This window comes from Pseudophryne corroboree (assembly GCF_028390025.1).
Source record: "Pseudophryne corroboree isolate aPseCor3 chromosome 3 unlocalized genomic scaffold, aPseCor3.hap2 SUPER_3_unloc_12, whole genome shotgun sequence".
In the NCBI taxonomy this organism is placed as follows: domain Eukaryota; kingdom Metazoa; phylum Chordata; class Amphibia; order Anura; family Myobatrachidae; genus Pseudophryne; species Pseudophryne corroboree.
Genome location: NW_026967500.1, coordinates 473,261 through 617,439, shown reverse-complemented (window position 1 = coordinate 617,439; position 144,179 = coordinate 473,261). Strand labels below are relative to the sequence as shown.

Below are 144,179 nucleotides of genomic sequence, written 5' to 3'. Positions count from 1 at the left end.
GTATTAATAAGTCACTTGGGGTTGGTGGCATGAGAAGAGATGAGATTGGAAATATGTTTGTTTGGCAGTGTCCAGGGCCTGATGATAGGAGTGGTAGGTGGTCTTATATGTGAGGAAGTCACTTGGATTCTGAGATTTACGCCACTGACGTTCTACTTTACGTGACAGTTTTTGTAGGTTTCTAGTTGATTTAGAGTGCCATGGTTGGCATCTAAGCCTACGTGGGGTGTGATGGGTAGCTGGAGCCACTTCATCAAGGACACTCTCTAGGGTCTTGTGCAGGTGGGATACAGCAGTGTCAGATGTGGTAAATGTAGAGATTGGTGAGAGAAGTTGTTGCAGTGAAGTGGAAAGTTGTTGAAAATGTATATTGTTAGTATTTCTGCGGGTTAGAGGAGGCTTGCTAGGTTTTAGTGTCATAGAATTTAGAGTAATAGAAGAGATTGTGAAGGTGATCAGGTTGTGATCAGAGAGAGGGAAAGGAGTGTTAATGAATTCAGAAACTGAGCAGAGCCTGGTGAACACAACATCAAGGTAGTGGCCCTCCTGGTGAGTAGAGGAGTCGGACCATTGGGTGAGGCCAAGAGAGGAGGTTAGAGAGAGGAGTTTGGAGGCATGAACAGATTGTGGACTGTTAAGAGCTATACCGATATCGACCCATAATGATGGTGGAGATGTCAGAGGATAAGATGTGTGGGAGCCAGGCAGAAAAATCTTCTAGAAATTGTTGTTCGGGTTGCCCAGGAGGGCGATAGATAGCTGCAACATGCAGAGAGAAGGGGGTGAAAATCCTGATAGAGTGAACTTCAAATGATGTGAATACAAGTGATGGAACCTGAGATAGAACAGAACAGTGTATGTGAAAAATTGGGACAATAAAATTCCAACCGCACCACCTTTACTATTACCAGGCCTGGGGGTGTGTGTGAAGGGGAAACCACCGTGTGACAGTGCTGCAGGGGAGGCCGTGTCTGATTGTGTGAGCCAGGTTTCTGTTATAGTCAGCAGATTAAAGTTGTGAGATATGAAGAGGCCATGGATGGATGTTAATTTGTTACAAACAGAGCGTGCATTCCATAAGCCACATTTTAGTGACTTGGAGGGGGATGTGAAACACGTGATATTTATGAGGTTAGATGGATTTCTATGTTGTTTTGAGATAGCTGAGTGTGAGAGGGACAGGTGGTTGGGACCTGGATTTGGTGATATGGCACCAGCTAATAAAAACAGAAGAGTGAGGTAAATATTGGTGGTTGTTTGCGAGTGTTTATTCTGGTGGCCAATTGTGGTTGTCAAAGTACTTGCAGAGAAGTAAGTATAAAGCTCATGAGTGGATAGAAGAGGGGAGTGGAGAATAAAAGCTGTATTGTGCACAGAGGGGTGAGTTTTAGGGTGAGTGTAGAATGTGTTACATTTGGTGAGAATTCCATGAATTGAAATAAGAAACAATAGTTTGATGAACATGCTGTGGTGATTTGTGAGATAATTTTGGGTTAAGTTGTGTAGGAATAAGTTGTTTAAGTAAATTACCTTTCCTTGATGGTGCTCAATGTTTGTTCAACTGTTTTTTTAACTATTCAGATAACACACTTCTTAATTCCACACTTATTAAATTCCACGCAAGCTACCCCCAGCAAGTTGACCCCTTGACATTATACAGTAACATCGGGGGACGTGCGTGGGTGATGACTGGAGAGGTGACTGCTGGGAATGGGACATTATACAGTAACACCAGGGGATGTGTCTGGGTGATGACTGGAGAGGTGACTGCTGGGAATGGGACATTATACAGTAACACCGGGGACGTGTCTGGGTGATGACTGGAGAGGTGACTGCTGGGAATGGGACATTTATACAGTAACACCAGGGGATGTGTCTGGGTGATAACTGGAGAGGTGACTGCTGGGAATGGGACATTATACAGTAACACCGGGGACGTGTCTGGGAGATGACTGTAGAGGTGACTGCTGGGAATGGGGCATTATACAGTAACACCGGGGGATGTGTCTGGGTGATGACTGGAGAGGTGACTGCCGGGAATGGGACATTATACAGTAACACTAGGGGATGTGTCTGGGTGATGACTGGAGATGTGACTGCTGGGAATGGGACTATACAGTACCTTTGAGAAAGCTGCAGGCACTGCAGCGAAACGCGTCAGGTGTACATGCTTCAGGATCACCATCTTCAATTGAGAGCTGCACGTATGATATCCGGATCTTTAGTGGACTTGGACGAATCACGTACAGAGAGAAAAAGGTGAATAACTTGCCAACTGGCAACACAGCCCTGCCACGCAGCACTGAGGACTCCGCACACTGGTGAGGATACAAGTTTGTTTTATTGGTTCCACCCGCTAAAAGGGACGCTATCCAGAGAACCCCCTCCTCCAGCGGTTAATCATGTGGCACTGATGCTATCAGAACTGTGTTAAAAAAGTCCAGTTGTCACCTAACTCCAAAATACCGTCATATAGTCCACATCAATTAAGAAAACGGATAGCCTAACTAAGGCAGCCCCACAGCGATCCTGTTTATTGCATTTTTCAATTTTTAATCTTATACCATTTTTAATGATACATTGTATGTGAAATTTTAATAAATTAACTCATTTTTTCACCTTCAGTTCATGCAGCTCCACGTGTGTTTATCTCCACCATGATTTATGAATGATTTATATTCAATCCCATATTTAAACTCAGAGCGCTGCTACTTTGTTTGTGTTTTATTGTGTATAGTGTTTTCAGGACTGACTAGACCTGTTGTTTAGCAGCTGCTATAATTAGAACACCAGCCTACCTTGCGCCCGATTTTTTAACCTTGGTTAAAAAACATTTTTGATTATACAGTAACACCGGGGGATGTGTCTGGGTGATGACTGTAGAGGTGACTTCTGGAAATGGGGCATTATACAGTAGCACCAGGGGATGTGTCTGGATGATGACTGTAGAGGTGACTTCTGGAAATGGGGCATTATACAGTAGCACCAGGGGATGTGTCTGGGTGATGACTGGAGAGGTGACTGCTGGGAATGGGACATTATACAGTAACACCAGGGGACGTGTCTGGGTGATGACTGGAGAGGTGTCTGCTGGGAATGGGGCATTATACAGTAACACCGGGGGACGTGTCTGGGTGATGACTGGAGAGGTGACTGCTGGGAATGGGGCATTATACAGTAACACCATGGGACGTGTCTGGGTGATGACTGGAGAGGTGACTGCTGGGAATGGGACATTATACAGTAACACCAGGGGATGTGTCTGGGTGATGACTGGAGAGGGGACTGCTGGGAATGGGACATTATACAGTAACACCAGGGGATGTGTCTGGGTGATGACTGTATCACTGTGTGTGTCAGGTTCCTATAAGGTGTCAGGATGTCACTGTCTATGTCTCCATGCAGGAGGGGGATTATATAGAGGAACACAGGGGTCTGTACAAGGACGTGATGATGGAGACTCACCGGCCCCTCACATCACTGGGTAAGAGGAGACTGTCATGTATTGTATAGGGTAGAGCAGGTATGGGGGCCCCCTATATACACACATCATCTGATAATCACATTTATACACTGTACTCAGTCACTGTGTGTCTCCTACAGATGGGCACAGTAAAAGAGATACCCCAGAGAGATGTTCCTGTCCTCTGTATTCCCAGGATTGTACAGAGGAGAATCACAGGACCCCACAGGAGGATCAGGTAGGTGGGATTTAGGGTCTCACCAATATTCCAAAGTGACTGTCACTATATGATCTGTAGAGGAGCTGTGTGTTTTATACACTGATATTATACTGTTTCACCTCAGTTTAATCTAACACTATGCAAATGCCGTTGTATTATTTTTTGGTTATTTAGGAAGAACGTCTGTCTGATATTAAAATAGACGATACAGAGGGAGAAGAAGAGACGTATGTGACTGATATAAAGGCAGAAGATATAGAGGGAGAAGAAGAGACGTATGTGACTGATATAAAGGCAGAAGATATAGAGGGAGAAGAAGAGACGTATGTGACTGATATAAAGGCAGAAGATATAGAGGGAGAAGAAGAGACATATGTGACTGATATAAAGGCAAAAGATATTGAGGGAGAAGAAGAGACGTATGTGACTGATATAAAGGCAGAAGATACAGAGGAAGAAGAAGAGACGTATGTGACTGATATAAAGGCAGAAGATATAGAGGGAGAAGAAGAGATGTATGTGTCTGATATAAAGGCAGAAGATATAGAGGGAGAAGAAGAGACGTATGTGACTGATATAAAGGCAGAAGATATAGAGGGAGAAGAAGAGACGTATGTGACTGATATAAAGGCAGAAGATATAGAGGGAGAAGAAGAGACGTATGTGACTGATTTAAAGGCAGAAGATCTAGAGGGAGAAGACGAGACGTATGTGAGGGGTGATCAGCAGTGTAAGGAGGAGGAGATCCCTACAGATATCAGCACAGGTGAGTAATAAACACAGTATTACAGAAGTCACATATTCTCCTTGCTCAGTCACTACAGCAATCTCTTATCCTACACCCTCCTCCGCCATCAGCCCTGTTCTCAGTTGGGTGTTTCTAACACAAGGCTATCCATGACAAATATCACATGTAGAGAGTTATTACACACAACACTATAATGTTATTAAAAGTAACAAGCAGAAGTTTATTATTAGTGATTATATATAAATGTGTATATATGTATGTATATAATATAATTAGTATTGTTTTTTGTGGAGTGCCTAATTTATAAGCATTTTGTTAGATGATGCAGGTATGAAATATTTCCTGCTATATAATAGACCTGAGCTCACCAAATACAATTCGTATAAGATTCAGAAATAAAATGAAATTTGAATCTAGAACTTCAAGTAAAACAGATTAAAAGCTTATCACAAGTACATATCTGTATAATCATAAGACAAGCGTTTTGCACTTGTTGTCACCCTTGCATGGGCGGGCTTGTTCTTATCCACTCCAATTCACTCTAAATCCAAATTGCATGTCACCGACGCGTTTCATCAATAGTGACTTCAGGGGTGTTTTCTGTTAAAGGCTTTATCCTCAAATATCAATTGTGTAGACCTGAAATAATTGTGTAACCTTCAGACGGTAATTGTGGACTTGTTCATGATGAACACATTCCTAATTACTTGTGAATAATAGTTCCTTCTCTGTGCAGTTCTGAGGTTATGACTTTAGGGAATGTAATGGTCAGATCCAATATTTCTCAATCTAAGGTCTCCCAGTAGCCTTACTACATACATAATTGTGTCCCCACTATACTGCAGGTCCTACTCTATGGCTCAAAATAATTACCATAAAAACAGCTATCACATTAGTGTTAAACTTTAGGTATGCTCTCAGCGGCGGAACAGTGGCCGAAAGGCTTGGATTGGTTTTCAGAGCACCAGTCTGACGTGTCACCACATCTCACGTGGCCCTCCAATTCACCAGATCTGGGACTGTGGGACTGTTTGGCTGGGTCCGGCATTGTACTGTTGGTGCAGTTCCTGATGCGTTTGGTACGATTGGTGGTTGCTAGGCGCCCTAAATGCCTGTGGTCCCGATTTGTCATGCTCTACTTTCACCCACAGTTCTGCCGCTGAGATTCTTGGTGTCCATGCTTCTTCCACTGTAGGTGGATACTACTCACTGTCTACAAGGGATCACCAACAAACAAATGCCGGTCTCAGCCAAAACCAGTCGCTCCCTTATGCCAGTCGCATCACGTGCACGACCCATGGTTCCATCTGAAAAAGAAACAATATCTCAACAAATTTATATTGTATCAATACCTCAGACATTCACAATGATCATCTAGTAGTTTTAGTGTCATCATCTACACGCATGTGCACGTCCCGTGTTGTTAATATACCTGGTGGAACCGTCCATGTCGCCATCCGTCGCATGCTCCAGTGCATCAAAGTGACGTCATCTAACACACGCTATGTCCGGGGACATGGAGAGAACCTCGTCCACGTGACCTATAGTAACCAATGAGGACAAAAGTATCAAGTAACCTGCTAACAAAACAGTGTAACAACACCGATCAAATTCTATCCTCTTAGATATATATATATATATATATATATATATATAAACAACCAGTCAGGCGGCACTCCAATACTAAGCAGGAAGAAATATGTAAACTGCCGGTGCCTTCCAAATAGAGAGGAATTAAGCGTCTCTCCCAAATATGCAACATCTATGGAGGCGGCACTCACGGCGAGTAAAGAAGGAAAGGAGTCAGGAGTACTGTCAACGTTTCAATGTAGATAATTACATTTTCGTCAGGACAACTTAAACAAACAAACATACCTAAATAGCCTCCTCTGATTGTGCATGATGCCGTCCGCCCGCCGCGTCCGCCCGTCACTTCCCGCCCGGTATAATGACGTCATCCACAGGCGCTGGCGTCCGGCGTCATGGCAACCAAGACGAAGCACACCTTAAACAAAGCAACACAAATACCAAAGTGAACAAGTGCTACCACACCACAAACTATAAAGAAATATACATATAACAATATAACAATCCTGTAACGAGAGTAAAAGCTGTTTAACACATCAAGACATAAAAATCCTATGCTGTTTGAATATTTCATATTTGAACAAACCTCGTACTGAATGTATGGAACAAAGATAGTATCCAGCAAGGACAAAAAAGTAACAGCTAAAATGGACAGTGTACCATGGTTAATGGCTAGCATATAGGAATCACTTAAATATATTATAAATATCCTAACAAATATCAAGTAAATATCAAAAAAGTGTTATATATATTTTGGAATGATGCGGAGAACATAAAAACTCCACACCAATCCAATAAATGGTTAACAGATATAAATCAAACATATTTTTTCCATATTTCCCATACATACGGTGAGAACAGAAGATAATAGACCAATGAACCATCAGAAAAGATGGTGTAAAGAACACACAAGTTCCATACCAACCTAGGGTCTATCAGCAAAGCATTACTTAAAGATACCCAGTCTAGGCGCCCCATCAGATAAAACAATTGAGGCCATGATGTTCATTAAGTCCTTTCGGGGACAATGTGTCAAGTAGATGGATCCACTTTGCTTCCCTTTTTAACAAAAGGAGACCTCTATCACCCCCCCGTCTTAATGGGGGAATGTGGTCAATAATACGGTATCGAAGTTGCGCCAGCGAATGACGAGCTGACACAAAATGCCTAGAAATTGGTTGGTCACTTTTTCCTGAACTAAGCGCAGCTCTAATTACAGATCTATGCCCCGCCATACGCTCTTTAAAGGCACACTCTGTTTTGCCCACATAGTGTAGACCACAGGGGCAACTGAGCAAATATACCACAAATTTAGTTGTACAGGTCACCCGATGAAGGATTTTGAATTTCTTGCCAGTATAAGGGTGACAGAAAGTGTCCCCAGCAATCATATGACTACATGTCGTGCAGCCTAAGCATTTGAAACAGCCCAACCGTGTCGGATTCAGGAAGCCCAGTGATCTAGCTTCATGTGGTGGCGGATATTGTATGTCAGTTTTCATCACATAATCTCTGACATTCTTGCCTCTCCTATAGGCTGGCATGATTTTAGTATGGGCTAGGCTTTTCAAATGCTTGTCAGACTGCACCACTGGCCAAAGAGACTTAGTAAGCCTATTTATCTGATTGCTAAAACAATGGAATCTATTAGTCCAGATTAAACGATCTTGAGTTTTTTTCGCTGCTGCAGTAAGTGCAACAGACCTAGGAGTTTTCATTACTTTAAGCTTGGTGGCTATTAGATCATCAAGGGGGTAACCTCTCTGTTGAAACCTGGTAACCATGGAGTCTAATGCTTGTTCTACCGCACTCTCATCGCTTACAATTCTACGCACCCGTAGCATTTGAGAGTACGGGAGGCCCTTTTTGAGAGGTACTGGGTGATGACTGGAGGCTAACAACAAGTTGTTTCTGTCTGTGGGCTTAACAAAAAGTTTGGTATCAATTTTGCCATCAACAATCTGAATACATACATCCAAAAAGTTAATGCTCCTAAGATCAAAGCTAAATGTAAACTTCACTGGTGAATCTGATTCATTGTGTCTGACAAGTAAAGACTCCAAAACCTGCTGTGATCCATTCCACAGTAACAACAGATCATCGATATAACGTACATATAAAGTGATCTGGGTGTTGATTTCTGGACAATTCAGGAGCAAAGAATCCTCCACCGCAAACATGTAACTGTTAGCGAATGAAGGCGCCACATTGCTCCCCATGGCGCACCCTTGCAATTGCAGGTAGTACGCATTATTAAACAAAAAATAATTACGCTGTAGGGTAAGTTCCAGCAAACCAAGGAATAAATCTACATCAGGACCTTTGTATAATGGATTCCCTTCAATCAAGGACCTTACTGCCCAAATCCCTTCCTGATGGGGGATACATGTGTATAGGCTATTGACATCTATCGTTGCCAAAATACATGTAGGCGAAATATGTTGGATGTCTCCCAACCGTTTAAGCAACATGGTTGTGTCTTTAAGATAAGATGCCTTAGCCTGCACACATGGTTGGAGATAGAAGTCCAAGTACATGGAAATTCTCTGATATAGCGACCCCCTAGCCGATATAATGGGCCTAGCGGGAGGGCAGGTAGCATTCTTGTGGATCTTAGGTAGCGAATAAAGGAGTGGGGTTACCGGAAAACTAGTGGTCAAAGCATCACACGTAGTTTGTGAAATCAATTCGCTAGACACAGCTTCACTGAGAATTTTATCTAATTCCTGTTTAAATTGAGACGTAGGATCAGACGAGAGTTTGCGGTAGACACGGTTGTCACTCAGTTGCCTGTCTAATTCAGAGACATAGTCTGAAACATTCTGGATAACTATAGCCCCACCCTTATCGGCGGGGCGAATGACCACATCATCATATTTGCTGAGTGACTGCAGTGCCCCCCACTCCTCACGGCTTAAATTCGAATGATTCACTTTAGATGTAGTGACCGCTTGCTGAACAGAACTATTCAGAGTGCGACAAAAAACTTTAATCGATTGGTTATGAGACACAGGGTCAAACTTAGACTTTTTATGCAGTGAAGATGGAAGTTCACCACTTGAGTCCAACAGAGTCGGTTTATCATTAAAATATTCCTTGAGGCGTAATTGCCTCTCCAACTTAAATTGTTCGATCTTCCACTCAAAAGGCTCAAATCGGTTGGTTGGTACGAAATTGAGTCCCTTAGAAAGAACTTGGATTTCCATGGGAGAAAGAGTTCTGTCAGACAAATTGAAGATTACTTGTTCCATTTGTATCGGGGACGTCCCGGACCTCGACCTCTTGTTCTGGCCCCCCCCCTCCTCGTACGTTGCCTCCGGGGTCTACAATTTGGGCCCTTGTGCGAACCCCTAAAGGGGGACGACCAGAGATGGTGTCTTGTGATTCCACCTCACTCGCTGAGGCATTACCATCTGTAGAGGTGTCTGTATCAAGAGGAATCTGATTGTTCCGATGGGGATAACGTCTCCTGGTAAATCGGCCAGAATTAGCCGTGCCTGTAATCCACTGGTATACTTGTTTACGTGAATAGTCCATATTCACTTTCTCCAATTTATTACGTTTGTACTGAATTAACTCTTTTTTGTACTTATCAACCTGTGTAGACAAGTTGCCCAACCAATCATTGGTTTGATCCTCACTTAAAGTGGTTTTATGGGAGACCTCAAAAGCCTCTATTTGTGCTCTAATGTTGGAAAGCTCACGGGTGACTTCCTCTATCACCAATAGAATTAAGTCAAATGATCACTTATTCAGTATAGAAATCCACTTTTTGCAGAATGGTACATTGAAGCGGCCTATGGTCGGAACATTCTTAATCCGAAAGCCCCGAGGGATCTTCCCTTCACGGTGATAATCAGATAGTGTTACCCCGTGGTAGTAAAAATCCTGCTCTCGCTTCTTAAGTTTTAACAGTTCTCTGAATAAGTGCACATTATCCACCTCACCGCTGGAAGTGCTTAATTGATCTTTAAATCGGATGTTAGCTGCATCCACGTCTGAATAACTGAATGTCTCTCCCTGTGTGAGATCAATCACAGCTACTAGTGAGTCCAAATCTGTGTCCACTTGGGAAGTCATACTGTGAAATACACTGCCCCATAGATACCGCTGTCCAGGATGGATCTCAATACAGGTGCATAACAACCACCACAGTGCAGGTGTACTTAAAAAACGTCCAATCAGAGAAATGCAAATAATACTGAGGAAAAATGTTGTCGGGTGCCAGCCATTAAGTCCACCCAAGCATGCACGCTAGCAAGTGGACTATATGTAACAACCAGTCAGGCGGCACTCCAATACTAAGCAGGAAGAAATATGTAAACTGCCGGTGCCTTCCAAATAGAGAGGGATTAAGCGTCTCTCCCAAATATGCAACATCTATGGAGGCGGCACTCACGGCGAGTAAAGAAGGAAAGGAGTCAGGAGTACTGTCAACGTTTCAATGTAGATAATTACATTTTCGTCAGGACAACTTAAACAAACAAACATACATACCTAAATAGCCTCCTCTGATTGTGCAGCGGTATCTGTGGGGCAGTGTATTTCACAGTATGACTTCCCAAGTGGACACAGATTTGGACTCACTAGTAGCTGTGATTGATCTCACACAGGGAGAGACATTCAGTTATTCAGACGTGGATGCAGCTAACATCCGATTTAAAGATCAATTAAGCACTTCCAGCGGTGAGGTGGATAATGTGCACTTATTCAGAGAACTGTTAAAACTTAAGAAGCGAGAGCAGGATTTTTACTACCACGGGGTAACACTATCTGATTATCACCGTGAAGGGAAGATCCCTCGAGGCTTTCGGATTAAGAATGTTCCGACCATAGGCCGCTTCAATGTACCATTCTGCAAAAAGTGGATTTCTATACTGAATAAGTGCTCATTTGACTTAATTCTATTGGTGATAGAGGAAGTCACCCGTGAGCTTTCCAACATTAGAGCACAAATAGAGGCTTTTGAGGTCTCCCATAAAACCACTTTAAGTGAGGATCAAACCAATGATTGGTTGGGCAACTTGTCTACACAGGTTGATAAGTACAAAAAAGAGTTAATTCAGTACAAACGTAATAAATTGGAGAAAGTGAATATGGACTATTCACGTAAACAAGTATACCAGTGGATTACAGGCACGGCTAATTCTGGCCGATTTACCAGGAGACGTTATCCCCATCGGAACAATCAGATTCCTCTTGATACAGACACCTCTACAGATGGTAATGCCTCAGCGAGTGAGGTGGAATCACAAGACACCATCTCTGGTCGTCCCCCTTTAGGGGTTCGCACAAGGGCCCAAATTGTAGACCCCGGAGGCAACGTACGAGGAGGGGGGGCCAGAACAAGAGGTCGAGGTCCGGGACGTCCCCGATACAAATGGAACAAGTAATCTTCAATTTGTCTGACAGAACTCTTTCTCCCATGGAAACCCAAGTTCTTTCTAAGGGACTCAATTTCGTACCAACCAACCGATTTGAGCCTTTTGAGTGGAAGATCGAACAATTTAAGTTGGAGAGGCAATTACGCCTCAAGGAATATTTTAATGATAAACCGACTCTGTTGGACTCAAGTGGTGAACTTCCATCTTCACTGCATAAAAAGTCTAAGTTTGACCCTGTGTCTCATAACCAATCGATTAAAGTTTTTTGTCGCACTCTGAATAGTTCTGTTCAGCAAGCGGTCACTACATCTAAAGTGAAGCCGTGAGGAGTGGGGGGCACTGCAGTCACTCAGCAAATATGATGATGTGGTCATTCGCCCCGCCGATAAGGGTGGGGCTATAGTTATCCTGAATGTTTCAGACTATGTCTCTGAATTAGACAGGCAACTGAGTGACAACAGTGTCTACCGCAAACTCTCGTCTGATCCTACGTCTCAATTTAAACAGGAATTAGATAAAATTCTCAGTGAAGCTGTGTCTAGCGAATTGATTTCACAAACTACGTGTGATGCTTTGACCACTAGTTTTCCGGTAACCCCACTCCTTTATTCGCTACCTAAGATCCACAAGAATGCTACCTGCCCTCCCGCTAGGCCCATTATATCGGCTAGGGGGTCGCTATATCAGAGAATTTCCATGTACTTGGACTTCTATCTCCAACCATGTGTGCAGGCTAAGGCATCTTATCTTAAAGACACAACCATGTTGCTTAAACGGTTGGGAGACATCCAACATATTTCGCCTACATGTATTTTGGCAACGATAGATGTCAATAGCCTATACACATGTATCCCCCATCAGGAAGGGATTTGGGCAGTAAGGTCCTTGATTGAAGGGAATCCATTATACAAAGGTCCTGATGTAGATTTCTTCCTTGGTTTGCTGGAACTTACCCTACAGCGTAATTATTTTTTGTTTAATAATGCGTACTACCTGCAATTGCAGGGGTGCGCCATGGGGAGCAATGTGGCGCCTTCATTCGCTAACAGTTACATGTTTGCGGTGGAGGATTCTTTGCTCCTGAATTGTCCAGAAATCAACACCCAGATCACTTTATATGTACGTTATATCGATGATCTGCTGTTACTGTGGAATGGATCACAGCAGGCTTTGGAGTCTTTACTTGTCAGACACAATGAATCAGATTCACCAGTGAAGTTTACATTTAGCTTTGATCTTAGGAGCATTAACTTTTTGGATGTATGTATTCAGATTGTTGATGGCAAAATTGATACCAAACTTTTTGTTAAGCCCACAGACAGAAACAACTTGTTGTTAGCCTCCAGTCATCACCCAGTACCTCTCAAAAAGGGCCTCCCGTACTCTCAAATGCTACGGGTGCGTAGAATTGTAAGCGATGAGAGTGCGGTAGAACAAGCATTAGACTCCATGGTTACCAGGTTTCAACAGAGAGGTTACCCCCTTGATGATCTAATAGCCACCAAGCTTAAAGTAATGAAAACTCCTAGGTCTGTTGCACTTACTGCAGCAGCGAAAAAAACTCAAGATCGTTTAATCTGGACTAATAGATTCCATTGTTTTAGCAATCAGATAAATAGGCTTACTAAGTCTCTTTGGCCAGTGGTGCAGTCTGACAAGCATTTGAAAAGCCTAGCCCATACTAAAATCATGCCAGCCTATAGGAGAGGCAAGAATGTCAGAGATTATGTGATGAAAACTGACATACAATATCCGCCACCACATGAAGCTAGATCACTGGGCTTCCTGAATCCGACTCGGTTGGGCTGTTTCAAATGCTTAGGCTGCACGACATGTAGTCATATGATTGCTGGGGACACTTTCTGTCACCCTTATACTGGCAAGAAATTCAAAATCCTTCATCGGGTGACCTGTACAACTAAATTTGTGGTATATTTGCTCAGTTGCCCCTGTGGTCTACACTATGTGGGCAAAACAGAGTGTGCCTTTAAAGAGCGTATGGCGGGGCATAGATCTGTAATTAGAGCTGCGCTTAGTTCAGGAAAAAGTGACCAACCAATTTCTAGGCATTTTGTGTCAGCTCGTCATTCGCTGGCGCAACTTCGATACCGTATTATTGACCACATTCCCCCATTAAGACGGGGGGGTGATAGAGGTCTCCTTTTGTTAAAAAGGGAAGCAAAGTGGATCCATCTACTTGACACATTGTCCCCGAAAGGACTTAATGAACATCATGGCCTCAATTGTTTTATCTGATGGGGCGCCTAGACTGGGTATCTTTAAGTAATGCTTTGCTGATAGACCCTAGGTTGGTATGGAACTTGTGTGTTCTTTACACCATCTTTTCTGATGGTTCATTGGTCTATTATCTTCTGTTCTCACCGTATGTATGGGAAATATGGAAAAAATATGTTTGATTTATATCTGTTAACCATTTATTGGATTGGTGTGGAGTTTTTATGTTCTCCGCATCATTCCAAAATATATATAACACTTTTTTGATATTTACTTGATATTTGTTAGGATATTTATAATATATTTAAGTGATTCCTATATGCTAGCCATTAACCATGGTACACTGTCCATTTTAGCTGTTACTTTTTTGTCCTTGCTGGATACTATCTTTGTTCCATACATTCAGTACGAGGTTTGTTCAAATATGAAATATTCAAACAGCATAGGATTTTTATGTCTTGATGTGTTAAACAGCTTTTACTCTCGTTACAGGATTGTTATATTGTTATATGTATATTTCTTTATAGTTTGTGGTGTGGTAGCACTTGTTCACTTTGGTATTTGTGTTGCTTTGTTTAAGGTGTGCTTCGTCTTGGTTGCCATGACGCCGGACGCCAGCGCCTGTGGATGACGTCATTATACCGGGCGGGAAGTGACGGGCGGACGCGGCGGGCGGACGGCATCATGCACAATCAGAGGAGGCTATTTAGGTATGTTTGTTTGTTTAAGTTGTCCTGACGAAAATTTAATTATCTACATTGAAACGTTGACAGTACTCCTGACTCCTTTCCTTCTTTACTCGCCGTGAGTGCCGCCTCCATAGATGTTGCATATTTGGGAGAGACGCTTAATCCCTCTCTATTTGGAAGGCACCGGCAGTTTACATATTTCTTCCTGCTTAGTATTGGAGTGCCGCCTGACTGGTTGTTATATATATATATATATATATATTTTGAATAAAAGGTAACCTTTTATGCGCTGTACCATAAGTCTCCAACCACTAAGAAATACCTTCTGTCAGATAAGGTATATGGGATAAATATAAAAGGAAAAAGGATTCTAGTGGGAGCCAATTTGCCTTTAAGATAATTTTAAAAATTATTTATTCATGTACATACTGGCATTTACAACTTAAGTTGTAAATGCCAGTATGTACATGAATAAATAATTTTTAAAATTATCTTAAAGGCAAATTGGCTCCCACTAGAATCCTTTTTCCTTTTATATATATATATATATATATATCTAAGAGGATAGAATTTGATCGGTGTTGTTACACTGTTTTGTTAGCAGGTTACTTGATACTTTTGTCCTCATTGGTTACTATAGGTCACGTGGACGAGGTTCTCTCCATGTCCCCGGACATAGCGTGTGTTAGATGACGTCACTTTGATGCACTGGAGCATGCGACGGATGGCGACATGGACGGTTCCACCAGGTATATTAACAACACGGGACGTGCACATGCGTGTAGATGATGACACTAAAACTACTAGATGATCATTGTGAATGTCTGAGGTATTGATACAATATAAATTTGTTGAGATATTGTTTCTTTTTCAGATGGAACCATGGGTCGTGCACGTGATGCGACTGGCATAAGGGAGCGACTGGTTTTGGCTGAGACCGGCATTTGTTTGTTGGTGATCCCTTGTAGACAGTGAGTAGTATCCATCTACAGTGGAAGAAGCATGGACACCAAGAATCTCAGCGGCAGAACTGTGGGTGAAAGTAGATCATGACAAATCGGGACCACAGGCATTTAGGGCGCCTAGCAACCACCAATCGTACCAAACGCATCAGGAACTGCACCAACAGTACAATGCCGGACCCAGCCAAACAGTCCCACAGTCCCAGATCTGGTGAATTGGAGGGCCACGTGAGATGTGGTGACACGTCAGACTGGTGCTCTGAAAACCAATCCAAGCCTTTCGGCCACTGTTCCGCCGCTGAGAGCATACCTAAAGTTTAACACTAATGTGATAGCTGTTTTTATGGTAATTATTTTGAGCCATAGAGTAGGACCTGCAGTATAGTGGGGACACAATTATGTATGTAGTAAGGCTACTGGGAGACCTTAGATTGAGAAATATTGGATCTGACCATTACATTCCCTAAAGTCATAACCTCAGAACTGCACAGAGCAGGAACTATTATTCACAAGTAATTAGGAATGTGTTCATCATGAACAAGTCCACAATTACCGTCTGAAGGTTACACAATTATTTCAGGTCTACACAATTGATATTTGAGGATAAAGCCTTTAACAGAAAACACCCCTGAAGAAGTCACTATTGATGAAACGCGTCGGTGACATGCAATTTGGATTTAGAGTGAATTGGAGTGGATAAGAACAAGCCCGCCCATGCAAGGGTGACAACAAGTGCAAAACGCTTGTCTTATGATTATACAGATATGTACTTGTGATAAGCTTTTAATCTGTTTTACTTGAAGTTCTAGATTCAAATTTCATTTTATTTCTGAATCTTATACGAATTGTATTTGGTGAGCTCAGGTCTATTATATAGCAGGAAATATTTCATACCTGCATCATCTAACAAAATGCTTATAAATTAGGCACTCCACAAAAAACAATACTAATTATATTATATACATACATATATACACATTTATATATAATCACTAATAATAAACTTCTGCTTGTTACTTTTAATAACTGTTAGGGTCTCCTGCCCTGTGCTGCCACGTCGTCATGGCAACCGGGAGACGAGTGCTAGCGGAGTAACCTGAGCGCAGCTGATACTCCGGTTCGGGTCTTTTGCTGTGCAGTGGTTACAAGCAGGGGATCCGGTGCTGGTTTTTGTGCTCACAGTCTGTGAGGTCTGAGTGGGGCGTGGACAGCACCTGCTTTATAAGGCCTCTTCTCAGATTAAGCAGATGCTGCTGAATCTTTGTTGGTTAGTCAGTTCCTGAAAATTAGCCAGTACTGTGTAGCTTTGTATTTGTTATTGCTTACTGCAAATAGGCCTGGGGATTTGGTACTACACTCTGCCAATCCAGACCTAGCAGTAAGACTGGAGTCAGTCGTTTAGCCTGCTGAGGTGACTTTTGCTATTCTGTGAACCCAGCAGGTTTGTGGCTGTACTTTCAGACCTGCATGCTTAATCCTCTCTCACTGTGCAGGGCGTCCATGTGTCAGTTTAGTCAGTAAGCTGAACCTGGGCCCTGCAAGGGAGAATTAGGATTGTGGAGACTCTCCTTGTGTCTACTATTCCATCTCTGACCAAGGAGTTTGCTGCCACACCCGTTGGTAACCCTTTAGGGTTTTGCTGTTGCCCTTAGCAACAGCATTTCGGGTTCTCTACGTATTAAAACACAACATCTTGCTTTTTCCATCTGAGCATTTGTAATACTAGGGAGACACCCAGTTTCTTAGCCTCTGGGCTTCTCTGTTCACTTTGTGTTGGTTTTGTTACCCTATCACTTTCTGTGTACGTGATGTCATATTTCCCAGTCTGTCTGTTAGTTCATTTGTTTTGCATCCCTCTCTGTTCAGACACCAGTACATTCCTGCAGGCACTGGTGTGCATAACATATTCAGCAGCCCAATACTCCTGTTGAAATTTTGTGGGAATATGGAGCATACCCCTCAAAATACGTTGCAACAGGTGGTCGATCAGGTGCAGGTCCTGACTCGTCAATTTAGTGATTTGTCCATTAAAATGCACACCTCCCAGGCCGCTGGCGGAGCTCCCGCAGCAGCAGCACCTTCAGGGGTTAAGGAGCCGAAAGTAAATCTTCCGGATCGTTTTTCTGGAGATCGCTCGCAGTTCTTTTGTTTCAAGGAGAGCTGCAAGCTATATTTCCTGCTTAGGCCTCAGTCTTCTGGGTCAGAGATTCAGCGGGTGGGCATAGTGATTTCCTTGCTACAAGGAGACCCACAGGTCTGGGCATATGGGTTGCAGCCTGACTGTCCGTCGCTTAAAAGTGTTGATGCTTTTTTTACGGCACTGGGCATGTTGTATGATGACCCTGACAAGACGGCCTCAGCCGAGGCTCAGATTTCGATCCTTAAGCAAGGGCGAAGGCCAGTTGAGGTTTACTGTACGGAGTTTCGGAGGTTGGCCCATGATACCCGGTGGAATGACCCAGCCCTGAGACACCAGTACCGAAGAGGTCTTTCTAACCAGATAAAAGACCAACTGGTACAATATCCCTTGCCTGATAGCTTGGATCAGCTCATGCAGTTATCCATCCGGGTGGATAGACGGCTGAGAGAGCGTAGGCTTGAAAGGGAGACCGAGGTTTCCTTCTTTCCCAAGGGAACCTCAGACTCTGAGGAATTTTCCGAGGAGCCTATGCAGATTGGGGCTACCCGCCTCTCCTCGCGTGAGAAGACGCGGAGGAGACAGCAGGGGTTGTGTTTGTACTGTGGGAATAAGGGTCATGTGGTAGTATCATGCCCAGAAAAGCCGGAAAACTTCAGGGCCTGAGGGTGATGGGAAATATCCTGTCAGGCCAGAAGTCAGAATTTCCCAAGAAGACTTTTATCATTCCGGTGACCTTGAAGATCCTCGGTCAAACTGTCATGACTGAGGCCTTTGTGGACAGTGGGGCCGACGGGGTTTTTATGGACCGCCAATTCGCCCTGAAACACTCTGTTTCCTTAGTACCCTTGGCGTCGGAAATTGAAATTTGTGGGTTAAACGGGGAACCATTATCCCAGGGTAAAATTACCTCTTGCACTAGCCAGATTTCTTTGTTTATTGGAGCCACACACTCTGAAAAATTGTCCTTTTATGTGACTGTCTGTACTTTTGCCCCATTGGTGTTGGGGTTACCCTGGTTAAGGGCCCACAATCCTCAATTTGACTGGGTCTCTGGGGAGATTCTTAGTTGGGGTACTGATTGTTTCAGGAGTTGCTTGAGCCTTCCAGTCAGGCTCTCGCAGCTAAGTTTGCCAGGATTGCCAGGGTGTTATGCAGATTTTGCGGACGTGTTCTCCAAAAAAGTTGCAGAGGTACTACCTCCCCATCGCCCTTATGACTGTGCCATTAATTTGTTGCCGAATGCTAAGCTTCCCAAGAGCAGGTTGTACTCCCTGTCACGTCCTGAGACTCAGGCTATGGCAGAGTACATTCAGGAGAACTTGGCTAAAGGATTTATCAGTCCTTCACAGTCTCCAGTTGGGTCGGGGTTCTTCTTCGTGGGTAAAAAGGACGGTTCATTGCGACCCTGCATCGACTTCAGGGAATTGAACCGTATCACGATTAAAAACTCATACCCACTGCCTCTCATTTCGGTCTTGTTTGACCAGCTTCGTACTGCCACCATCTTTTCTAAGATTGACCTACGCGGTGCGTACAATCTAATCCGAATAAGAGAGGGGGATGAATGGAAGACTGCCTTTAATACCCACTCAGGGCATTACGAATATTTGGTGATGCCTTTTGGGCTCTGTAATGCCCCGGCAGTCTTCCAGGATTTCATGAACGATGTGCTCAGGGAATATTTGGATAGATTCTTAGTCGTATACTTAGATGACATCCTAATCTTCTCCCATTCCCTGGAGGAACATCGGAAGCATGTACGCTTAGTCCTCCAGAAACTCAGAGACCACCGGCTTGGGGCGAAGCTGGAGAAGTGCGAATTTGAAGTTCAGCAAATCGCATTTCTAGGATATATTATCTCCCCAGAAGGTTTCCAAATGGAGGGTTCCAAGGTACAGGCAGTCCTGGATTGGGTGCAGCCCACTAGTTTGAAGGCGCTTCAGCGTTTCCTGGGCTTTGCAAATTTTTATAGACGATTTATCGCTGGATTTTCGTCTATAGTGGCGCCCTTGGTGGCACTCACTAAGAAAGGGGCGGATGTTGCTCACTGGTCTCGTGAGGCCAAATCGGCTTTTGCCCGTCTCAAAAGGGCATTTGTCTCGGCCAAAGTGCTGCGACACCCAGATCCAGAGCGTCCTTTTGTGGTGGAGGTGGATGCCTCTGAGATGGGTATTGGGGCAGTGCTCTCTCAGATGGGAGTGTCTGATAATCGCCTTCATCCCCGTGCTTACTTTTCCCGTAAATTTTCGCCTGCAGAGATGAATTATGACGTGGGTAACCGGGAATTGTTGGCTATTAAGGATGCACTCGAGGAGTGGAGACACTGGCTTGAGGGGGCTAAGTTTGTGGTCTCAATTCTCACCGACCATAAGAATTTGGCATATTTAGAGTCAGCGAAGCGTCTCAATGCCAGGCAGGCACGATGGGCTTTGTTTTTTGCTCGCTTTAATTTTTTGATAACATATCGCCCTGGGTCAAAAAACATCAAGGCTGATGCGCTCTCGCGGAGTTTTGCTCCAATCCAAGAGACCACCGAGGAGCCGTTGCCCATTGTGTCCCCATCATGTATTAAAGTGGGCATTACCCAGGACCTCTTGTCATTAGTCCTTAGAGCACAGGAGCAGGCTCCTCCAGACCTTCCGGTAGGTCTTTTGTTTGTGCCTCCTAGGTTAAGACAGCGAGTGTTCTTGGAATTCCATGCCAAGAAGTCGGCAGGTCACCCGGGTATTGCCAGAACTCGGGAGTTGCTTTCTAGGGCGGTGTGGTGGCCCTCGGTGGCTAAGGATGTGGATCAGTGGGTTCGGGCATGTGACATCTGTGCCCGAAATAAGACTCCTAGAGGGGTTCCTGTTGGCCCATTACATCCACTCTCTATTCCATCTAAGCCATGGACCCACATTTCAATGGATTTTGTGGTGGACTTGCCCAAATCCTCGGGGATGACAGCCATCTGGGTTGTCGTTGACAGGTTTTCGAAGATGGCGCACTTCGTTCCACTGGTTGGGCTGCCATCGGCCAGACGCCTGTCTGAATTATTTATGCTGCATGTTGTGCGTCTCCACGGGTTGCCACTTGATGTGGTCTCTGACCGCGGATCCCAGTTTGTGGCCAAATTCTGGAGGGCATTTTGTTCCGATCTCCAGATTTCTGTCAGCTTGTCGTCAGGCTACCATCCGCAGTCTAATGGGCAGACTGAAAGGGTGAACCAGTCCTTGGAGCAGTTCCTCAGGTGTTATGTCTCCAAGTGTCAGACTGACTGGGTTGCTCATCTGTCCATGGCGGAGTTTGCCTATAACAACGCGGCTCACTCTGCTACAGGGATATCTCCCTTCCTTTGTGTGTATGGGCATCATCCTAAGGCCAATTCTTTTGACCCCCTGGACTCCACGCCTGGTGGTTCCTCTGTCGTTTCGGTCCTTAGAGGTATTTGGAGGAAAGTGAAGAAAGCCCTTGTGTCTGTGTCATTAGTGACCAAAAGGGTTTTTGATAAGCGGAAAAGACCCTGCAGCTTCAAATTAGGAGACTTCGTCTGGTTGTCTACCAAGAATTTGAAGTTGAGACAGCCATCTCATAAGTTAGGCCCCCGGTTCATCGGCCCTTATAAGATCACCAGGGTTATCAATCCAGTGGCATTTCAGTTAGATCTGCCCCGTTCTTTGGGTATCAATAAAACATTTAATTGTTCCCTTTTAAAACGGGCGATTAGTAATCCTTCTTCCAGAGGAAGACCTTCCCCTCTTCTGATACGTGGCCAGAGGGAGTTTGTTGTTGAAAGGATTCTTGACTCCAAGATGGTTCGGGGTCGGCTGTCATTTTTGGTGCACTGGAAGGGGTATGGCCCAGAGGAGCGGTCGTGGGTGCGCAGTTGTGATCTTCATGCCCCCAGACTGATACGCTCTTTCTTCTCGCAGTTCCCCGATAAACCCGGTGGTAGGGGTTCTTTGACCCCTCGTCAGAGGGGGGGTACTGTTAGGGTCTCCTGCCCTGTGCTGCCACGTCGTCATGGCAACCGGGAGACGAGTGCTAGCGGAGTAACCTGAGCGCAGCTGATACTCCGGTTCGGGTCTTTTGCTGTGCAGTGGTTACAAGCAGGGGATCCGGTGCTGGTTTTTGTGCTCACAGTCTGTGAGGTCTGAGTGGGGCGTGGACAGCACCTGCTTTATAAGGCCTCTTCTCAGATTAAGCAGATGCTGCTGAATCTTTGTTGGTTAGTCAGTTCCTGAAAATTAGCCAGTACTGTGTAGCTTTGTATTTGTTATTGCTTACTGCAAATAGGCCTGGGGATTTGGTACTACACTCTGCCAATCCAGACCTAGCAGTAAGACTGGAGTCAGTCGTTTAGCCTGCTGAGGTGACTTTTGCTATTCTGTGAACCCAGCAGGTTTGTGGCTGTACTTTCAGACCTGCATGCTTAATCCTCTCTCACTGTGCAGGGCGTCCATGTGTCAGTTTAGTCAGTAAGCTGAACCTGGGCCCTGCAAGGGAGAATTAGGATTGTGGAGACTCTCCTTGTGTCTACTATTCCATCTCTGACCAAGGAGTTTGCTGCCACACCCGTTGGTAACCCTTTAGGGTTTTGCTGTTGCCCTTAGCAACAGCATTTCGGGTTCTCTACGTATTAAAACACAACATCTTGCTTTTTCCATCTGAGCATTTGTAATACTAGGGAGACACCCAGTTTCTTAGCCTCTGGGCTTCTCTGTTCACTTTGTGTTGGTTTTGTTACCCTATCACTTTCTGTGTACGTGATGTCATATTTCCCAGTCTGTCTGTTAGTTCATTTGTTTTGCATCCCTCTCTGTTCAGACACCAGTACATTCCTGCAGGCACTGGTGTGCATAACAATAACATTATAGTGTTGTGTGTAATAACTCTCTACATGTGATATTTGTCATGGATAGCCTTGTGTTAGAAACACCCAACTGAGAACAGGGCTGATGGCGGAGGAGGGTGTAGGATAAGAGATTGCTGTAGTGACTGAGCAAGGAGATTATGTGACTTCTGTAATACTGTAAGTGTTTATTACTCACCTGTGCTGATATCTGTAGGGATCTCCTCCTCCTTACACTGCTGATCACCCCTCACATACGTCTCGTCTTCTCCCTCTAGATCTTCTGCCTTTAAATCAGTCACATACGTCTCTTCTTCTCCCTCTATATCTTCTGCCTTTATATCAGTCACATACGTCTCTTCTTCTCCCTCTATATCTTCTGCCTTTATATCAGTCACATACGTCTCTTCTTCTCCCTCTATATCTTCTGCCTTTATATCAGACACATACATCTCTTCTTCTCCCTCTATATCTTCTGCCTTTATATCAGTCACATACGTCTCTTCTTCTTCCTCTGTATCTTCTGCCTTTATATCAGTCACATACGTCTCTTCTTCTCCCTCTATATCTTCTGCCTTTATATCAGTCACATATGTCTCTTCTTCTCCCTCAATATCTTCTGCCTTTATATCAGTCACATACGTCTCTTCTTCTCCCTCTATATCTTCTGCCTTTATATCAGTCACATACGTCTCTTCTTCTCCCTCTATATCTTCTGCCTTTATATCAGTCACATACGTCTCTTCTTCTCCCTCTATATCTTCTGCCTTTATATCAGTCACATACGTCTCTTCTTCTCCCTCTGTATCGTCTATTTTAATATCAGACAGACGTTCTTCCTAAATAACCAAAAAATAATACAACGGCATTTGCATAGTGTTAGATTAAACTGAGGTGAAACAGTATAATATCAGTGTATAAAACACACAGCTCCTCTACAGATCATATAGTGACAGTCACTTTGGAATATTGGTGAGACCCTAAATCCCACCTACCTGATCCTCCTGTGGGGTCCTGTGATTCTCCTCTGTACAATCCTGGGAATACAGAGGACAGGAACATCTCTCTGGGGTATCTCTGTTACTGGGCCCATCTGTAGGAGACACACAGTGACTGAGTACAGTGTATAAATGTGATTATCAGATGATGTGTGTATATAGGGGGCCCCCATACCTGCTCTACCCTATACAATACATGACAGTCTCCTCTTACCCAGTGATGTGAGGGGCCGGTGAGTCTCCATCATCACGTCCTTGTACAGACCCCTGTGTTCCTCTATATACTCCCCATCCTGCATGGAGACATAGACAGTGACATCCTGACACCTTATAGGAACCTGACACACACAGTGATACAGTCATCACCCAGACACATCCCCTGGTGTTACTGTATAATGTCCCATTCCCAGCAGTCCCCTCTCCAGTCATCACCCAGACACATCCCCTGGTGTTACTGTATAATGTCCCATTCCCAGCAGTCACCTCTCCAGTCATCACCCAGACACGTCCCATGGTGTTACTGTATAATGCCCCATTCCCAGCAGTCACCTCTCCAGTCATCACCCAGACACGTCCCCCGGTGTTACTGTATAATGCCCCATTCCCAGCAGTCACCTCTCCAGTCATCACCCAGACACGTCCCCTGGTGTTACTGTATAATGTCCCATTCCCAGCAGTCACCTCTCCAGTCATCACCCAGACACATCCCCTGGTGCTACTGTATAATGCCCCATTTCCAGAAGTCACCTCTACAGTCATCATCCAGACACATCCCCTGGTGCTACTGTATAATGCCCCATTTCCAGAAGTCACCTCTACAGTCATCATCCAGACACATCCCCTGGTGTTACTGTATAATGTCCTATTCCCAGCAGTCACCCCTCCAGTCATCACCCAGACACATCCCCCGGTGTTACTGTATAATGCCCCATTCCCAGCAGTCACCTCTCCAGTCATCTCCCAGACACGTCCCCGGTGTTACTGTATAATGTCCCATTCCCAGCAGTCACCTCTCCAGTTATCACCCAGACACATCCCCTGGTGTTACTGTATAAATGTCCCATTCCCAGCAGTCACCTCTCCAGTCATCACCCAGACACGTCCCCGGTGTTACTGTATAATGTCCCATTCCCAGCTGTCACCTCTCCAGTCATCACCCAGACACATCCCCTGGTGTTACTGTATAATGTCCCATTCCCAGCAGTCACCTCTCCAGTCATCACCCACGCACGTCCCCCGATGTTACTGTATAATGTCAATTGGTCAACTTGCTGGGGGTAGCTTGCGTGGAATTTAATAAGTGTGGAATTAAGAAGTGTGTTATCTGAATAGTTAAAAAAACAGTTGAACAAACATTGAGCACCATCTGATGAAGCTAGGTGACCGTGCCTAGGGAAACGCGTTAAGTGTGAAAAAGCTGCTTAATACCAGTACTCCACATCATAACAGGATCCAGATATGGACTTATGCTAATCTAACCTTGGAACATCTGCCTTGGAATCATTCCCTGTGGGACATACACACTACAGCACCATTCGGAGAGACCCAGCTTGGATACAAGTGATACAGCTTGCCTGCTGTTTTTCAAAAGCATTTGGAAGCCTCCGCATATACGGGTAAAACCAGCTGTATTTCAACTCATTTCCCCAGGGAACTTTTGGTTCAGCGTTCCAGTCCGGGATCCTCAGTGGACACTCACTAGCAGCATATTTAAAATCTTTTCAGCTCCACATATGCCCTAACTTCATATGAATGTGTGAATGTTTATTTTATTCATGTTTTTATTCACTAATTAGTGTTTAGCAAATAAATACAAATGTTTTTTTCATCATCCATAGTTGTTTAATCATTTTAATTATTGGAAAGACAGCAAGCGCCAGCTCTAGTATCTTTTGAAGGAAAGGTAATTTACTTAAACAACTTATTCCTACACAACTTAACCCAAAATTATCTCACAAATCACCACAGCATGTTCATCAAACTATTGTTTCTTATTTCAATTCATGGAATTCTCACCAAATGTAACACATTCTACACTCACCCTAAAACTCACCCCTCTGTGCACATTACAGCTTCTATTCTCCACTCCCCTCTTCTATCCACTCATGAGCTTTATACTTACTTCTCTGCAAGTACTTTGACAACCACAATTGGCCACCAGAATAAACACTCGCAAACAACCACCAATATTTACCTCACTCTTCTGTTTTTATTAGCTGGTGCCATATCACCAAATCCAGGTCCCAACCACCTGTCCCTCTCACACTCAGCTATCTCAAAACAACATAGAAATCCATCTAACCTCATAAATATCACGTGTTTCACATCCCCCTCCAAGTCACTAAAATGTGGCTTATGGAATGCACGCTCTGTTTGTAACAAATTAACATCCATCCATGGCCTCTTCATATCTCACAACTTTAATCTGCTGACTATAACAGAAACCTGGCTCACACAATCAGACACGGCCTCCCCTGCAGCACTGTCACACGGTGGTTTCCCCTTCACACACACACACCCAGGCCTGGTAATAGTAAAGGTGGTGCGGTTGGAATTTTATTGTCCCAATTTTTCACATACACTGTTCTGTTCTATCTCAGGTTCCATCACTTGTATTCACATCATTTGAAGATCACTCTATCAGGATTTTCACCCCCTTCTCTCTGCATGTTGCAGCTATCTATCGCCCTCCTGGGCAACACGAACAACAATTTCTAGAAGATTTTTCTGCCTGGCTCCCACACATCTTATCCTCTGACATCTCCACCATCATTATGGGTCAATATCGGTATAGCTCTTAACAGTCCACAATCTGTTCATGCCTCCAAACTCCTCTCTCTAACCTCCTCTCTTGGCCTCACCCAATGGTCCGACTCCTCTACTCACCAGGAGGGCCACTACCTTGATGTTGTGTTCACCAGGCTCTGCTCAGTTTCTGAATTCATTAACACTCCTTTCCCTCTCTCTGATCACAACCTGATCACAACCTGATCACCTTCACAATCTCTTCTATTACTCTAAATTCTATGACACTAAAACCTAGCAAGCCTCCTCTAACCCGCAGAAATACTAACAATATACATTTTCAACAACTTTCCACTTCACTGCAACAACTTCTCTCACCAATCTCTACATTTACCACATCTGACACTGCTGTATCCCACCTGCACAAGACCCTAGAGAGTGTCCTTGATGAAGTGGCTCCAGCTACCCATCACACCCCACGTAGGCTTAGATGCCAACCATGGCACTCTAAATCAACTAGAAACCTACAAAAACTGTCACGTAAAGTTGAACGTCAGTGGCGTAAATCTCAGAATCCAAGTGACTTCCTCACATATAAGACCACCTACCACTCCTATCATCAGGCCCTGGACACTGCCAAACAAACATATTTCCAATCTCATCTCTTCTCATGCCACCAACCCCAAGTGACTTATTAATACATTGAAATCACTTCTTTACCCTCCCTCACCTCCCCCACTAGCTACTATCAGTGCACAAGAACATGCCTCTTACTTCAAGGATAACATTGATAAATCCGAGATGAAATGGTATGCTCTTCCTCAGCCAGTGACCTGCTCAATTCCCTACCTGAACCCTCTGGCACATTCTCTTCATTTGATCCCACAAGTGAAGATGAAGTATCAACACTCTTTCTATCCTCCTACTCCACTACCTCTCCTCTTGATCCTATACCCTCACAGGTCAGTAAAACTTTGTCTCCTGTGCTTATCCCAACCTTAACTAAAATCTGTAATCTCTCTCTCTCTCTCTACTGGTATCTTTCCTTCTCTGTATAAACATGCAGTGATTACTCCCATTCTAAAAAAAACAGCTCGGACCCAAACACACTCTCTAACTACCGTCCCATTTCTCAGCTACCATGTTCCTTCAAGCTACTTGAGAGACTTGCCTACACTTGCCTCACACACTTTCTTAACTCCTACAACTTATTGGACCCACTTCAGTCAGGCTTTCATGCCCAACACTCCACAGAGACTGCACTGACCAAACTAGTGAATGATCCAGTCACTGCTAGATCTAAAGCCCATTACACACTACTCATTCTTCTAGATCTCTCTGCTACTTTTGACACTGTTGACCACTCTCTTCTTATACAAATACTACAATCCCTAGGTCTTCAGGACACAGCCCTCTCCTGGTTCTCATCCTACCTATCTAATCGCTCTTTCAGTGTTCACTTCTCTGATTCTATCTCTTCTTCTCTACCTCTATCAGTTGGAGTACTGCAAGGCTCAGTCTTGGGTCCCCTGCTGTTCTCAATCTATACCTCATTTCATTGCTGGGTGATCATATCATACAACCCATTAAGAACCTAGCAATCTGGTGGACCATTATGAACAGGTAGCATCTATCCTTGTGTATCAATGCCTATTCCCCCATAGATTGTAAGCTTGCGAGCAGGGCCTTCCTACCTCTATGTTTGTCTGTTTTTACCCTGTTTTGTTCTATTACTGTTGTTCTAATTGTAAAGCGCAACAGAATATGCTGCGCTATATAAGAAACTGCTTATAAATAGTAAATACAACACAGGCCGCTCCCCCTGTATACTATGACAGCACAAAAAGCTACCCCATGCCGCTCCCCCTGTATACTATGACAGCACAGGATGCTACCCCTGTATATTATGACAACACAGGATGCTGCCCCTGTATATTATAACAGCACAGAAAGCTATCCCTGTATATTATGACAACACAGGCCACTCCTCCTGTATATTATGACAATACAGGCTGCTCCCTCTATATATTATGACAGCACAGGAAGCTACCCCTGTATACTATGACAACTATGACAGCACAGGAAGCTACCCCTGTATATTATGACAACACAGGCCGCTCCCCCCTGTATATTATGACAACACAGGCCGCTCCCCCTGTATACTATGACAGCACAGGATGCTACCCCTGTAATATGACAACACCGGCCACTCCTTCTGTATAGAAAGCAAATACATTCCGATCACCCTATATAATAATAGTAATGAGACACCACAGGCCCCTCTGCTTGTATATTATGACAACACAGGCCACCACCCCCTGTATACTATGACAGTACAGGATGCTACCCCTGTATTATGACAACACAGGCCACTCCTCCTGTATAGAAAGACAATACATGTCGTTCACCCTATATAATAATAGTAACAAGACACCACAGGCCACTTCCCCTGTATAAAAAGGCAATACAGGCTGCTCCCCCTGAATAGTAGGATGTAATAATCCACTACCCCTGTATAGGAGGATGCCCCAGGTCGCTCCCCCTGTACAGTAGGACAACACATGCCGCTCCCCTGTATTTTAATACAGCTCTTCTGAATATTAACACAACATATGCCGCTCCACCTGTATAGTACAATGCCACAGGACACAACACCTGTAATGTCCCGTTTTTAGAATTACGGTAACGGTGGGGTCTGCGCCAACATTATCACGGTAACGGCGGGATGTGCACCCTCTGTATTACGGTAACGGCAGGGACTACTCCACCTGTATTACGGTAACGGCGGGGTCTGTTCCCCCTGTATTACGGTAACGGTGGGGTGTGCACCCCCTGTACTACGGTAACGGCGAGGTCTGCATTACGGTAATGGCGGGGTCTACACCACCTGTATTACGGTAGCAGAGGGGTCTGCCCCACCTGTATTACGTTAACGGCGGGGTCTGTGCCACCTGTATTATGGTAACGGCGGGTTCTGTGTCACCTGTATCGCGGTAACGGCGGAGACTGCGCCACCTGTATTACGGTAACGGCGGAGTCTGCACCGCCTGTATTACGGTAGCGGCGGGGACTGCACCACCTGTATCATGGTAACGGCGGGGCCTGCTCCACTTATATTACGGTAATGGCGGGTTTTGCGCCACATTTATTACGGTAATGGCGGGGTCTGTGCCCCCTGTATTATGGTAACGATGGAGTCTGAGCCACCTGTACAACGGTAACGGCGAGGTCTGCGCCCCCTGTATTACGGTAACGGCGGGGTCTGCACCACCTGCGTTACGGTAACAGCGGGATCTGCGCCACCTGTATTACGGTAACGGTGGGGTCTGCTCCACCTGTATTATGGTAACGGCGGGATTTGCGCCACCTGTATCACGGTAACGGTGGGGTCTGCGCCACCTGTATTACGGTAACGGCGGGGTGTGCGCCACCTGTATTACGGTAACGGCGGGGTCTGCTCCACCTGTATTACGGTACCGGCGGGGTATGCGCCACCTGTATTACGGTAACGGCGGGGTCTGCGCCACCCGTATTACGGTAACGGCGGGGTCTGCGCCACCTGTATTACGGTAACGACGGGGTCTGCGCCATCTGTATTACGGTAACGGCGGGGTCTGCTCCACCTGTATTATGGTAATGGCGGGGTCTGCGCCACCTGTTTTACGGTAACGGCGGGATGTGCGCCCTCTGTATTACGGTAACGGCGGGGACTGCGCCACCTGTATTACGGTAACGGCGTGGTCCGCTCCCACTGTATTACGGTAACGGTGGGGTGTGCACCCCCTGTATTACGGTAACGGCGAGGTCTGCGCCATCTGTATTACGGTAATGGCGGAGTCTACACCACCTGTATTACGGTAGCGGAGGGGTCTGTGCCACCTGTAGTATGGTAACTGCGGGGTCTGCGCCACCTGTATCACGGTAACGGCGGAGTCTGCGCCACTTGTATTACGGTAACGGCGGGGTCTGTGACGCCTGTATTACGGTAACGGCGGGGTCTGCGCCACCTGTATTACGGTAACGGCGGAGTCTGCGCCACTTGTATTACGGTAACGGCGGGGTCTGTGACGCCTGTATTACGGTAACGGTGGGGTCTGCGCCACCTGTATTACGGTAACGGCGGGGTCTGCTCCACCTGTATTACGGTAATGGCGGGGTCTGCGCCACCTGTATTACAGTAACGGCGGGCTGTGCGCCCTCTGTATTACGGTAACGGCGGGGACTGCGCCACCTGTATTACGGTAACGGCGTGGTCCGCTCCCACTGTATTACGGTAACGGTGGGGTGTGCACCCCCTGTATTACGGTAACGGCGAGGTCTGCGCCATCTGTATTACGGTAATGGCGGAGTCTACACCACCTGTATTACGGTAGCGGAGGGGTCTGTGCCACCTGTAGTATGGTAACTGCGGGGTCTGCGCCACCTGTATCACGGTAACGGCGGAGTCTGCGCCACCTGTATTACGGTAACAGAGGAGTCTGCGCCACCTTTATTACGGTAACGACGGGGACTGCACCACCTGTATCACGGTAACGGTGGGGCCTGCTCAACCTATGTTACGGTAATGGCGAGTTTTGCAACACATTTATTACGGCAATGGTGGGTCTGCGCCCCCTATATTATGGTAACGGTGGAGTCTGCGCCACCTGTATAACGGTAACAGCGAGGTCTGCGCCCCCTATACTACGGTAATGGCGGGGTCTGCACCACCTGCGTTACGGTAACAGCGGGGTCTGCGCCACCTGTATTACGGTAACGGCGGGGTCTGCGCCACCTGTATTACGGTAACTGCGGGGTCTGCTCCACCTGTATTATGGTAATGGTGGGGTCTCCGCCACCTGTATTATGGTAACGGCGGGACGTGCGCCCTCTGTATTACGGTAACGGCAGGGACTGCGCCACCTGTATTACGGTAACGGCGTGGTCCGCTCCCACTGTATTACGGTAACGGTGGGGTGTGCACCCCCTGTATTACGGTAACGGCGAGGTCTGCGCCATCTGTATTACGGTAATGGCGGGGTCTACACCACCTGTATTACGGTAACGGCGGGGCCTGAGCCACCTGTATTACAGTAATAGGCCACTAGAGTGTCAGCCACCTGTACAGGGATAATGCAGCACCAGAGGCTGCTCCAGCTGCACTATAACAAGGCACCAGAGGCTGCTCCCCCTGTAGTACAGAACCTGACACCAGAGCTGCTCAGCCTATAGAATAATAATAATAATATCATTACCTGCTGCCAGACACAGCAATGGCTGCTCTCTGCTCCTGTTGCCTTGTGGGAATGATAGAAGGAAGGCGGAGCTCAGACCAGGGGAAAATGGCCGCCGCTCCTGACGTCACTACACGGCCAGGGAACCTATTGCTGCAGCCGGACTGGTCTACAAGAAAATGGCCGCTGGCCTGTTGCACTGAGGACATAAATGGTAATAGTCATTACAGAGGGCGGGGGTGTAGGAGGGGAGGAACCAGTCACCAGGAACAAGTCAGCTTGTGCCAATCACTCTTTACTTCCGGCCTGTGCGTTCCACCTTATTTCCGGACTGTGCGTTCCACATACAGGAAATTAGTTTTCATCGACTGCTGCAGCCTCCCAGTGTCCGTGGAGATCAGGTAATGGCGTCTTACTATACAAGGGGAGCAGCCTGTAGCATACCTCCCAACATGACCCTCTCCAGGAGGGACAGAATGCTCTGCTCCTGGACTTCCCTCTCAATTTATGATTGCCATCACCTGTGGTGTAACACCTTTCTTATCCATTTACCTGTCCAAAACAGGTGCTGGCAATCACAAATTAAGAAAAAAGTCCAGAAGCAGAGCATTGTGTCCCTCCTGGAGAGGGTCATGTTGGGAGGTATGCTGTAGTGTCCTGTTCTTATTACTATACAGGGGGAGCAGCCTGTGGTGTCCTGTTATTATTACTATACAGGGGGAGCAGCCTGTGGTGTCTTGTTATTATTACTATACAGGGGGAGCAGCCTGTGGTGTCCTGTTATTATTACTATACAGGGGGAGCAGCCTGTAGTGTCCTGTTATTATTATTATTATTATTACACAGGGGGAGCAGCCTGTAGTGTCCTGTTATTATTACTATACGGGGGAACAACCTGTGGTGTCTTGTTATTATTAATATACAGTGGGAGCAGCCTGTGTATGATTGCCATCACCTGTGGTGAGCTAGTTTATTGATAAGAAAGGTGTTTCACCACAGGTGATGGCAATCATACATTACCAGGAAAGTCCAGGAACAGAGCATTTTCTCCCTCATGGAGAGGGTCAGGTAGGCAAGTGTGCTGTGGTGTCCTGTTATTATTATTATTATACAGGAGGAGCAGCCTGTGGTGTCCTGTTATTGTTATTATTATACAGGTGGAGCAGCCTGTGGTGTCCTGTTATTATTAATATTATACAGGGGAGCAGCCTGTGGTGTCCTCTTGTTGTTGTTGTTGTTATTGTTATTATTATGCCAGCTGCAGAGCATTACTACACCACTGGCAGTGTGACAGCTGCAGAGCATTACTACACCACTGGCAGCGTGACAGCTGCAGAGCATTACTACACCACTGGCGGTGTGACAGCTGCAGAGCATTACTACACCACTGGCAGTGTGACAGCTGCAGAGCATTACTACACCACTGGCAGTGTGACAGCTGCAGAGCATTACTACACCACTGGCAGTGTGACTGCTGCAGAGCATTACTACACCACTGGCAGTGTGACAGCTGCAGAGCATTACTACACCACTGGCAGTGTGACAGCTGCAGAGCATTACTACACCACTGGCAGTGTGACAGCTGCAGAGCATTACTACACCACTGGCAGTGTGACAGCTGCAGAGCATTACTACACCACTGGCAGTGTGACAGCTGCAGAGCATTACTACACCACTGGCAGTGTGACAGCTGCAGGGCATTACTACACCACTGGCAGTGTGACAGCTGCAGAGCATTACTACACCACTGGCAGTGTGACAGCTGCAGAGCATTACTACACCACTGGCAGTGTGACAGCTTCAGGCTGAGCCCCTCATTGCCGCCCCCCCCCCCCCCCCCCCCCAGCAGTCACGTCACTATAATGGTGTAACATGTGAAATGCCCGCTAGGAGGCGCCACACGTATAACGACGGCCATCTGCTGTAGAGACACCGGGTTGTATTATATAATGCCAGTATCAGAAGAGACTGACGTCACGTATGTAACAAGAGTTTCTGCAGCAGCTGTGCCTGGCGTTTACTATTATTCTATAGGGATCCTATTATTTTGTATACGTGCCGGCAGCCGGCCTGTTACTGAGCCCCATGCTGTGTGCAAATGTGGGGAATACCAGGTAGGCGCTCTATCCAAATGATGCAACAAAACATAAAAACAATATAAACAGTAATATAGAGCAAAACATATACTAATGGGTGTTATCCTGAGGTGTATGATATCTCTGGTATATATTATATACACAATGAGTATACACAAAGGTATCACTGATAAAATCAATGTAAAAGGAAAACGCTGATCCTTCTACATAGGAGACTCTCAGAGGATTTGTCAGTCTCTTATAGTAAATGAGCAGCGCACAGTGTGAGTGAGAAGAAATCCTCCAGCTGATATGGTTCATACAGGAATGTGCCCTGAACCAGAATGACCTTTATATGGTAATTGTCCATCCGCTTAGTTCCGGTGTAACAACAAAGTGAGTTACATGTGTATAGATGTGATGGTAGTTAGTAGTCACTGCACCAGTGTTGGTAGTCCTTGCGGCACAAAGTTGATACTGCAGACCCGCTCTTGTGTGTAATAAACAGTTTTTTTCATTATTTTTTGGTTGCATCATTTGGATAGAGCGCCTCCCTGGTATTCCCCACATTTGTCTCTGTTTGAGGAGGCCGGCTACCCCTCTCCAGGTGGCTGCTAATCCTAAGGTGTATTCCATCACAGACCTGCCCAGTGCCAACAAACCTTGTGTTTTCATGCTCTGTGCGCTGCCAACATCTGCTCCCATGCAGCAAGTAGGGGAGGGCAGCATCTTGAAGCAGGCACAGAGAGCGGCACTTACTCCTCCAGGGGTCTTCCTCGCTCATCCGCCTCAGGGGGCTCCCAGCAGCTCATCCTTCCTAGGCTGCAGAGGGTGTGGGTAGGAGGCAGGGGGCTGCGGGTGTAGCATGGCTAGAGCCTCTGGTATGGGAGGGCCGGGTTATAGCCTGCAGGCAGCTGACACTGTACCCCGCTCGTGGCTGCTGCTGCTGACCCCGTCCAAGCCCCAACTCATGTTACTCCATGCGGCTGCTCCCCTGTCTGTGTCCGGCTGCCTTTCCCCTGTCTGTCTCCGGCTGCCTTTCCCCTGTCTGTCTCCGGCTGCCTTTCCCCTGCCTGTCTCCTGCCGCCTTTCCCCTGTCTATCTCCTGCCTCCTTCCCCCTGCCTCTCTCCTGCCGCCTTCCCCCTGCCTGTCTCCTGCCACCTTCCCCTTGCCTGTCTCCAGCTGCCTTCCCCTTGCCTGTCTCCGGCCGCCTTTCCAGGAGACCCTGTCCCTTCACAGTGTACTGAACATCAGCTCATTGTGACTCCACCCACAATAGTGCTACACTCTAGATCAGGCCCACTATGCAGTACAGCCTTATGGGGCTGGGTCACAGGAACCTCGGAGACACTGACCAGGACTCTATGACTGTGGGGAAATAGGAGCCTTAATGACCGCTCTATTCCACATTTACTATGTAACATGTGCAATATGTTTTATGTATTATATTTATTCCAGGAACTCCAGCTGTGAGGAACGGAGTCTTTATTACACATCACACGTTCTGTATTCTCTCTGATTCACCGAGGACGGACAAGGACAGGAGTCACAGGACTGAGAGGATAATAAAAATCACCCTGGAGATCATCTACCTGCTTACTGGGGAGGTGAGTGGATCTGGGAGCGTCACAGTGACCTCATATCTATAGTAATAATACAGGGACATGACTGGGGAGGTGAGAGGATGTGAGAGTGTCACAGTGACATCACTTATATCTATAGTAATAATACAGGGACATGACTGGGGAGGTGAGAGGATGTGAGAGTGTCACAGTGACATCACTTATATCTATAGTAATAATACAGGGTCATGACTGGGGAGGTGAGAGTGTCACAGTGACAGCACTTATATCTATAGTAATAATACAGGGACATTAATGGGGAGGTGAGAGGATATGGTAACATCACTGTGACCTTATATCTATAGTAATAATATAGGGACATGATTGGAGAGGTGAGAGGATGTGGGAGTGTCACAGTGACAGCACTTATATCTATAGTAATAATACAGAGACATGAATGGGGAGGCGATAGGATATGGGAACATCACTGTGACCTTATATCTATAGTAATAACTCAGGGACATGACTGGGGAGGTGAGGGATTCTGGGAGCACTACAGTGACATCACTTATGTCTATAGTAATAATACAGGGACATGACTGGGGAGGTGAGAGGATCTGGGAGCATCATTGTGACCTTATATCTATAGTAATAATACAGGGACATGACTGGGGAGGTGAGGTGATCTGGGAGCGTCACAGTGACATCACATATCTATCGTACTAATACAGGGACATGACTGGGGGTGGTGAGGGGATCTGGGACTGGCACAGTAACATCACTTATATCTATAGTAATACAGGGACATGACTGGGGAGGTGAGGGGATCTGGCAGCCTCACTGTGACATCGCTTATATCTATAGTAATAATACAGGTATATTACTGGGGAGGTGAGGGAATCTGGGAGCATCACAGTGACATCACTTATCTATAGTAATAATACAGGGACATGACTGGGGAGGTTCGGCGATCTGGGACTGTCACATTGACATCACATATATCTCTAGTAATAATACAGCGACATGACTGGGGAGGTGATGGAATCTGGGCGCGTCACAGTAACCTAACCTATATCTATAGTAATAATACAGGGACATGACTGGGGAGGTGAGGGGATATGGAAGCGTCACTGTGATGTAACCTATAGTAATAATACAGGGACATGATTGGGAAGGTGAGGGGATCTGGGAGCATCACATTGATGTCACTTTTATCTATAGTAATAATTCAGGGACATGACTGTGGAGGTGAGGATATCTGGGCGTGTTACAGTGACATCACTTATATCTAAAGTAATAATACAGGGACATGACTGGGGAGGTGAGGGGATCTGGGAGCATCACTGTGACATCACTTTTATCTATAGTAATAAAACAGGGACATGACTGTAGACGTGAGGTGTACTGGGAGTGTCACAGTGACATCACTTAAATCTATAGTAATAAAACATGGACATGACTGGGGAGATGAGGAGATCTGGGAGCGTCACAGTGACATCACTTATAGCTATAGTAATAATACAGGGACATGACTGGGGATGTTAGGGGATCTGGAAGTGTCACAGTGAGATCACATATATCTCCTGTAATAATACAGGGACATGCCTGGGGAGTTGAGGGGATCTGTAAGTGTCACAGTGGCATCATATATCTCTAGTGATAATACAGGGACATGACTGGATCTGGAAGTGTCACAGTGACATCACATATATCTCTAGTAATAATACAGGGACATGGCTGTGGACGTGAGGGGTACTGGGAGTGTCACAGTGACATCACTTAAATCCATAGTAATAAAACAGAGACATGACTGGGGAGGTGAGGGGATCTGGGAGCGTCACAGTGATGTCACTGTTATCTATAGTAATAATACAGGTATATGACTGGGGAGGTGAGGGGATCTGGGAATGTCACAGTGACATCATTATATCTATAGTAATAATAAAGGGACATGACTGTGGAGGTGAGTGAATCTGGGAGCGCCACTGTGACCTTATATCTATATTAATAATATGTATGTGACTTGAGAGGTGAGGGGATTTGGGAGTGTCACAGTGACATCACTAATATCTATAGCAATACAGGGACATGACTGGGGAGGTGAGGGGATCTAGGAGAGGCACAGTGACGTCACATATATATAGTAATAATACAGGGACATGACTGGGGAGGTGAGGGGATCTGGGAGCATCACAGAGACATCACTTATATCTATAGTAATAATACAGGTATATGATGGGGAGGTGAGGGAATCTGGGAGTGTCACAGTAACATCACTTATATCTATAGTAATAATACAGGGACATGACTGGGGATGTTAGGGGATCTGGAAGTGTCACAATGACATCACATATATCTCCTGTAATAATACAGGTACATGCCTGGGGAGTTGAGGGGATCTGTAAGTGTCACAGTGACATCATATATCTCTAGTAATAATACAGGGACATGACTTGATCTGGAAGTGTCACAGTGACATCAAATATATCTCTAGTAATAATACAGGGACATGACTGGGGAGATGAGGGGATCTGGGAGCGTCACAGTGACATCACTAATATCTATAGTCATAATAGAGGGACATGACTGGGGAGATGAGGAGATCTGGGAGCGTCACAGTGACATCACTTATATCTATAGTAATAATAAAGAGACATAACTGTGGAGGTGAGGTGATCTGGGAGCATCACAGTGACATCACATATCTATCGTACTAATACAGGGACATGACTGGGGGTGGTGAGGGGATCTGGGACTGGCACAGTAACATCACTTATATCTATAGTAATACAGGGACATGACTGGGGAGGTGAGGGGATCTGGCAGCCTCACTGTGACATCACTTATATCTATAGTAATAACACAGGTATATTACTGGGGAGGTGAGGGAATCTGGGAGCATCACAGTGACATCACTTATCTATAGTAATAATACAGGGACATGACTGGGGAGGTGAGGGGATCTGGGAGTGTCACATTGACATCACTTATATCTATAGTAATAATACAGGGACATAACTGGGGAGGTGAGGGGATATGGAAGCGTCACTGTGATGTAACTTATATCTATAGTAATACTACAGGGACGTGACTGGGGAGGTGATGGAATCTGGGCGCGTCACAGTAACCTAACCTATATCTATAGTAATAATACAGGGACATGACTGGGGAGGTGAGGGGATATGGAAGCGTCACTGTGATGTAACCTTTAGTAATAATACAGGGACATGATTGGGAAGGTGAGGGGATCTGGGAGCATCACATTGATGTCACTTTTATCTATAGTAATAATTTAGGGACATGACTGTGGAGGTGAGGATATCTGGGCGTGTTACAGTGACATCACTTATATCTAAAGTAATAATACAGGGACATGACTGGGGAGGTGAGGAGAACTTGGAGCATCACTGTGACCTCACATATCTATCGTACTAATAAAGGAACATGACTGGGGAGGTGAGGGGTTCTGGGAGCAGTACAGTGACATCACTTTTATATTAATAATACAGGGACATGACTGGGGAGGTGAGGGGATCTGGAAGTGTCACAGTGACATCACATATATCTATAGTAATAATACAGGGACATGACTGGGGAGGTGATGGGATCTGGGAGCATCACAGTGACCTAACTTATATCTATAGTAATAATACAGGGACGTGACTGGGAGGTGATGGAATCTCGGAGCGTCACAGTAACCTAACTTATATCTATAGTAATAATACAGGGACATGACTGGGGAGGGTGAGGGGATCTGGGAGTGTCACAGTGACATCACTTATCCCGGAATGAACACTGCTGACAGTGCTATCACATGATTTTCCGCCTAGCGAAAAATCCTTGCAGTTTTGACCACTGCCCTCCTGCTTCTTGTGCCACCCTTTCTGTTTACGTGGGCGACTGCCGTGATGTTATCCCACTGGATCAATACCGGCTGACCTTGAAGCAGAGGCCTTGCCAAGCTTAGAGCATTATAAATTTGCTCTTAGCTCCAGTATATTTATGTGGAGAGAATTCTCCAGACTTGATCACACTCCCTGGAAATTTTTTCCCTGTGTGACTGCTCCCCAGCCTCTCAGGCTGGCCTCCGTGGTCACCAGCATCCAATCCTGAATACCGAATCTGCGGCCCTCTAGAAGATGAGCACTCTGTAATCACCACAGGAGAGACACCCTTGTCCTTGGATATAGGGTTATCCGCTGATGCATCTGAAGATGCGATCCGGACCATTTGTCCAGCAGATCCCACTGAAGAGTTCTTGCGTGAAATCTGCCGAATGGAAGCGCTTCGTAATAAGCCACCATTTTTACCAGGACTCTTGTGCAATGATGCACTGACACTTTTCCTGGTTTTAGGAGGATCCCGATTAGCTCGGATAACTCCCTGGCTTTCTCCTCAGGGAGAAACACCTTTTCCTGGACTGTGTCCAGAATCATCCCTAGGACCAGCAGACGTGTCGTCGGAACAACTGCGGTTTTGGAATATTTAGAATCCACCCGTGCTGTCGTAGAACTACTTGAGATAGTGCTACTCTGACCTCCAACTGTTCTCTGGACCTTGTTCTTATCAGGAGGTCGTCCATTTTCTTTGAAGACGAATCCTCATTTCGGTCATTACCTTGGTAAGGATCCGGGGTGCCTTGGACAATCCAACGGCATCGTCTGAAACTGATAGTGACAGTTCTGTACCACGAACCTGAGGTACCCTTGGTGAGAAAAGCTAATTTTGGGACATGGAGGTAAGTGTCCCTGATATCCAGTGACACCATATCGTCCTGGTTCGCTATCACTGCTCTGAGTGACTCCATCTGGATTTGAACCCTTGTAAGTGTTCAAATTTTTCAGATTTAGAATCGGTCTCACCTAGCCTTCTGGCTTCAGTACCACCATATAGTGTGGAACAATACCCCTTTCCTTGTTGTAGGAGGGGTAATTTTATTATCACCTGCTGGGAATACAGCTTGTGAATTGTTTTCAATACTGCCTCCCTGTCGGAGGGAGACATTGGTATAGCAGACTACAGGAACCTGCGAGGGGGGAAACCTCTCGACATTCCAATCTGTACCCCTTGGATACTACTTGTAGGATCCAGGGGTCCTGTACGGTCCCAGCGACATGCTGAGAACTTGGCAGAAGCGGTGGAGAGCTTCTGTTCCTGGGAATGGGCTGCCTGCTGCAGTCTTCTTCCCTTCCCTCTATCCCTGGACAGATATGACTCTTATAGGGACGAAAGGACTGAGGCTGAAAAGACGGTGTCTTTTTTCTGCAGAGATGTGACTTAGGGTAAAAAACGGTGGATTTTCCAGCAGTTGCCGTGGCCACCAGGTCCCATGGACCGACCCCAAATAACTCCTCCCCTTTATACGGCAATATATCTTTTTGCCGTTTGGAATCTGCATCACCTGACCCCTGTCGTGTCCATAAACATCTTCTTGCAGATATGGACATCGCATTTACTCTTGATGCCAGAGTGCAAATATCCCTCTGCGCATCTCGCATATATAGAAATGCATCCTTTAAATGCTCTATAGTCAATAAAATACTGTCCCTGTCAAGGGTATCAATATTTTTAGTCAGGGAATCCGACCAAGCCACCTCAGCTCTGCACATCCAGGCTGAGGCGATCGCTGGTCGCAGTATAACACCAGCATGTGTGTGTATACTTTTTAGGATATTTTTCAGCCTCCTATCAGCTGGCACCTTAAGTACGGCCCTATCTGTAGATGGTACCGCCACTTGTTCTGATAAGCGTGTGAGCGCCTTATCCACCCTGAGCGGTGTTTCCCAACGCGCCTTAACTTCTGGCGGGAAAGGGTATACCGCCAATAATTTTCTATCGGAGGAAACCCACGCATCATCACACACTTCATTTAATTTATCTGATTCAGGAAAAACTACAGGTAGTTTTTTCACCTCACACATAATACCCTTTTTTGTGGTACTTGGAGTATCAGAAATATGTAACACCTCCTTCATTGCCCTTAACGTGTGGCCCTAAAGGAAAATACGTTTGTTTCTCCACCGTCGACACTGAAATCAGTGTCCGTGTCTGGGTCTGTGTCGACCGACTGAGGTAAATGGGCATTTTACAGCCCCTGACGGTGTTTGAGACGCCTGGACAGATACTAATTTGTTCGCCGGCCCTCTCATGTCGTCAACCGGCTTGCAGCGTGTTGACATTATCACGTAATTCCATAAATAAGCCATCCATTCCGGTGTCGACTCCCTAGAGAGTGACATCACCATTACAGGCAATTTGCTCCGCCTCCTCACCAACATTTTCCTCATACATGTCGACACACACGTACCGACATACAGCACACACACAGGGAATGCTCTGATAGAGGACAGGACCCACTAGCCCTTTGGGGAGACAGAGGGAGAGTTTGCCAGCACACACCAAAACGCTATAATTATCCAGGGACAACCTTTATATAAGTGTTCCTCCCTTATAGCATTTTAATATATATGTACATATCGCCAGATCAGTGCCCCCCCTCTCTGTTTTAACCCTGTTTCTGTAGTGCAGTGCAGGGGAGAGCATGGGAGCCTTCCCACCAGCATTTCTGTGAGGGAAAATGGCGCTGTGTGCTGAGGAGAATAGGCCCCGCCCCCTTTTCGGCGGGCTTCTTCTCCGGAGTTTGTGATATCTGGCAGGGGTTAAATATATCCATATAGCCTCAAGGGCTATATGTGATGTATTTTTCGCCATACAGGTATTATACATTGCTGCCCAGGGCGCCCCTCCCCCGTGCCCTGCACCCTCCGTGACCGCTGTGAGAAGTGTGCTGACAACAATGGCGCACAGCTGCAGTGCTGTGTGCTACCTGATGAAGACTGAAAGTCTTCTGCCGCCTGGTTCCGGACCTCTTCATCTTCAGCATCTGCAAGGGGGGTCGGCGGCGCGGCTCCGGGACGAACCCCAGGGCGAGCCCTGTGTTCCGACTCCCTCTGGAGCTATGTCCAGTAGCCTAAGAATCCAATCCATCCTGCACGCAGGTGAGTTGAAAATCTCTCCCCTAAGTCCCTCGATGCAGTGAGCCTGTTGCCAGCAGGACTCACTGAAAATAAAGAACCTAAAAACTTTTTCTAAGCAACTCTTTAAGAGAGCCACCTAGATTGCACCCTGCTTGGACGGGCACAAAAACCTAACTGAGGCTTGGAGGAGGGTCATAGGGGGAGGAGCCAGTGCACACCATGTGATCCTAAAAGCTTGCTTTTTGTGCCCTGTCTCCTGCGGAGCCGCTATTCCCCATGGTCCTGACGGAGTCCCCAGCATCCACTAGGACGTTAGAGAAACACAGATATGATCAATTATCACAGTTATTGGGGCTTATAAGGACGCCTTCTTGGTCCTGTAATTAGTGCTTGTATCGCTGTGTTATAATAGAGCCTGCAGGTGCCCTAAATAGATCTTATATTAGTCTCTTGTAGCCATTCTGGTATAATCCAGAATGTCACACTCAGAATGATATATAGAATATTTTATTAAAGTTTCAGTATACAGTCTACGGTTATAAGTGGTACATCCGTGATGAGATTATTGATTACTGCTGCCAATGCTGTGCAGCTCACGGTGTGATCACTGATTTCTCTCTTCAGATGAATCCGCATGTTTCTGCACCTAGACGGGCCGTTAGGCCACTTGTCAGGTATACTTTTAAGTACTGGCTATGATGGTTTATATGACATGTTATACACAGATAGAGCATTAAACAAATGAGTATTAATTGCCGCAGCTGCTGCCGCACACTTCAAAGTGTAGTCGTAAATTTCTCACATCTAATATTCTCCTATGTTATACATCTAGATCAGCTCGCTTAACATACCATTTAGTGTTTACTGTAGTAGTTTCTATATCATATAGTACATAAGTAGGGTATCAGATGAATAGAGTTATTAATGACTGCAGCCACTGCCGTGAGATTGACAGTGCCGTCACTGATTTCTTGCTTCTAATCACCCCGTATGTTTTGCTATCAGACGGGCAGTTACGCCGCTGGTCTGAAGCAGTATTAACAGGCTAGTTATAGTAGTTCCTATGTACTACGGTACAAATATATACATATATTAGTAGGACATTAGTATTAGCATTTGTATTATGCACATAAGACACATTAGCTCTAGGCCAATGCACATTTCGCTCATAGGCTTCCTCAGGGCACTATAGTAATAGGCGCCCGCCGGACATGACATACTTATAGGGAACCGTGAATAGACATGGACCAATTGCTTTCAAGACTTTTGTTTTTTAAAAGGAAAAAACGTTATTCCTCATTAGCTGTGTAGGCTCCTGTCTGCAATGATCGTGAACGATAGCACCTGCTATCTATAAAGCGGAATAATAGGATTACGATGTCAGTACTATATTCTTATGTTAAACCAATCGTACTCCCTTTCAAAGCGGGGGGACACAGTAATTAAATTAGTAATATCATTCCTGCAGTTTTGAGTGTCCGTCCATTTACTGTATATACTTAATTAAATAAATTGTTCATATATCAAGGTATGATGGTCTACGATGTAGATATCTAGTTCTATATATATTATAACCCATCTATCTCTTATTCAGGAAATAATACGTATTTAATGAATATAATTATAAATATACCAGAGTATGATCTTAAATATCAGTTTAGTAGCTCTATATAAGTGATCTATCCACTTATATAGTGAAAATCTATATGTTATTATACATGATTTTTATTGTTAAATTAATCTCTACATCATATATAAATGATCCTATATGTGTCAATAAATGGTAAATTCGATAATGTCCATGAATCTTTAAATAATGCGATCCAGGTTCCATATATGGTCCCTGCACTGTAGGATCTCGCAAGCCCATGTATATATAATTCACCGCCAATTAATGATAAAATATATCAAAAATATGGATTAAGGATATAGGAACAATTAGTACATTGCCTACATATATTATCCATAAACGGCTCTATATATAGGTTGACAGTGTCATCATCAACTCTGTGAGAAATATTAATGAGCAGCATAAGTGAACGTGATTATGAAACAAATGTGAAACGTGAAATAATTAAATAAAACCCACACAGTGACACAAAGACCTGCTCACTGTCCTATCAATCCGTGATAATATTTATAATTAAATTACACGTGAATCCATACCTAAATTCTGATGACCTTCTACGTTCTAATGTTACCACTAAACACATGTTTAGTGACACAAATTTCATATGTGATAAACGCGTGAATTGACATGTGCATAGTGCATCTTCAATTCACGCTTTTCAAAGTATAATTGTGCACTAAAAATTTTTTAATAAAGTGTTCATTGTGAACGTGCATGTCAGCCTATATGGCCTATTCTTATGTTCTATGTGAGAACCATTCTTGTGATATACAAAAAATAAAAGAATAGAATAAAAACTCTCTTACGTTACATGGTGCTTATAAAAGTCTATGTTATCATTAAATATATTTATAGTGTAAACTATTATATCCATAAATATATCATATAAATCTGATATATTGACAGTAGTGCTATACATAGCTTAAAAATTCCTACTTTGCAAAAAATAAATGCAATGAATTAATAACACATATAGTTCAATGTTGGTCATACTCTGCTACTGATGTACAGATTAATAGTATGCTCGTAATTTATTCACAACCAAATTCATGAATAGGGAGCTAAGTCTTGGATTGTGTAGGTAGAATTATTAGAGGATAAGTATATATAATTCATTATAAGCATACAAAAAATCCTCAGTTAGACTACATCTGATCCCACTCCATAGTGGCAATATGATCTAAATTAGCAGCCGAGTAGTCCCATTCATCGATATCAATTCTCAAATAATTTATAGTGGATAAAATTGAATACCGTGGCTTGTAATTCCCACATGGATATATATTTTTCCAAGAGCATGATTATATATATTGTATTGGATCAAATTCTGCCACTTGAGGTACATGATTCTAAGACGAAAACAGATTAATCCCCAGATATATGAGTCTTATTGTATTAGGAGAGGGATTTTTAATTTTTAACATTTTAAGTATATATTGTACTTCTCCATGCATCAGTTATACGCTTCTATGCGTGCTTGAACATCACAAAGACGGATTAGCAGTTCGTAGATTCATAAAAGGTAAATATTCATAGTATATGAGTTAGTATATTACATGCAAAGAATCCAGTCTTTATTGAGGTACACTGACCCCTCCTTTGATAGGGAGATATATTATTGTGTTTTATTATTGTGACCCAATGTCATGATGTTTGTTGATCTTATAATTAGATCACAGCATAGTGATCCATTGGGTTGTACTGACATTTCTGCCATATAGAGGAGATATCATATGAATGCTGAGTAGTGTATCTCCTCATTTAATCCCGAGGGAGTCAAAGTGTCCAGCAAAAAAATATATCTGGACTCTTTTTTTAGGAGTTCTTTCACAATATTGCCTCCTCTGATTCCTAACTCAATATGCTCCAGTCCATATATTTTCATCTTTTTATGGTCACTCTCATGGAACCGCAAGAAGTGCCTTGCCACACTGGTAAGTTTTTTTGAGTTAATATTATCACGGATTGATAGGACAGTGAGCAGGTCTTTGTGTCACTGTGTGGGTTTTATTTAATTATTTCACGTTTCACATTTGTTTCATAATCACGTTCACTTATGCTGCTCATTAATATTTCTCACAGAGTTGATGATGACACTGTCAACCTATATATAGAGCCGTTTATGGATAATATATGTAGGCAATGTACTAATTGTTCCTATATCCTTAATCCATATTTTTGATATATTTTATCATTAATTGGCGGTGAATTATATATACATGGGCTTGCGAGATCCTACATTGCAGGGACCATATATGGAACCTGGATCGCATTATTTAAAGATTCATGGACATAATCGAATTTACCATTTATTGACACATATAGGATCATTTATATATGATGTAGAGATTAATTTAACAATAAAAATCATGTATAATAACATATAGATTTTCACTATATAAGTGGATAGATCACTTATATAGAGCTACTAAATTGATATTTAAGATCATACTCTGGTATATTTATAATTATATTCATTAAATACGTATTATTTCCTGAATAAGAGATAGATGGGTTATAATATATATAGAACTAGATATCTACATCGTAGACCATCATACCTTGATATATGAACAATTTATTTAATTAAGTATATACAGTAAATGGACGGACACTCAAAACTGCAGGAATGATATTACTAATTTAATTACTGTGTCCCCCCGCTTTGAAAGGGAGTACGATTGGTTTAACATAAGAATATAGTACTGACATCGTAATCCTATTATTCCGCTTTATAGATAGCAGGTGCTATCGTTCACGATCATTGCAGACAGGAGCCTACACAGCTAATGAGGAATAACGTTTTTTCCTTTTAAAAAACAAAAGTCTTGAAAGCAATTGGTCCATGTCTATTCACGGTTCCCTATAAGTATGTCATGTCCGGCGGGCGCCTATTACTATAGTGCCCTGAGGAAGCCTATGAGCGAAATGTGCATTGGCCTAGAGCTAATGTGTCTTATGTGCATAATACAAATGCTAATACTAATGTCCTACTAATATATGTATATATTTGTACCGTAGTACATAGGAACTACTATAACTAGCCTGTTAATACTGCTTCAGACGAGCGGCGTAACTGCCCGTCTGATAGCAAAACATACGGGGTGATTAGAAGCAAGAAATCAGTGACGGCACTGTCAATCTCACGGCAGTGGCTGCAGTCATTAATAACTCTATTCATCTGATACCCTACTTATGTACTATATGATATAGAAACTACTACAGTAAACACTAAATGGTATGTTAAGCGAGCTGATCTAGATGTATAACATAGGAGAATATTAGATGTGAGAAATTTACGACTACACTTTGAAGTGTGCGGCAGCAGCTGCGGCAATTAATACTCATTTGTTTAATGCTCTATCTGTGTATAACATGTCATATAAACCATCATAGCCAGTACTTAAAAGTATACCTGACAAGTGGCCTAACGGCCCGTCTAGGTGCAGAAACATGCGGATTCATCTGAAGAGAGAAATCAGTGATCACACCGTGAGCTGCACAGCATTGGCAGCAGTAATCAATAATCTCATCACGGATGTACCACTTATAACCGTAGACTGTATACTGAAACTTTAATAAAATATTCTATATATCATTCTGAGTGTGACATTCTGGATTATACCAGAATGGCTACAAGAGACTAATATAAGATCTATTTAGGGCACCTGCAGGCTCTATTATAACACAGCGATACAAGCACTAATTACAGGACCAAGAAGGCGTCCTTATAAGCCCCAATAACTGTGATAATTGATCATATCTGTGTTTCTTAGAGCTGCATATTGTACGGAAATATCTGATTACTAGGACTCATCACGCCAGGACATTATAGTTTATGTGGCTATGATTAATGAAATGACATTTTGATATATGGCTATATAATATGTGGGCCAAATTATATATGACATCACATTAAGATTATCTTACAGCAGATCAGCCAATCTGTACTGCCTGTACTGCCACGGCACCCGTACCTATATAATATGAGGAGTGGGCAGCACAACAACTCTAGATGATACATTAAGTGATCTGGAGTTTATACCATATATGTGTAATCTATAGTAGCAGAATACACTTGTTTATTATCAGCAATATATAACCGCAGGCATAGTTTGTAGGATCCTTTGGAAAATCCCGACAATTATTGGAATACAGTAATTATCTTCAGTTGAAGCTATTATTAATACATCATATAGTATTCTTGGGATATATTCTACTAAGAGTTTCACTTAATTTGATTACCTTTAGCTCTCTCAGTGAGAACATCTAATCTAAGTAAAATACAGAGATAACTAGTACGGTCCATACATATTAGGATTATTTGATAACAATTATACACAATGTATCTGACACACTAGTTTTGTTTTTAATCTTTATTCACTTATTTTCATTCTTTTTCACTTTCCTTATTATCTTTTAACTACTTCGCTTGATTCTAAATAAAGGACAATACTAGTCTGATAAACCAATGTGATTATATGTAGAATTATTAAACATTGAGTGTGGCATTTCACCTACATTTGAGAATAATACAGGGATTTTAATGAATATATAATAAAGAATTTGTTTTAAAATACATTGTATATTGGGCTGTGTGCACCGCACAAATAACTGATTTCTTTTTTCCTTTCCCCTCTCTTTGGGGATTTGACCCTAAGGGTCAGTACAGGGTTGACGGGGCCAGGACAGGGGTGACAGGGTCAGAACAGGGGTGACGGTGCCAGGACAGGGGTGACGGTGCCAGGAAGGACAGGGGTGACGGGGCTAGGACAGGGGTGACGGGGCCAGGAAAGGGGTGATGGGGCCAGGACAGAAATGATAGGGACAGGATAGGGGTGACAGGGCCAGGGTAGGGGCGGCAGGACCAGGACAGGGGTGACGGGGCCAGTATAGGGTTCACAGGGCAAGCACAGGGGTGACAGGGCAAGCATAAGGGTGACAGGGCCAGGATAAGGGTGAAAGGGCCAGGATAAGGGTGGCAGGGCAAGGCCAGGGGTGACAGGGACATGACAGAACACAGGGCACGGGAGAGATTGGTATTAAGGACAAAACAGGGGTGACAGACAGATGTGTCTTACCGGAGTCACTGCTGCTGGCTGCTGCTGTTCCACTCCAACCTGTTGGGATCTGCTGCTGCTGGAGACTTGGCATGGCTGACTCTCTCAGGCTGGAGTCCTGCTTCCTCTGCCCGTCCGCATCCCTCCCCCCCTCCTCAGTCACACACCGCAGACCTTGCGCAGCTGCCGGGCACTGTGGTAAGGGGAGACTGGGAGTGACTGGTTAGCCCCCAGGAGATGTTGCGGCTGGAGGGAGGAGGGGGTCATAGCATGCACGTGGCGCGGACCTCACGGCTGCTGGGCACTGTGGTAAGGGGAGACTGGGAGTGACTGGTTAGCTCCCTGGAGACGCTGCGGCTGGAGGGAGGAGTGGGTCAGAGCCTGCAAGCAGCTCGGACTTCTGCAGCGCTACCCGCCGGCTAAAGTGTGTGAAGGAGCTGGGCGCACTCCACTGCGGGTGGCAGCGCTGCAGCTAGCGGTGGGGTTGCCGGGGCTGGAGATAACAGAGGCAGTATGGAACCTGCACAGCGGCAGGTGACCCACTAAACTGCAGCTAAGAAGCGTGGAGTGTGCCAGAAAGTGACGCTCCTCCGCACCAGAGAGACCCTGCTGAGTATGCCGATGTGGGGGGTCAAGCACACAGTGAGCCGGTGCCCGTCTGTCTGTATGACATACCCCTCACACACCCCCATACCTCCCAAAGGTCCCAATTTTCGCGGGACAGTCCCATTTTTTGGGGTCTGTCCCGCTGTCCCACCCGCGGGTCAAAGTGTCCCGCAGTGGGGGGGGGGGAGGGGCAGTTGGAAATCTCCTGTACTCGCTGTTCTGCTTAGCAGAGCAGCGGTGAATAGTGGAGACAGAGGGAGAGGGGGCATCAGGGGGTACGGATTAAGGGAGGGTTCCAGCAGCAGAGCTGTATTAAGGTGGGGGCAGGGGGTACGTACCGTTGGCCCCACAGTTTTAGTGGGCCCCCAGGCTGGAGTAGCTCTGTCCCAGCTCTGAAGCTTCCCCCGTCCTGCCAGCAACAACGGCAGCATTGTCCTACAGTCAGCACGCGCTGCTGCATATTGGCAGGTCTGTGGTGTTGCAGGGAGGCAGCAGTCTCCCTGCTTTCTTCTGCCTGTGCGGGTGTGTAGGGGGGAGCGACCACCTCCTCTGGATTTAGCCCTAGCTGAGGGGCCAAAATCCCATTAAAAAAATAAAAATAAAAATCGGAATTTGCATAAGGGGGCGTGGGCGCAATTAGGCCACGCCACCAACCCCACAGCAGGCACAGTATTGAGATAGGGCTCCCCTGTCTCAAGTGCCCTGGGCCCCCCGGACTCATAATCAGCCCCTGGGAGCATGCCAGCAGCTCACAGAGCGCTGGGCATGCCCCCTCACTGACGAAAACGGGGACCCTCCCGTGAAGCCACGCCCCCTTTTCGCAGAGTGTGTTTCCCTCCTGCCTGGATAAAGCTCCTGCAGAAAGCTGGGAGGTCTGCACCCCTGCCTGTGACATGCCCAATGCCCATGCTATCTGCTTCTGCTCCTAGTCTCCTGTAGATTTGGCCAGATCTCTGTGACTCATTTGACTAACTCCGCCCAGTGTTGTGACTCCGCCCAGCGTTAGCAAATGAATCACAAGGTCACAGAATAGGGCTATTATATAGGAGATTCTGTGTACTCTTAATTTGCTCTGCATCTGCAAAAGTCTTCTGTGGTTGCTGGGAAGCTAGCTCTAGTGAACTCGGCTGGTTGGTGACTTCTTGTGATCTATATTCATGCATAATTAAATATTAAATAACAAATGATGATACGTTTAAGTACCGCAGTTACTTTCTATTCTCTGTCTAGCGTGGCACTGTACGTATTTATATTATAAACAAAGAATTGAGAGAAAGAGAAACTAAAAAGTACCTCTATCCAAACTGATGCAAGTGTGTTATCTAAAGTAGAAGTACATTGATAAGAAGTTGTGTAAACTTTGTGAATGCTTGAAGGACGTATTCAAGTAATATAGGAGTATACTATCCCCCGAAAGGTGGGGGCGGATAAAGGAGTCACTTGCCAAATATATAACTTATGGTCTTGGCATTCTAAATTATACAGAAGACGCTGTAAGAAGTCTCATTGAGATTCTTTGTGGCCACAGAGAACAGTCCAGGCTATAAATTGTAACCCTCGGCAACAGACATTGGGGGTCATTCCGAGTTGTTAGCTCGTTGCCGACTTTCGCTATGCTGCGATTTGTTGCTAATTGCACATGCGCAAGGCACGCAGGGTGCATGCGCTTAGTTATTTAACTAAAAACTTAGCAGATTTGCTGTGGATTCTGGGGCGCTTTTCAGTCGCTCTGCTGATCGGTAAATGATTGACAGGAAAGGGGCGTTTCTGGGTGGTAACTGAGCGTTTTCTGGGAGTGTGCTAAAAAACGCAGGCGTGTCAGGGAAAAACACAGAAGTGTCTGGAGAAACGGGGGAGTGGCTGGCCGAACGCAGGGCGTGTTTGTGACGTCAAACCAGGAACTAAACGGACTGAGCTGATCACAATCTGTGAGTAGGTCTGGAGCTACTCAGAAACTGCAAAGAATTATTTAGTAGCAATTCTGCTAATCTTTCGTTTGCTATTCTGCTAAGCTAAGATACACTCCCAGAGGGTGGCGGCCTAGCGTGTGCAATGCTGCTAAAAGCAGCTAGCGAGCGAACAACTCGGAATGACCCCCATAGTTGTGTATAGAGAATATATTGTTTTGTTATTGTTGAAAATGGGCAGTGACTCATCTAAGATTATTAAGGGAACCACTGTTAGTTGTATGATTGATTTTTATGGACAAGTGTGTGTGAAATATGTGACGAAGTTGAATGACATCACCAGGGATGAGGAAATAAAGTTTCCTGAGACGGGTAGTTTTGAACCCATGATACTGAAGTGTCTTGAGAGACCGATAAAGAAAATAAATAAAACCAAATGATAGAATAAAGCATTTACAGATTTTAGACTTGTGGAAAAGAAATGTATAACTGGAAAATAAAGACTGTCAATGATTATAGTAACACTGTAATAGAAATAATAAAACATGTGTTAATGTTACTAATACTCCAGAAAATATTGCTAGGTCAATAAGATCCCTACGAGAACGTCCCAGGTTTGATTATACGATCTTAAATAACACGGGAAAGCAAATAATGTAAATAATTGTGGTAATAATGTAATAGAAAATCCTCCACCATATAATTCCAATTGTGCAAATTCCATGTTAGATTCACCTAATGACATCTCCCATATTGAGGAGAATGTGCTATTCTGCCAGCACATAATCATCCATAACATGACCCCACATGCTATAGAGCGGGCAACCCCACCGACACACAGTAGATATAATAATGCCATATACATACATTCATGTATCAGTAGTATACTGTAGTACTATGCTTATATTATGCTTCTAGAAATTCCTCAGATTTTACTCATTACTACTGTACTGTGTTATTATCTGAGATACTAGAAGTTTCTGTAACACCGTTACGCAGTAATGGAGAGGAATCTCTAAGACTAGTATTTTCTCTCTCACGCTGTAAGTCACGGATGACCTGGTGAAGCTCCTGACGTACTGTATGTAGAGGATAAAAAGGTCATATTACTTACACACATCTTCCCTTCAGACAGTGACTGGGAGTTATTTGACTCTTGGAACATATACTTAAAAAAACTTATTTCAGAAACATATTTGTCACAACTTTATATGCAAGTTATATGTTTTATTTTGTTTGCGCAGCATTTTACAGTACAGTATTAAATTACTTACTCTTTTTAAGATTATTTTTACTTTTTTTTAAGATTATTTTTCCTACAAGCATTTGTATGGGTATGTATGTGTATTTATGTAGATGTATATATGTGAATGGAGTTTTCTTTGATTTTTTAAACGTGATCAAAAGCCGTTTCCTGTTATTATGAATTTCAAGCATGATATTAACATTACGATTTATTTCCAGTGTGTACGACAAAAGTAACAGGATGGAAATGTACCAAGAGAGATTGTCAAAACTGTAACGTTCCTTGGTCTGATAAATGCAGAACTAATAAGTCTGGGGAACCGTCCACAGCACGTAGTACTAGACGCTGTGATAAGGAAAGGGTAAGGGTTACTACCTATAAGTAAGGTTCCTGGAAATGTGAATGTTCTCAGACCAAGTTATACACGACAATACGTCGTCTAGATTGCAATAGCAAATAGAAAGAAACCGACAGGCAAAGTAATCATACAGAACCACAGTCACAGCTCATTTATGTTGTAAATCCCACAGGGAAGTCACAAAAGTTGGTTCCGTATGGACAAAGTACTAGTATGAAAATCCAGAATATTGCAAAATCAGAAGAATAAATAAATTATATATCAAAGTTTATTGTGATAGTAATATTATCAATTATAATATGTTATTCTATGTACTTTGTAAATATACAGGTCGGGTATGCCAGGATATCGGATACTAAGTGATGGAGCCAGTGACTATATTTTCATGCACACATTGCACTGCATATGTTGTAATTCCACATACTAGTCACATATATGATATTGGAAATATCCTTGTGGAAGGGAAAATGGATGTGTCTTTGTGATACACCAGCCGCTGTATAAATAGATTGTAGCGTAGTTTCTATTTTCCTATCCCCAGGGTCCTTGAGCAGAAAAGACCATGGCGCCGATAACACTGCCTTCTTAGAGAGGCAGGAGACAGAAACATCAACAGCTGGGGGTTCTTCCCAATATTTTCTACCCTCTGTTGGGAATGGGAAAGAACGTAAAATCTTTCTAGTAACCTGATATCTTTTATCAGGATTTTTCCAGGCTAGTTTAAAAACCTCATCTAATTCTGGAGAATCTGGGAAGGTGATGCATTGAAGCAGCCTCTTCTAAAGGGGCTTTTTATTACATCCCAGATAGCAAGAATTAGGGGTTCAATACCCTCTGCAGGAGTGGAATCTTCTATATCAGGTTCCAATTCCTTCCCCTCTTCCAGAATATCCTCCTCATCTGCTAGAACAGCAGGCAGCCCACACTTAAGTGGCCCTGAACTATGGAGGGAAGGATATCTGTCATCAGCCTTTGCTGCAAGGTCTGCAACAGCCTGTTGCAGTTGTAGTGTTGTTTGCTTATTAGCCTCAAGCTAGGATGACATGTCAGCCATCATAGTCTTAACGGCATGAGCCAAGAAGGCTCCTGACCCTTCCCCCTAGTCTCCACACTGACCTGAGAAGACTGACTGCAATGGTCACACAATAGGGACCCAGTGGTAGAAGGGGAGAATCTGGTATGACAAACTTTGCATACAGCGTGTTTAACCATATTGACAGAGAAAAACACTCACACAAAACTCACATTCAAGTATAACCAGCATGCCTCACTGCGTATGTGATGGAGACTCAGATTGAGAGGAGAACAGCACCCCCCCCCCCACCCCCGCTTGTAGTAACAACTGCAAGCTGAAATATATCTATATACCAGAAATCCGGATTGTGTCTCTTTTTAAAGACACTATATTGTGTGCAATAGCGGCTCTCCCCCTGCTAGTACACCCCTGTACCAGTTTCCAGTGTCTCCCGAATCTCTGGAGGAGCTGCGTGTCCTTGAAGCTGCTGCTTATGCAGAGGAAGGCGCTTAAATGCCTCTGGTACCGCTCTGAACATTCGTCCCCCTATAATGGTGCTGAAGCCGCTGACCATGTTTATACTGGCCAAGTCTCCCACGGTGTGCAAACCTCACAAATTAGCTAGTTTGTACAATCGCTGCCAGTTCTGCACAGGGGGCTGAAGCGGGTAACCCCGTGGAGGGTCCTGTCCACCGCCGTGTTACTCACCACTTTTCTTACCTTCAGTCAGTGTTAGGGGTGTGTGGTGTGCTGCGGTTGTGTCCGCCATGGCTCAGTGCCCCACCGAACAACATCCTCTCAGGGCGGTGGTCGTGCAGAGGGGAAGTGGCTCTGACACCTTACAGAGGCAGGTAACCGTCCCCCCTAACTCCCACGGTGCAGGTATACTGTTGCCCAGACAGTATACCTAAAATAACAAGGCTTAAATCAAAACTGAAGAAAATTTCTCCATAGAAAAGTAAAAAAACATAGAGGACATGTACTCAGCACAAAAAATAACCACAGGTGTAAACAGATGGAAAAAGGGGGTGTCGGGCGTTCCGGACTGCCCACTTACCAACCACCTAGCCGAGTACATGTCCTCTTTGTTATTTAACTTTTCTATGGATGATTTTTTACTTTGTGCTGATTTTTAATAAACTGTAACCCCCTTTTCTATGGACTTGGAATCTGGTATTTGGTTCTTTTTCCTGTCACCAGTATAAAGAAACCTTGATGTGAGTGTAACAGCTTAAATCATTGTGAGTGGGGTATACACATCCTTATTGAACAACCATCACTGGCTGATTTCAGTTGAAAGATACCTTTATGTGTTTTCATCTACACTGATAGTGTGAGTTTGGGTACGCACATGTAAATACCCACAACTACATAATTTGGGATTTTTCACATCTAAACTAGGATATATCCATTCAAGAGTGGGTTCCACATAAATATACCATTATGTTTATTTACCATTTCCACTGAGTGAGTACGGTACACCATCTAGAACCTCCTGATTCACTTCATTCAACACATTTTTTGGAGTCACATCAATCTCTATTGTGGACGTATTACACCATGATGTGTTTTTGTTCTGTTTTATGTTTCCTTTGAGCGTTGATGATTTTACCCAAGATTAAAATCTAGCACAAAGAATGAACATCTTCATCTCCCCTACATTGCTTCCGTCTTACAAGAGGGAAGTATTATTCATTCAGAGCGCTTGCGACTTATCTGTATCCACTATTTTTGTGTATTTCGCTGTGGTATTATGACCTCATGAAAATCACTTTGGAGCAAGAGCCAAGGATAAGGTCACGGTGTAATCTGGATCCGGTTTGTCCCACTCTTGTGGAAGAGGAGGCATCGGAGAGTCTGGATCTGGTAAGTACACACACATTTGTATTGTATTGTACCCACACATTTTTACATGGAGTTCATTTTTGTTTTATATTGCGGGATATTACACAGGAGCTGGAAGTGGAGCCTTCCATGAGTGAGGCAACTGAAGTGGATGACCCAACCCCACAGCCATGACCCCCAAAACAGCAGTGGTCATCCAGAAACCCACTTCTGCCCCGCCCAGATCACAACAGTTTTTTACTCACACTGAGGGGGTTCTTAATAGGCCCCCAGACTTGGAGCAAACTTTTGGCAATTACATCGCGGCGGAGATGCGACTGATGAAGGAGGATCAAAAGAAGATCTTCAAGCATCTGGTTCTTGATGCTACCTCACACGCAAATAAAGAATCTCTTGATGAGGCGTATGAGATAACACCACCTGCCAGGCGCTGTCTCCCAAGTGTCCCCACCCACATCACCAACCCATGCAGTATGTGCCGGGAAACTCCTCAACAGATGAGCTGTTTTCCGCCAGGACCCATACAGCCCACCTCCTCCTCCCATTCCAGCGCTTCATCCAGTGGAACGTACTTAGACATGCTGAGTACACAGTCCTCTGTACTGGACCACCCTCATTTTTTAAATTTATAATTAATTTTTTTCAACTGTTTTTTTTTAGTTGTTTGAAATATTGTTGTTGCCCTTACCCTAGTCTCTTGCTCCAAGTGACCTGTATTGAGGTCATTAGTGCCACAGCGTTGGTTTCTTGAACTCATTGTCCCGGACTTCTGATCATTGTTATCTATGCACTTCTTGTGTTCCTTCTAAAAGCACTGTTCAGAAATCTGCCCTTTATATTCTCTCCCCAATGTATGGTGGCAGCGCTGATATTCTGTGGGATATGCCTGGTTCCTCTACTGGTTACTGGTGGCTTAGTCCTTGCTAAAAAGGCTCTTGTTCTCCTGATAGAGTCAATGAATGAAGACCAGAATTGGTGGTCTTCTTCTATTTTTTATATATAAAGTTTTGGGTTTTTTAAACTTGCTTTGTTTTTCTTGTTCAATGAATGCTGTCACGATCCGGGTAATTTATCACCATTTCTTACCTTCCAAGTGTCTCCTGAGACTGGCCCAGCATTCCAAGCCTGGATTCCACCTGCGCTGTCTGCGTGCAGCACGCTGTGTAACACGGCCTCAGTCTCTCACATGCTAAACTTCAAACAGACTTTCCCTCCAGATTCAAACATGGGCACAGTCATGTTTGGATTCATCACATGTTGCTTTACAGCCTATCAGCTGCACTCTGGACTCTGCCTGATTACCCAGCAGCTGCACTCTGGATTCTGCCTGATTACCCAGCAGCTGCACTCTGCCTGATTACCCAGCCAATACCTGCTTCCCAGCTGGTATAAATATCCTGCATTAAGGCTGCCTAAGGGTCAGTGCTTTGGTTGTCTACCCTGTACACATCTCTCCTGCTTGTGGATTCTTCTGCTTGTATCTCCAGGTATTCCAGCTCCTGTGATCCAGCTCCGCTAATACCCCTTTCACACCAAAAATGCAGGGGTCTTACCCGGGAATACGGTCCCGGGATCATGCAGTGACATTCCCAGGTAAGACCCCTTGCATACCACAGTCAGCAGCTCGGCATATTGCTGGGTTGCAGAGATCAGCGGTGACGCAGTGCGGGTGGCGCAAGAGATCACATGATCTCCAAGCACTGCCTGCTACATAGAGAATGAACGGGAGCTGGGGCACATTGACCCAGCTCCCGTTCACACTGACCAGGTTCCCGGGAAGATCCCGGGACCAACCCTGGTCGATTGCAGGGTTGAAATGCCGGGGCATGAGTCCCGGGATTTTGTCCCTGTACCATTTCACACTGAGAAATTTCCCAGGTTGTTGCGCATTCATGTGCATTAACCCGGGAAATTTTGGTCTGTGTGAAAGGGGTATAAGAGACCCGCACTTGTTTCCATCCTGCGGTGCAGCCTGACTTTAGTGTTCCAGCATTGCTCCTGATCACTCTCCACAATCAGACACTGGCTTCCTGCTTCCAGTGTTGGCCCTGCTTCGCTTCGCTTCCAGCCTCTAGCGGTGTCCTGGTATCGTTGACAACTTCACCTTTCTGCAGCACCGCTCCCCATACGCCACAGTGTACTTACCACGGCCTACCAGCTTTCCAGTGCTCCTGAGTCGCTGGTATTCTGCTAAGCGGTGCTCCACAGTATCTTCAGTATTCTTCAACTTCAGTGGTATTCCTATATCACCTGCATCAGTGACCATCCTACCATTTAACCACAGCGTCCATCGATGCTTACCATCGAACTCTATATCTACAGTGGCGAGTCCTGCACACCTTTTCATTCATACCGGTTCCATCCGGCACTCTCTGCAAATTACCAAGTACCATCTATGTCTGTGCATGCGTGTTGCTCCAGCCTCTGTGCACCATCTGCTGGGCAGTACCAGTTCATACCTCTCCTCAGCGGTTAGCTGTGGCATACGGACTTACCATCTCCAGTTCTAGCAAGGACTCTGTAATATCTGTTCTGCAAGCCACAGCACTAATTACCCTGCACTTCTGGGAACTGACCTGTAACTTACCATTGCACATGTCCTGTGATGTTTTGCATATCAAAGGTGTCTTTAAGCTGTATTCAATAAAACTGATTTTACCTTTTACAACTTCATTGTCGTGGTCACGCCTTCGGGAAACGGGTAATAGTACTCCTGTATGTCAAAGAACCCGATACTACCTCCCCGGTTCACTTACACATCAGCCCCTACATCTGAGGCTTCCCCAGGTCAGCCTCAGCCCTCCGTTGTGACAAATGGTTGTTAATGTAAATGTCATTTTGTGTAACATATTTTTGTAAAAATCAGAGGGTCAGCGAGACGTTATGGAGCCAATGTATCATTAACTATTTGCTGCTAATTCCCCCCAAAATACGGATCCCCCAAATGTAAGTAGAAGGGACTGCAGCAGGTATCTCCCATACCTTCATACATGGACATTTCCCGGCGAGGGTCAGGTAAGTTTTTTTTTTAAAATACAACAATCCTAATTCCCCTACAAGTAAAAAATAAAACCAAAACATTTGAGTAGACATTTATTTAAAACCAACAAATGATAAAACTATTTAATTACACAGAGACTCCCCTTCCCCCCGTAATATCATCCCACTATTCAAATGTGCTGTCAACATCGGACATAGCCAAAATTGCACCGGAAATCTTTTGATTTTAAATGACTTTATTTCATATCTTTAATACACAGATTTTTGCCTATATTTTAAACTTAAAAAATACTTTACTCTGCACAACAGCCTATGGGGGTCATTCAGACCCAGCCGCAATAGCGGCCCACAGCCGTTTACTGGCGGTGGCAAAATGCACATGCACAGCGGCCGCGCAGATGCACTCATTGTGGCCGCGGGCAGGCCAGGACCATTTTCCAGGGGCTGTGTGATGTCACATCTGCGATCATCTCTGATTAACCCCCTATAAGCTTCCAGAGTGCACCTCATATCTCATCTTTTCCAAGTTACTACAAATGATATGAGATCGGTAGCAGCACTACTTTCAGGATTATTACACAGAACACACATAAAGGCTGACACAGCAAATAACAGTAACACATATAAGGGATTAATTAGAAATAAGGAAGCATAATCATCATTAAGTCTAATTATCAACTGGTTCTGTGTGGAACACATACACCTCTTTACTGCCTCCAGCAGCCCCTGGTACTGCACTGCGGCCATCCGCCCTGTCTCCCCCCCACTACCCTGTCTCCCCCCACTACTGCCACCTGCCCTGTCTCCCCCCACTACTGCCACCCACCCTGTCTCCCCCACTACTGCCACCTGCCCTGTCTCCCCCTACTACTGCCACCAACCTGTCTCCCTACCACTACTGCCACCGCCCTGTCTCCCCACACTACTGCCACCCACCCTGTCTCCCCCTATTACTGCCACCGCCCTGTCTCCCCACACTACTGCCACCCACCCTGTCTCCCCCTATTACTGCCACCTGCCCTGTCTCCCCACTCTGACACCTCAGCCCTTCTTAGGAACATTTATTTATTTATTAACAGTTTCTTATATAGCGCAGCATATTCCGTTGCACTTTACAATTAGAACAACAGTAATAGAACAAAAGTGGGTAAAAATAGACAGACATAGAGGTAGGAAGGCCCTGCTCGCAAGCTTACAATCTATAGGGAAATAGGCATAGATACACAAGGATAGATGCTACCTATTGCATAATGGTCCACCAGATTGCTAGGTTCTTAATGGGTTGTATGATGATACCCCACAAAGTTATCCAAGTTTCAGGAGGGTGTGAGACTAAAGAAAGACAAGATATGTGATGTTATGAATACTCTACAGAGGATGTAATTAGATAGGGACCCACATACACTTCCTCCAGCAGCTCCCACTACTGCCCCCTGCCCTGTCTCCCTGCTTTGACACCTCAGCCCTGCTTGCGGATGTTTACCCACATAGACACTGCCTCCAGCAGCTCTCACTACTGCCACCCGCCCTGTCTCCCTCCTCAGCGCTGCTTGGGGACATTACCCATTTAGACACTGCCTCCAGCAGCCCCCGCTACTGCACTACTGCCACCCGCCCTGTCTCCCCGACATCTAAGCACTGCTTGGGAATTTATGGTACTGCTAACAGTCCTTCATCAACAGATGGAAGAAACCCGGGCAGTACGGAGGCAGAAGCTGCTTCTGGTACCATGGTCATGCAAGGCTGGGAGAGTCCGTAAGATTATTTAATAGAGGGTCTAATTCAGTAAGGATAGCAGATGCTGCTTATTAGCAGAATTAGCAATCCTTTTCCTAGCATGCTGGGGGCCGCCCATCGCAGCGCAAAGCCACCCAGCATGCTGACCGCCGCCTCCTCCTTGATGAAGCAGAAAATGCGACTGCCTCACAATTTCTGCTTCATCGTAGAAGTTAGTGAAGCCTCCTGCAGCTGCAGCTTAGCTACACCTGCAGGAGGCCCACCGCATTCTTCTCAATCATGGCAGCTGCACGTGATGTCACACAGCCACCGTGATCATGCACATTTGTCCGCCTCTGCCCTCCATTCGCGCCACACTGCCTCCTCCCTGGAAATGGAGCATTGCCCACCCACACCCGTAACTGCCTGTGGGAGTGGAAAAGGTGGGAGCATGCACAGGATGGGCACAGTGGATGCACCCACAACTTTTTTTGAATAATTCCAGTTCTATCACACACTGCGATCCAACCTGAATTAGGCCCAGAGTCACCATCTTACAGGCAGCCGGTAGAGGGAGTAGAGAATGGGTGTTATGTAGCAGGAACGGGCTGGTTAGGTAACAGACTGGCTGTTACATTCTGTACATGCTACAAGTGGTGCAATTCTTCTGCTGGGAGACCCAGGCAGAGGACATTGCAGTAGTCTATGGGGGTCATTCCGAGTTGATCGTAGCTACGAGCTATCTGAGTTGATCGTAGCTACAATCATCTTCCCTGACATGCGGGGTAAACACCCAGCACAGGGCTAGTCCGCCCTGCAGGTCAGTGCCTTCCCCCCCAAATACAAAAGCATCACACAGCGGCGATGCTTTTATATTTCTGGAGTAACTCCCAACCAGTGCAGCTCCTGCGGCTGGCCGGGAGTTGTCCTTCACTGTCGCCATGGCCCGCACCCCCAACGGTCTAGCCACACCTGCTTTGGCCACCGTCCAGCCCCCTCCCTCTGTCTCAGAGGCGATCGCTAGGCAACGATGACTGGCATGCGCCGGCGCAGTTCCGACCCGATCGCTGCGACAAACTGCAGTGAGCGATCAGGTCGGAATGACCCCCAAAGTGGGATAATACAAGTACATGTATGACTAGGTAGATCTTCTGAGGGAAATAAGTGCTGGAGTTTGGCTATGGTCCACACATGAGGAACTGATTGTAGCTGATACCTGATGTCTAAGTGTCACTCCACCACCCAGGACATCAAGATTCCGCACATGGGCCCTCATTCCGAGTTGTTTGCTCGCTAGCTGCTTTTAGCAGCATTGCACACGCTAGGCCGCCGCCCTCTGGGAGTGTATCTTAGCTTAGCAGAATTGCAAACAAAAGAGTAGCAGAATTGCTACTAAATAATTCTTTGCAGTTTCTGAGTAGCTGTGGACCTACTCAGGAATTGCGATCAGCTCAGTCTGTTTAGTTCCTGGTTTGACGTCACAAACACGCCCTGCGTTCGGGCCGCGTTTTTCCCTGAAACGTATGCGTTTTTTTGCAAGCGCCGGAAAAACGCAGACTTGCCGCCCAGAAACGCCCTTTTCCTATCAATCATTTACCGAACACCAGTGCGACTGAAAAGCGCCGCAGAAGTCACAGCAAAACTGCTAAGTTCTGTGTTAAATAACTAAGCGCATGCGCCCTGCGTGCCTTCCGCATGCGCAATTTGCAACTAATTGCAGCATAGCGAAAATCGTCAACAAACGAAATTGGAATGACTCCCATATCAGCATTTTGTAACTCTGAACCCCCAAGCGCAAAGCCTGGTTGGTTCGCAAAGTTGAGCTGTAGCCCTGCCCTTTGTTGGTGAGCTTCTATCATAAGGACCTGTTTCACCAGGACCTAGTCACAGCCAACTGGCATCACCCACACTTGGAGATCAGCTAGGATTGGTACTGGGTTCTCAGTACCCGGAGCAAAAGACAGATCTGCATAGCAGTGGTAGATGAGGGCATAACATCTGATTATTTCACCCTGTGGTAGCATGTATTATTGCAAAAAGCATAGGAGATAGGATAAGAACCTTGAAGAACATCGCATGGCAATGATAAGTATACTCCAGAAGATTAAAATGGCTTCTCACCTGTGTGACTTCTCTGATGTGTAACAAGTTGTGATTTCCGTGTAAAACATTTCCCACACTCAGAATATGGAAATGGGTTCTCACCTGTGTGACTTCTGTGATGTATAACAAGTTGTGATTTCCGTGTAAAACATTTCCCACACTCAGAGCAAGAAAAAGGCTTCTCACCTGTGTGACTTCTGTGATGTTTAACAAGATCTGATTTTTGTGCAAAACATTTCCCACACTCAGAACATGGAAATGGGTTCTCACCTGTGTGACTTCTGTGATGTATAACAAGTTGTGATTTCCGTGTAAAACATTTCCCACACTCAGAGCAAGAAAAAGGCTTCTCACCTGTGTGACTTCTGTGATGTATAACAAGAGGTGATTTGTGTGAAAAACATTTCCCACACTCAGAGCATGGAAATGGATTCTCACCTGTGTGACTTTGCTGATGTCTAACAAGATGTGATTTCTGTGTAAAACATTTTCCGCACTCAGAACATGGAAATGGCTTTGCACCTGTATGACTTCTCTGATGTTTAACAAGATCTGATTTGTATGCAAAACATTTCCCACACTCAGAACATGGAAATGGCTTCTCACCTGTGTGACTTCTCTGATGTATAACAAGTTGTGATTTCCATGTAAAACATTTCCCACACTCAGAGCAAGTAATTGGATTCTCACCTGTGTGACTTCTGTTATGACTAATAAGATCTGATTTGTGTACAAAACATTTCCCACATTCAGGGCATGTAAATGGATTCTCATCTGTGTGACTTCTCTGATGTATAACAAGTTGTGATTTCCGTGTAAAACATTTCCCACACTCAGAGCAAGAAAAAGGATTCTCACCTGTGTGACTTCTCTGATGTTTAACAAGATCTGATTTTTGTGCAAAGCATTTCCCACACTCAGAACATGGAAATGGCTTCTCACCAGTGTGACTTCTGTGATGTATAAGAAGAGCTGATGTGTGTGCAAAACCTTTCCCACACTCAGAGCATGGAAATGGATTCTCGCCTGTGTGACTTCGCTGATGTTTAACAAGATCTGATTTCTGTGCAAAACCTTTCCCACACTCAGAGCATGGAAATGGATTCTCACCTGTGTGACTTTGCTGATGTGTAACAAGTTGTGATTTCCGTGTAAAACATTTCCCACACTCAGAGCAAGAAAAAGGCTTCTCACCTGTGTGACTTCTCTGATGTTTAACAAGATCTGATTTCTGTGCAAAACATTTCCCACACTCAGGACATGAAAATGGCTTCTCACCTGTGTGACTTTGCTGATGTGTAACAAGTTGTGATTTCCATGTAAAACATTTCCCACACTCAGAACATGGAAATGGTTTCTCACCGGTGTGACTTTGCTGATGTGTAACAAGTTGTGATTTCCATGTAAAACATTTCCCACACTCAGAACATGGAAATGGTTTCTCACCTGTGTGACTTTGATGATGTGTAATAAGTTGTGATTTCCATGCAAAACATTTTCCACAGTCAGAACATGGAAATGGCTTCTCACCTGTGTGTCTTCTCTGATGTGTAACAAGAGCTGATTTGTATGTAAAACATTTCCCACACTCAGAACATGGAAATGGCCTCTCCCCTGCCTTAGCTGGCTGATGGGTAATAAGCTTTGTGTTCTGTGTAAAACATTTGGCATCTATAGAACACGGAAACACTGTATCTACTCTCCAAGCTGTAACAGATGCACCAATATCAGAGTGATCAGGAGAACATTTCCCAGGATCAGAGGGACCAGCTGATAGAGCTGGATGTATAATTGGGGTAATGGGGTTTGCTCCTGGAGAATCCTGTCTACTGTCATTATCTTTTATGTCACAATCCGGGGATAACATTAGATGTCCTTCTGAGATATTCCTGCTTGTGTGTCCATCTGCTGGAAATAAAATACATTACGGAAACGTGACATTTTCTGTAACAATATTAATCTTGTAAACAATAGGAGAAGACGACTCTCTGGGACACTTAATTGTAAATGTGTGTGTATAATAAAACATCACTTTTAATGAAGGCTTTATAATATTGTGTCTCAGACGATCATTGTGTCCTCCCTCCTGAGAACACTCACAATAACAAATGTAATATTATAATAAGACTTAGATATATCTCTCTCTTGTACTGGTAACTAACCATGAAGTATAAATGGAGATGTAGTCACTCACCAAGTCCTATGTTAGCACCAATGTAAAACAATGGATGGGGAACATATCGTATGAATTGGAGATTCTAGATGAACAATAACATCAGTCATATGAGCTGATGGATCAGAGAAATGTCTCCTAACGTTACTCCTGGAAGCATTGGTAAGGTAGCATTCCTTTATGTGCGTGCTCATACGCTGGTAAGCCTGTACAAGTGTTACTCACCCTTATATAAGGTATATTGCTACAGCAGAGTAGGTGTGGTACAAGGTATTTTACATGCAATACACCATATAATACCCTGCAATCATCATCATCATCATCTGCTAGGTTATAATCCACCTCTTACACCCCCATCATCAGTGTCTTACCTCTATTCTCTCAATAGTAATAAGGATGATGTGAGTACGGTAAGTATGATACAGAGAATTACATATCAGGATATATACAGCTGCCGCCATACTTCTGCTTCTCATACGTGTGCTACTGGCAGCAGTGAACATCTGAGAGAGAGTGCAGGGAAGACAGCAGAGTCTGATGAGAAAGAGATTGGATCTGCCTTTGCAGGGATGTACCACACATGACACCCCTGTTAGTATATAAAAATAAGATTTTAAACCTACCGGTAAATCTTTTTCTCCTAGTCCGTAGAGGATGCTGGGGACTCTGTAAGGACCATGGGGTATAGACGGGCTCCGCAGGAGATATGGGCACTCTAAAGAAGTTTTAGTATGGGTGTGCACTGGCTCCTCCCTCTATGCCCCTCCTCCAGACCTCAGTTAGAGAAACTGCCCAGGGGAGATGGACAATATGAGGAAAGGATTTTGTTAATCTAAGGGCAAGATTCATACCAGCCCACACCAATCATACCATATAACCTGGAATATACTACGTAACCAGTTACCAGTATGAACAAAACAGTATCAGTCAAAGACCGATTCCAACTGTAACATAACCCTTATGTAAGCAAGAACTATATACAAGTCTTGCAGAAATAGTCCGCACTGGGACCGGCGCCCAGCATCCTCTACAGACTAGGAGAAAAAGATTTACCGGTAGGTTTAAAATCTTATTTTCTCTTACGTCCTAAAGGATGCTGGGGACTCCGTAAGGATCATGGGGTTTATACCAAAGCTCCCAAACGGGCTGGAGAGTGCGGATGACTCTGCAGCACCGATTGAGCAAACGCAAGGTCCTCATCAGCCAGGGTATCAAACTTGTAGAATTTTGCAATAGTGTATGAACCCGACCAAGTAGCTGCTCGGCACAACTGTAATGCCGAGATGCCTCGGGTAGCCGCCCAAGAAGAGCCCACCTTCCTAGTGGAATGGGCCGCTTTGCTCCTTGTTCCGCCCTAGCGGCTTACTTACACCACTGCTGTCAAGTCGTCCGACAGAATTAACACGGGCAGATCACGAAGCATATGTTCATTGAAAATAGCTCTTAATTCAAGAAAGCTTATTGCAGACAAACTTCCCAGCTTGACCTTTTCCTCTGGAAATACTTCCCTTGCAAGGGCTGCTCCCCAGTCTCGGAGATCTGCATACATGGACACCAGGATCTCATCCTGGATTCTGAACCTTCCTCCCTCTAGGAGGTGAGAACTGAGCAGACACCACAGGAGCGATATCCTGGCCTGTGCAGGTGAGATCCGGACCACATTTCCAATTGGCCCCGTGAAAACCACTCTGGCATTTGACCTGCTCACCGAAAAGGCCTCTTAGGCCGCACCCATCTTCTTCATCAATGGAACATATTGATGGTTTGTCACTGCAAATCTGATCCGACTCCAGATCCTCAGACCTCTTTCCACAGGAACACACAGAACTTCAACCGTTCAGTATCTACTCTGATACCCACCTCCGACATCTCCGTCATTGGGAACAACAGCCTTCCCCTGTGTTGAAGAACAGTCAGAGAGAAACAACGATTTCCACCACTTGTTTCTTGACTCGCCTTAATCCGGAGAGCGTCTGAGTACAGAATAACAATGGCTCCTACTACTGAAAGAAACCCATCATACTGCCATCACTCCGATGAAATGGCAAAGACAATCCTGGACATCAACCCAGGTAAGCTGAATGCGGAGAAAAATTAATCTAAACCCTTTTCTATCTTTACGTGCTGGAGTTCCCTGGCCTGAGAGATTCCATCCTGTAGTTCAACTTCGTAAGTAGAAATCTTAGTTTTCTTTCTTTTTTTTTAACAGGGACAGCAGGACAATGCCCTGAACCTGACGCAACTCTGGTATGGCGTCGCGTACTACCTCCCCTTTCAGAGGGGAATCGGTAAGATCTACTTTAAAAATCAGTGAGGGGAATCATCTGTAAACTCCAGGATGTCCCCCTTTGGATTCCATTATTAACTCACAGGTCCAAGTCCATTCCCGGACTGACTGAAGAGTATTGGACGAGTTCCCACCAGAGTGGGCTCCAGCCAGATAGACCCAGCGACATGCGGTGGATGTGGTAGAAACAGAAAACGACATTCACTTCTGCGAACCTAACAAGGCTGCAGAACTCTTACTTTTCACCTTCCACAATCTGCACAGAAAGGGAAAAAAGAACTGTATCGAATCGGTTAAAATGACTGCATCCCAAAGCAGAATGCGTCACCAACCGTTGTGAGGGAATCTAACTCACGAAGTTAGACTTACCAGTGGTATCCGCCGAGATTGACTGAGGCCTCCCCAAACAGCGGTACACCGTCCCAGGGAAACACTCCAGTATCTCTCGGAGTCTGCCTCAGCATTCCCCTGGCCACACCTCCTGCAGTCGCACGGCAGCCTGCCGCCATGTTATAGAGAGGAACCAACATAAGACACACCCCTTCTCTCTATAGGGTAATTCTATCGGATGCCTTTCCGAATACAAACACTCCTCCATGCGCATGAAATGCAAATAACTCCAAAGCATAGAATAAAATATCACTTAGCTTCCTGTATACGATCCTTTGTGACAGGGCCCCGTGCAGACCAGGAGTTGACTTTTACAGTATTCTATCCGCGGCAGGAAAAGAATAAACCTTGTGAGGATCTGAGACCAACTCGTCACGGCCGACCTAGAGCTTTATCAACAGAGCGACCAGCACATGAGAAGGATTACTATTACTTCAGCATTCATTATAAATCATAATATGAATATACATATTGTAATACACATATCCTACATATATATATATATATATATATATATATATATATATACACCATACATATAAGCGGATTGTCCGCAACCATCGGGTCCCTAGTGACATTAATGTGTTCTGAATGTGTATGTCCATGTACTGAATGCCCCAGTTGTGGATCTAACCAGGAAACCTTATGGTCGACATAAAACATAGTAATCGTCGACAGCAGGGAGTAGTACCAGGCAAAATAACATTCCTGCGACCCCGATGGGTCCAAGGGAAATATACATATATAATTTTAATATCACACCCCCACAATACTACCATGTCTGTGCTCGAGCTACAGGCCCATGAAACCGTACCATACATATACATATAAATATATATACAGGTATAAGGCAGTTACAGCATGTTAATTTACACCCACTATTGACAGTTGGTGCCGACAGGGTCACCCACCTACTACTGTGTCTCCCATAGCGTGTTTACTCTTTGAAAGAATACCACTACCGACCTGCTGACACTTCATTTACTCAATCAAGTACCACAGGAGTCGGCAATGCCGACAGAGATATTCCCATAACTGTTTGCGACAGAGCCCTCACACATGTCGACACATGTGTACTAAAAGCTATAGTGGGTATCTGACAGGGAAAACACAGACACTTATACACAACACACTGACTACACGGCCATGATCTAACATAGTGCTATACTTGTATATTGCACTAATCACTGTGCCCCACTTCCTTTACACTGCTATGTACACAGAGCTTTTGGCGGGGACTGTTGGAGAGAATGGCGATGTATCGTGCTGTGAGGGCTAAGCCACGCCCCCTTCTCGGCGCGCTTCAGCCCCGCTGTTATTTTAACGGTTCATGCTGGCGGGGGTTCGTATACAGTGTCCGTGCACTGCATACATGTCATGCCAGGCATAAAGGGAGGAGCCAGTTCACACCCATTCAAAGTCTTACAGTGTGCCCATGTCTCCTGCGGATCCCGTCTATACCCCATGGTCCTTACGGAGTCCCCAGCATCCTCTAGGACGTATGAGAAATCCTGGGAAAACCCAGAGAAAAAATTCCAGATCCCTAAAAGAATTCTCATTGCTTTCCCTTTCCCTGAAGAGAATAGGAAGAAGTGGGAAAATCCACCTATAGTAGATGCTTCTGTATCTAGGCTGTCTAAAAAGGTGGTTTTACCTGTCCCTGGTTCAACCGCCATAAAGGAGCCGGCTGACCGCAAGATTAAGACTACGCTCAAATCACTATACACTGCTACAGGCGTGGCTTTAAGGCCCACTATTGCTTGTGCATGGATTTCTAAAGCCATAGTAAAGTGGTCAGGCACCTTACTAGAGGACTTAGATACTATGGATAGGAGTGACATTGACTTGTTTTTACGTCACATACAGGATTCTGCATGTTTCATGGTGGAGGCCATGAAGGACATTGGCCTGCTTCTTCCATGGCTGTCTCGGCACGCAGAGGACTCGCCAATGGACTGCGGATGCAGTATCAAAGAAAAGTGTGGAGAACTTGCCATTCACAGGTTAGGCACTATTTGGGGATGCATTGGATTCGTGGATTTCCACGGCGACTGCGGGTAAGACATTTCTTCCCACCGCAGCAGCCCAAGCTAGGAAATCTTATCCTACACCTACACTGCAGTCCTTTTGGACCGCAACATTTAAAAAATCCAAACCCCCTCCCACCTTCTTTACAGGAGGTCGGGGAAGATCAAAAAAACCTGCACCAACAGGTTCCCAGGGACAGGATCCAGGTTCTGCTTCCTCCAAATATTCAGCATGATGGTGGACCTCTCAGCCTGGAGATCAGGCAGGTGGGAGCGAGACTAAAAGATTTCAGTCACGTCTGGGTGTCATCATGCTTGCATAGAGGGACAACAGCAGCACTGTGCCCGCTGCCTTAATGCCGCCATCTGAACCGGTTTAGCACTCACCACTCAATTAGGGGTGGCGGCATCCTGTGGGGAAGAGTGCACACCGCTGTGGGTGAGCGAAGCAACCCCTTTCAGGAGCTATGTCCTGTCAGCGGGGATCTGGACCATTAACCCTTCAAGAGGTTGCTACCGGTCCCCCCCCTAAGTCTCACGACGCAGGCAGACTGGTGCCAACCCGTCCTTCCTGAAAACAAAAACTAAAATACATTCTGAAAAAAACTCTCTGGCGCTCCAGAGAATGCACCCGGCTCCTTGGGCACGTTTTTCTAAATGTAGTCTGGTAGGAGGGGCATAGAGGGGAGGAGCCAGCACACACTAATGATTTCTTAAAGTGCCAGGCTCCAATAGACCCAATCTATACCCCATAGTACAAAGACCATCCCAGTATCCCCAGCCTAGAATAATAGGGGCTGATGGCTCCCGATGTATGAGATACACCAGAGAGTGTGGGGAGTAGACTGGTCAGATCTCTGGGCTGGTAACACACAGTGACATGATGTGAGGGGAGAGCAGGAGTATAATAGGGGCTGTTGCCTCCTGATGTATGAGATACACCAGAGAGTGTGGGGAGGAGACTGGTCAGTTCTCTGGGTTGGTAACACACAGTGACATGTTGTGAGGGGAGAGCAGGAGTATATTAGGGGCTGATGGCTCCTGATGTATGAGATACACCAGAGAGTGTGGGGAAGAGACTGGTCAGATCTCTGGGCTGCTAACAGAAAGTGACATGATGTGAGGGGAGAGCAGGAGTATAATAGGGGCTGATGGCTCCTGATGTACGAGATACACCAGAGAGTGTGGGGAGGAGACTGGTCAGATCTCTGGGCTGGTAACACACAGTGACATGATGTGAGGGGGAGAGCAGGAGTATAATAGAGGTGATGGCTCATGACTTCCCCACTGGGAAAATAAATATTCCTCATTGGTTTGTACTGACAAAGGAGGGTGTAGGATAAGAGATTGCTGTAGTGACCGAGCAAGGAGAATATGTGACTCTTTTCTGTAATAAATGTTTATTACTCACCTGTGCTGATATCTGTATGGATCTCCTCCTCCTTACACTGCTGATCCCCCCTCACATACGTCTCTTCTTCTCCCTCTATATCTTCTGCCTTCATATCAGTCACATACGTCTCTTCTTCTCCCTCTATATCTTCTACCTTTATATCAGTTACATACGTCTCTTCTTCTCCCTCTATATCTTCTGCCTTTATATCAGTCACATACGTCTCTTCTTCTCCCTCTATATCTTCTGCCTTTATATCAGTCACATACATCTCTTCTTCTCCCTCTATATCTTCTGCCTTTATATCAGTCACATACGTCTCCTCTTCTCCCTCTATATAATCTGTTTTAATATCAGACAGACGTTCTACCTAAAAAAAACAAAAACAAAACACAACACTATAATGACATTTGGAGAAAACAGTATAATATCAGTGTATAAGACACACAGCTTCTCTACAGATCATATAGTGACAGTCACTGTAATATATTGGGTGAGACCCTAAATCCCACCTACCTGATCCTCCTGTGGGGTCCTGTGATACTCCTCTGTACAATCCTGGGAATACAGAGAACGGGGACATCTCTCTGGGGTATCTCTGTTACTGAACCCATCTGTAGGAGACACACAGTGACTGAGTACAGAGTATATAATAAGATTTTACTCACCGGTAAATCTATTTCTCATAGTCCGTAGTGGATGCTGGGACTCCGTAAGGACCATGGGGAATAGCGGCTCCGCAGGAGACTGGGCACAACTAAAGAAAGCTTTAGGACTACCTGGTGTGCACTGGCTCCTCCCTCTATGACACTCCTCCAGACCTCAGTTAGGATACTGTGCCCGGAAGAGCTGACACAATAAGGAAAGGATTTTGAATCCCGGGTAAGACTCATACCAGCCACACCAATCACACCGTACAACTCGTGATACTATACCCAGTTAACAGTATGAAATACAATGGAGCCTCTCAACAGATGGCTCTCAACAATAACCCTTTGGTTAAACAATAACTATATACAAGTATTGCAGACAATCCGCACTTGGGATGGGCGCCCAGCATCCACTACGGACTACGAGAAATATCTTATTTTCTCTAACGTCCTAAGTGGATGCTGGGACTCCGTAAGGACCATGGGGATTATACCAAAGCTCCCAAACGGGCAGGAGAGTGCGGATGACTCTGCAGCACCGAATGAGCGAACTCTAGGTCCTCCTCAGCCAGGGTGTCAAACTTGTAGAATCTTGCAAATGTGTTTGACCCCGACCAAGTAGCTGCTCGGCAAAGTTGCAAAGCCGAGACCCCTCGGGCAGCCGCCCAAGAAGAGCCCACCTTCCTTGTGGAATGGGCTTTCACTGATCTAGGATGCGGCAGTCCAGCCGCAGAATGCGCAAGCTGAATTGTGCTACAGATCCAGCGAGCAATAGTCTGCTTTAAAGCAGGAGCACCCAGCTTGTTGGGTGCGTACAGGATAAATAGTGAGTCAGTTTTCCTGACTCTAGCCGTCCTGGAAACATAAATTTTCAGGGCCCTGACTACATCCAGCAACTTGGAATCCTCCAAGTCCCGAGTAGCCGCAGGCACCACAATAGGTTGGTTCAAATGAAACGCTGAAACCACCTTAGGAAGAAATTGGGGACGAGTCCTCAATTCCGCCCTATCCATATGGAAAATCAGATAAGGGCTTTTACATGACAAAGCCGCCAATTCTGACACACGCCTGGCCGAAGCCAGGGCCAACAGCATGACCACTTTCCACGTGAGATATTTTAGCTCCACTGTTTTAAGTGGCTCAAACCAATGCGACTTAAGGAAATCCAACACCACGTTGAGATCCCAAGGTGCCACTGGAGGCACAAAAGGGGGCTGAATATGCAGCACTCCTTTAACAAAAGTCTGAACTTCAGGCAGTGAAGCCAGTTCTTTCTGGAAGAAAATCGACAGAACCGAAATCTGGACCTTAATGGACCCCAATTTGAGGGCCATAGTCACCCCTGACTGTGGGAAGTGCAGGAATCGACCCAGTTGAAATTCCTCCGTTGGGGCCTTCCTGGCCTCACACCAAGCAACATATTTTCGCCATATGCGGTGATAACGTTTTGCAGTCACATCCTTCCTGGCTTTGATCAGCGTAGGAATGACTTCCTCCGGAATGCTCTTTTCCTTCAGGATCCGGTGTTCAACCGCCATGCCGTCAAACGCAGCCGCGGTAAGTCTTGGAACAGACAGGGCCCCTGCTGCAGCAGGTCTTGTCTGAGCGGTAGAGGCCATGGGTCCTCTGAGATCATTTCTTGAAGTTCTGGGTACCAAGCTCTTCTTGGCCAATCCGAAACAATGAGTATAGTTCTTACTCTTCTCCTTCTTATTATCCTCAGCACCTTTGGTATGAGAGGAAGAGGAGGGAACACATAAACCGACCGGTACACCCACGGTGTCACTAGAGCGTCCACCGCTATCGCCTGAGGGTCCCTTGACCTGGCACAATATTTTTCTAGCTTTTTGTTGAGGCGGGACGCCATCATGTCCACCTGTGGCCTTTCCCAACGGTTTGTAATCAGCCGGAAGACTTCTGGATGAAGTCCCCACTCTCCCGGGTGGAGGTCGTGCCTGCTGAGGAAGTCTGCTTCCCAGTTGTCCACTCCCGGAATGAACACTGCTGACAGTGCTAACACGTGATTTTCCGCCCATCGGAGAATCCTTGTGGCTTCTGCCATTGCCATCCTGCTTCTCGTGCAGCCCTGTCGGTTTACATGGGTGACCGCCGTGATGTTGTCTGACTTAATCAGTACCGGCTGACTTTGAAGCAGGGGTCTTGCCTGACTTAGGGCATTGTAAATGGCTCTTAGTTCCAGAATATTTATGTGTAGGGACATCTCCTGGCTTGACCATGGTCCTTGGAAATGTCTTCCCTGTATGACTGCTCCCCAGCCTCGAAGGCTGGCGTCCGTGGTTACCAGGACCCAGTCCTGTATGCCGAATCTGCGGCCCTCCAGAAGATGAGCACTCTGCAGCCACCACAGTAGAGACACCCTGGTCCTTGCAGACAGGGTTATCATCCGATGCATCTGAAGATGCGATCCGGACCACTTGTCCAACAGATCCCACTGAAAGATCCGTGCATGGAATCTTCCGAACGAAATTGCTTCGTAAGAAGCTACCATCTTTCCCAGGACTCGCGTGCAGTGGTGCACCGACACCTGTTTTGGTTTGAGGAGGTCTCTGACTAGCGATGACAACTCCTTGGCCTTCTCCTCCGGGAGAAACACCCTTTTCTGTTCTGTGTCCAGAACCATCCCCAGGAACAATAGACGCGTTGCAAGAACCAGCTGCGACTTTGGAATATTCAGGATCCAGCCGTGCTGTTGTAGCACTTCCCAAGCTAGTGCTACTCCGATCAGCAACTGTTAGGGTCTCCTGCCCTGTGCTGCCACGTCGTCAAGGCAACCGGGAGACAAGTGTTAGCAGAGTAACCTGAGCGCAGCTGATACTCCGGTTCGGGTCTTTTGCTGTGCAGTGGTTACAGGCTCTGTGCACGGCAGGGGATCCGATGCTGGTTTTTGTGCTCACAGTCTGTGAGGTCTGAGTGGGGCGTGGACAGCACCTGCTATATAAGGCCTCTTCTCAGGTTAAGCAGATGCTGCTGAATCTTTGTTGGTTAGTCAGTTCCTAAAAGTTAGCCAGTACTGTGTAGCTTTGTATTTGTTGTTGCTTACTGCAAATAGGCTTGGGGATTTGGTACTACACTCTGCCAATCCAGACCTAGCAGTAAGACTGGAGTCAGTCGTTTAACTTGCTGGGGTTCTTTTGCTACTCTGTGAACTTAGCAAGTTTGCGGCTGTATTCTCAGATTTGCCTGCCTAAATCCTGTCTCACTGTGCAAGGTGTTCAGGTGTCAGTTTAGTGGCAGTAAGCTGAACCTGTGCACTGCAAGTGAGGATTAGGATTGGGGAGACTCTCCTTGTGTCTATCATTCCATCTCTGACCACACCCGTTGGTAACCCTTTAGGGTTTTGCTGTTGCCCTAGCAACAGCATTTCGGGTTCTCTACGTATTAAAACACAACATCTTGCTTTTTCCATCTGAGCATTACTAATACTAGGGAGACACCCAGTTTCTTAGCCTCTGGGCTTCTCTGTTCACTTTGTGTTTATTTTGTTACCCTATCACCTTCTGTGTACGTAATGTCATATTCCCCAGTCTGTCTGGGAGTTCATTTGTTTTGCATCCCTATCCGTTCAGACACCAGTACATTCCTGCAGGCACTGGTGTGCATAACAGTTCAAACACCAGTACATTCCTGCAGGCACTGGTGTGCATAACAGTTCAGACACCAGTACATTCCTGCAGGCACTGGTGTGCATAACATATTCAGCAGCCTAATACTCCTGTTGAAATTTTGTGGGAATATGGAGCATACCCCTCAAAATACGTTGCAACAGGTGGTCGATCAGGTGCAGGTCCTGACTCGACAATTTAATGATTTGTCCATTAAAATGCACACCTCCCAGGCCGCTGGCGGAGCTCCCGCATCAGCAGCACCTTCATTGGTTAAGGAGCCAAAAGTAAATCTCCCGGATCATTTTTCTGGAGATCGCTCGCAGTTCTTTTGTTTCAAGGAGAGCTGCAAGCTATACTTCCGGCTTAGGCCTCAGTCTTCTGGGTCGGAGATTCAGCGGGTGGGCATAGTGATTTCCTTGCTACAAGGAGACCCACAGGTCTGGGCATATGGGTTGCAGCCTGACTGCCCGTCGCTTAAAAGTGTTGATGCTTTTTTTACGGCCCTGGGCATGTTGTATGATGACCCTGACAAGACGGCCTCAGCCGAGGCTAAGATTTCGATCCTTAAGCAAGGGCGAAGGCCAGTTGAGGTTTACTGTACGGAGTTTTGGAGGTTGGCCCATGATACCCAGTGGAATGACCCAGCCCTGAGACACCAGTACCGAAGAGGTCTTTCTAACCAGATAAAAGACCAACTGGTACAATATCCCTTGCCTGATAGCTTGGATCAGCTCATGCAGTTATCCATCCGGGTGGATAGACGGCTGAGAGAGCGTAGGCTTGAAAGGGAGACCGAGGTTTCCTTCTTTCCCAAGGGAACCTCAGACTAAGGAATTTTCCGAGGAGCCTATGCAGATTGGGGCTACCCGCCTCTCCTCGCGTGAGAAGACGCGGAGGAGACAGCAGGGGTTGTGTTTGTACTGTGGGAATAAAGGTCATGTGGTAGTATCATGCCCAGAAAAGCCAGAAAACTTCAGGGCCTGAGGGTGATGGGAAATATCCTGTCAGGCCAGAAGTCAGAATTTCCCAAGAAGACTTTTATCATTCCGGTGACCTTGAAGATCCTCGGTCAAACTGTCAAGACTGAGGCCTTTGTGGACAGTGGGGCCGACGGGGTTTTTATGGACCGCCAATTCGCCCTGAAACACTCTGTTCCCTTAGTACCCTTGGCATCGGAAATTGAGATGTGGGTTAAACGGGGAACCATTATCCCAAGGTAAAATTACCTCTTGCACTAGCCAGATTTCTTTGTTTATTGGAGCCACACACTCTGAAAAATTGTCCTTTTATGTGACTGTCTGTACTTTTGCCCCATTGGTGTTGGGGTTACCCTGGTTAAGGGCCCACAATCCTCAATTTGACTGGGTCTCTGGGGAGATTCTTAGTTAGGGTACTGATTGTTTCAGGAGTTGCTTGAGCCTTCCAGTCAGGCTCTCGCAGCTAAGTTTGCCAGGATTGCCAGAGTGTTATGCAGATTTTGCGGATGTGTTCTCCAAAAAAGTTGCAGAGGTACTACCTCCCCATCGCCCCTATGACTGTGCCATTGATTTGTTGCGAAATGCTAAGCTTCCCAAGAGCAGGTTGTACTCCCTGTCACGTCCTGAGACTCAGGCTATGGCAGAGGACATTCAGGAGAACTTGGCTAAGGGATTTATCAGACCTTCACAGTCTCCAGTTGGGTCGGGGTTCTTCTTCGTGGGTAAAAAAGACGGTTCGTTGCGACCCTGCATCGACTTCAGGGAATTGAACCGTATCACGATTAAAAACTCATACCCACTGCCTCTCATTTCGGTCTTGTTTGACCAGCTTCGTACTGCCACCATTTTTTCTAAGATTGACCTACGCGGTGCGTACAATCTAATCCGAATAAGAGAGGGGGAAGAATGGAAGACTGCCTTTAATACCCACTCAGGGCATTATGAATATTTGGTGATGCCTTTTGGGCTCTGTAATGCCTCGGCAGTCTTCCAGGATTTCATGAATGATGTACTCAGGGAATATTTGGATAGATTCTTAGTTGTATACTTAGATGACATCCTAATCTTCTCCCATTCCCTGGAGGAACATCGGAAGCATGTACGCTTAGTCCTCCAGAAACTCAGAGACCACCGGCTTGGGGCGAAGCTGGAGAAGTGCGAATTTGAAGTTCAGCAAATCGCATTTCTAGGATATATTATCTCCCCAGAAGGTTTCCAAATGGAGGGTTCCAAGGTACAGGCAGTCCTGGATTGGGTGCAGCCCACTAGTTTGAAGGCGCTTCAGCGTTTCCTGGGCTTTGCGAATTTTTATAGACGATTTATCGCTGGATTTTCGTCTATAGTGGCGCCCTTGGTGGCACTCACTAAGAAAGGGGCGGATGTTGCTCACTGGTCTTGTGAGGCTAAAGCGGCTTTTGCCCCGTCTCAAAAGGGCATTTGTATCGGCCAAGGTGCTGCGACACCCAGATCCAGAGCGTCCTTTTGTGGTGGAGGTGGATGCCTCTGAGATGGGTATTGGGGCAGTGCTCTCTCAGATGGGAGTGTCTGATAATCGCCTTCATCCCTGTGCTTACTTTTCCCGTAAATTTTCGCCTGCCGAGATGAATTATGACGTGGGTAACCGGGAATTGTTGGCTATTAAGGATGCACTCGAGGAGTGGAGACACTGGCTTGAGGGGGCTAAGTTTGTGGTCTCAATTCTCACCGACCATAAGAATCTGGCATATTTAGAGTCAGTGAAGCGTCTCAATGCCAGGCAGGCACGATGGGCTTTGTTTTTTGCTCGCTTTAATTTTTTGATAACATATCGCCCTGGGTCAAAAAACATCAAGGCTGATGCGCTCTCGCAGAGTTTTGCTCCAATCCAGGAGACCACCGAGGAGCCGTTGCCCATTGTGTCCCCATCATGTATTAAAGTGGGCATTACCCAGGACCTCTTATCATTAGTCCTTAGAGCACAGGAGCAGGCTCCTCCAGACCTTCCGGTAGGTCTTTTGTTTGTGCTTCCTAGGTTAAGACAGCGAGTGTTCCTGGAATTCCATGCCAAGAAGTCGGCAGGTCACACGGGTATTGCCAGAACTCGGGAGTTGCTATCTAGGGCGGTGTGGTGGCCCTCGGTGGCTAAGGATGTGGATCAGTGGGTTCGGGCATGTGACATCTGTGCCCGAAATAAGACTCCTAGAGGGGTTCCTGTTGACCCATTACATCCACTTTCTATCCCATCTAAGCCATGGACCCACATTTCAATGGATTTTGTGGTGGACTTGCCCAAATCCTCGGGGATGACAGCCATCTGGGTTGTCGTTGACAGGTTTTCGAAGATGGCGCACTTCGTTCCACTGGTTGGGCTGCCATCGGCCAGACGCCTGTCTGAATTATTTATGCTGCATGTTGTGCGTCTCCACGGGTTGCCACTTGATGTGGTCTCTTACCGCGGATCCCAGTTTGTGGCCAAATTCTGGAGGGCATTTTGTTCCGATCTCCAGATTTCTGTCAGCTTGTCGTCAGGCTACCATCCACAGTCTAATGGGCAGACTGAAAGGGTGAACCAGTCCTTGGAGCAGTTCCTCAGGTGTTATGTCTCCAAGTGTCAGACTGACTGGGTTGCTCATCTGTCCATGGCGGAGTTTGCCTATAACAACGCGGCTCACTCTGCTACAGGGATCTCTCCCTTCCTTTGTGTGTATGGGCATCATCCTAAGGCCAATTCTTTTGACCCCCTGGACTCCACGCCTGGTGGTTCCTCTGTGGTTTCGGTCCTTAGAGGTATTTGGAGGAAAGTGAAGAAAGGCCTTGTGTCTGTGTCATTAGTGACCAAAAGGGTTTTTGACAAGCGGAAAAGACCCTGCAGCTTCAAATTAGGAGCCTTCGTCTGGTTGTCTACCAAGAATTTGAAGTTGAGACAGCCATCTCATAAGTTAGGCCCCCGGTTCATCGGCCCTTATAAGATCACCAGGGTTATCAATCCGGTGGCATTTCAGTTAGATCTGCCCCGTTCTTTGGGTATCAATAAAACATTTCATTGTTCCCTTTTAAAACGGGCGATTAGTAATCCTTCTTCCAGTGGAAGACCTTCCCCTCTTCTGATACGTGGCCAGAGGGAGTTTGTTGTTGAAAGGATTCTTGACTCCAAGATGGTTCGGGGTCGGCTGTCATTTTTGGTGCACTGGAAGGGGTATGGCCCGGAGGAGCGGTCGTGGGTGCGCAGTTGTGATCTTCATGCCCCCAGACTGATACGCTCTTTCTTCTCGCAGTTCCCCGATAAACCCGGTGGTAGGGGTTCTTTGACACCTCGTCAGAGGAGGGGTACTGTTAGGGTCTCTTGCCCTGTGCTGCCACGTCGTCAAGGCAACCGGGAGACAAGTGTTAGCAGAGTAACCTGAGCGCAGCTGATACTCCGGTTCGGGTCTTTTGCTGTGCAGTGGTTACAGGCTCTGTGCACGGCAGGGGATCCGATGCTGGTTTTTGTGCTCACAGTCTGTGAGGTCTGAGTGGGGCGTGGACAGCACCTGCTATATAAGGCCTCTTCTCAGGTTAAGCAGATGCTGCTGAATCTTTGTTGGTTAGTCAGTTCCTGAAAGTTAGCCAGTACTGTGTAGCTTTGTATTTGTTGTTGCTTACTGCAAATAGGCCTGGGGATTTGGTACTCCACTCTGCCAATCCAGACCTAGCAGTAAGACTGGAGTCAGTCGTTTAACTTGCTGGGGTTCTTTTGCTACTCTGTGAACTTAGCAAGTTTGCGGCTGTATTCTCAGATTTGCCTGCCTAAATCCTGTCTCACTGTGCAAGGTGTTCAGGTGTCAGTTTAGTGGCAGTAAGCTGAACCTGTACACTGCAAGTGAGGATTAGGATTGGGGAGACTCTCCTTGTGTCTATCATTCCATCTCTGACCAAGGAGTTTACTGCCACACCCGTTGGTAACCCTTTAGGGTTTTGCTGTTGCCCTTAGCAACAGCATTTCGGGTTCTCTACGTATTAAAACACAACATCTTGCTTTTCCATCTGAGCATTACTAATACTAGGGAGACACCCAGTTTCTTAGCCTCTGGGCTTCTCTGTTCACTTTGTGTTTATTTTGTTACCCTATCACCTTCTGTGTACGTAATGTCATATCCCCCAGTCTGTCTGTGAGTTCATTTGTTTTGCATCCCTATCCGTTCAGACACCAGTACATTCCTGCAGGCACTGGTGTGCATAACAGTTCAAACACCAGTACATTCCTGCAGGCACTGGTGTGCATAACAGTTCAGACACCAGTACATTCCTGCAGGCACTGGTGTGCATAACAGCAACTGTTCCCTGGACCTCGCCTTTATAAGGAGATCGTCCAAGTACGGGATAATTATAACTCCTTTTTTTTTTTAAGGAGTATCATCATTTCGGCCATTACCTTGGTAAATACCCTCGGTGCCGTGGACAGACCAAACGGCAACGTCTGGAATTGGTAATGACAGTCCTGTACCACAAATCTGAGGTACTCCTGGTGAGGAGGGTAAATGGGGACATGCAGGTAAGCATCCTTGATGTCCAGTGATACCATGTAATCCCCTTCCTCCAGGCTTGAAATAACCGCCCTGAGCGATTCCATCTTGAACTTGCATCTTTTTATATACGTGTTCAAGGATTTCAAATTTAAAATAGGTCTGACCGAACCGTCCGGTTTCGGTACCACAAACATTGTGGAATAGTAATCCCTTCCTTGTTGAAGGAGGGGTACCTTGACTATCACCTGTTGCGAATACAGCTTGTGAATTGCCTCTAGCACTGCCTCCCTGTTCAAGGGAGTCGTTGGCAAGGCAGATTTTAAGAAACGGCGAGGGGGAGACTCCTCGAATTCCAGCTTGTATCCCTGAGACACCACTTGTAGAATCCAGGGATCCCCCCGTGAGCAATCCCACTGATCGCTGAAGTACTTGAGACAGGCCCCCACCGCACCTGGCTCCGCCAGTGGAGCCCCAGCGTCATGCTGTGGACTTAGAGGAAGCGGGGGAGGACTTTTGTTCCTTGGAACTGGCTGTATTTTGCAGCTTTTTCCCTCTACCTCTGGGCAGAAAGGACGCGCCTTTTACCCGCTTGCCTTTCTGGGGCCGAAAGGACTGTACCTGATAATACGGTGCTTTCTTTTGCTGTGAGGGAACATGGGGTAAAAATGCTGATTTCCCAGCTGTCGCTGTGGAAACTAGGTCCGAGAGACCATCCCCAAACAACTCCTCACCCTTGTAAGGCAAAACTTCCATGTGCCTTTTAGAATCTGCATCCCCTGTCCACTGCCGAGTCCATAAGCCTCTCCTAGCAGAATTGGACAATGCACTTATTTTAGATGCCAGCCGGCAGATCTCCCTCTGTGCATCTCTCATGTATAAGACTGAGTCTTTTATATGCTCTATGGTTAGCAGAATAGTGTCCCTGTCTAGGGTGTCAATATTTTCTGACAGGGAATCTGACCACGCAGCTGCAGCACTGCACATCCATGCCGAAGCAATAGCTGGTCTCAGTATAATGCCTGAGTGTGTATAAACAGACTGCAGTATAGCCTCCTGCTTTCTATCAGCAGGTTCCTTGAGGGCGGCCGTGTGCGGAGACGGCAGTGCCACCTTCTTTGATAGACGTGTGAGCGCTTTATCCACCCTAGGGGATGTCTACCAACATAACCTGTCCTCTGGCGGGAAAGGGTACGCCATTAGTAACTTTTTAGAAATTACCAGTTTCTTATCGGGGGAAGCCCACGCTTCTTCACATACTTCATTTAATTCATCAGATGGGGGAAAAACCACTGGTAGTTTTTTCTCCCCAAACATTATACCCTTTTATGTGGTACCTGGGGTAACATCAGCAATGTGCAAGACATTTTTCATTGCCGCAATCATATAACGGGTGGCTCTATTGGAATGTACAGTAGTCTCCTTGTCGTCGACACTGGAGTCGGTATACGTGTCGACATCTGTGTCTGCCATCTGATGTAGCGGGCGTTTTAGAGCCCCTGATGGCTTTTGAGACGCCTGGGCAGGCACGAGCTGAGAAGCCGGCTGTCCCACATCTGTTATGTCGTCAAACTTTTTATGTAAAGAGTCGACACTATCACGTAATACCATCCATTCAGGTGTCGGCCCCGCAGGGGGTGACATCACATTTATCGGCACCTGCTCCGCCTCCACATAAGCCTCCTCATCAAACATGTCGACACAGCCGTACCGACACACCGCACACACACAGGGAATGCTCTGACTGAGGACAGGACCCCACAAAAGCCCTTTGGGGAGACAGAGAGTATGCCAGCACACACCAAAAGCGCTATATAACACAGGGATTAACACTATAACTGAGTGATTTTTCCCAATAGCTGCATATATATATATATATATATTGCGCCTAAATTTAGTGCCCCCCCCCTCTCTTTTTTAACCCTATGTAGTCTTGAAACTGCAGGGGAGAGCCTGGGAGCGATCCTTCCAGCGGAGCTGTGAGGGAAAATAGCGCCAGTGTGCTGAGGGAGATAGCCCCGCCCCTTTTTCCGCTGACTTCTCCCGCTTTTCTATATGTATATCTGGCAGGGGTATTTTACACATATATAGTCTCTATGACTATATTATGTGTTATTTGCCAGCAAGGTACTCTATATTGCAGCCCAGGGCGCCCCCCCCCCCCAAGCGCCCTGCACCCATCAGTGACCGGAGTGTGAGGTGTGCATGGGGAGCAATGGCGCACAGCTGCAGTGCTGTGCGCTACCTTGATGAAGACCGAAGTCTTCTGCCGCCGATTTCCAGGAACGTCTTCTTGCTTCTGGCTCTGCAAGGGGGACGGCGGCGCGGCTCCGGGACCGGACGACCGAGGCTGGGCCTGTGTTCGATCCCTCTGGAGCTAATGGTGTCCAGTAGCCTAGAAGCCCAAGCTAGCTGCAAGCAGGTAGGTTCGCTTCTCTCCCCTTAGTCCATCGTAACAGTGAGTCTGTTGCCAGCAGATCTCACTGAAAATAAAAAACCTAAAATATACTTTCTTTTCTAGGAGCTCAGGAGAGCCCCTAGTGTGCATCCAGCTCAGCCGGGCACAAAATTCTAACTGAGGTCTGGAAGAGGGTCATAGAGGGAGGAGCCAGTGCACACCAGGTAGTCCTAAAGCTTTCTTTAGTTGTGCCCAGTCTCCTGCGGAGCCGCTATTCCCCATGGTCCTTACGGAGTCCCAGCATCCACTTAGGACGTTAGAGAAATGTGATCAGATGATGTGTGTATATAGGGGCCCCCAAACCTGCTCTCCCCTGTACAATACATGACAGTCTCCTCTTATCCAGTGATGTGAGGGGCCGGTGATTCTCCATCATCACGTCCTTGTACAGACCCCTGTGTTCCTCTATATACTCCCCTTCCTGCATGGAGACATAGACAGTGACTTCCTGACGCCTTATAGGAACCGGACACACACAGTGATACATTCATCACCCAGACACATCCCCTGGTGTTACTGTACAATGTCCCATTACCAGCAGTCACCTCTCCAGTCATCACCCAGACACGTCCCCTGGTGTTACTGTATAATGTCCCATTCCCAGCAGTCACCTGTCCAGTCATCACCCAGACACATCCCCTGGTGTTACTGTATAATGTCTCATTCCCAGCATTCACCTCTCCAGTCATCACCCAGACACGTCCCCTGGTGTTACTGTATAATGTCCCATTCCCAGCAGTCACCTCTCCAGTCAGCAGCTGAATGATCTTGTTGGTGAGTTCCAGGATCTTCTGGTCACTGTGCCTCTCATGTATCAGTGAGTGAGGTGGAGGCACCGTGATGGGGCTCTTAGTTCTGCTCAGTCCACATGACACACGGCTATGGCTGCTGGGTGTCTCACACTCACCAGATGTCTTCTTTACTACTGTGCAACTCTGCAAAATGGGGGATACATCAATATCACTGTAAATACTGACAGATCCCCTCACCTCCCCAGTCATGTCCCTGTATTATTACTATAGATATAAGTGACGTCACTGTGACACTCCCAGATCCCCTCACCTCCCCAGTCATGTCCCTGTATTATTACTATAGATATAAGTGATGTCACTGTGACGCTCCCAGATCCCCTCAAGTCCCCAGTCATGTCCCTGTATTATTACTGCAGATAGGGCTAACAGACCAGGGTGACATAGAAGCGGAAGACTGAGTGCGGATAAGAGGGTTAGGAGGACAATTGGCTGGGGTTTGTGAAGAAGTGGGCCTTGAGAGCCCATTTGAAGTTTTGTAGAGAGGTGGAGAGTGAGATGGGGAGAGCACGTGCAAAATAGGTAGGACTGGGAGGAGGTAATCAGTTGACAGGATAAGGCCCCCAATTCTGAGACACACCTAGCAGAAGCCAGGGCCAGTAACATCACCGTCTTCCACGTGAGGTACTTGTCTTCTACCATCACCAGAGGTTCAAACCAGGAGGACTGTAGAAAACGTAACATAACATCTAGATCCCAAGGTGCCATAGGGGGCACAAAGGGAGGTTGTATATGAAGCAGCCCTTGCAAGAAGGTCTGAATTTCTGGCAAGAGAGACAACTTTTTCTTGAAGGAGATGGAAAGAACTGAAATCTGGACTTTAATGGATCCCAGACATAAACCCTTATCCACTCCAGCCTGCAGGAAACACAGGAACCTTCCTAAGTGGAATTCCGAAGAGGGATATGTGCGTTCTTCGCACCAAGAGACATATCTCCGCAAGATATGATAGTGTTTTGACATCACAGGTTTTCTGGCTTGTACCATAGTGGCAATTACCTTTTTGGAAAGCCCTTTGTGAGCTAGGATGTTCCGCTCAACTTCCATGCCATCAAACTAAGCTGCCGTAAGTCCGGGTAGACGAACGGTCCTTGTTGAAGAAGATCCCTTCTTAGTGGTAGAGGCCAAGGGTCCTGTACAGACATGTCCAGAAGAGCCGTGTTCCATGCTCTTCAGGGCCAATCCAGGGCAATCAAGATTGCTTCCACTTTTTGTTGTCTGATCCGCTTGAGGAAACAGGTAGACCAGCTGGTAAGGCCAAAGCGAAGTCAGCGCATACACTGCATTCGCCTGAGGGTCCCTGGTCCGTGAGCAATAGCAGCGAAGCTTCTTGTTGAGATGAGAGGCCATCAAGTCGATCTGTGGGCAACCCCACCTGTGGATGTTCAGTTGGAACACCTGAGGGTGTAGTCCCCACTCCCTCAGGTGGAGGTCGTGGCAGCTTAGGAGGTCCGCCTCCCAGTTCTCCACTCCCGGAATGAAGATTGCGGACAGCGCTCTTGCATGTTTTTCTGCCCAGAGGAGTATTCTTGACACTTCTCGCATGCAGGCCCTGCTTTTTGTCCCTCCTTGTCAATTGATGTACGCCACTGCCAAAGCGTTGTCCGACTGCACCTGAAATGCCTGTGGCCTTAGTAGAGGAGACGCCTGAAGCAGAGACGTTCTGGATAGCCTGAAGTTCCAGAATGTTGATTGGAAGCATGGCCTCCTGGGCAGACCACCTGCCCTGGAACTGTGCCCCTTGGGTGACAGCTCCCCATCCTCATAGACTTGCATCTGTTGTGAGGAGGATCCAGTCCTGAATCCCAAAGTTCCAGCCTTCCAAGAGGTTGGAAGACTGTGTCCACCACAGGAGTGAAATCCTGGCCAGGGGTGACAGCCGAATCATCCGGTGCACCTGAAGATGGGAACCGGACCATTTATTCAGGATGTCCAATTGGAAGGGTCTTGCATGGAACCTTCCGTACTGTATCGCCTCGTAGGAGGCCACCATCTTTCCCAACAATTTTATGCAAAGATCAACGGACACTCGAGCAGGTCTGAAGACCATGCATACCATTTCTTGGAGTGCTCTCGCCTTGTCAACTGGGAGGAATACTTTCTATGCTACAGTATCCAGTATCATGCCCAGAAACAGGAGCCGCGGAGACGGTTCCAGGTGGGACTTCTGTAGATTAAGGATCCACCCGTGGTGAGACAGGCGTTGGATAGTGCGATCGATGTGGAGTAATAGAAGCTCCCTTGATCTTGCTTTTATCAGGAGATCGTCCAGGTATGGGATCACATTGACCCCCTGGACCCTGAGCTGAAACATCATTTCCACCATCACCTTCGTGAACACCCTTGGAGCTGTAGACAGGCCGAAGGGTAATGCCTGAAATTGGTAATGATCGTTCAGCAGGGCAAACCTCAGAAAGGCCTGATGACATGGCCAAATTGGGACATGTAGATAAGCATCCTTGATATCCAGGGATACTAGGAACTCCTGTGGTTCCAGGCCTGCGATCACTGCCCTCAGATATTCAGTCTTGAATCTGAAAACCTTCAGGTAAGGATTCAAGGACTTCAGATTCAGAAGGGATCTCACAGACCCATCTGTTTTCGGTACTACAGACTGTAGTAACCCTGTCCTTGTTGCAACAGTGGTACTGGGACAATGACCTGGGACTGTACCAACTTCTCTATGGCCAGTAGTAGAGTACCACGCATACTTTCCAAAACTGGTAAGCCTGATTTGAAAAATCGTTGGGGAGGAGAAACGTCAAACTCCAGCTTGTAGGCCTGAGAGATAAGGTCCCTTACCCAAGCATCTTGGCAAGAACCGTCACAGATGTGGCTGAAGTGACGTAACCGAGCTCCCACCACGAGATCCCCCCGGGGTGGGTGTGCACCGTCATGCTGAAGTGTTTGCGGGAGCAGAACTGGTTTTCTGGTTCTGAGACCCAGCAACTGCTGGTTTTATAGGTATTGCCCTGGAGCCTCTCGCTGCATTGGAGGCTCCTCTGGCTCTGGATCGAAATCTGGAGGACCGAAAGGACTGAGTAGATGGTCCCGTTTAGGAACGTCTAGCAGGAGGGGCACCCGAAGGGAGAAATGTGGATTTTCCGTCCGTAGCCTTTGAAATCCAGGTGTCCAGGTCACCTCCAAAGAGCCATTCACCTGTGAAGGGAAAAGATTCCACATTACGGTTTGAGTCAGCATCAGCGATCCACTAACGTAACCATATGGCTCTGCGTGCAGACACAGCCATAGCCGTGGTTTTAGCACTAACAGTGCCAATCTCTTTTAAGAAATCACAGAGGACTCTTGCCGTCTCCTGAATGAGAGTCAGTAAGGCAACAGTGTCGACTAAGGTCATATTACCATGAGAGACCTTCCTTTATTTGACTAGCCCAGGAATGGATTGCATGTGTCATCCAGCAACCTGCAATGACCGGCCTTTGTGCTACGCCTGCAGCAACGTAAATAGGATTTTAATACCTACCGGTAAATCCTTTTCTCTTAGTCCATAGAGGATGCTGGGGATGCGTCAAGAACCATGGGGTATAGACGGGATCCGCAGGAGACATGGACACACTATAAGACTTTGAATGGGTGTGAACTACCTTCTCCCTCTATGCCCCTCCTCCAGACTCCAGTTATAGGAACAGTGCCCAGGGAGACGGACATTTCGAGGAAAAGGATTTATTTAACATTTTAAACTAAGGTGAGATACATACCAGCTCACACCACCAACACGCCGTACAACATGGCATTCAACAACAATGCATGCAACGGCATGATTAACAACAGTCACAGACTGACTGAACTCGGCACAACATGTGCGTAACTACAACCAATAACTGCAGATACCGTCTGCACTGGGACGGGCGCCCAGCATCCTCTATAGACTAAGAGAAAAGGATTTACCGGTAGGTATTAAAATCCTATTTTCTCATACGTCCTAGAGGATGCTGGGGATGCTTCAAGAACCATGGGGTTTTGTTAGGGTCTCCTGCTCTGTGCTGCCACGTCGTCATGGCAACCGGGAGACAAGTGCTAGCGGAGTAACCTGAGTGCAGCTGATACTCCGGTTCGGGTCTTTTGCTGTGCAGTGGTTACAGGCTCTGTGCACGGCAGGGGATCCGGTGCTGGCTTTTGTGCTCACAGTCTGTGAGGTCTGAGTGGGGCATGGACAGCACCTGCTTTATAAACCCTCTTCTCAGGTTAAGCAGATGCTGCTGAATCTTTGTTGGTTAGTTAGTTCCTGAAAGTTAGCCAGTACTGTGTAGCTTTGTATTTGTTGTTGCTTACTGCAGATAGGCCTGGGGATTTGGTACTACACTCTGCCAATCAGGACCTAGCAGTAAGACTGGAGTCAGTCATTTAACTTGCTGGGGTTCTTTTGCTACTCTGTGAACTTAGCAAGTTTGCGTCTGTATTCTCAGATTTGCCTGCCTAAATCCATTCTCACTGTGCAAGGAGTTCAGGTGTCAGTTTAGTGGCAGTAAGCTGAACCTGTGCACTGCAAGTGAGGATTAGGATTGTGGAGACTCTCCTTGTGTCTATAATTCCATCTCTGACCAAGGAGTTTACTGCCACACCCGTTGGTAACCCTTTAGGGTTTTGCTGTTGCCCTTAGCAACAGCATTTCGGGTTCTCTACGTATTAAAACACAACATCTTGCTTTTCCCATCTGAGCATTCCTAATACTAGGGAGACACCCAGTTTCTTAGCCTCTGGGCTTCTCTGTTCACTTTGTGTTTATTTTGTTACCCTATCACCTTCTGTGTACGTAATGTCATATTCCCCAGTCTGTCTGTGAGTTCATTTGTTTTGCATCCCTATCCGTTCAGACACCAGTACATTCCTGCAGGCACTGGTGTGCATAACAGATTTATACCAAAGCTCTAGAACGGGCGGGAGAGTGCGGATGACTCTGCAGCACGGATTGACCAAACAAGAGGTCCTTCCCAGCCAGGGTATCAAACTTGTAGAACTTCGCAAAGGTGTTTGATCCTGACCAAGTAGCAGCTCAGCTGTAATGCCGAGACCCCTCGGGCAGCCGCCCAGGATGAGCCCACCTTCCTGGTAGAATAGGCCTTCACCGACTTCGGTAATGGCAATCCTGCCGTAGAATGAGACTGCTGAATCATATTACAGATCCAGCGTGCAATAGTCTGCTTGGAAACAGGAGCCCCAATCTTGTTGGGAGCATACAGGACAAACAGAGCCTCTGTTTTCCTAACTTGAGCCGTTCTGGCGACATAGATTTGCAAAGCTCTGACCAAGGCATCAGTAGCCACTGGAACTACAACAGGCTGGTTCACGTGAAACGAAGAAACCACCTTTGGCAAAAATTGCTGATGAGTTCTCAACTCCGCCCTATCAGCATGGAAGATTAAATAGGGACTTTTGTGCGACAAAGCAGCCAATTCAGATACCCGCCTTGCAGATGCCAAGGGCAACAGCATGGCTACATTCCAAGTAAGGAATTTTAACTCAACCTTACGCAAAGGTTCAAACCAATGAGATTGCAGGAATTGCAACACCATGTTAAGATCCCATGGTGCCACTGGGAGGTTGTATGTGCAGTACGCCTTTCACAAAGGTCTGAACTTCTGGAAGGGAGGCCAACTCCTTCTGAAAGAAAATAGATAAGGCCAAAATTTGTACTTTAATGGAGCCTAACTTTAGGCCCTCATCCACACCTGCTTGCAAAAAATGGAGCAACCGCCCCAGCTGAAATGCCTCCGTAGGAGCCTTCTTGGATTCACACCAAAACACATATTTTCTTCAAATATGCTGGTAATGCTTTGCTGTTACTTCTTTTCTAGCCTGAAGAAGTGTGGGAATGACTTCACTGGGAATACCCTTTCGGGCTAGGATTTGGCGTTCAACCACCACGCCGTCAAACGCAGCTGTGGTAAGTCTTGATACACGCACGTCCCCTGTTGCAACAGGTCCTCATGAACAGGAAGAGGCCAGGGATCTTCTATGAGCAACTTCTGAAGCTCTGGATACCAGGTGCTGGTTTTTGTGCTCACAGTCTGTGAGGTCTGAGTGGGGCGTGGACAGCACCTGCTTTATAAACCCTCTTCTCAGGTTAAGCAGATGCTGCTGAATCTTTGTTGGTTAGTTAGTTCCTGAAAGTTAGCCAGTACTGTGTAGCTTTGTATTTGTTGTTGCTTACTGCAGATAGGCCTGGGGATTTGGTAGTACACTCTGCCAATCAGGACCCAGCAGTAAGACTGGAGTCAGTCATTTAACTTGCTGGGGTTCTTTTGCTACTCTGTGAACTTAGCAAGTTTGCGGCTGTATTCTCAGATTTGCCTGCCTAAATCCATTCTCACTGTGCAAGGAGTTCAGGTGTCAGTTTAGTGGCAGTAAGCTGAACCTGTGCACTGCAAGTGAGGATTAGGATTGTGGAGACTCTCCTTGTGTCTATAATTCCATCTCTGACCAAGGAGTTTACTGCCACACCCGTTGGTAACCCTTTAGGGTTTTGCTGTTGCCCTTAGCAACAGCATTTCGGGTTCTCTACGTATTAAAACACAACATCTTGCTTTTCCCATCTGAGCATTCCTAATACTAGGGAGACACCCAGTTTCTTAGCCTCTGGGCTTCTCTGTTCACTTTGTGTTTATTTTGTTACCCTATCACCTTCTGTGTACGTAATGTCATATTCCCCAGTCTGTCTGTGAGTTCATTTGTTTTGCATCCCTATCCGTTCAGACACCAGTACATTCCTGCAGGCACTGGTGTGCATAACAGATTTATACCAAAGCTCTAGAACGGGCGGGAGAGTGCGGATGACTCTGCAGCACAGATTGACCAAACAAGAGGTCCTCCCCAGCCAGGGTATCAAACTTGTAGAACTTCGCAAAGGTGTTTGATCCTGACCAAGTAGCAGCTCAGCTGTAATGCCGAGACCCCTCGGGCAGCCGCCCAGGATGAGCCCACCTTCCTGGTAGAATAGGCCTTCACCGACTTCGGTAATGGCAATCCTGCCGTAGAATGAGACTGCTGAATCATATTACAGATCCAGCGTGCAATAGTCTGCTTGGAAACAGGAGCCCCAATCTTGTTGGGAGCATACAGGACAAACAGAGCCTCTGTTTTCCTAACTTGAGCCGTTCTGGCGACATAGATTTGCAAAGCTCTGACCAAGGCATCAGTAGCCACTGGAACTACAACAGGCTGGTTCACGTGAAACGAAGAAACCACCTTTGGCAAAAATTGCTGATGAGTTCTCAACTCCGCCCTATCAGCATGGAAGATTAAATAGGGACTTTTGTGCGACAAAGCAGCCAATTCAGATACCCGCCTTGCAGATGCCAAGGGCAACAGCATGGCTACATTCCAAGTAAGGAATTTTAACTCAACCTTACGCAAAGGTTCAAACCAATGAGATTGCAGGAATTGCAACACCATGTTAAGATCCCATGGTGCCACCGGGAGGTTGTATGTGCAGTACGCCTTTCACAAAGGTCTGAACTTCTGGAAGGGAGGCCAACTCCTTCTGAAAGAAAATAGATAAGGCCAAAATTTGTACTTTAATGGAGCCTAACTTTAGGCCCTCATCCACACCTGCTTGCAAAAAATGGAGCAACCGCCCCTGCTGAAATGCCTCCGTAGGAGCCTTCTTGGATTCACACCAAAACACATATTTTCTTCAAATATGCTGGTAATGCTTTGCTGTTACTTCTTTTCTAGCCTGAAGAAGTGTGGGAATGACTTCACTGGGAATACCCTTTCGGGCTAGGATTTGGCGTTCAACCACCACGCCGTCAAACGCAGCTGTGGTAAGTCTTGATACACGCACGTCCCCTGTTGCAACAGGTCCTCATGAACAGGAAGAGGCCAGGGATCTTCTATGAGGAACTTCTGAAGCTCTGGATACCAGGCCCTTCTTGGCCAATCCGGAACAATGAGTATCGCCTGAACCCTTGTTCTTCTTATAATCTTTATCACCTTTGGAATGAGAGGAAGTGGAGGGAACACATATACTGACGGAAACACCCACTGTGTCACTAGGGCGTCCACCGCTATAGCTTGAGGGTCCCTTGACCTGGAACAATATCTCTGAAGTTTCTTGTTGAGGCGTGACGCCATCATGTCTACTTGAGGAACTCCCCAACGACTTGTCACTTCTGCAAAGACCTTTCGATGAAGACCACACTCTCCTGGCTGGAGATCGTGTCTGCTGAGGAAGTCTGCTTCCCAGTTGTCCACACCCGGAATGAAGACTGCTGACAGAGCGCTGGCATGTCTTTCCGCCCAGGGAAGAATCTTCGTGGCCTCGGCCATCGCCGCTCTGCTCCTTGTACTGCCTTAGCAGTTTATGTACACCACTGCTGTCATGTTGTCTGACTGAATCAAGACAGGCAGACCTCGAAGAAGATGTTCTGCTTGCAGTATGCCGTTGTAAATGGCTCTTAATTCCAGAATGTTTATGTGTAGACAAAACTTCTTGGCTCGACCACTTTCCCTGAAAGTTTCTTCCCTGTGTGACTGCTCCCCAGCCTCGGTGGCTTGCATCTGTGGTCACTAGGATCCAATGCTGAATCCTGAACCTGCGCCCCTCCAGAAGGTGAGAACTGTGCAGCCACCACAGAAGGGAGATTCTGGTCCTGGGAGATAGAATTATCTTCCGATGCATGTCCAGGTGAGACCCGGACCATTGGTCCAACAGGGTTCAGTATGGTATGCCGGCAACCAGCATACCGGCGCCGGGAGCCCGACCGCAGGCTTACCGACAGTGTGGCAAGCGCAAATGAGCCCCTTGCGGGCTCGCCGCGCTACGCGTGCCACGCTTTTTTATTCTCCATCCAGGGGGGTCGTGGACCCCCACGAGGGAGAATAAATGTCGGTATGCAGGCTGTCGGGATTCTGGCGCCGGGATCCCGTCAGTCGGCATACTGAAGACCACCCGGTCCAACAGGTTCCACTGAAACACCCTTGCATGGAACCTGCCATATATGGAATGGCCTCGTAGGCCGCCACCATCTTCCCCAGCAACCGAGTGCATTGAAGAACTGACACTTTTGTTAGTTTCAGAAATTGTTTTACCATGTTCTGTAATTCAAGAGCTTTTTCCATTGGAAGAAAAATTCTCTGCAATTCTGTGTCCAGAATCATACCCAGAAACGAAAGCCGTGTCATTGGATCCAACTGTTATTTTGGCAAATTTAGGAGCCACCCGTGTTGTTGCAGAATCGTCAGTGAAAGAGCCACATTCTTCAACAATTGCTCCTTGGACCTCGCCTTTATGAGGAGATCGTCCAAGTACAGGATAATTGTGATTCCCTGCTTGCGCAGGAGAACCATCATTTTCGCCATTACTTTGGTGAAAATCCTCGGAGCCGTGGACAGACCAAACGGCAACGTCTGAAATTGGTAATGACAATCCTGTACCGCAAATCTTAGGTAAGTCTGATGCGGAGGAAATATGGGGACATGCAAGTATGCATCCTTTAAGTCGACCGATACCATAAAATCCCCCTCTTCCAGCGAGGAGATCACTGCATGCAGAGATTCCATCTTGAATTTGAATTTCTTTAGAAAGAAATTGAGGGATTTTAGGTTCAGAATCGGTCTGACTGAACCATCCGGCTTCGGGACCACGAACAGGCTCGAATAAAACCCTCCCCCCCCCCGCTGTGATGGGGGCACCGTGACAATCACTTGACTGTGACACAACTTTAGACAAAAAACAACAGGTGGATGTACTAGACACCCAATTCCCAGGCGCAGATACTAAATTAAATTAATTCACTTATATTGGGTGAACACCAGCTGCACAGACTAGGCTTTGCAAGAGCCTGAAATTACACTGAAATACAATAAAGATGTGTCTGTGCGCTTAGTGACTCCCAATACAGTGCTTTAGCACTATGTTTTAATAATGTTAAACTTTGAATATATGGAGTGTCTTGAAATAAAGCAAGAGAACACAGCATTTCATATAGATTCAAAGTGAAACTGATTGTGAGTATCATTCAATTAAGATTCTAATTAAATAAACACAGGTGATTTGGAGCTTCTCATTAAGAGGTAGATAAAAAGCCATTATCCCACTGAGAAGCCAGTCTTGAGGAAGTCCCGAGAATTGACGGGACGAAACGCGTTGACGTCATCACCCGTTTTTTCAACCGCTGATTGTGTCTTTGGCCGCTTCCGCCGCGTCTGCCCCTCTCAGCTGTGCCGGTTTCTGCAGCTCACTTCTTGCCGCATCCTCTGTGTCTGGCTACCGCTCACAGTGTGCATATCCACTGAGGACATCTACATCTACGGCTCACTGCGATTGTAGCCTTCTGAACGCTGCTCAGTGCAGCGCCGACAACTTGTGAAAGTCTCCACTATTACTACCACTGACTGTGTGCTTGTGAACGCTGCCCACCAACCGGGAACTCCAAAAGGTATATACCTTAAAACTAATCTTTGCACTTGTGCTATAGTGCTAAAGCGGAGGACATTCCCAGGAAAGGGTAATTATAACCCCGTGTGAACGGGCAAAAACACACCAGGAAAGACTAATCCTGCACTGGGACGCCAGTGACAGGTTATAGTGGAGACCTTTGTAGTATCATCTATATATTACTAACTGGCATATAGTACAGGTTGAGTATCCCTTATCCAAAATGCTTGGGACCAGAGGAATTTTGGATATGGGATTTTTCCGTATTTTGGAATAATTGCATACCATAATGAGATATTATGGTGATGGGACCTAAATCTAAGCACAGAATGCATTTATGTCACATATACACCTTATACACACAGCCTGAAGGTAATTTTAGCCAATATATTTTATAACTTTGTGCATTAAACAAAGTGTGTCTACATTCACACAATTCATTTATGTTTCATATACACCTTATACACACAGCCTGAAGGTCATTTAATACAATGGCCCTCATTCCGAGTTGATCGGTCGGTATTTTTCATCGCATCGCAATGAAAATCCGCTTAGTACGCATGCGCAATATTCGCACTGCGACTGCGCCAAGTAATTTAACAATGAAGATAGTATTTTTACTCACGGCTTTTTCATCGCTCCGGCGATCGTAATGTGATTGACAGGAAATGGGTGTTACTGGGCGGAAACACGGCGTTTTAGGGGCATGTGGATGAAAACGCTACCGTTTCCGGAAAAAACGCAGGAGTGGCTGGAGAAACGGAGGAGTGTCTGGGCGAACGCTGGGTGTGTTTGTGACGTCAAACCAGGAACGACAAGCACTGAACTGATCGCACAGGCAGAGTAAGTCTGAAGCTACTCTGAAACTGCTAAGTAGTTTGTAATCGCAATATTGCGAATACATCGGGCGCAATTTTAAGAAGCTAAGATACACTCCCAGTAGGCGTAGGCTTAGCGTGTGTAACTCTGCTAAATTCGCCTTGCGACCGATCAACTCGGAATGAGGGCCAATATTTTTAATAACTGAGTATTAAACAAAGTTTGTGTACATTGAGCCATCAAAAAACAAAGGTTTCACTATCTCAGTCTCACTGAAAAAAGTCTGTATTTCGGAATATTCCGTATTTCGGAATATCTGGATATGAGATACTCAACCTGTAATGAAAAAAATGTGCCAATAACGGCAAATTAAACAGATGATTTATGGTTCTTACTAATTGGTTACCCTTGTATAAAATACGGGTTCAATCAATTAGGTAAAAGCGGCTTTATAATATTATATTAATTTATTAAATAAGGAATGCATTCCGGTTGAAATATATTAATAATTGAGCAGATACATTTTAATATATGTTTTAACAAATGTATTTATTTAAGTGTAATGTGAATTGATTCTAGTAAAAGAATATAATATAACAAGTCTCTTGGTTTTTTAGTAAAGGCAAATACTCACTTGTCATCGCTGTGACACAACTTTAGTATTGCAGAGCTTACTATTTCCCTTTCTAGAAGAGATGCTGGCAAGGCCGACTTGAAAAATCGGTGAGGGGGCACGTCTTGAAACTCCAATTTGTACCCTTGGGCTACTATTTCGACTATACAAGGGTCCAGGTCCGAGTGCACCCAGACCTGACTGAAAAGTTTGAGACGTGCCCCCACCAGTGCGGACTCCCTCAGAGGAGCCCCAGCGTCATGCGGTGGATTTGGCAGAAGCCGGGGAGGACTTCTGCTCTTGGGAACTTGCCACAGCTTGTGACCTTTTTCACCTTCCTCTCGTAGCAAGGAAAGAAGATCCTTGTCCTTTTTTGTATTTATTGGGCCGAAAGGACTGCATTTGATAGTGGGGCGTTTTCTTTTGCTGTGCAGGAACATAAGGCAGGAACGATGACTTACCCGCGGTAGCCGTAGATACTAGGTCAGTGAGGCCGTCGCCAAACAAGACCCTACCGTTAAATAGTAGAGACTCTATCACCTTCTTAGAGTCAGCGTCAGCATTCCATTGATGAATCCACAACGCTCTCCTTGCTGAGACTGCCATGGCATTGGCCCTTGATCCCAAAAGGCCAATATCCCTCACAGCTTCCTTTAAATACGCGGCAGCATCCCTGATGTGACCCAAAGTCAAAAGCATGCTATCCCTGTCTAGGGAATCTACCTCAGATGACAAGTTATCTGCCCACCTTTCAATAGCGCTACTCACCCATGCCGCAGCAACGGCAGGCCTGAGCAGTGACCCTGTAGTGACATAAATGGATTTCAGGGTATTTTCCTGCTTAAGATCCGCAGGATCCTTTAGGGCTGCCGTGTCAGGGGACGGAAGCGCCACCTTTTTGGATACACTCGATAAAGCTTTGTCTACCGTGGGGATTGACTCCCACCTTTCCCTGTCCCCAGAGAGGAACGGATATGTCACTGGAATTCTTTTGGGAACCTGTATCTTTTTGTCAGGATTTTCCCAAGCTTTTTCAAAAAGAGCGTTTAGTTCATGAGAGGGAGGAAACGTCACCTCAGGTTTCTTTCCTTCATACATACAGACCCTAGTATCAGGGACAGCAGGGTCCTCAGTGATAAGTAACACGTCTTTTATCGCCACGATCATGTACTCGATGCTCTGAGCCAGCTTTGGATGTAATCTGGCATCACTATAGTCGACACTGGAATCAGAGTCCGTGCCGGTATCTGTCTCTGCTATCTGGGTAACTGCACGTTTCTGTGACCCCGAAGGGGTCTTGGCCTGTGACAAAGCATCTTCCATGGATTTCCTCCATGTCTGGTTCTTAGACTCAGATTTATCAAATCTCTTAGTCAACTTAGTCACGTTTGCGTTTAAAACACTCTCCATATATTCATCCAATCATCCGTCGGCGGTGCAGACACGGTCACTCTCACAGTATTTTCTGTCCCCACTCCAGCCTCCTCCTGGGAAAAGCATTCAATCTCAGACATGTCGACACACACGTACCGACACCCACAACTACACTGGGGCTATAGGAGACAGACCCACAATAAAGCCTGCAAGAGAGACACAGAGAGCGTTCTGCCAGCTCACACCCAGCGCCTATCCCGGTACTGAGGCCAGTGAAATGACTGCCCAGACCTGTTTGCGCTTTATATATATACAAATCAGCACCAAATTATTTGTGACCCCACCCGTTTTGCACCCTGTTACTTGTACAGCAGTGTGGAGGACAGGGCCAGCGTCTCTGCAGCTTCTGAGGAGAGAAAATGGCGCTGGTCAGAGGTATGTGGGCTAAGCCCCGCCCACTACATATCGCGCTTCAGTCCCGCTTAAAAATATGTTTATACTGGCGGGGGACCCTTATCTAGTGCCTGGGGCACTGTTATAACTCAAGGCAGTCTGATTTGAGGTGTTCATGCTGCCCAGGGCGCCCCTCCCTGCGCCCTGCACCCTGCAGTGCTGTGATATGTGTGGGAGCATGGCGCGCAGCGCGGCACCTCTTCCGCCGTCACTGAAGTCTTCTGATCTTCTCATACTCACCCGGCTTCTATCTTCTGGCTTTGTGAGGGGGGTGACGGCGCGGCTCCGGGAACAAGCAGCTAGGCGCACCGTAGTGATCGAACCCTCTGGAGCTAATGGTGTCCAGTAGCCTAAGACGCAGAGCCCTTGAACTCTTAAGAAGTAGGTCTGCTTCTCTCCCCTCACTCCCACAATGCAGGGAGCCTGTAGCCAGCAGGTCTCCCTGAAAATAATAAACCTAACAAAAAGTATTTTCAGAGAAACTCAGGAGAGCTCCTCAGTGTGCATCCAGTCTCACTGGGCACAGAATCTAACTGGAGTGTGGAGCAGGGGCATAGAGGGAGGAGCCAGTTCACACCCATTCAAAGTCTTATAGTGTGCCCATGTCTCCTGCGGATCCCGTCTATACCCCATGGTTCTTGAAGCATCCCCAGCATCCTCTAGGACGTAGGAGAAAAATAAGATTTTACTTACCGATAAATCTATTTCTCGTAGTCCGTAGTGGATGCTGGGACTCCGTAAGGACCATGGGGAATAGCGGCTCCGCAGGAGACAGGGCACAATAATAAAAGCTTTAGGATCAGGTGGTGTGCACTGGCTCCTCCCCCTATGACCCTCCTCCAAGCCTCAGTTAGGATACTGTGCCCGGACGAGCGTACACAATAAGGAAGGATTTTGAATCCCGGGTAAGACTCATACCAGCCACACCAATCACACCGTACAACTCGTGATCTGAACCCAGTTAACAGTATGATAAAACGCAAGGGAGCCTCTGAAAAGATGGCTCACAACAATAATAACCCGAATTTTTGTAACAATAACTATATACAAGTATTGCAGACAATCCGCACTTGGGATGGGCGCCCAGCATCCACTACGGACTACGAGATATAGATTTATCGGTAAGTAAAATCTTATTTTCTCTGACGTCCTAGTGGATGCTGGGACTCCGTAAGGACCATGGGGATTATACCAAAGCTCCCAAACGGGCGGGAGAGTGCGGATGACTCTGCAGCACCGAATGAGAGAACTCCAAGTCCTCCTCAGCCAGGGTATCAAATTTGTAGAATTTAGCAAACGTGTTTGCCCCTGACCAAGTAGCTGCTCGGCAAAGTTGTAAAGCCGAGAACCCTCGGGCAGCCGCCCAAGATGAGCCCACTTTCCTTGTGGAATGGGCTTTTACCGATTTTGGCTGTGGCAGGCCTGCCACAGAATGTGCAAGCTGAATTGTACTACAAATCCAACGAGCAATCGTCTGCTTAGAAGCAGGAGCACCCAGTTTGTTGGGTGCATACAGGATAAACAGCGAGTCAGATTTTCTGACTCCAGCCGTCCTGGAAACATATATTTTCAAGGCCCTGACAACGTCAAGCAACTTAGAGTCCTCTAAGTCCCTAGTAGCCGCAGGTACCACAATAGGTTGGTTCATGTGAAATGCAGAAACCACCTTAGGTAGAAATTGAGGACGAGTCCTCAATTCTGCCCTGTCAGAATGAAAAATTAAGTAAGGGCTTTTATATGATAAAGCCGCCAATTCTGACACACGCCTGGCTGAAGCCAAGGCTAACAGCATCGTCACCTTCCATGTGAGATATTTTAAGTCCACAGTGGTGAGTGGTTCAAACCAATGTGACTTTAGGAAACTCAGCACAACATTGAGATCCCAAGGTGCCACTGGAGGCACAAAAGGAGGCTGTATATGCAGCACCCCTTTTACAAATGTCTGAACTTCAGGCACTGAAGCCAGTTCTTTCTGGAAGAAAATCGACAGGGCCGAAATTTGAACCTTAATGGACCCTAATTTTAGGCCCATAGACAGTCCTGTTTGCAGGAAATGGAGGAAACGACCCAGTTGAAATTCCTCTGTAGGGGCCTTCTTGGCCTCACACCACGCAACATATTTTCGCCAAATGCGGTGATAATGTTTTGCGGTTACGTCCTTCCTGGCTTTGACCAGGGTAGGGATGACTTCATCTGGAATGCCTTTTTCCTTCAGGATCCGGCGTTCAACCGCCATGCCGTCAAACGCAGCCGCGGTAAGTCTTGGAACAGACAAGGCCCCTGCTGTAGCAGGTCCTTTCTTAGAGGTAGAGGCCACGGTTCGTCCGTGAGCATCTCTTGAAGTTCCGGGTACCAAGTCCTTCTTGGCCAATCCGGAACCACGAGTATAGTTCTTACTCCTCTCCTTCTTATGATTCTCAGTACTTTTGGTATGAGAGGCAGAGGAGGGAACACATACACTGACTGGTACACCCACGGCGTTACCAGAGCGTCCACCGCTATTGCCTGAGGGTCCCTTGACCTGGCGCAATATCTGTCCAGTTTTTTGTTTAGACGGGACGCCATCATGTCCACCTTTGGTTTTTCCCAACGGTTTACAATCAGGTGGAAGACTTCTGGGTGAAGTCCCCACTCTCCCGGGTGAAGGTCGTGTCTGCTGAGGAAGTCTGCTTCCCAGTTGTCCACTCCCGGAATGAACACTGCTGACAGTGCTATCACATGATTTTCCGCCCAGCGAAGAATCCTTGCAGCTTCTGCCATTGCCCTCCTGCTTCTCGTGCCGCCCTGTCTGTTTACGTGGGCGACTGACGTGATGTTGTCCGATTGGATCAATACCGCCTGACCCTGAAGCAGGGGTTTTGCTTGACTTAGGGCATTGTAAATGGCCCTTAATTCCAGAATGTTTATATGAAGAGATGTTTCCATGCTTGACCACAAGCCCTGGAAATTTCTTCCCTGTGTGACTGCTCCCCAGCCTCTCAGGCTGGCATCCGTGGTCACCAGGATCCAATCCTGAATGCCAAATCTGCGGCCCTCTAGTAGATGAGCACTCTGCAGCCACCACAGAAGAGACACCCTTGTCTTTGGCGACAGGGTTATCCGCTGATGCATCTGAAGATGCGATCCGGACCATTTGTCCAGTAGATCCCACTGAAACGTTCTTGCATGGAATCTTCCGAATGGAATCGCTTCGTAAGAAGCCACCATTTTTCCCAGGACCCTCGTGCACTGATGCACTGACACCTGGCCAGGTTTTAGGAGGTTCCTGACTAGCTCGGATAACTCCCTGGCCTTCTCCTCCGGGAGAAACACCTTCTTCTGGACTGTGTCCAGAATCATTCCTAGGAACAGTAGACGTGTCGTTGGAATCAGCTGCGATTTTGGAATATTTAGGATCCACCCGTGCTGACGTAACACTACCTGAGATAGTGCCACTCCGACTTCTAACTGTTCCCTGGACCTTGCCCTTATCAGGAGATCGTCCAAGTAAGGGATAATGAAGATGCCTTTTCTTCGAAGAAGAATCATCATTTCGGCCATTACCTTGGTAAAGACCCGAGGTGCCGTGGACAATCCAAACGGCAGCGTCTGAAACTGATAATGACAGTTTTGTACTACAAACCTGAGGTACCCTTGGTGAGAAGGGTAGATTGGGACGTGGAGATAAGCATCTTTGATGTCCAGAGACACCATATAGTCCCCTTCTTCCAGGTTCGCTATCACCGCTCTGAGTGACTCCATCTTGAATTTGAACCTTTTTATGTAAGTGTTCAAGGATTTCAGATTTAAAATTGGTCTCACCGAGCCGTCCGGCTTCGGTACCACAAACAGCGTGGAATAATACCCCTTTCCCTGTTGTAGGAGGGGTACCTTGATTATCACCTGCTGGGAATACAGCTTGTGAATGGCTTCCAAAACTGCCTCCCTGTCGGAGGGAGACTTTGGTAAAGCAGACTTCAGGAACCGGCGAGGGGGAAACGCCTCGAATTCCAGTTTGTACCCCTGCGATACTACCTGTAGAATCCAGGGATCCACTTGCGAGTGAGCCCACTGCGCGTTGAAATTCTTGAGACGGGCCCCCACCATGTCTGAGTCTGCTTGTAAAGCCCCAGCGTCATGCTGAAGACTTGGCAGAAGCAGGGGAGGGCTTCTGCTCCTGGGAAGCGGCTGCATGGTGCAGTCTTTTTCCTCTTCCTCTGCCCCGAGGCAGAAAGGAGTGGCCTTTTGCTCGCTTGTACTTATGGGAACGAAAGGACTGAGTTTGAAAAGACGGTGTCTTTTTCTGCTGATGTGAAGTGACCTGGGGTAAAAAGGTGGACTTTCCAGCCGTTGCCGTGGCCACCAGGTCCGATAGACCAGCCCCAAATAACTCCTCCCCTTTATACGGCAATACTTCCATATGTCGTTTGGAATCCGCATCCCCTGACCACTGTCGCGTCCATAACGCTCTTCTGGCAGAAATGGACATAGCACTTACTCTTGATGCCAGGGTGCAAATATCCCTCTGTGCATCACGCATATATAGCAATGCATCCTTCAAATGCTCTATAGTTAACAATATATTGTCCCTATCCAGGGTATCAATATTTTCAGTCAGGGAATCCGACCATGCGACTCCAGCACTGCACATCCAGGCTGAGGCGATTGCTGGTCGCAGTATAACACCAGTATGTGTGTATATACTTTTTAGGATATTTTCCAGCCTTCTATCAGCTGGTTCTTTGAGGGTGGCCGTATCAGGAGACGGTAACGCTACTTGTTTAGATAAACGCGTGAGCGCCTAATCTACCCTAGGGGGTGTTTCCCAACGCGCCCTAACCTCTGGCGGGAAAGGATATAGTGCCAGTAATTTATTAGAAATTAGCAGTTTTTTGTCGGGAGAAACCCACGCTTTATCACACACCTCATTTAATTCATCTGACTCAGGAAAAACTATTGGTAGTTTTTTCACACCCCACATAATACCCTTCTTTGTGGTACTTGTAGTGTCAGAAATGTTCAATGCCTCCTTCATTGCCGTGATCATGTAACGTGTGGCCCTACTGGACATTACGTTTGTCTCCTCACCGTCGACACTAGACTCAGTATCTGTGTCTGGGTCTGTGTCGACCCACTGAGGTAACGGGCGTTTTAGGGCCCCTGACGGTGTCTGAGACGCCTGGACAGGCACTAATTGATTTGCCGGCTGTCTCATGTCGTCAACAGTTTTTTGCAAAGTGCTGACATTATCACGTAATTCTTTAAATACGATCATCCAGTCAGGTGTCGACTCCCTAGGGGGTGACATCACTAACCCAGGCAATTGCTCCGCCTCCACATCATTTTCCTCCTCATACATGTCGACACACGCGTACCGACACACAGCACACACACAGGGAATGCTCTGATAGAGGACAGGACCCCACTAGCCCTTTGGAGAGACAGAGGGAGAGTCTGCCAGCACACACCCAGCGCTATATATATATATATACAGGGATAACCTTATATAAGTGTTATTCCCTTATAGCTGCTGTTTATATTGTTATTTGCTGCCAATAGTGCCCCCCCTTCTCTTTTTTACCCTGATTCTGTAGCAGGTCTGCAGGGGAGAGTCAGGGAGCCGTCCTTCCAGCGGAGCTGTGAGGGAAAATGGCGCTTGTGTGCTGAGGAGATAGGCTCCGCCCCTTCACGACGTCCTTATCTCCCGCTCTTTTCTGTAAAAATGGCAGGGGTTAAAATACATCCATATAGCCCAGGAGCTATATGTGATGTATTCTTTTGCCAACCTAAGGTATTATTTGTTCATATTGCGTCTCAGGGCGCTCCCCCCCCAGCGCCCTGCACCCTCAGTGACCGGAGTGTGAAGTGTGCTGAGAGCAATGGCGCACAGCTGCGGTGCTGTGCGCTACCTTAGTCTGAAGACAGGACCGTCTTCTGCCGCCGATTTCACCGGACCTCTTCGTCTCTTCTGGCTCTGTAAGGGGGACGGCGGCGCGGCTCCGGTGACCCATCCAGGCTGTACCTGTGATCGTCCCTCTGGAGCTAATGTCCAGTAGCCTAAGAAGCCCAATCCACTCTGCACGCAGGTGAGTTCGCTTCTTCTCCTCTTAGTCCCACGATGCAGTGAGCCTGTTGCCAGCAGGACTCACTGAAAATAAAAAACCTAAAATAAACTTTTACTCTAAGCAGCTCAGGAGAGCCACCTAGCCTGCACCCTTCTCGTTCGGGCACAAAAATCTAACTGGGGCTTGGAGGAGGGTCATAGGGGGAGGAGCCAGTGCACACCACCTGATCCTAAAGCTTTTATTATTGTGCCCTGTCTCCTGCGGAGCCGCTATTCTCCATGGTCCTTACGGAGTCCCAGCATCCACTAGGACGTCAGAGAAATAGATTTTAGAGTGGTCTCTATTTTCCTATCCGCCGGGTCCTTCACCGTAAGGGAGCCCGGAGCAGGGAGCACCGCCTTTTTAGAAAGGCGAGACACTGAGACGTCTACGGCTGGGGATTCTTCCCAGAATTTTCTGCCTTCAGGGGCAAAGGGGAAGGTATTCAGAAACCTTTTCGTCACCATGATATTTTTTATCTGGATTCTTCCAGGCTAGTTTAAAGAAGTCATCCAATTCTGTGGAATCAGGGAATGTGACTTTTGGTTCCTTTTGAGGGAGGAAAAATGACTGCTGAGTACTTGCATCCCCCAGGAGGAGCTTTAACACCTCCCTAATAGCCAATACGAGGGGTTCAATACCCTGGATTGGGGTGGGATCCCCATCATCCTGTACATCAACATCACCATCAGTATCATATGATAGGAGTGCAGGTAGAGCAGGTTTCTGTGAAGCAGGCAGGGAGGGACACTTAGCAGTAAGGCTAGCCACTGCATGTTGCAGTTCTTGTGTCTTGTTTGCAGTTGCAGTGAGCTGAGATGACATATCAGACATCATAGTTTTTATAGCCCCCAACCAGGGGGGCTCCGCATTCTCCCCCACATTAGTATCAGCATGAGATGACTGACTACACTGCTCACATGATACTGAGCTGGATGTACTAGGAGAGAACCTGGCATTACACACACTGCAAGACTTCTGTTTTACCATAGTGTAGTAGAAAACAGTACAATATACACACACAGGACAGCCTGATATTATATATGACAAGCCTGACCTATTGCATGTGAGAGGAGACAGAGAAGAGAGGACTCCAGCGCACACAATGGTGACCGGCCCCAGTGAGGCTGTCAGCGGTTGTTACATCTGTGTAACCACAGTGAGATTCTTTATAAAACCCCACAGGGGATTATTGTGCACAATGATAGCGGCTCCCCCCACCCCTATACCCGGTACCAGTGTATACAGGGGCAGTTCTGGAGGAGCTGTGGAGGCTGCTGCAGCTCATGCAGAGGAAGACGCCAATATGCAGCTGAGCCTGCTCTAATGTAGCTCCGCCCCCACGCCATGGTGCCGGAGCTACTGCTGTATATTTATACTGGCCATGTCTCCTTATCTATGTACAGCCTCACATAAATGCTTGGTTCACCTGTGTTTAGCCAGTCTCACGCAGGGGCTATAGCGGGTCCCCCCCAGGAGGTTCAGCCGCACATTTGTCCGGGGGACCCCCCCTAGCGGGTCCCCCCGGTTGGTACTCACCACTGAAGATCACCTTCAGGCAGTGTCAGGGGTGTGCGCAATGCTGCGGCTGCGACAGACAAGGCGCCATGCCCCGCTGAACAAACAGCCCCTCAGGACGGTGGTCATGCAACGGGAAGCGGCTCTCACCTCATGAGGCCGGTGACCTTCCCCCCCCCCAAAAAAAAATCTCCCATAGTGCAGGTATACTGTTGCCCAAACAGCATACCGAAATCATTAAAAGTTAGAAATAAAAATGAAGGAAAACTCTGGAGCTGCAGAGTGAGCATCCTCTCCTGAGGGCTCTTTATCTAAACTGAGCTGTAGGAGGGGCATAGAGGGGAGGAGCCAGCACACCCAGTGGTAGAATGTTTAAAGTGCACGTGCTCCTTTGGACCCGTCTATACCCCATGGTACTAATTCTGTCTACAATATCCCTTATGGATGCTAGAGAAAAGTAATTGCAGGAGAGGGTGGTCCACAGTGTCCAATGCAGCAGAGAGGTGAAGGAGAATAAGCAGAGAGTAGTGACCATTGGATCTGGCAGCATGGAGGTCTTTGTAGACTTCAGCGAGGGCAGTATCAGTGGAGTGGAGAGGACGGAAGCCAGGCTGGAATGGGACAAGCAGTGAGTGTGAGGAAAGACAGGAGTTAGGAGGAGAGAGATGGTCGGTAGTTGGAGAGAGTGGTTGGTTGGACGAAGGGAGGGGTTTATAAGAATAGGGGAGACAAGAGCATGATGGAAGGCCGAGGGGACAGTGTCTGATGAGAGGGAGAGAATGAGATGGGCAAGATGGGAACAGGCAGAAGAAGAGAGGTAGCGGAGGAGGTGATAGGGTCAAATGGGGAGGTGGAGAGGGTGAGGAACGGCTGAGGGCCATGACTTCCACACTAGATACAAAGAAGAGAGATGTCAGAGTTGGTAGGAGGTAAGGGGGGGGGGGGGGTGTCAGGAAATGGAGGAGGGGATTGCTCAGGGTCTGGTGGGATGTGATATCCTGCCATAGGGAGCCAATTTTGCATGGGAAGTAGGTGGCAAAGTCAAGAGCAGAGAGTGAGGGGGCGGGGAGGGGGGGGGGGAGACGAGGCGGCTGGGGGGGGGGCAGAGGAGCGAGTTGACAGTGGAAAAGGGGTGCCAGGGTTTGAGGACTGGGAGGAGATGAGGTTCTTGACGGAAAGTGGACAGTAGGAATGCATGTGGAGTGCCAGGGTTGCGGTGTCGTCACATCAGGTGAGGGGGATAGAAGGGGACAGGCAGGGGAGGGGGATATGGGAGGCAGGTAGGGGGCAACTGGGAAGGGACAGGAGACACGAAGGGGCAACCCTATTCACCCCCTATGTGTGTATACCGCCCCCCTGTATGTATAGCACCCCCTATGTGTGTATACCGCCCCCCCATGTGTGTATACCATCCCCTATGTGTGTATAGCGCCGCCTATGTGTGTATACCGCCCCCTATGTGTGTACAGCACCCCCTATGTGTGTATAGCGCCCCCTATGTGTGTATAGTGCCCCCTATGTGTGTATACCGCCCCCTATGTGTGTATAGCGCCCCCTATGTGTGTATAGCGCCCCCCCCTGTAGGTATAGCACCCCCTATGTGTGTATACCGCCCCCCCATGTGTGTATACCACCCCCTATGTGTGTATAGCGCCGCCTATGTGTGTATACCGCCCCCTATGTGTGTACAGCACCCCCTATGTGTGTATAGCGCCCCCTATGTGTGTATAGTGCCCCCTATGTGTGTATAGCGCCCCCTATGTGTGTATAGGGCCCCACTGTATGTATAGCACCCCCTATGTGTGTATAGCGCCCCCTATGTGTGTATAGTGCCCCCTATGTGTGTATAGCGCCCCCTATGTGTGTATAGTGCCCCCCTGTATGTATAGCACCCCCTATGTGTGTATACCGCCCCCCCATGTGTGTATACCACCCCCTATGTGTGTATAGCGCCGCCTATGTGTGTATACCGCCCCCTATGTGTGTACAGCACCCCCTATGTGTGTATAGCGCCCCCTATGTGTGTATAGTGCCCCCTATGTGTGTATACCGCCCCTATGTGTGTATAGCACCCCCTATGTGTGTATAGCGCCGCCTATGTGTGTATACCGCCCCCCTATGTGTGTATAGCACCCCCTATGTGTGTATACCGCCCCCTATGTGTGTGTACCGCCCCCTATGTGTGTATAGCGCCCATGTGTGTATACCGCCCCCCCATGTGTGTATACCGCCCCCCCATGCGTGTATAGCGCCCCCTATGTGTGTATAGTGCCCCTATGTGTGTATAGCGCCCCCTATGTGTGTATACCGCCCCCCATGTGTGTACAGCACCCCCCATGTGTGTATAGCGCCCCCTATGTGTGTATACCGCCCTTGTGTGAACAGCACCCCCTATGTGTGTATAGTGCCCCTATGTGTGTATACCGCCCCCCATGTGTGTATAGCGCCCCCCATGTGTGTATAGCGCCCCCCATGTGTGTATAGCGCCCCCCATGTGTGTATAGCGCCCCCATGTGTGTATACCGCCCCCCATGTGTGTATAGCGCTCCCTATGTCTGTATACCGTCCCCTATGTGTGTATAGCACCCCTTATGTGTATACAGCGCCCCCCTATGTGTGTATAGCGCCCCTTATGTGTGTATAGCGCCCCCTATGTGTGTATACCGCCCCTATGTGTGTACAGCACCCCCTATGTGTGTATAGTGCCCCTATGTGTGTATACCGCCCCCCATGTGTGTATAGCGCCCCCTATGTGTATATAGCGCCCCCCTATGTGTGTATAGCGCCCCCCTATGTGTGTATACCATCCCCTATATGTGTATAGCGCCCCCTATGTGCATATAGCGCCCCCTATGTGTATATAGCGCCCCCTATGTGTGTATAGCGCCCCTATGTGTGTATACCGCCCCCCATGTGTATATAGCGACCCCCTATGTGTGTATAGTGCCCCTATGTGTGTATAGCGCCCCCCTATGTGTGTATAGTGCTCCTATGTGTGTATAGCGCCCCCTATGTGTGTATAGCGCCCCCTATGTGTGTATACCGCCCCCCTGTGTGTATAGCACCCCCTATGTGTGTATACCGCCCCCCCATGTGTGTATACCGCCCCCTATGTGTGTATAGCGCCGCCTATGTGTGTACAGCACCCCCTATGTGTGTATAGCGCCCCCTATGTGTGTATAGCGCTCCCTATGTGTGTATAGTGCCCCCTATGTGTATATACCGCCCCCTATGTGTGTATAGCGCCCCCCTGTGTGTATAGCACCCCCTATGAGTGTATACCGCCCCCCTATGTGTGTATACCGCCCCCCATGTGTGTATAGCGCCCCCCATGTGTGTATAGTGCCCCTATGTGTGTATACCGCCCCCATGTGTGTATAGCGCTCCCTATGTGTGTATACCGTCCCCTATGTGTGTATAGCACCCCCTATGTGTATATAGCGCCCCCTATGTGTGTATAGCGCCCCCCTATGTGTATAGTGCCCCTATGTGTGTATACCGCCCCCCATGTGTGTATAGCGCCCCCTATGTGTGTATAGCGCCCCTATGTGTGTATACCGTCCCCTATGTGTGTATACCGTCCCCTATGTGTGTATACCGCCCCCCCATGTGTGTATAGCGCCCCCTATGTGTGTATACCGCCCATGTGTGTACAGCACCCCCTATGTGTGTATAGTGCCCCTATGTGTGTATAGCGCCCCCTATGTGTGTATAGCGCCCCCCATGTGTGTATAGCGCCCCCCATGTGTGTATAGCGCCCCCCATGTGTGTATAGCGCCCCCCATGTGTGTATACCGCCCCCCATGTGTGTATACCGCCCCCCATGTGTGTACAGCGCCCCCCATGTGTGTATAGCGCCCCCCATGTGTGTATAGTGCCCCTATGTGTGTATACCGCCCCCCATGTGTGTATAGCGCTTACTATGTGTGTATACCATCCCCTATGTGTGTATAGCACCCCCTATGTGTATATAGCGCCCCCCTATGTGTGTATAGCGCCCCCTATGTGTGTATACCGCCCCTATGTGTGTACAGCACCCCCTATGTGTGTATAGTGCCCCTATGTGTGTATACCGCCCCCCATGTGTATATAGCGACCCCCTATGTGTGTATACCGTCCCCTATGTGTGTATAGTGTCCCCTATGTGTGTATAGTGCCCCCTATGTGTATATAGCGCCCCCTATGTGTGTATAGTGCCCCTATGTGTGTATAGCGCCCCCTATGTGTGTATACCGCCCCCCATGTGTGTATAGCACCCCCTATGTGTGTATACCGCCCCCCATGTGTGTATAGCGCTCCCTATGTGTGTATACCATCCCCTATGTGTGTATAGCACCCCCTATGTATATATAGCGCCCCCTATGTGTGTATAGCGCCCCCTATGTGTGTATAGCGCCCCCTATGTGTGTATAGCGCCCCCTATGTGTGTACAGCGCCCCCTATGTGTGTATAGTGCCCCTATGTGTGTATACTGCCCCCTATGTGTATATAGCGACCCCCTATGTGTGTATACCGTCCCCTATGTGTGTATAGTGCCCCCTATGTGTATATAGCGCCCCCTATGTGTGTATAGCACCCCCTATGTGTGTATACCGCCCCCCATGTGTGTATACCGCCCCCCATGTGTGTATACCGCCCCCCATGTGTGTATACCGCCCCCCTGTGTGTATAGCGCCCCCTATGTGTGTATAGCGCTCCCTATGTGTGTATAGCGCCCCCTATGTGTATATAGCGCCCCCTATGTGTATATAGCGCCCCCCTATGTGTATATAGCACCCCCGTGTGTATAGTGCCCCTATGTGTGTATACCGCCCCCCATGTGTGTATACCGCCCCCCATGTGTGTATACCGCCCCCCATGTGTGTATACCGCCCCCCTGTGTGTATAGCACCCCCTATGTGTGTATAGCGCCCCCTATGTGTGTATAGTGCCCCCTATGTGTGCATAGCGCTCCCTATGTGTGTATAGTGCCCCCTATGTGTATATACCGCTCCCTATGTGTGTATAGCGCCCCCTATGTGTGTATACCGCCCCCCTATGTGTGTATAGCACCCCCTATGAGTGTATACCGCCCCCCCCTATGTGTGTATACCGCCCCCCATGTGTGTATAGCGCCCCCCATGTGTGTATAGTGCCCCTATGTGTGTATACCGCCCCCCATGTGTGTATAGCGCTCCCTATGTGTGTATAGCGCCCACATGTGTGTATAGTGCCCCTATGTGTGTATACCGCCCCCCTATGTGTGTACAGCGCCCCCCTATGAGTGTATATCGCCCCCCTATGTGTGTATACCGCCCATGTGTGTATAGCGCCCCCCATGTGTGTATAGTGCCCCTATGTGTGTATACCGCCCCCTATGTGTGTATAGCGCCCCCTATGTGTGTATAGCGCCCCCTATGTGTGTATAGCGTCCCCTATGTGTATATACCGTCCCCTATGTGTATATAGCGCCCCCTATGTGTGTATAGCGCCCCCCTATGTGTATAGTGCCCCTATGTGTGTATACCGCCCCCATGTGTGTATAGCGCCCCCTATGTGTATATACCGCCACCCTATGTGTGTATAGCGCCCCCCATGTGTATAGCGCCCCCCATGTGTGTATAGTGCTTCTATGTGTGTATAGCACCCCCTATGTGTATATAGCGCCCCCTATGTGTATATAGCGCCCCCTATGTGTGTATACCTCCCCCTATGTGTAACAAGCTTGTATGAGCAGTGACATCAGTGTGAGCAGTGCTGTGTGTGTATGACACGGGTAATATACTCCCCATGCACCACACACTGCAGCACATACACCCTGCCCGGCAGGAGACAGGGAAGAGGCAGGAGAGGGGGCAGCGGCCATTACCTGGAGGAGACCGGGGGCGGAGCTGTGTGTACAGGAAGGGGCGGGGTACTGTTTCCGGGTCACCGTCTAGAGCATGGGATCAGCCACCAGCCCCGCCCACTGTCTCATAGGCTGTAGCAACCCGTCACTCAGCCAGCCCCGCCCCTGTCTCTAGCTATTGGTCGCAGGGTCCAGTCACTCAGTCACATTTCTCCCGCCCATTGCTCGCAGCCCCGCCCCCTCACCCTCCTACACATGTCACGATGAGTGACGGGACAGTCCGACCAATGGCGAGTAGAGTGGGCGGGGCTGTATGTTGACTTCTTGGTGTATGAAATAAGGTGTGGGCGGGGCTAGAAGATGAGTGACGGGATACTACAGCCTATGAGCAGGAGAGCTACTGGTTGCTTAGTGACTGCGGCTGTGCCTACCCATAATCCCATGCGCTCCCCTCCAGTATATACAGGTCAGTAGCATAGTTTTTTCCCCAAGTTGCTTTATTTATATTTATATATATCTATCTATATCTATATATATACATTTATATTATGTTTCTTTGGTGGTTGCTTGTGTTTGGGCTTTTTTTATATTTTTTATTTTTTTTATGTTATTACTGGCACCGCCCATCAGAGACGGGTGAGAAGCTGCGGATGAATAGAATAATTGGGGTGTGACATTGTGTCACATGGCTGTGACGTGACAGTGAGATGATGATAGTGATGGAGCGCTGTTCTGCAGGGTGAGGAGATTATTCAGAGTTTGTCGCAGATTTTACTATTTTACCAAAATCTGCGAGCACCAGAATGGCACGCAGGGGGCCGCCCAGAACAGGGCGAGACCACCCGGCATGTGTGGTGCTGCCCCGCCATGCCATCGCAATTCACATAGTGACTGACCCCGGCCTATACATAAGCAGCGGCACCGCCGCCATGTTTCCAATCGCAGGAAATGCAGCAACATCATTGGCTGGCCCTGAAAACAGCCATGACACGTCTGTCGCCAGTGCTAGATTGAGCCTGCATGCAGACTCAATCTAGTGGGCCGCTGTGTGAAGTGAGCGGACCCCGTCGTCATCCCCCCTCGCATCGCACTGTGCTGAGCGTGGGGAGAAATGTGTGCTGAGCCGTCTGTGTTAAGATCGCCCCCGTCAGTATCCCCCTTACCACCGACTGGAGGGGATGTAGTTACCCAGCTGTCGTGATCCCGGCATTAAGGATCCTGATGCCGAAATCCTGACTGACGGGAATGCCGTCAGCGCTCGCCACGGGTTTTCCCACTCATGGGTGTCCACTACACCCATAGAGTGACAATAAAACCTGTGGTGACTGCAGTGAGCCACCGTGCCGTGGCGAATGCACTCTTTGCGCTTGCCCCGCTGCCAGTATTCTTGCGGCCAGGATGCCGCTGTTGGTATATTGACCCCTGGCACCCCGTCTGCCGGGATATCATTACCATCCCGACTTGAGAACCAGATACCAGAAGAAAAAGTTCAAGAAACTGAAACTATCCACCTGACTTCAAGATCCAGAACTTATCTTCAGTCCATCCAGCAGCCAGACATAGCACCAATAATTACACTATATCCAAAAACTTAAGTTGGGCTTTTTTGGCAGCTTTTTAGTAACGGTTTGAGCTTGTTTTGGGCTTATTTTTTAGTCATCAGTTGCTTGTTTTTCATTTAATAGTTGGCAACACTGGTCAGTACTTATTGCATATATACTTACACTGATATATATATATATAGTAGAGAACTCCAAAGGATTTGGAAGGTGCACTCGCACTAGTAAAGAATTGTAGAACCTTCTTTAAAATCACCAATACTTTTATTGTCGATGTTTCGGTCTGATAACAGGCCTTTTTCAAGACAGGTGATATATCATCTTCATCAATTCATCATCATAGACAACTCATTTGTAGTCTGCAAAAAACACAGTGGTATACAGTCACAAGCAATATGCCTCACCGGCCCCCGTGGGCACCCGACAGTGACACTATTGGACCCATCACCAACAGACATCCATTGGAAGTGTTCCTAGAGGGTATAACCATCCTCCTTTTAATACCTGAGAAACATCAATAGTGTTCACTCTAGGAATTTTTTAGGGCAGGGTGCTGATCACGGGTAGGGCACATTTTTCATTCGGGAGGGCACATTTTTCGTTCGGGAGGGCACATTTTTCAATTAGAAGGGCAAAATTAGGTACATACTATAATGCTTGGTCCTCCCATTCCCACATGATAAAGAATGGGCAGTGCGCGCCAAAGGCGAAAATTTAGGGGCGTTGTTTTTCGTGGGGTTAGGGGCATGGCCACATAATAGTGGCAATTCACATTACACCACACAATAGTGCAGCTAATACACACTGCACCAGGTAGAACCTCCTATACACACTGCGACAGGTAGAGCACGTTATACATATTGCGCCAGGCAGAGCACATTCTACACTTTGCGCCAGGCAGAGCACGTTATACACATTGCACCAGGTAGAGCACGTTATACACACTGCGACAGGTAGAGCACGTTATACATATTGCGCCAGGCAGAGCACATTCTACACTTTGCGCCAGGCAGAGCACGTTATACACATTGCACCAGGTAGAGCACGTTACACACATTGCAGCAGGTAGAGCAGGTTATACACATTGCACCAGGTAGAGCACGTTATACACATTGCAGCAGGTAGAGCACATTATACACATTGCAGCAGGTAGAGCGCGTTATACACATTGCAGCAGGTAGAGCACGTTATACACATTGCACCAGGTAGAGCACGTTATACACATTGCACCAGGTAGAGCACGTTATACACATTGCAGCAGGTAGAGCACGTTATACACATTGCACCAGGTAGAGCACGTTATACACATTGCAGCAGGTAGAGCACATTATACACATTGCAGCAGGTAGAGCGCGTTATACACATTGCAGCAGGTAGAGCACGTTATACACATTGCACCAGGTAGAGCACGTTATACACATTGCAGCAGGTAGAGCGCGTTATACACATTGCAGCAGGTAGAGCACGTTATACACATTGCACCAGGTAGAGCACGTTATACACATTGCACCAGGTAGAGCACGTTATACACATTGCAGCAGGTAGAGCACGTTATACACATTGCAGCAGGTAGAGCATGTTATACACATTGCACCAGGTAGAGCACGTTATACACATTGCAGCAGGTAGAGCACGTTATACACATTGCAGCAGGTAGAGCACGTTATACACATTGCAGCAGGTAGAGCACGTTATACACATTGCACCAGGTAGAGCACGTTATACACATTGCAGCAGGTAGAGCACATTCTACACTTTGCGCCAGGCAGAGCACGTTATACACATTGCGCCAGGTAGAGAGCACTGAGACACACTGCACCAGGTAGAGAGCACTGAGACACACTGCACCAGGTAGAGAGCACTGAGACACACTGCACCAGGTAGAGAGCACTGAGACACACTGCACCAGGTAGAGAGCACTGAGACACACTGCACCAGGTAGAGAGCACTGAGACACACTGCACCAGGTAGAGAGCACCGAGAAACATTGCACCAGGTAGAGAGCACTGAGAAACATTGCACCAGGTAGAGAGCACCGAGAAACATTGCACCAGGTAGAGAGCACCGAGAAACATTGCACCAGGTAGAGCACGTTATACATATTGCACCAGGTAGAGCACGTTATACACATTGCAGCAGGTAGAGCACGTTATACATATTGCGCCAGGCAGAGCACATTCTACACTTTGCGCCAGGCAGAGCACATTCTACACTTTGCGCCAGGCAGAGCACGTTATACACATTGCGCCAGGTAGAGAGCACTGAGACACACTGCACCAGGTAGAGAGCACTGAGACACACTGCACCAGGTAGAGAGCACTGAGACACACTGCACCAGGTAGAGAGCACTGAGACACACTGCACCAGGTAGAGAGCACCGAGAAACATTGCACCAGGTAGAGAGCACTGAGAAACATTGCACCAGGTAGAGAGCACCGAGAAACATTGCACCAGGTAGAGAGCACTGAGAAACATTGCACCAGGTAGAGAGCACCGAGAAACATTGCACCAGGTAGAGAGCACCGAGAAACATTGCACCAGGTAGAGAGCACTGAGAAACATTGCACCAGGTAGAGAGCACTGAGAAACATTGCACCAGGTAGAGAGCACCGAGAAACATTGCACCAGGTAGAGAGCACCGAGAAACATTGCACCAGGTAGAGAGCACCGAGAAACATTGCACCAGGTAGAGAGCACCGAGAAACATTGCACCAGGTAGAGAGCACAGAGAAACATTGCACCAGGTAGAGAGCACCGAGAAACATTGCACCAGGTAGAGAGCACCGAGAAACATTGCACCAGGTAGAGAGCACCGAGAAACATTGCACCAGGTAGAAAGCACTGAGACACATTGGAGGAGGAGGGGGGGGGGGGTAGATGGTTCCGCACACACATAAGACAAGGGGTAGTGGGGCCACACACAGGGGGTTGGGGGGGGCAGGAGGGCACAAGGTGTCACACACACGGGGGGGGGGGGGGGGCGCACAAACCAGGGTGAGGGGGGTAAAGTGTGCCACACACAAAGGCTGGGGGTAAATGGGGTCACATGCAGGGGGTGGGGGCAGGATATGGCAATGCATTAAAATACATGTTCATTGCTTTGTGTGTATCTACTTACTCACACTCTGGCAGCTGAGGGTCACACTCCGGTAGATGGGTACGCTGGCCAGTGGCACTGGCTGGTGGGAGATGGGGGCTGCCCGCGGGTGTCTGGCCATGCACACAGAGAGGAGGGAGGGCTGGGTTTGCCTCGGCGGGAGAGGCAAACCCAGCCCTCCTGTCTCTCGCAGAGGAGGGGAGATGCGGCGGCTGACAACTAAGGACGGACGAGGTGGGCGGGCGGGACGGACGAGGTGGGCGGGACAGATGGGGCGGTACAGACGGGGCGGGCCGCGGAGGTCTCTGTCTCTCATGCAGGGAGACAGTGTGACTGTGATTAAGCACACTGGATTACTGCAGTAATGTGTCCGGTGGCTTGGCGGGGTCCGGCGGGCAGCAAAGTGCGGGGCGGGAGGGCGCACACAAATGGGCAGGGCGGCATTCAGGTGTCTAAAAAAGGGGCAGGGCGCAGCGCCCTGTGAAAGACACCTAGAGTGAACACTACATCAAGGAATCCACACCGGGCATCACTTATGTCAGGACACTCAAGTACGCTAAAAAGCTACCTCCATCTGTCAAGAGAGGTTGTAAATACACGTTTATACATAGGGCTTAATAATATCCACCACTGCTATCTTACATCCAACATGTTATCAATAACAGTCTCATACCTTTTTAAGTAGCCAAAGGACTAATGCAGCAATATTGTAGGAGGCATTTGGTTTAGGAAAGTCCACCTACCAACACCTAAGGGAAATAATATCCTCACTAAGTATTTGTAAACATGTCATTATACAACCCATAATAGTACAAAATACCACATCAGTACTTACATTAGCCCGAGGACGCCACAGGCATTGCTGCACGCCGTCCCCATAAACATCTAAGCTATTTAAACCGCGTGGACCGGAAGTGACGTCCATTCCGGAAATCACACTTGCAACCTAATAAACTCCTATTACAGCCAACTTCTAAATCAAGCGAACTCCAGAATGTGCCAAACGCACTGCCCTTCACCTGCACACCCAGCCGCCACATCGCATATCCCCCCGCGACGGCCCACGCCGCACACATAAGATCCCGGTGCAGCACCGCTGGAAACGCGTCATCATGCGTTCCAACGGTACTTACGTGCGGTTCAACTGCCGGAAGTGTACATCCGAATGCCGTAACCGCGGAGTCGTCATGCTAGCACATCAGGGCTCAAAAGACATAGGTGTAATGACCCAATGACATAGGGATCGTGCCTCCACACTTCCCCATAACAATATTCCAAATCATAAAGATTTTCTTGTCCCCTCCAATCGATGCCAGGGTACAGCCGGTCTACGCCCAATATTAAACCATCTAATAGAATACCCATCATGTCCAGTAGGAGAGTGGAAAATTAAAACCCCTCAATGGCACTATTCATAGGTACACCTTGTGCACCCACCAACAAATTCTACAAAAGCACCAGATTGTTATTAAGGAGTGAAATTTATCTCCTTAAGTCAACAAACCAAACTCGCCCAATATTGTTTATATATCACCTGGGAAAAAAATATACTCGAGCATCCAACCATCCCAATGTGCCTATGTCATCGCATATAAATTCACGCGTACTCTACGCACTATTAGGGTTGCAAATTACAGTGGTCCAAAGTTCTGTTCGGCTACCCCGGAGGCCGGTGAGACATTCACATAACAATGATCCTATAATCAAAAAGTGCAAAAAATTACTACACATACAAAAAATTTTTTTAATTGACAAAAAGGCTTCAATGTAGGAAGAAGCCCATCTGCCAACTTACAGGTCTGCTATATACCACGTGAGGCTCCACATCACACGGTCAATAAATGGCCCTTAAAGAAAGGGGTGTAAAGAATTTGCTTCATTAAGTCCCCTAGGGGCTACAGTATCTAAAGTGTGTATCCAATAACACTCTCGCTGTTTGAGAGCCAGGGAGCGACCCCCCCCCCATTAGATTTGGGGGGATCCAATCAATTATTTTACATTTAAGGCATGCCACTTGGTGTCTAGCATCCAAAAAGTGGCAGGCCACTGGCTTATCAGTTTTACCCGTGAGAATAGCCGTATGTATGGAAGACCTGTGATTGGCCATACGATCACGAAACACACGTGTCTTAAGGCCAACATAATACAACCAACAGGGGCACTTCAGTATATATATAATAAAGTCAAGACGGCAGTGTAGATGGTACTTTAATCGGATGGTTTTTCCAGTGTGCGGGTGACTAAATGTCGGACCTGTAATCATGGACCGACACGTAGTGCAACTGCCGCATGAAAAACATCCCGGTTTAGATTGCATCAAGGTAGTCCATGGAGTCTTGATGGGGTCTTCTTCAGGAAACGATCTAGGTTTCATGAGAAGCTGTTTGAGATTAGCTCCCCTTCTATAAGCCATCATTGGTACCCCCGTTTTCGTGAAGGGTAGAGACTCATCTGATTTAATAATTGGCCAATGGTGATGCAATGCCTTTTTCATCCTCGTGGCATTCCCATCAAACTGTGTAGGAAAGATCAGGCGCTCCTGCATTTTCCTTTTAGGTTTAGTCCCCATAATTGTTTGTTCAGCTCTGTGTCTACACCCCCGTAATAATTTAGGAGAATAGCCACGTTCTAGAAAACGTGTAGTGATCTCATTACATTGATCATCTCTGCGCACAGGATCAGAATTCAACCTCATTACTCTCAAGTACTGTGAAGTGGGAAAACTCTCTCTTTTAAAGCTGAGGGATGATGGCTAGTCGCTAGTAGTAATTGATTGCGATCCGTAGGTTTTACGATAGAGAGTATAACTCAACTGTGCCTGTATTCATGATCGTCACGTCCAAGAAATGAATGACTATATACCACTGTGTTTTTTGAAGACTACATATGAGTTGTCTATGATGATGAATTGATGAAGATGATATATCACCTGTCTTGAAAAAGGCCTGTTATCAGACCGAAACGTCGACAATAAAAGTATTGGTGATTTTAAAGAAGAAGGTTCTACAATTCTTTACTAGTGCGAGTGCACCTTCCAAATCCTTTGTATTTCTCTACTGTATGTACGTGGGCCTATTTGGTCCATTGGGAGCACCCACAATATGATGAACTTTGCACAGTGCAGACCCCAATACCCCAACTCACTGTATACACTGTGTCCTGCCCCGCGTGTATATATAACTGTGTCCTGCCCCGCGTGTATATATAACTGTGTCCTGCCCCGCGTGTATATATAACTGTGTCCTGCCCCCCGTGTGTATAACTGTGTCCTGCCCCGCATGTGTATATAACTGTGTCCTGCCCCGCATGTGTATATAACTGTGTCCTGCCCCGCATGTGTATATAACTGTGTCCTGCCCCGCGTATATATATAACTGTGTCCTGCCCCGCGTGAATATATAACTGTGTCCTGCCCCGCGTGTATATATAACTGTGTCCTGCCCCGCGTGTATATTTCTCTGACGTCCTAGTGGATGCTGGGAACTCCGTAAGGACCATGGGGAATAGCGGCTCCGCAGGAGACTGGGCACAAAAGTAAAGCTTTAGGACTACCTGGTGTGCACTGGCTCCTCCCCCTATGACCCTCCTCCAAGCCTCAGTTAGATTTTTGTGCCCGGCCGAGAAGGGTGCACACTAGGGGCTCTCCTGAGCTTCTTAGTGAAAGTTTAGTTTTAGGTTTTTTATTTTCAGTGAGACCTGCTGGCAACAGGCTCACTGCATCGAGGGACTAAGGGGAGAGGAAGCGAACCTGCCTGCTTGCAGCCAGCTTGGGCTTCTTGGCTACTGGACACCATTAGCTCCAGAGGGACCGAACACAGGCCCAGCCTCGGAGTCCGGTCCCAGAGCCGCGCCGCCGGCCCCCTTACAGAGCCAGAAGCAAGAAGAGGTCCGGAAAATCGGCGGCAGAAGACATCAGTCTTCACCAAGGTAGCGCACAGCACTGCAGCTGTGCGCCATTGCTCCTCATACACACCTCACACTGCGGTCACTGAGGGTGCAGGGCGCTGGGGGGGGGCGCCCTGAGCAGCAATAAAAACACCTTGGCTGGCGAAAATACATCACATATAACCCCCAGGGCTATATGGATGTATTTTAACCCCTGCCAGAATCCATAAAAATGCGGGAGAAAAGTCTGCGAAAAAGGGGTGGAGCCTATCTCCTCAGCACACTGGCGCCATTTTCTCTCACAGCTCCGTTGGAGGGAAGCTCCCTGGCTCTCCCCTACAGTTACTACACTACAGAAAGGGGTTAAAAAAGAGAGGGGGGCACTAATTAGGCGCAGTATTAATAAAATAGCAGCTATAAGGGGAAAAACACTTCTATAAGGTTATCCCTGTATATATATAGCGCTCTGGTGTTTGCTGGCATACTCTCCCTCTGTCTCCCCAAAGGGCTAGTGGGGTCCTGTCCTCTATCAGAGCATTCCCTGTGTGTGTCCTGTGTGTCGGTACGATTGTGTCGACATGTATGAGGAGGAAAATGGTGTGGAGGCGGAGCAATTGCCTGTAATGGAGATGTCACCCCCTAGGGAGTCGACACCTGAGTGGCTGAGCTTATGGAAGGAATTACGTGACAGTGTCAGCTCTTTACAAAAGATTGATGACATGAGACAGCCGGCTACTCAGCCTGTGCCTGTCCAGGTGTCTCAAAAGCCATCAGGGGCTCTAAAACGCCCGTTACCTCAGATGGCAGAAACAGACGCCGACACGGATACTGACTCCAGTGTCGACGATTAAGAGACGAATGTGACTTCCAGTAGGGCCACACGTTACATGATTGAGGCTATGGAAAATGTTTTACATATTTCTGATAATACCAGTACCACTAAAAAGGGTATTATGTTTGGTGAGAAAAAATAAGAATTTACTTACCGATAATTCTATTTCTCATAGTCCGTAGTGGATGCTGGGGACTCCGTCAGGACCATGGGGAATAGCGGCTCCGCAGGAGACAGGGCACAAAAAGTAAGCTTTTAGGATCACATGGTGTGTACTGGCTCCTCCCCCCATGACCCTCCTCCAAGCCTCAGTTAGGTACTGTGCCCGGACGAGCGTACACAATAAGGAAGGATCTTGAATCCCGGGTAAGACTCATACCAGCCACACCAATCACACCGTACAACTTGTGATTTGAACCCAGTTAACAGTATGATAACAACGAAGAAGCCTCTGAAAAGATGGCTCACAACAATAATAACCCGATTTTTGTAACAATAACTATGTACAAGTATTGCAGACAATCCGCACTTGGGATGGGCGCCCAGCATCCACTACGGACTATGAGAAATAGAATTATCGGTAAGTAAATTCTTATTTTCTCTAACGTCCTAGTGGATGCTGGGGACTCCGTCAGGACCATGGGGATTATACCAAAGCTCCCAAACGGGCGGGAGAGTGCGGATGACTCTGCAGCACCGAATGAGAGAACTCCAGGTCCTCCTTAGCCAGAGTATCAAATTTGTAAAATTTTACAAACGTGTTCTCCCCTGACCACGTAGCTGCTCGGCAAAGTTGTAATGCCGAGACCCCTCGGGCAGCCGCCCAAGATGAGCCCACCTTCCTTGTGGAGTGGGCATTTACAAATTTAGGCTGTGGCAGGCCTGCCACAGAATGTGCAAGTTGGATTGTGCTACAGATCCAACGAGCAATCGTCTGCTTAGACGCAGGAGCACCCATCTTGTTGGGTGCATACAGGATAAACAGCGAGTCAGATTTTCTGACTCCAGCCGTCCTTGAAATATATATTTTCAATGCTCTGACAACGTCCAGCAACTTGGAGTCCTACAAGTCGCTAGTAGCCGCAGGCACCACAATAGGCTGGTTCAAGTGAAAAGCCGAAACCACCTTAGGCAGAAACTGAGGACGCGTCCGCAGTTCTGCCCTGTCCGAATGGAAAATCAGATATGGGCTTTTGTACGATAAAGCCGCCAACTCTGATACTCTCCTGGCTGAAGCCAGGGCCAGTAGCATGGTTACTTTCCATGTAAGATACTTCAATCTACCGATTTGAGCGGCTCAAACCAATGGGATTTGAGAAAATCCAAAACTACGTTGAGATCCCACGGTGCCACTGGAGGCACAATCGGGGGCTGTATATGTAGTACACCTTTGACAAAGGTTTGTACTTCAGGCACTGAAGCCAATTCTTTCTGGAAGAAAATCGATAAGGCTGAAATTTGAACCTTAATAGACCCCAATTTGAGGCCCATAGACAATCCTGCCTGCAGGAAATGTAGGAATCGACCCAATTGAAATTCCTCCATTGGGGCCTTCTTGGCCTCACACCACGCAACATATTTTCTCCAAATGCGGTGATAATGTTGTGCGGTCACTTCCTTCCTGGCTTTAATCAAGGTAGGAATAACTTCCTCTGGAATGCCCTTTTCTTTTAGAATCCGGCGTTCAACCGCCATGCCGTCAAACGCAGTCGCGGTAAGTCTTGGAACATACAAGGTCCCCGCTGAAGCAGATCCCTTCTTAACGGTAGAGGCCACGGCTCCTCCGTGAGCATCTCTTGAAGTTCCGGGTACCAAGTCCTTCTTGGCCAATCCGGAGCCACGAGTATTGTTCTTACTCCCCGTAGCCGTATAATTCTCAGTACCTTTGGTATGAGAGGCAGAGGAGGAAACACATACACGGACTGGTACACCCACGGTGTTACCAGAGCGTCCACAGCTATTGCCTGAGAGTCTCTTGACCTGGCGCAATATCTGTCCAGTTTCTTGTTGAGGCGGGACGCCATCATGTCCACCTTTGGTTTTTCCCAACGGTTCACAATCATGTGGAAGACTTCTGGATGAAGTCCCCACTCTCCCGGGTGGAGGTCGTGTCTGCTGAGGAAGTCTGCTTCCCAGTTGTCCACTCCCGGAATGAACACTGCTGACAGTGCTATGACATGATTTTCCGCCCAGCGAAGAATCCTTGCAGCTTCTGTCATTGCTCTTCTGCTTCTCGTGCCGCCCTGTCTGTTTACGTGGGCGACTGCCGTGATGTTGTCCGACTGGATCAACACCGGCTGACCCTGAAGCAGCGGTTTTGCCAGGCTTAGAGCATTGTAAATCGCTCTTAGCTCCAGTATATTTATGTGAAGAGACGTCTCCAGGTTTGACCACACGCCCTGGAAGTTTCTTCCCTGTGTGACTGCTCCCCAGCCTCGTAGGCTGGCATCCGTAGTCACCAGGACCCAGTCCTGTATGCCGAATCTGCGGCCCTCTAACAGATGGGCACTCTGCAACCACCACAGAAGAGACACCCTTGTTCTTGGTGACAGTGTTATCCGCTGATGCATGTGCAGATGCGATCCGGACCATTTGTCCAGCAGATCCCACTGAAATATTCGTGCGTGGAATCTGCCGAATGGAATTGCTTCGTAAGAAGCCACCATCTTTCCCAGGACTCTTGTGCATTGATGTACTGACACATTTCCTGGTTTTAGGAGGTTCCTGACAAGTTCGGATAACTCCCTGGCTTTCTCCTCCGGGAGAAACACCTTTTTCTGAACAGTGTCCAGAATCATTCCCAGGAACAGCAGACGTGTCGTCGGGGTCAATTGAGATTTTGGAAGATTCAGAATCCACCCGTGTTGTTGAAGCACTACTTGGGTTAGTGCTACTCCGACTTCCAGCTGTTCTCTGGACCTTGCCCTTATCAGGAGATCGTCCAAGTAAGGGATAATTAATACGCCTTTTCTTCGTAGAAGAACCATCATTTCGGCCATTACCTTGGTAAAGACCCGAGGTGCCGTGGACAAACCAAACGGCAGCGTTTGAAACTGATAATGACAGTTTTGTATCACGAACCTGAGATACCCTTGGTGTGAAGGGTAAATTGGGACATGCAGATAAGCATCTTTTATGTCCAGGGACACCATGAAGTCCCCTTCTTCCAGATTCGCTATCACTGCTCTGAGTGACTCCATCTTGAACTTGAATTTCTGTATGTACAGGTTCAAGGATTTCAGATTTAGAATAGGTCTTACCGAACCGTCCGGCTTCGGTACCACAAATAGTGTGGAATAATACCCCTTTCCCTGTTGTAGGAGGGGTACCTTGACTATCACCTGCTGAGAATACAGCTTGTGAATGGCTTCCAATACCGTCGCCCTTTCTGAGGGAGACGTTGGTAAAGCAGACTTTAGGAACCGGCGAGGGGGAGACTTTTCGAATTCCAACTTGTAACCCTGAGATACTACCTGCAGGATCCAAGGGTCCACCTGTGAGCGCGCCCACTGTGTGCTGAAAATCTTTAGTCGACCCCCCACCGCCCCCGAGTCCGCTTGCACAGCCCCAGCGTCATGCTGAGGGCTTTGTAGAAGCCGGGGAGGGCTTCTGTTCGTGGGAAGTAGTTGCTTGCTGCACCCTCTTACCCCTTCCTTTGCCTCTGGGCAAATATGACTGTCCTTTTGCCCGCTTGTTCTTATAGGAACTAAAGCACTGCGACTGAAAAGACGGTGTCTTTTTCTGTTGGGAGGTGACCTGAGGTAAAAAAGTGGATTTTCCGGCTGTTGCCGTGGCCACCAGATCCGATAGACCGACCCCAAATAATTCCTCTCCTTTATACGGCAATACTTCCATATGCCGTTTGGAATCCGCATCACCTGACCACTGTCGCGTCCATAAACTTCTTCTGGCAGATATGGACATCGCACTTACTCTCGATGCCAGAGTGCAAATATCCCTCTGAGCATCTCGCATATAAAGAAAAGCATCCTTTAATTGCTCTATAGTCAATAAAATACTGTCCCTATCCAGGGTATCAATATTTTCAGTCAGGGAATCCGACCACACCACCCCAGCACTGCACATCCAGGCTGAGGCGATTGCTGGTCGCAGTATAACACCAGTATGTGTGTATATACTCTTCAGGGTAGTTTCCAGCCTCCTATCAGCTGGATCCTTGAGGGCGGCCGTATCAGGAGACGGTAACGCCACTTGTTTTGATAAGCGTGTGAGCGCCTTATCCACCCTAGGGGGTGTTTCCCAGTGCGCCCTAACCTCTGGTGGGAAAGGGTATAATGCCAATAACTTCTTTGAAATTAGCAGTTTTCTATCGGGGTTAACCAACGCTTCATCACACACGTCATTCAATTCCTCTGATTCTGGAAAAGCTACAGGTAGTTTTTTCACCCCCCACATAATACCCCCCTTTGAGGTACCTGCAGTATCAGAGATATGCAAAGCCTCCTTCATTGCCGTGATCATATAACGTGTGGCCCTATTGGAAAATACGTTTCTTTCTTCACCGTCGACACTAGATTCATCTGTGTCGGTACCTGTGTCGACTGACTGAGGTAAGGGACGTTTTACAGCCCCTGACGGTGCCTGAGACGCCTGGACAGGTACTAACTGGTTTTCCGGCCGTCTCATGTCGTCAACTGACTTTTGCAGCGTGCTAACATTATCATGTAATTCCATAATTAAAGCCATCCATTCCGGTGTCGACTCCCTAGGGGGTGACATCACCATTACCGGCAATTGCTCCGCCTCCACACCAACATCGTCCTCATACATGTCGACACACACGTACCGACACACAGCAGACACACAGGGAATGCTCTTATCGAAGACAGGACCCCACTAGCCCTTTGGGGAGACAGAGGGAGAGTTTGCCAGCACACACCAAAGCGCTATAAAAATGTAACCTAAAAAATGTAACCTAAAAGGTGTTGTTTCTGTTATATGCGCTTAATATATAAAAATATCGCCAAAATATGCCCCCCTTCTCTGTTTTACCCTGTTTCTGTAGTGCAGTGCAGGGGAGAGTCCTGGGAGCCTTCCTCACAGCGGAGCTGAGCAGGAAAATGGCGCTGTGTGCTGAGGAGAATAGGCCCCGCCCCCTAAAACGGCGGGCTCTTCTCCCGGAGTTTGCGATATATGGCAGGGGTTAAATACATCCATATAGCCTCAAGGGCTATATGTGATGTATTTTAGCCATAGAAAAAGGTATTATACATTGCTGCCCAGGGCGCCCCCCCCAGCGCCCTGCACCCTCAGTGACCGCTGGTGTGAAGTGTGCCGACAACAATGGCGCACAGCTGCAGTGCTGTGCGCTACCTTATGAAGACTGAAAGTCTTCTGCCGCCTGTTTCCGGACCTCTGGACCTCTTCAACTTCGGCATCTGCAAGGGGGGTCGGCGGCACGGCTCCGGGACCGGACTCCATGGCTGGGCCTGTGTTCGATCCCTCTGGAGCTAATGGTGTCCAGTAGCCTAAGAAGCAAATCCATCCTGCACGCAGGTGAGTTCACTTCTCTCCCCTAAGTCCCTCGTAGCAGTGAGCCTGTTGCCAGCAGGACTCACTGAAAATAAGAAACCTAAAAAACTTTTTCTAAGCAGCTCTTTATGAGAGCCACCTAGATTGCACCCTGCTCGGACGGGCACAAAAACCTAACTGAGGCTTGGAGGAGGGTCATGGGGGGAGGAGCCAGTACACACCATGTGATCCTAAAAGCTTACTTTTTGTGCCCTGTCTCCTGCGGAGCCGCTATTCCCCATGGTCCTGACGGAGTCCCCAGCATCCACTAGGACGTTAGAGAAAACTGCCTGTAGTTTTTCCTGCATCTGAGGAATTAAATGAAGTGTGTGATGATGCGTGGGTTTCCCCCGATAAAAAACTGTTAATTCCTAAAAAGTTATTAGCATCATACCCCTTCCCGCCAGAGGATAGGGCACGTTGGGAAACACCCCCTAGGGTGGATAAAGCGCTCACACGCTTTTCTAAACAGGTGGCACTACCGTCCCCGGATACGGCCACCCTTAAGGAACCTGCTGACAGAAAGCAGGAAAATATCCTAAAATGTATATACACTCACACGGGTGTGATACTGCGACCAGCAATCGCCTCAGCCTGGATGTGCAGTGCTGGGGTGGCTTGGTCGGATTCCCTGACTGACAATATTGATACCCTAGATAGGGACAGTATATTACTGACTATAGAGCATTTAAAAGATGCATTTCTATATATGCGTGATGCACAGAGGGATATTTGCCGACTGGCATCAAGAGTAAGTGCGCTGTCCATTTCTGCCAGAAGAGGGTTATGGACGCGGCAGTGGTCAGGTGATGCTGATTCCAAAAGGCATATGGAAGTATTGCCTTATAAAAGGGAGGAGTTATTTGGGGTAGGTCTAACAGACCTGGTGGCCACGGCAACGGCTGGGAAATCCACATTTTTACCCCAGGTAGCCTCTCAACATAAGAAGACGCCGTATTATCAGGCGCAGTCCTTTTGGCCCCATAAGGGCAAGCGGGCAAAAGGCTCCTCATTTCTGCCCCGTGGCAGAGGGAGAGGAAAAAGGCTGCAGCAAACAGCCAGTTCCCAGGAACAGAAGCCCTCTCCCGTTTCTGCCAAGTCCTCAGCATGACGCTGGGGCTTTACAAGCGGACTCAGGCACGGTGGGGGCCCGTCTCAAAAATTTCAGCGTGCAGTGGGCTCACTCACAGGTGGACCCCTGGATCCTTCAGGTGGTATCTCAGGGGTACAAATTGGAATTCGAGACGTCTCCCCTTCGCCGTTTCCTAAAGTCTGCTTTACCGACGTCTCCCTCCGACAGGGAGGCGGTATTGGAAGCCATTCACAAGCTGTATTCCCAGCAGGTGATAATCGAGGTACCCCTCCTACAACAGGGAAAGGGGTATTATTCCACGCTGTTTGTGGTACCGAAGCCAGACGGCTCGGTGAGACCTATTTTAAATCTGAAATCCTTGAACACTTACATACAAAGGTTCAAATTCAAGATGGAGTCACTCAGAGCGGTGATTGCGAACCTGGAAGAAGGGGATTATATGGTGTCTCTGGACATCAAGGATGCTTATCTCCATGTCCCAATTTACCCTTCTCACCAAGGGTACCTCAGGTTTGTGGTACAGAACTGTCACTATCAGTTTCAGACGCTGCCGTTTGGTTTGTCCACGGCACCCCGGGTCTTTACCAAAGTAATGGCCGAAATGATGATACTCCTTCGAAGGAAGGGAGTTTTAGTTATCCCTTACTGGGACGATCTCCTGATAAGGGCAAGATCCAGGGAACAGTTGGTAGCCACAGCCAAAATCTGTAAAAGCCCATTCCACAAGGAAGGTGGGCTCATCTTGGGCGGCTGCCCGAGGGGTCTCGGCTTTACAACTTTGCCGAGCAGCTACTTGGTCAGGGGCAAACACGTTTGCTAAATTCTACAATTTTGATACCCTGGCTGAGGAGGACCTGGAGTTCTCTCATTCGGTGCTGCAGAGTCATCCGCACTCTCCCGCCCGTTTGGGAGCTTTGGTATAATCCCCATGGTCCTTACGGAGTTCCCAGCATCCACTAGGACGTCAGAGAAAATAAGAATTTACTTACCGATAATTCTATTTCTCGTAGTCCGTAGTGGATGCTGGGCGCCCATCCCAAGTGCGGATTGTCTGCAATACTTGTACATAGTTATTGTTAACTAAATCGGGTTATTGTTGTTGTGAGCCATCTATCCAGAGGCTCCTCTGTTATCATGCTGTTAACTGGGTTCAGATCACAAGTTGTACGGTGTGATTGGTGTGGCTGGTATGAGTCTTACCCAGGATTCATAAATCCTTCCTTATTGTGTACGCTCGTCCGGGCACAGTATCCTAACTGAGGCTTGGAGGAGGGTCATAGGGGGAGGAGCCAGTGCACACCAGGTAGTCCTAAAGCTTTACTTTTGTGCCCAGTCTCCTGCGGAGCCGCTATTCCCCATGGTCCTTACGGAGTTCCCAGCATCTACTACGGACTACGAGAAATAGAATTATCGGTAAGTAAATTCTTATTATAACTGTGTCCTGCCCCGCGTGTATATATAACTGTGTCCTGCCCCGCGTGTATATATAACTGTGTCCTGCCCCGCGTGTATATATAACTGTGTCCTGCCCCGCGTGTATATATAACTGTGTCCTGCCCCGCGTGTATATATAACTGTGTCCTGCCCCGCGTGTGTATAACTGTGTCCTGCCCCCGCGTGTGTATGTAACAGTGTCCTGCCCCCGCGTGTGTATGTAACAGTGTCCTGCCCCCGCGTGTGTATGTAACAGTGTCCTGCCCCCGCGTGTGTATGTAACAGTGTCCTGCCCCCGCGCGTGTATGTAACAGTGTCCTGCCCCCGCGCGCATATGTAACGTGTCCTGCCCCCGCGCGCGTATGTAACTGCGCCCTGCCCCCGCGCGCATGTAACTGCGCCCTGCCCCCGCGCGCGCGTATGTAGCTGCGCCCTGCCCCTGCGCGTATGTAACTGCGCCCTGCCCCGCGCGCGCGTATGTAGCTGCGCCCTGCCCCCGCGCGCGTATGTAGCTGCGCCCTGCCCTTGCGCGCGTATGTAGCTGCGCCCTGCCCTTGCGCGCGTATGTAGCTGCGCCCTGCCCCCGCGCGCGCATGTAGCTGCGCCCTGCCCCCGCGTGCGCATGTAGCTGCGCCCTGCCCCCGCGCGCGCATGTAGCTGCGCCCTGCCCCCGCGCGCGCATGTAGCTGCGCCCTGCCCCCGCGCGCGCATGTAGCTGCGCCCGCGCGCGTATGTAGCTGCGCCCGCGCGCGCATGTAGCTGCCCCCGCGCGCGCGTATGTAGCTGCGCCCTGCCCCCGCGCGCGTATGTAGCTGCGCCCTGCCCCCGCGCGCGTATGTAGCTGCGCCCTGCCCCCGCGCGCGTATATGTAGCTGCGCCCTGCCCCCGCGCGCGTATGTAGCTGCGCCCTGCCCCCGCGCGCGTATGTAGCTGCGCCCTGCCCCCGCGCGCGTATGTAGCTGCGCCCTGCCCCCGCGCGCGTATGTAGCTGCGCCCTGCCCCCGCGCGTATGTAGCTGCGCCCTGCCCCCGCGCGCGCATTTCTCTGACGTCTTAGTGGATGCTGGGAACTCCGTAAGGACCATGGGGAATAGACGGGCTCCGCAGGAGACTGGGCACTCTAAAAGAAAGATTAGGTACTATCTGGTGTGCACTGGCTCCTCCCACTATGACCCTCCTCCAGACCTCAGTTAGATTTCTGTGCCCGGCCGAGCTGGATGCACACTAGGGGCTCTCCTGAGCTCCTAGAAAGAAAGTATATTTTAGGTTTTTTATTTTCAGTGAGACCTGCTGGCAACAGACTCACTGCATCGAGGGACTAAGGGGAGAAGAAGCGAACCTACCTGCTTGCAGCTAGCTTGGGCTTCTTAGGCTACTGGACACCATTAGCTCCAGAGGGATCGACCGCATGGAACTGGCCTTGGTGTTCGTTCCCGGAGTCGCGCCGCCGTCCCCCTTACAGAGCCAGAAGCATGAAGAGGGTCCGGAAAATCGGCGGCAGAAGACTTAGATCTTCACCAAGGTAGCGCACAGCACTGCAGCTGTGCGCCATTGCTCCTCATGCACACTTCACACTCCGGTCACTGAGGGTGCAGGGCGCTGGGGGGGGGGGGGGTGCCCTGAGCAGCAATATTAACACCTTGGCTGGCAAAAATACATCACATATAGTCCTAGAGGCTATATAGATGTAAAATTACCCCTGCCAGTATTCCAGAAAAAGCGGGAGAAAGTCAGTTGAAAAAGGGGCGGAGCTATCTCCCTCAGCACACTGGCGCCATTTTCTCTTCACAGTGCAGCTGGAAGACAGCTCTCCAGGCTCTCCCCTGTAGTTTTCAGGCTCAAAGGGTTAAAAAGAGAGGGGGGGCACAAAATTTATGCGCAATATTGTATATACAAGCAGCTATTGGGAAAAATTCGCTCAATATAGTGTTAATCCCAAAATTATATAGCGCTCTGGTGTGTGCTGGCATACTCTCTCTCTGTCTCCCCAAAGGGCTGTTTGGAGTCCTGTCCTCAGTCAGAGCATTCCCTGTGTGTGTGTGTCGGTACGGCTGTGTCGACACGTTTGATGAGGAGGCTTATGTGATGGCAGAGCAGATGCTGATAAATGTGATGTCGCCCCCTGTGGGGCCGACACCAGAGTGGATGGATAGGTGGAAGGTATAAACCGACAGTGTCAACTCCTTACATAAAAGGCTGGATGACGTAACAGCTATGGGACAGCCGGCTTCTCAGCCCGCGCCTGCCCAGGCGTCTCAAAGGCCATCAGGGGCTCAAAAACACCAGCTCCCTCAGATGGCAGACACAGATGTCGACACGGACTCTGACTCCAGTGTCGACGAGGTTGAGACATATACACAATCCACTAGGAACATCCGTTACATGATCCCGGCAATAAAAAATGTGTTACACATTTCTGACATTAACCCAAGTACCACTAAAAAAAAAGGGTTTTATGTATGGGGAGAAAAAGCAGGTAGTGTTTTGTTCCCCCATCAAATGAGTGAATGAAGTGTGAAAAAGCGTGGGTTCCCCCGATAAGAAACTGGTAATTTCTAAAAAGTTACTGATGGCGTACCCTTTCCCGCCAGAGGATAAGTTACGCTGGGAGATATCTCCTAGGGTGGATAAGGCGCTCACACGTTTGTCAAAAAAGGTGGCACTGCCGTCTTAGGATACGGCCACTTTGAAGGTACCTGCTGATAAAAAGCAGGAGGCTATCCTGAAGTCTGTATTTACACACTCAGGTACTAGACTGAGACCTGCAGATAGTGCTGCTGCAGCGTGGTCTGTAACCCTGTCAAACAGGGATACTATTTTGCGAACATAAGACGTCGTCTTATATATGAGGGATGCACAGAGGGATATTTTGCCGGCAGGCATCCAGAATTAATGCAATGTCCATTCTGTCAGGAGGGTATTAGAGACCCGACACTGGACAGGTGATGCTGACTTTAAAAGGCACATAGAGCCTTATAAGGGTGAGGAATTGTTTGGGGATGGTCTCTGGGACCTCGTATCCACAGCAACAGCTGGGAAGAAAATTTTTTACCTCAGGTTTCCTCACAGCCTAAGAAAGCACTGTATTATCAGGTACAGTCCTTTCGGCTTCAGAAAAGCAAGCGGGTCAAAGGCGCTTCCTTTCTGCACAGAGACGAGGGAAGAGGGAAAAAGCTGCACCAGTCAGCCAGTTCCCAGAATCAAAATTCTTCCCCTGCTTCCTCTGAGTCCACCGCATGAAGCGGGGGCTCCACAGGCGTAGCCAGGTACGGTGGGGGGCCGCCTCAAAAATTTCAGCGATCAGTGGGCTCGCTCACAGGTGGATCCCTGGATCCTTCAAGTAGTATCTCAGGGGTACAAGCTGGAATTCGAGGCGTCTCCCCCCCCCCCCCCCCGCCGTTTCCTCAAATCTGCCTTGCCGACAACTCCCTCAGGCAGGGAGGCTGTGCTAGAGGCAATTCACAAGCTGTATTCCCAGCAGGTGATAGTCAAGGTGCCCCTACTTCAACAAGGACGGGGGTTACTATTCCACACTGTTTGTGGTACCGAAACCGGACGGTTCGGTGAGACCCATTTTAAATTTGAAATCCTTTAACACATACATAAAAAAATTCAAGTTCAAGATGGAATCGCTCAGGGCGGTTATTGCAAGCCTGGAGGAGGGGGATTACATGGTATCCCTGGACATCAAGGATGCTTACCTACATGTCCCCATTTACCATCCTCACCAGGCGTACCTCAGATTTGTGGTACAGGATTGCCATTACCAATTCCAAACACTGCCGTTTGGACTGTCCACGGCACCGAGGGTCTTTACCAAGGTAATGGCAGAAATGATGATACTCCTTCGAAAAAAGGGAGTTTTAATTATCCCGTACTTGGACGATCTCCTTATAAAGGCGAGGTCCAAGGAGCAGTTGTTGGTCGGAGTAGCACTATCTCGGGAAGTGCTACAACAGCACGGATGGATTCTATACATTCCAAAGTCACAGCTGGTTCCTACCACACGCCTACTGTTCCTGGGGATGGTTCTGGACACAGAACAGAAAAAAGTGTTTCTCCCACAGGAGAAAGCCAAGGAGCTGTCATCTCTAGTCAGAGACCTCCTGAAACCAAAACAGGTATCGGTGCATCACTGCACACGAGTCCTGGGAAAAATGGTAGCTTCTTACGAAGCAAAATTCCATTCGGCAGGTTCCATGCAAGAACCTTTCAGTGGGACCTCTTGGACAAGTGGTCGGGATCGCATCTTCAGATGCATCGGCTGATAACCCTGTCTCCAAGGACCAGGGTATCTCTACTGTGGTGGCTGCAGAGTGCTCATCTTCAAGAGGGCCGCAGATTCGGCATACAGGACTGGGTCCTGGTAACCACGGATGCCAGCCTTCGAGGCTGGGGGCAGTCACACAGGGAAGAAATTTCCAAGGACTTTGGTCAAGTCAGGAGTCGTCCCTACACATAAATATTCTGGAACTGAGGGCCATTTACAATGCCCTAAGTCTGGCAAGGCCTCTGCTTCAAAACCAGCCGGTACTGATCCAATCAGACAACATCACGGCAGTCGCCCATGTAAACCGACAGGGCGGCACAAGAAGCAGGATGGCGATGGCAGAAGCCACAAGGATTCTCTGATGGGCGGAAAATCACGTGTTAGCACTGTCAGCAGTGTTCATTCCGGGAGTGGACAACTGGGAAGCAGACTTCCTCAGCAGACACGACCTACACCCGGGAGAGTGGGGACTTCATCCAGAAGTCTTCCAACTGTTGGTAAACCGTTGGGAAAGGCCACAGGTGGACATGATGGCGTCCCGCCTAAACAAAAAACTAGATATTGCGCCAGGTCAAGGGACCCTCAGGCAATAGCTGTGGACGCTCTAGTGACACCGTGGGTGTACCAGTCGGTTTATGTATTCCCTCCTCTGCCTCTCATACCAAAGGTACTGAGAATAATAAGAAAACGAGGAGTAAGAACGATACTCGTGGTTCCTGATGGGCCAAGAAGAGCTTGGTACCCAGAACTTCAAGAAATGATATCAGAGGACCCATGGCCTCTACCGCTCAGACAGGATCTGCTACAGCAGGGGCCCTGTTTGTTCCAAGACTTACCGTGGCTGCGTTTGACGGCATGGCGGTTGAATTCCGGATCCTAAAGGAAAAGGGCATTCCGGAAGAAGTCATTCCTACGCTGATAAAAGCCAGGAAAGAAGTAACCGCAAACCATTATCACCGTATTTGGCGAAAATATGTTGCGTGGTGTGAGGCCAGGAAGGCCCCAACAGAGGAATTTCAGCTGGGTCGTTTTCTGCACTTCCTACAGTCAGGAGTGACTATGGGCCTAAAATTGGGTTCCATTAAGGTCCAGATTTCGTCTCTGTCGATTTTCTTCCAGAAAGAACTGGCTTCACTGCCTGGAGTTCAGACATTTGTAAAGGGAGTGCTACATATTCAGCCCCCTTTTGTGCCTCCTGTTGCACCTTGGGATCTCAACGTGGTGTTGAGTTTCTTAAAATCACATTGGTTTGAGCCACTTAAAACTGTGGATTTGAAATATCTCACGTGGAAAGTGGTCATGTTATTGGCCTTGGCTTCGGCCAGGCGTGTGTCAGAATTGGCGGCTTTGTCATGTAAAAGCCCTTATCTGATTTTCCATATGGATAGGGCAGAATTGAGGACTCGTCCCCAGTTTCTCCCTAAGGTGGTATCAGCTTTTCACTTGAACCAACCTATTGTAGTGCCTGCGGCTACTAGGGACTTGGAAGATTCCAAGTTACTGGACGTAGTCAGGGCCTTAAAAATTTATATTTCCAGGACGGCTGGAGTCAGGAAAACTGACTCACTTTTTATCCTGTAGGCACCCAACAAAATAGGTGCTCCTGCTTCTAAGCAGACTATTGCTCGCTGAATTTGTAGCACAATTCAGCTGGAGCATTCTGCGGCTGGATTGCCGCATCCTAAATCAGTAAAAGCCCATTCCACGAGGAAAGTGTGCTCATCTTGGGCGGCTGCCCGAGGGGTCTCGGCTTTGCAATTTTGCCGAGCTGCAACTTGGTCAGGGGCAAACACGTTTGCTAAATTCTACAAAATTGATACCCTGGCTGAGGAGGACCTTGAGTTCTCTCATTCGGTGCTGCAGAGTCATCCGCACTCTCCCGCCCGTTTGGGAGCTTTGGTATAATCCCCATGGTCCTTACGGAGTTCCCAGCATCCACTAGGACGTCAGAGAAAATAAGATTTTACTCACCGATAAATCTATTTCTCGTAGTCCGTAGTGAATGCTGGGCGCCCATCCCAAGTGCGGATTGTCTGCAATACTTGTATGTAGTTATTGCCTAACTAAGGGTTATTGTTGAGCCATCTGTTGAGAGGCTCAGTTATATTTCATACTGTGAACTGGGTGTAGTATCACGAGTTATACGGTGTGATTGGTGTGGCTGGTATGAGTCTTACCCGGGATTCAAAATCCTTCCTTATTGTGTCAGCTCTTCCGGGCACAGTATCCTAACTGAGGTCTGGAGGAGGGTCATAGTGGGAGGAGCCAGTGCACACCAGATAGTACCTAATCTTTCTTTTAGAGTGCCCAGTCTCCTGCGGAGCCCGTCTATTCCCCATGGTCCTTACGGAGTTCCCAGCATCCACTACGGACTACGAGAAATAGATTTACCGGTGAGTAAAATCTTATTATAACAGTGTCCTGCCCCCGCGTGTGTATAAAACAGTGTCCTGCCCCCGCGTGTGTATATAACAGTGTCCTGCCCCCGCGTGTGTATATAACAGTGTCCTGCCCCCGCGTGTGTATATAACAGTGTCCTGCCCCCGCGTGTGTATATAACAGTGTCCTGCCCCCGCGTGTGTATATAACAGTGTCCTGCCCCCGCGTGTGTATATAACAGTGTCCTGCCCCCGCGTGTGTATATAACCGTGTCCTGCCCCCGCGTGTGTATATAACCGTGTCCTGCCCCCGCGTGTGTATATAACCGTGTACTGCCCCCGCGTGTGTATATAACAGTGTCCTGCCCCCGCGTGTGTATATAACAGTGTCCTGCCCCCGCGTGTGTATATAACCGTGTCCTGCCCCCGCGTGTGTATATAACAGTGTCCTGCCCCCGCGTGTGTATATAACAGTGTCCTGCCCCCGCGTGTGTATATAACCGTGTCCTGCCCCGCGTGTGTATATAACCGTGTCCTGCCCCCGCGTGTGTATATAACCGTGTCCTGCCCCCGCGTGTGTATATAACCGTGTCCTGCCCCCGCGTGTGTATATAACAGTGTCCTGCCCCCGCTTGTGTATATAACAGTGTCCTGCCCCCGCGTGTGTATATAACAGTGTCCTGCCCCCGCGTGTGTATATAACAGTGTCCTGCCCCCGCGTGTGTATATAACAGTGTCCTGCCCCCGCGTGTGTATATAACAGTGTCCTGCCCCCGCGTGTGTATATAACTGTGTCCTGCCCCGAGTGTGTATATAACTGTCCTGCCCTGAGTGTGTATATAACTGTGTCCTGCCCCCGCGTGTGTAGATAACTGTGTCCTGCCCCCGCGTGTGTAGATAACTGTGTCCTTCCCGCGTGTATATAACTGTGTCCTGCCCCCGCGTGTGTATATAACTGTGTCCTGCCCCGCGTGTATATATAACTGTGTCCTGCCCCGCGTGTATATATAACTGTGTCCTGCCCCGCGTGTATATATTACTGTGTCCTGCCCCGCTTGTATATATAACTGTGTACTGCCCCCCGTGTGTATAACTGTGTCCTGCCCTGCGTGTATATATATAACTGTGTCCTGCCCCGCGTGTGTATAACTGTGTCCTGCCCCGCGTGTATAACTGTGTCCTGCCCCGCGTGTATAACTGTGTCCTGCCCCGCATGTATAACTGTGTCCTGCCCCGCGTGTATATATAACTGTGTCCTGCCCAGCGTGTATATATAACTGTGTCCTGCCCTGCGTGTGTATAACTGTGTCCTGCCCCGCCTGTGTATAACTGTGTCCTGCCCCCCGTGTGTATAACTGTGTTCTGCCCCGCGTGTGTATAACTGTGTCCTGCCCCGCGTGTGTATGTAACTGTGTCCTGCCCCCGCGTGTGTATGTAACTGTGTCCTGCCCCCGCGTGTGTATGTAACTGTGTCCTGCCCCCGCGTGTGTATGTAACAGTGTCCTGCCCCCGCGTGTGTATGTAACAGTGTCCTGCCCCCGCGTGTGTATGTAACAGTGTCCTGCCCCCGCGTGTGTATGTAACAGTGTCCTGCCCCCGCGTGTGTATGTAACAGTGTCCTGCCCCCGCGTGTGTATATAACAGTGTCCTGCCCCCGCGTGTGTATATAACAGTGTCCTGCCCCCGCGTGTGTATGTAACAGTGTCCTGCCCCGCGTGTATATATAACTGTGTCCTGCCCCCCGTGTGTATAACTGTGTTCTGCCCCGCGTGTATATATAACTGTGTCCTGCCCTGCGTGTGTATAACTGTGTCCTGCCCCGCGTGTATATATAACTGTGTCCTGCCCCGCGTGTATATATAACTGTGTCCTGCCCGCGTGTGTATAACTGTGTCCTGCCCCTCATGTGTATAACTGTGTCCTGCCCCGCGTATATATATAACTGTGTCCTGCCCCGCGTGTATATATAACTGTGTCCTGCCCCGCGTGTATATAACTGTGTCCTGCCCCGCGTGTATATAACTGTGTCCTGCCCCCCGTGTATATATAACTGTGTCCTGCCCCGCGTGTGTATAACTGTGTCCTGCCCCCGCGTGTGTATATAACTGTGTCCTGCCCCCGCACGTGTATATAACTGTGGCCCTCATTCCGAGTCGTTCGCTCGGTAATTTTCATCGCATCGCAGTGAAATTCCACTTAGTACGCATGCGCAATAATCGCACTGCGACTGCGCCAAGTAATTTTACAATGAAGATAGTATTTTTACTCACGGCTTTTTCTTCGCTCCGGCGATCGTAGTGTGATTGACAGGAAATGGGTGTTACTGGGCGGAAACACAGCGTTTTAGGGGCGTGTGGATAAAAACGCTACCGTTTCCGGAAAAAACGCAGGAGTGGCCGGAGAAACGGGGGAGTGTCTGGGCGAACGCTGGGTGTGTTTATGACGTCAAACCAGGAACGACAAGCACTGAACTGATCGCACAGGCAGAGTAAGTCTGAAGCTACTCTGAAACTGCTAAGTAGTTTGTAATCGCAATACTGCGAATACATCGGTCGCAATTTTAAGAAGCTAAGATACACTCCCAGTAGGCGTAGGCTTAGCGTGAGCAACTCTGCTAAATTCGCCTTGCGAGCGATCAACTCGGAATGAGGGCCTGTGTCCTTCCCGCGTGTATATAACTGTGTACTGCCCCCGCGTGTGTGTATAACTGTGTCCTGCCCGTGTGTATATATAACTGTGTCCTGCCCCGCGTGTGTATAATTGTGTCCTGCCCCGCGTGTGTATAACTGTGTCCTGCCCCCCCTGTGTATAACTGTGTCCTGCCCCCCCTGTGTATAACTGTGTCCTGCCCCCCGTGTGTATAACTGTGTCCTGCCCCGCGTGTGTATATAACTGTGTCCTGCCCCCGCGTGTGTATATAACTGTGTCCTGACCCGCGTGTATATATAACTGTGTCCTGCCCCGCGTGTGTATAACTATGTCCTGCGCCGCGTGTGTATAACTATGTCCTGCCCCCCGTGTGTATATAACTGTGTCCTACCCCGCGTGTATATATAACTGTGTCCTGCCCCGCGTGTATATAACTGTGTCCTGCCCCCGCGTGTGTATATAACTGTGTCCTGCCCCCGCGTGTGTATATAACTGTGTCCTTCCCGCGTGTATATAACTGTGTCCTGCACCCGCGTGTGTATATAACTGTGTCCTTCCCGTGTGTATAACTGTGTCCTGCCCCCCGTGTGTATAACTGTGTCCTGCCCCGCGTGTATATAACTGTGTACTGCCCCCGCGTGTGTATATAACTGTGTCCTGCCCGTGTGTATAACTGTGTCCTGCCCCCCGTGTGTATAACTGTGTCCTGCCCCGCGTGTATATATAACTGTGTCCTGCCCCGCGTGTGTATAACTATGTCCTCCCCCGCGTGTGTATATAACTGTGTCCTGCCCCGCGTGTGTATAACTGTGTCCTGCCCCGCGTGTGTATAACTATGTCCTGCCCCCGCGTGTGTATAACTGTGTCCTGCCCCGCGTGTATATATAACTGTGTCCTGCCCCGCGTGTGTATAACTGTGTCCTGCCCCGCGTGTGTATAACTGTGTCCTGCCCCCCATGTGTATAACTGTGTCCTGCCCTGCGTGTGTCACGATCCGGGTATCTGGACGCCATTTCTTACCCATCAGATGCCTCCTAAGGCTGGCTCAGCGCTCCAGGACCGGATTCCATCTGTTATCCTGATGTGTACATTCCTGTATCCTCTCCTGTCACTCTGGGACGCTGTCACAGTAAACGCCATATTACACCTGGCATGGCGTCTCCCGCGGCCTCCGCCGCCGTCCCTGAACTTCTGCATGCAGAGTGTCTGAGTGGCGATTACGTCAGCCGCGGCCTCCGCTGTGTCCGCGTGGTTGGATGTGCATCTGTCAGCCTGTCACCTCCTGTCTCCGGTGGCCGGCGCCGCCATTACTGTTTTCATTACCACATGGATTACAAACCAAACTTCCCTCCAAGTGTCTGCATGGGCGCAGCCATCTTGGATTCTGTCAGCTGATCATTTCCACCAATCTGTTCTCAGTATTGATAATCTGCATAATTGCCTAGCCAATCCCTTCCTTGCTGCAGGTATAAATACACTGTGCCTGAGCAAGGAAGGCGTCAGTGCTTTGGTTGTCAAACCTAGTTCCTGTTTGTCTCTCTCCTGTGATTGTCTTCCAGGTTCCAGCTCCTGTCTCAAGACTTCCACCATAGAGACCCGCACCAGCATTCCACCTGCGGTGTAGCCTGACTCTCCAATCCATTGTGGATTCATCTGTTTCCAGCTACAACATTACCTGCTTCCAGCTCAGCTTTCAGCAGAGTACAGCTTCCCTTAAAGGGCCGGTGTCCTTTCTACACTTTACCACTCTCCACCGGTATTATTATTTCTCCGCTCTCAAGTTCTACATTTCAGTTCATATTTCATCGCTCCCAAGTTCATTTATTATTTAACTGGTTCCAGCCAGTATCCACTCCGTGCTAACAACAGTCTGGTTCCAGCCAGTATCCACAGCAGCTGTTTTATCTTCAGCAACCCAGCTTTTCCTGGAACACCAGCTGGCACAATCCTGGGTTATCTCCATTGCTACAGTCGGGCCTGGTAAGGACTTTCCATCTAGAAGATCATAAGAACTATCTCACACTACCAGTGCCCTGTGGCTCCTGCCATCCTGTAGTACCCAGGAACTGTATTTATTCTTTGCTGACTTTTACGTTTTCTTTTACTGCTGCTGTGTTGCGGAGTTGTCATAATAAACATCATTGACTTTTATCCAAGTTGTCGTGGTCACGCCTTCGGGCAGTTATTCTACATGTTACTTACATGTCCAGGGGTCTGATACAACCTCCCAGGTTCCGGTACATCTCAGCCCCTACAACTGAGGCTGCCTCCCGTCAGCTCAGGCCCTCAGTTGTGACAGTAAGCACTGACCTAATGAATCCAGCCGGAGACCAGGATCAAGCGGCCAGGCCGATGCAAGAACTGGCAGCCCGACTAGAACATCAGGAGGCTGCACAGGGCCACATCATCCGCTGTCTCCAGGATCTCTCTACTCGGCTGGATGGGATTCAGACAACTCTCCGTGGATCAGGCGCGTCTGGTGCGTCAACCACAGTGACTCCAGCTATAACCCCACCCACCTTACCCATTTCTGCTCCACGTCTTCATCTTCCAACGCCAGCAAAATTTGACGGATCTCCAAGATTCTGCAGGGGATTTCTCAACCAGTGTGAGATTCAGTTTGAGCTACAACCTGGCAATTTTCCCAGTGACCGTACAAAAATTGCCTACATTATTTCTCTTCTAAGTGGCTCAGCCCTTGATTGGGCATCACCGTTATGGGAGAGGTCCGACACCCTGCTATCTTCCTACACTGCCTTCGTGTCAACATTCAGGCGCATCTTCGACGAGCCTAGCCGGGTAACCTCAGCTTCATCCGAGATTCTCCGTTTACGCCAGGGGTCACGTACTGTAGGACAATATCTGATACAGTTCCAGATCCTGGCATCCGAACTGGCATGGAACGACGAGGCCCTGTATGCTGCATTCTGGCATGGCTTATCTGAGCGTATTAAAGATGAGTTAGCTACCAGAGACTTACCTTCTAAGTTAGATGAGCTAATCTCACTCTGCACGAAAGTTGATTTACGTTTCAGAGAGAGAGCAACTGAGCGTGGAAGATCATCTGCTCCAAAATCTTCTGCTCCTCCTCCTCGTCAACTGTCACCATCTAAAGATGAGCCCATGCAACTTGGCCGTTCCCGTTTAACTCCTGCTGAGCGCCGAAGACGTCTCTCCGAGTTTCTCTGTCTCTATTGTGCAGCTCCGTCTCACACCATTAATGCCTGTCCCAAACGTCCGAGAAACTCCAAATCCTAGCTCGCCAAGGAGAGGGCCGGCTAGGAGTAATGATCTCCTCTCCATCTCCTCAAGATTGTAATCTCCCAGTCTCGCTTCAAGTTGCTCAACGTTATCGGAACGTCATTGCCCTCCTTGATTCCGGAGCAGCTGGGAACTTTATTACCGAAGCCTATGTTAAACGGTGGTCCCTACCCACCGAGAGACTTCCTTCGTCCATTTCTTTAACTGCCGTGGATGGCAGCAAAATTTTTGATGCAGTTATTTCTTTAAGGACTCTACCAGTTCGTCTGAGAGTGGGAGTTCTTCATTCCGAACTTATTTCTTTTTTAGTGATTCCAAGAGCCACACATCCTGTGGTCCTGGGCCTTCCATGGCTCCGTCTTCACAATCCTACAATTGATTGGACGACTACGCAAATCCTGGCATGGGGTTCCTCCTGTGCTGAGACATGTTTGTTTAAGGTATTGCCTGTCTGTTCTTCCTCCCCCAGGTCGTCTGATGTTCCACCTCCTCCATATCAAGATTTCACGGATGTGTTCAGTAAAGCTTCTGCTGATATCCTTCCTCCTCATAGAGAATGGGACTGTCCGATTGATCTCGTTCCAGGGAAGGTTCCACCTCGAGGCCGAACTTATCCGTTGTCTCTGCCTGAGACGCATTCTATGGAGGAATATATTAAAGAGAACCTAGCAAAGGGGTTCATTCGACCTTCTTCTCCAGCCGGCGCAGGCTTCTTTTTTGTAAAAAAGAAAGATGGTGGTCTGCGGCCGTGCATCGACTACAGAGGTTTGAACGACATTACCATCAAGAACCGTTATCCTTTACCCCTGATTACTGAGCTCTTTGACAGAGTTAGCGGAGCTACCATCTTTACAAAGCTGGACTTGCGAGGTGCATACAATCTCATCCGGATCCGTGAGGGTGACGAGTGGAAGACCGCCTTTAACACCCGTGACGGACATTATGAGTACCTCGTCATGCCCTTCGGATTGAGCAATGCTCCAGCTGTCTTCCAGCATTTTGTCAATGAGATCTTCAGAGACATTCTATACCGTCATGTCGTGGTCTATCTAGACGATATCCTCATTTTTGCCAACGATTTAGAGGAACATCGTTTTTGGGTTAAAGAGGTTCTGTCCCGTCTCCGTGTCAATCATCTCTATTGCAAATTAGAAAAATGCGTCTTTGAAGTCAAGTCCATTCCGTTTCTAGGGTACATTGTGTCCGGTTCCGGACTAGAGATGGATCCTGAGAAACTACAAGCAATCCAAAATTGGCCGGTACCCTTAACCCTCAAAGGGGTCCAAAGGTTCTTAGGGTTCGCCAATTATTACCGAAAGTTTATACGAGACTTTTCCACCATTGTGGCGCCTATTACTGCTTTCACTAAGAAGGGTGCTAACCCGTCCAAGTGGTCTGAAGAAGCCATGCAAGCATTTCATCTTTTAAAACAAAGGTTCATCTCTGCGCCTGTTCTGAAACAGCCTGACATCGACTCTCCTTTCATCTTAGAGGTGGATGCCTCCTCCGTTGGAGTAGGAGCGGTGTTATCTCAGAGGGCTAAAGATGGCCATTTACACCCTTGCAGTTTCTTCTCCCGGAAGTTCTCCCCAGCTGAGCGCAACTATGCCATTGGCGACCAGGAGTTGCTAGCCATCAAGCTCGCTCTAGAAGAGTGGAGGTATCTGTTGGAGGGAGCTTCTCATTCAATCACCATACTTACAGACCACAAGAACCTTTTATACCTGAAGGGCGCACAATGCCTCAACCCTCGTCAGGCCAGATGGGCACTTTTCTTTTCCAGGTTCGACTTTAAACTCCAGTTCTGTCCGGGCTCTCAGAATCGCAAGGCCGATGCCCTTTCCCGCTCATGGGAGCAAGAAAATGAGTCAGAGTCTTCAGACAAGCATCCTATTATAAATCCGTTGGCATTCTCCACGGTAGGGATGGACTCTACGCCCCCATCAGGGAAAAGTTTTGTGAAGCCGATGCTAAGGAAGAAGCTCATGCATTGGGCCCATGCTTCCCGTTTTGCCGGACATACAGGTATCCAAAAAACCCTGGAGTTTATCTCTAGGTCCTATTGGTGGCCAACTCTGAAAAAGGACGTCTTGGAGTTTATTGCATCTTGCCCAAAGTGTGCCCAACATAAAGTATCCCGCCAGTCGCCTGCGGGGCAACTGGTTCCACTATCCGTTCCCCGTCGACCATGGACCCACTTGTCGATGGATTTCATTACAGACTTACCCATGTGCAACAAGTTCAATACCATCTGGGTGGTAGTTGACCGGTTCACCAAGATGGCACACTTCATTCCTCTCACCGGTCTTCCGTCAGCTTCCAAGTTGGCTCAAGTATTCATACAAGAGATCTTCCGACTCCACGGTCTTCCTGAAGAAATTATCTCAGATCGAGGAGTTCAATTCACAGCCAAATTCTGGCGAAGTTTATGTCAAGTCCTCCAAGTCAAGCTAAAGTTTTCCACGGCTTACCATCCTCAGACCAATGGTCAAACCGAGAGGGTGAATCAGGACTTGGAGGCCTTCCTCCGCATCTATGTGTCCTCCTCTCAAGATGACTGGGTTCAATTACTTCCCTGGGCCGAGTTCTGTCATAACAACCAGTATCATTCTTCATCTGCTTCAACACCATTCTTCACTAACTTTGGATTCCACCCTAAAGTCCCTGAGTTCCAACCGCTTCCAGCAACTTCTGTTCCCGCAGTGGATATCACCTTGCATCAGTTTGCCAATATCTGGAAGAGCGTACGATCAGCTCTGCTCAAGGCATCGTTCAGGTACAAGAAGTTTGCGGATAAGAAGCGTCGAGCAGTTCCTGCTCTCAAGGTGGGTGATCGGGTATGGTTATCCACGAAGAATTTGAGGTTAAGAGTTCCCAGTATGAAGTTTGCACCTCGCTATATCGGTCCTTTCAAGATTGAAAAAGTCATCAATCCTGTTGCTTACAGACTCCAGTTGCCTCCCTTCTTAAAAATACCCAGGACATTCCATGTTTCCCTGTTGAAACCGCTGATCTTGAATCGGTTTCATTCCTCACTTCCTCCAACTCCGAAAGTCCAAACTCAACGAGGCGTTGAGTATGAAGTGGCCAAGATCCTGGACTCACGTCACCGTTACGGTCAACTACAATATCTTATTGACTGGAAGGGTTATGGTCCTGAGGAACGTTCATGGACCAATACTTCTGATGTCCATGCTCCTGCCTTGGTCCGGAGATTCCATTCCAAGTTTCCTCAAAAGCCAAAGAAGTGTCCTGGGGCCACTCCTAAAGGGGGGGGGTGCTGTCACGATCCGGGTATCTGGACGCCATTTCTTACCCATCAGATGCCTCCTAAGGCTGGCTCAGCGCTCCAGGACCGGATTCCATCTGTTATCCTGATGTGTACATTCCTGTATCCTCTCCTGTCACTCTGGGACGCTGTCACAGTAAACGCCATATTACACCTGGCATGGCGTCTCCCGCGGCCTCCGCCGCCGTCCCTGAACTTCTGCATGCAGAGTGTCTGAGTGGCGATTAC

At 47.6% G+C, this 144,179-nt stretch overlaps 1 protein-coding gene across 3 annotated transcripts; it reads right to left on the bottom strand.

The window, feature by feature from the left end:
* Positions 1-59,476: 59,476 nt before the first annotated feature.
* Positions 59,477-110,753, bottom strand: LOC134983304 (oocyte zinc finger protein XlCOF6-like). Of its 3 annotated transcripts, XR_010191623.1 has the most exons (6): positions 110,695-110,753; positions 83,522-83,713; positions 71,103-71,200; positions 70,605-70,956; positions 60,369-64,224; positions 59,477-60,329 (listed from the first exon to the last, which is right to left on the bottom strand). XR_010191623.1 is itself a non-coding variant. In XM_063949017.1 (5 exons), the coding sequence occupies exons 4-5, from the start codon at positions 70,855-70,857 to the stop codon at positions 62,318-62,320; spliced, it is 2,160 nt and encodes a 719-aa protein (XP_063805087.1). In that variant the 5' UTR covers positions 70,858-70,956; positions 71,103-71,200; positions 83,522-83,713; positions 110,695-110,753; the 3' UTR covers positions 59,477-62,317. The 3 variants fall into 3 exon arrangements, 2 of the variants coding, with proteins under 2 accessions (XP_063805087.1, XP_063805088.1); XM_063949017.1 differs by having other exon boundaries at positions 59,477-64,224; XM_063949018.1 differs by having other exon boundaries at positions 59,477-64,221.
* Between the last annotated feature and the right edge of the window lie 33,426 nt (positions 110,754-144,179).

Bases quoted from the DNA above. Each gene is read 5' to 3' on its own strand.
- LOC134983304 (XM_063949017.1), bottom strand. From the start codon at position 70,857: ATGTATGTGACTGATATAAAGGCAGAAGATATAGAGGGAGAAGAAGAG. The intron at 64,225-70,604 runs GTGAGTAATAAA...TTTTATTTCCAG, and splicing joins CCATACAGATATCAGCACAG to CAGATGGACACACAAGCAGG.